At 38.2% G+C, this 144,179-nt stretch overlaps 3 protein-coding genes and 2 pseudogenes across 5 annotated transcripts; 1 reads left to right on the forward strand and 4 right to left on the reverse strand.

Moving 5' to 3' along the window:
* Positions 1-6,409: 6,409 nt before the first annotated feature.
* LOC105712589 (cyclin-Y-like protein 1B) lies at positions 6,410-7,740 on the reverse strand. The gene is made up of 2 exons (XM_021675760.2): positions 7,623-7,740; positions 6,410-7,518 (listed from the first exon to the last, which is right to left on the reverse strand). The coding sequence occupies exons 1-2, from the start codon at positions 7,738-7,740 to the stop codon at positions 6,434-6,436; spliced, it is 1,203 nt and encodes a 400-aa protein (XP_021531435.2). The 3' UTR covers positions 6,410-6,433.
* A 6,259-nt stretch (positions 7,741-13,999) lies between these two features.
* IPMK (inositol polyphosphate multikinase) lies at positions 14,000-80,269 on the reverse strand. 3 transcript variants are annotated; one of them, XM_012445755.3, is made up of 6 exons: positions 80,225-80,269; positions 50,842-50,936; positions 47,451-47,547; positions 37,630-37,802; positions 17,370-17,451; positions 14,000-15,593 (listed from the first exon to the last, which is right to left on the reverse strand). In XM_012445755.3, the coding sequence occupies exons 1-6, from the start codon at positions 80,259-80,261 to the stop codon at positions 14,971-14,973; spliced, it is 1,107 nt and encodes a 368-aa protein (XP_012301178.1). In that variant the 5' UTR covers positions 80,262-80,269; the 3' UTR covers positions 14,000-14,970. The 3 variants fall into 3 exon arrangements, with proteins under 3 accessions (XP_012301178.1, XP_012301177.1, XP_012301176.1); XM_012445754.2 differs by lacking the exon at positions 80,225-80,269 and adding an exon at positions 79,468-79,700 and having other exon boundaries at positions 50,851-50,936; XM_012445753.3 differs by lacking the exon at positions 80,225-80,269 and adding an exon at positions 79,468-79,700.
* LOC105712611 (translationally-controlled tumor protein-like) lies at positions 33,319-36,128 on the reverse strand (annotated as a pseudogene).
* On the reverse strand, positions 55,033-55,144 carry LOC135274100 (small nucleolar RNA U13; annotated as a pseudogene).
* Positions 80,270-81,757: 1,488 nt separating the features above from the next.
* On the forward strand, positions 81,758-103,819 carry CISD1 (CDGSH iron sulfur domain 1). Its single transcript, XM_012445756.3, has 3 exons — positions 81,758-81,908; positions 89,530-89,735; positions 98,350-103,819. Exons 1-3 carry the CDS (start codon positions 81,878-81,880, stop codon positions 98,437-98,439), a joined length of 327 nt encoding a protein of 108 aa, XP_012301179.2. The 5' UTR covers positions 81,758-81,877; the 3' UTR covers positions 98,440-103,819.
* The last annotated feature ends 40,360 nt before the right edge of the window (positions 103,820-144,179 follow it).

The following is a 144,179-nucleotide window of genomic DNA, read 5'->3' on the forward strand; positions in this document are numbered from 1 at the left end:
ACCAAGTAAATCAATCAATAAAAAGTATAGAAATAAGAAAAATTCAAATTATTGTATGTACTTGAAAGCAAATCAGTATTTGCCTGGGATCGGAGAGAGGACGGAGGGATGATGAGAAAGGGCTACCAGTAGGATTACAAACGGGTATAAGGAAATTTTTAGAGTTGATCGATATGTTCACTTTCCTGATGGTTTCAAGGGTATATGCATATACAAAAATTATCAGATTACACATTCTATATATGTGCAGTTTATTGTATATTGTACAATAAAGCTGTTAAACGGATTGATCATATTTGTTGGTGTCTACTTCCGAACTTTCTTTTATGTTCCATCTGTCTATGTATCTATCTGTCAATATCACAGTGTCTTTGTTTTTTGTAGCTTTAGAGTGAATCTTGGAATTTGGCAGTGTGAATTCTATAACTTCATTTTTTTCTCTTTGAGACGGAGTCTCCCTCTGTCACACAAGCTGCAGTGCAGTGGCGCGATCTCAGCTCAATGCAACGTCTGCCTCCTGGGTTCAAGTGATTTTCCTGCTTCAGCCTCATGAGTAGCTGAGGCCACAGATGTGCATCACGCCAAGCTAATTCTTGCATTTTTAGTAAAGACAGGGTTTCACCATGTTGGCCAGGGTGGTCTCAAACTCCTGACCTTGTTATCTGCCTGCCTCAACCTCCCAAAGTGCTGGGATTACAGGTGTGAGCCACCACACCCGGCCATACAACTTCATTCTATTTCAAAATAGTTTTGGCTGTTTTATTCCCTTTGCCTTTCCATACATATTTTAGAGTATAGATTTATTCTAAGGGGAAAATCATTCTGCTAGGATTCAAATTAGGATTGTTGCAAATCTACAGATCATTTTGGTAATAATTGACAACTTAAAAACTGAGTCTTTCAATACGTAACTATGCCATATCTTCAATTTATTTAGGTCTTCTTTGACTTTTCCTCAGTGTTTTATGTATTGATTTTTGAAAATCGTATGTGTGAATAGATTATATTACCCATAAGTTTCAGTTCAGGGTAGCAAATATGGTTTTGCAAAGTAGTCATTATTCAAACTTATCAAGTATAATAGATTTGAGAACCTGACCTAAAGAATTATCACATTAAAGAGAAGACTGACCTTCAGAATACACCAAGACTCAAGAGTTGGTGAAAAGAGAATGATTCAATGAAAGGTGCTGAGAAGATAAGAGGTTGGAGAAAAATATGGAGAATGAAATGTCAATAAGGCCAAATGAAGAAAGAGAACATTTATGAAGGAGAATACATTCAACTGTCTTGAATGCTATTACATCATGTAAATGAGGAGAATTGAACTTTAGATTTAATAATATAGAAGTTGTTCTTGCCAAGAATTGTTTTGATTTATGGGAGCGTCAGGCCTGGGGTGGTGAGAAAGCCGATTGTTGTGAGTGAACAGAAAAAAAGAGGAGAATTGGAAATAAGTTGAGGCATTTTGCTGAAAAGGGAGCAAAGAAATAGAGTGGTAGGTGTAGGAGCAAAGGAAAAGTCAATAATAGCTGCTTAAGGGGGGAATATCATAGGTATGGAAAATCTTACATGTATACTAATGGGAATGCCACAGTAGAGAGAAACATTCCAGTTGCAGGACAAAGGAGGGAGAATGGCAGTAGTAATGTTTTGCGGTTGTTTTTGAGACAGGGTCTCACTCAGTTGCCCAGGCTGAAGTGCAGTAGTACCATTGCAACTTACTGCATCCTCCACCTCCTGGGCTCAAGATCCTCCCACCTCAACCTTCTGAGTAGCTGAGACTACAAGCATGTACCATCACAAATGGCTTTTGTTTGTTTGTTGCTGTTTTAGAGGCAGGATCCCAGTATGTTACCCAGGCTGGTCTCAAACTCCTGGGCTCAAGAGATCCTCCCTCCTTGACCTCCCAAAGTGCTAGGATTACAGGCATGAGCCAACACACCTGGCCCAGTGATGTTTTTTAATATGTGCGAGAGTATTGGATCTAAGAGTATTGGAGAACTGACTTCACATAGAAATTGCAGTGTTCATCCATTAAATAGCAGAGAAGAAAAAAATATGTGGCTCTAGAAGGAGGTGGATGTGTAGATTTGAAGGTAAGGTAATGTGCTAACATTTTGATTACTACCATTTTCTTAGTGAAAAATAAAAGCATGGACTAAGGGAATCTGAGGGAGGAGGCATGGTGGCACAGCTCTCTGGAAGAATGGTGGCATAATTGACTTTGAAGGTGTATTAAGATTGCCTTGAAGGCAATCGTTAAACCACTTGGAGTTTGAAATAATAAATTTCGAGAGACACCAGGAAGATGGCTGTGTTTTTCTCCAACCATTTTCATCTAGCTATTTTTATTAAAATAATTTCAACTTTTATTTTAGATTCAGCCTGTACTTTTGCAGGTTTATTACCCGGATATATCATATCGTGTGATGCTGAGGTTTAGGATATGATTGATCCCATCACTCAGGTATTAAGCATAGTACTCAATAGTTTTTCATCCCTTGACCCAACCCACTCCCAGTAGTTCCCGGTGTCTTGTTGCCATCTTTATGTCCATCCGTGTCTGTCGTTTAGCTCCCTCTTTTAAGTGAGAACATGCCAACTCTTTTCATCTCTAAGGTACAGGTACTGAGTTGGTAGAAAATAAAGAAAACCAGAGTTTGAGTTTCCCAGGGGAATACAATGAAAGGCATAGGGCTAGAAAGTCTGTGGCTGCATGTATGGCAGTGACTATAATGAAGAACTTTTGAATCCAAGTTGTATAAGGCTTAAAGTAAGAACATGAAGATGATGGACAATGCAAAGGTTAGGATCAACGCACTGGATCACTGTGGTTTTGTGAAAATAGTAGAGAGAGAAAGTCGAAAGTACAGAAAGAGATAGAGTGGGATGTTAATCAGTAATGTCTAGGGTTCCCATGAGAATGAGTGGCTGAAGTCGGGGTAGAAAATAAAATCACTGGCAGTGAGGAGGGCAGGGGCTGAGAAGTCAAGGTGTCAGAAAATTCACGAATGTGTACAAAAAATCATTAATAATAACTTTAGAACTGGAGTGTGTAGAGTATGAATGTGACCCAGGTACTGTGTTTGACATAATTGGAGGGGCTATGAATAGATGACTGAAATAAGGAGGGAGAGCAGGTACTTCAGAGGAATGTGCCTTGTTTTGTTAAATGAAGGAGAAGGAATAATGATGATTCTGAAAGTGTCTACAGAACATCTACCACCTCCTGGCCTGATCTTATTTAAGTATGAGGGGAAAACAGCCACTGTTTACCTTCAATATTTCCTTCTGAAAATATGAGGAATTGTGCAATATCTTTTGGAAGGATAATTATAAAGTTTGAGAACACTGAAATACCTGAAGAAATGCACTTCAGTTATTTGCATATTTGTTATGTGGAAGCTTCTGTTATCTGCTGGTTATGGCTTCATCTCAAATGGATAATATATTTCTAAAAGTCAGATCCTTGAGCCCTTTTGAGAAAGCAAGGTCTCTACAAAAGCTGTACGGAACAAGGAAAAATTAGCCTGGAAAAGCTACAAAGCACATATTTATGTGTAACTGAGCATAGGTCTGATTAATTCTCCTACTTTTTTTTTTTTTTTTTTTTTTTTCCAGGCAGGGAGAAAGTAGGTGGAGGAGAACAGAACAGTAACGACTGTGTCTCCGCCAGCACTTCCAACGCCTCCAGAAACGGAGGACTTTGTTTTTGAGTAAGAGCAAGAAGTGTCCTGCTCAGGCCACCCTGAACCCACCCCCAGCTCAGGGAAGGCCACTGGTCATCAAAGCTTTGTCTTTTTTTAATTTTTATTTTTTTGAAACAGAGTCTCACTCTGTCACCCAGGCTAGAGTGCAGTGGCATGATCTCGGCTCACTGCAACCTCCGCCTCCCGGGTTCAAGCTATCCTCCTACCTCAGCCTCCTGAGTAGCTGGGTTTACAGGCGCCTGCCACCACACCCAGTTAATTTTTGTAGTTTTTAGTAGAGACAGTGTTTCACCATCTTGGCCAGACTGGTCTTGAACTCCTGACCTCGTGATCCACCCGCCTTGGCCTTCCGAAGTGCTGGGATTATAGGCATGAGCCACCGCGCCCGGCCAGCCTTGTCCTTTAGGGGAGTGCCTTCCCTGGGCAGAGACGGGGCCTGGGGCCCTTCCCTGGCCCTGGGGCTCCATGGCAGGGCCCAGAAGGAGAGGGAGAGCCCTAGAGAGGGAAGGGGGATCTTGGAGCCAGGTTGCTGAGAATAAATCAGTGCCTCTTCCTGGGTGAGGAAGAGCTGCTTTCCTGATGGCTGGTGACCCGGCGTTTGGGGGATTTCTCTGGGGTAGCCATTGACATCATTTCCTTAGCAGCAGGACAGCGGGTGGGAATTCCCAGGAGACCTCAGCCTGGGTGGGCGCTTGGTGGGGAGTGGGCTCAGTGGAGGTCTTCACACAGCAGCAGGAGGCTCCGGGACCCCATCTTGGGGTCCACCGGGAGCAGGGTGAGGCTGGGCCAGGCCTCCTGGATCCTGCTGAGAAGCAGGTAGGGGAGGTGACCTACAGCTCTGTCTCCCTTGGGGACCTCAGTTCCTGTTGAGACCCAGAGCCTGAAGACCTCTATCCTCAGGGTCCCTCTGCCACCAGCCCCTCATCACACAAGATGGGGAGACTGAGACCCAGGGGTGGGAAGGGCCATCCAAGTCTCACAGGGACTAGGAGGTTGTCAAACCCTGGGCCTCAGCTCTGCCCACCCTAACCGGCTCCCCGCTGCCTCCTGCCAGCCGGTTTCTGGCTGAGCACTGTGTCTGAGCATTTCCACGCTGCTGCTCCCAAGGCAGGTGGGCTGTGACATGGCCTCTCCCCATCCCACCAACACGCCTGTCTGGGCTGAGCATCCCAAAGGCCCTGCCGCCCCCGACAGTCTCCCGTTTAGAGGCAACCTGTCCATCTGCAGGGAGCTCAGCACCTCATGTCTCAGCCTGGGCAGATGCTTGGCACTTGAAACTGGGAGTGTGTGTGTGAGAGAGGAAGGGAGGAGTCGGGGAGAGAGGGAAAAGAGGCAGAGAGAGAGGCCCAAGTTCAGGGTGGAGGCGTGGAATCTTTGGTCTGCAATCGCTGGGGTGGGGGTGCCTTGCTGTGGGGCCCCGAGCCTCACTGAGGTCCCCCTTCCTTGAGCAAGTGAGAAGGCTGAGGCCCAGGGATGGGGTGACCCATGGAGACCCCTCGGGTTGGTCAAGTTGCTGGGGCTGAGACAGAAGAGTCAGGAGCAACCATCCATGCCTGGCCCCCTGTATAGTCACCTGGTCCTTCCAGCCCCAGATCCCAGCTGTGCCTCCCCCCGGGACATGTTTGTGTTCAATGAGCCTTATCCCTGCCTCAAGCCCAGGGGCCCCTCAAGCCTGGGCCTCCCCTGAGGACAGGGATTTGAGGAGGGCTCAGCCAAGCCCCACTGGGGCCTGGGGCCAGGTGGGTGTGCCATGGGAACCCTGCCATGGTCTCAGGACCCTTCAGGCCAGGGACTCGGGGACAGGCCCAGGTTACACGTCAGTGCTGACGCTGTGGCTGCGGGCGAAGGCCTCCCACATGGCGGAGAGGCAGTTGGAGTTGAGCACCTGCAGCCCCTAAGAATATATAAATTAGCTGGGTTGGTAGTTCATGCCTGTAGTCCCAGCTACTTGGGAGGCTGAGGCAGGAGAGTCACTTGAACCCGGGAGGCAGAGGTTGCTGAGAGCCAAGATCCTACCACTGCGCTCCAGCCTGGCAACACAGCAAGACTCTGTGTTTTGGCATGACCATTATGGGCCTGGGGGAAGATGAGCTGATTTCATCTCTCCGTTTATAACCATGCTGTGGGAGCCTCATTTCACATGCACAGATTCCCTCCAAAGACTAGATGAACAGGCCCAAGCCCCCATGGTACTTGAAGTAATGACAGCCTTGTCCCCATGCCATTCTCTCGTCCCACACTTGTTTTGGGCCATCGTGCATTCAGTGCCTCAGTGGATGAAGATCCAAACCCAGGTACTCTCACAAATCTGGAGCCAATTCTAAAGTTTTTTGAATTTCAGCTCAGCTCAGACTGTCACCTGCTTGGGACTGTGGGTGACTGTGGACTCTGAACTGGGATGTGCTGTGTCCATGTGACAGTCTTCCTCCCCAAGAGTTGTTCAAGAAGGTGGTGCCCTAGGAATGCCATCTGGACTCAGTGGAACAAGAAGGGCAGGTAGCACCTGGCACCCACTGTTCATGCCACCATCACCCGGCTTCACAGTGTGGTTATTTGAAGAAGTCTCTGCTCTATGAAAATCGTAATCAACAACAACAACAATAACAATTTAAAAACATAAAGAAAATCCTAATTTTGCTGGTCTTTTTCAGCAGGAGAAGTGATATTTTGTAGTCTTTATAGTTGACAAGTCCAGGATCTTATAATGCTAATTTCTCTCTTTAAGATAAGATGGCATTAGTATGCCGAATACCGATGAAATCCATGCTGATGGCCCTTCTCATAGCGGCGACATCTTGATGCAAGTCTTTGTATTCACACAGCTGTGACATAGCCTTCAATTTCTGTGCTTTATCTTTGTGAAGAAAATGAAATATAAAATACAGGTCATGGTCGTATGCCAAGGCACGCAGGTCAAAGTAATATTTCGCATAAACACTGGTAGACACATGAATATTAAACTCAAGTAGCTCCAAAAAACACTTCTCCATCTTACTCATTGTCTCAACAGCAACATCCTTGGGATTCTGGCTGTCATCCACGCTCCAGTGGCGACAATTTCTCCAAACCTTGGAGGCCAGAAGCATGGCTCCAAGGAAAATTTGTTTCCAATTAGTAGGACAAAGATCAATGTTAGCATTAGTTAAAAGGCGTTCAATGTGCACCAATGCTACGATTGCACGTGGAGCTGTTAGTTTTGTGACTTTAAAAAGATTACAGAAATATTCGAAAATGCAGTTGCGTGTGGGATCATCCCCAAAGGATTTCCCTAGAATCTTTTCTTGTGAAAATGGATGTATCGGCTCATCAAAAATAGCCAGAGATCTATTTGCATATCTGTGGTTTATGTTGTAATATATTGCCAAAATCACACTTTCTAATATGTGGCTGAGATCAGGCTTGCTGACTGTGCTGTTATCTAGCAATATGGTGGAACACGAGCTGTATTTTCTATCAAGATGCCACGGAGGTATAGAATACAGGCGAATGCTTCTCCTCTTTCCTTGCACACTCATTTGATACTTTCTCAGGAAGAGTGTGCTTGCCCTTGGATGGTCAGAAGCAATATCTTTGGGCATCTCCTGGTCGCTGATGTGTTGCAGGTCAGGGCCATCGCCGGCTCCCAAATCCCACAGGGCAGGCTCCACAGCAGTAGGGTCTGGCACTTCCACCACCTCCCCCTTGATTGGTTCTGCCGGTGCACCCTGCACTGGCTCTGCTTGGGTCTGGTATTGGGGAGCACCATGATCCCTCTGCCCGGCCTCTGCTCCTCTCTGCCTTGGTCTGCACTTATGCTTGACACTGCCTCATAGATGTCACAGCTGCCAGATACCTGCCCACACAATCACCTAGGGCCCCAAATGGGTCTGGAACTGGTGTTGGACATGTTCCTTCTGTCTTGGCCTGCACCTTTGCTTGCCACCACCTCATTGATGTTAGAGCCGAAGGACAGATCCTCAGACCACCTAAGCAGACCTCGCCTGCGGCTGACTTTGGGGCGCAAACAACAGCTCAGCGTGTTCCCCATGTGGCACCTTGGCTCCTCTCCAGCAACTTGGACCTTCCTTTGCCTCCCAGTCTGTAGAGTTCAGCACTTCACCTCTTTCAAACACAGGCACGCTGGCAGGGCCAGCCCCTGGCTATGGGGCTGCACCCCACTAAGAGTTCATTCCCCACCTCAGCTGCCTACCTTGAGATGACTGTTCTGAAGGGAACCTGCTTGATTTAAAATGGGTCTAGATATAACAAGCCTGAGAGCTGAGATTTCGGAGAAGACAGCACAGAGGGAGCTCCTCCTTCCACTGCTTTCTACCAACTGAAGAAGGTTGCCCTACCAACCACCAGAGTTCCATCCTGGTGCCCAGGAACCAATCAGGCACAGTCTCCTCCATGAGGCACCCCCACCCCCATTGTGATGTGGGTTGTAACACAATTTTTATACTCCTCTTTCCTCACCAAGCCTGTCTAATTCCAGGAAGAAGTGTTTCTCCTTCTTCCTTCTAATGCAACATCATTTTGTCCTTTGCATGTTTCATTGGTTTGGTTCCTTTTATTAATTATGTGTGTAAAGGTTAGCTCCTCACTGATCGCTAGACAATAAGCTCCAGGAGGAAAAGGATTTCTTTCCGTTTTGGTTGCTATTTTATGCCAGGAACCTAGAGCAGTGTCTGGAACTTAGTAGGTGTTCAATAAACATTTACTTAATGAGATAACAAGAAAAAAAAAAAAGATTAGGCAAGTTTACCTACATCTAGAAACTAGAAATTAGGGATAAACACACTGACATCTTTGGATAAGGCCGGAGTGCTAGATGTTGCCATTTTTCAAAGAAGATTTACTATTTTTATTACCCCCAAGAAATATATCCAAAACCAATTATTACATATATAAATGTACATATTATTACCAATAATAATAAGGTAAAAACTTAATAGTATCTCCTCTGGGAAAAAATGAATGGGAAATGCATGGGAAAGGGAAATTATAAAGTAATTATTCATACAGAATAAAAGGACACTGACACAAATAATAGAAAATAACAAGTCTATCATTACAGGATTCCCAAAACTTGTTGTAGGAGGCAGTTTGATGTTTCTGACATTAAATTTCCAATGAACTTTTCTTCCAATTAAGAGTGGCCAGTGTTATCTTAAGCCATTTCCAACTGTATTCTCTTCACATTCTAAGCCCCTTTCTTTCTCTGTTGCCAGCACTCTCTCTTGGCTTTCAAACAGCTCTGCTTGGGCCTCTGCTCAAGTGGTAGTGTATACCCTACCTCCAATAACTCTTTGCAAATTTTGTTAGTCAAAAGTGTGGTCCATGGACCAACATCACAGAGCCCAGTCCAGTCTACTTAATCAGAATCTGCATTTGAACAAAATCCCCAAGTGATTATTTTTACTTTATTATTTTATAATTTTCAATTTTTATTCTTTCCCTTTAGCTCTTATTTAGTCCTCACACTTAGCTATAACTTGGGGACTGTAGCAGTGGGGATCCAAGTTTTTTTTAGCAGTTAGCCCTATCTTAAGCAGGAGGGAAAAAAACTACTACATCACATAGTATTGGTCCTCCCCATAGCATTCACAAAAAGCAGGCATTAAGGCGGAATGCAATACAATCTTCTTCAGCACTAAGATGTTATAAATCAAACTCTCTTCTTCTGCTTGCAAATTATTAGAATGACTTCTATATATTCACAAACCTGCTGAATATTGAGAAGTGTCAATCATAATTCCACTATTTTATCCCACATCGACATGTTTTTTTCTCTCTTCCAGCCAGTATATATCTTCATAATAGGTACTGAATCCTTTATAGCTTTTTTAAATCTCCAAAGCAAAATATAGTGCCTGGAAAAAGAGGTGTTCAGAAGTACCCTCTTTTTAACTAATAATGAAAAGAGTAACTTGGTCACTAATTTCTGAAATTTCAAATACATGCCAAAAAAAAAAAAAAAAAAAAAAAACCTTATCTACTTTATTGTATTTTCACAACCACATCAATTTGTTTCTATAGTCCACTCCTTCTAGGTTGATTCCAAAGATTTTAGTTTATGTGATAGAAAAAATAAATATCCATGCAAAATGGTTTATATACTTATCATTTCCAATGTGTACACTTAAAAAAATCCCTTCCCCAATTTGTCTGAAAGTATGCTTCTTTCTACTGATGCACTTTCTTAGACAACTTTGATTCCCCAGTGATTCCTATAGTTTGATACATAACATGCACTTAAATATTTGCTGAATGAATGAGTTATTTTTAAACCACCATGTTTGTTAGCATGTTACAATTAATGAAAAAAGTTCCAATGCAAAACATTTTAATAGGTTGTCAAATATACAGGTATTAGAATTATGTAAATATCACTTATAAAAATTGGTATATCACATTAGATGATTCTATAAAATAAAAACACAAATCACACATTGACAATAACCCCTGCAGTCCAAGCATATCCCCGCAATAGTACAAATTACAAACACATTTTAAAAAAAAATCCTAAAGACATTTATACATTTAAACCAAGGTAACTGTGACTAAATACATTCATTCATCAAGTACAATAAGTTTAGCATTGCTGCTTATAGTCACTAATAACACAATTTTAGGTGCAATTTCACATGCTTTCATAAATCTTCCAGTACAGTTCCCATAAAGTGTCTTTGTGCACACCATTTTCATTTATATGCAGGTACGTCAAAACTATTTCACTTCACAAACTGTTAATATATATCTTAAGTGGACAGCAGGTAAAAAATTTAAACCTCAATGATGACAAAATTTAAAATTAAAGTCTTGAAAGCCTATAGTAATTTGTTTACTTGCATAAATACTATTTTCACTTAGTACAGGCTATTAAAATAAGTAATGAGAATTTAAATATTAACTCAAAAAAAAAAAAAGATAGAGGCTCCAAACCTTTCTAAGAAATTAATGCATTTTCAAAGTAATAATATAATGTCTGTAAATCAAAAGTAATTTCATATTCATTGCCAAATTTAAAATACCAGTGATATGAAGAGAAGATTGAGGCCTAAAATTGTTGTACTAAATCATAAAATACAATAAAGAAGATGCAGCTCATTTGCTTGGGAATATATAATGGAATGTTTTTCACAGTAATGTTATGTTAAACACTACTTTACATGGACAGTCTAAATAAATGTACCTTTGCCAGCAAGGAAACTGAAAAATTAAGGCTTTCTTATGCCATCTGTAACTACTACCCAAACTTAAGTTAAATAGAGGTTACAATACTGCAAAATATTACTTCTAACTTCTTTAATATTGCTAGTTGCTTCATTTCAACCCCATACATATTATCTTATTTAGGTGCATATTTTTCTATATCTGTATTTTAATTAAGTCCCCAATCCCAGCCCATCTAAACAGAACACTGAAAATGGTTAGGGCCTTACCTGTTTGGTTCATAGTTGTAATACTGGGGGCTAAAAATGCTTAACACATGGTATAAATCCAAGAACTATTTTTGAATAACCTAAGAAGTCTGGCCTCCAAAAGCAACCCTATTTGTTTTTCCAAAGCATTAACAGATAATTGTTACCTCTTTAGATAACCTGACTGACACTTATCAAAAAGGAATAGATGTTTCCTAGACTATGAAAACATCAAAAATATGTAATAGAAAGGATAACTGAGGGTACAAGCATATCAAATCAAGACTAAAGGCACTGGAGAAACAAGGTAAGCATTGTAAACAATTTTTAAAGCAAATCAAGTTTTAAAGCATAAAATGCCAAACTACTAAGAGAAAATGTACTAAAATGATGATAATGCTTTACCATAGTGGACACAATTCCCGTAATTTAACAAACAGAATTGTTTCATTGTTCTATTGTTTTCTTTCATCCTACATCTTCTATAATATTCCAAACCCTAGAAACAAATGTATTTCCAGTTGCGTGAAACAAAAAATTGCAACTGAAATATCTATGGAAATTCCTTTTTCTTAAATGATGCTATAAATTTGATACATAGACTTGGTAGACACAGAACATCATCTTGGAAATCATAAAATACTAAATTATGCTCAATTGAAATACAGACAAAAGTTCTTATTTAGTTGAACACAGTTTAGAGCCCCATAAGAGCAAATTGTAGTGTAAAGAGGAAAAGTAAGTACAATCTTTCCAGACACACACAAAGAATAATGAATACTGAGTTGAAGTATCACAAGCTCCACATTAGAGCCATTTAATATACATATTTTCATAATTGTTTCTTGAAAAACTATTTAGATAAAATATTTAGCATTTATCATTGATTTTAATTTACTTGAATCAACGCAATGTCCATCCATATTAAAATATCAATTAATGTAAATACTTTATTATAAAACTATTATACAATTTAAATTTTTATTAGAGAAAGGTATTATTCACATCCACAATTTCTTAAAGTCCTTTCTAAATGAGTGTATTCCATAAGAAATACACTGAAATCATTACTTATGTTTCATAGGGGAAAAAAAACTATGAGAATCCTATTAACCCAAACTATATCGGTATTATACTTATTTCTTAAACATTTACATGTTCAAATACGCTTGGTGAATAGTGATCATCCATCCCCACAGTGGTAAATTTCAGCATAATATTAAGTGACTGAGATCGACTAAAATAGTCACATGTGGGCTAGATAAACAGATACTTATTCTGTTATACCTAAGCTTACTTATAAAGCAACATAAAATGAGCACTGGATAACAATGATAATAAATGTAAACCAACACAATTAAATGTTAATCCTTTCCCTGAAAAACAACAGATAAAAGGACTTCTTGCTTTATTAAAAACAAAATATGATCTATTGTATCAAAAAGGCAAGACACTGATTTTACAAAATTATATTTCCAAATACAGATAAAAAAAATCTTGAACAGTTAATTCAGATTTTATTGAGCTAAAATGTGCAAAAAATCTGATAATACTTAAGTTTAATAAATTCATTATACATAAGCTGATATCATCCCATACAAAAAAAGCCTCAGTATCTTAAGATTCAAAATAGTGTTTAATTATCTGAGCTTAAAATTTATTGAACCACTATCCAAATAACAACAAAAGTCCGTACTGTAAGAGAAAAAAGTAAAACTAAAAATTTTCTGATTATTAATTATGACTTGAAATTCATTCCCATTAAAGCATAAAACTATAGCCAATATCCATTTGAAAAGTAAAGAAAAATTGGAAGTCCTTATGGAAAATACACCAATTCTAAATAAAAAATCAAAATCAAATTTTGCTTTTACAAAACGCACATTATCTTTTAAGTTATACAGGTTTAGTAGATTTACTAAGCATAGAGTTCATTGAGCATTTATTTGGTACTTCTGTTTGGACTCAGGTATTTGCAAAGTACCCCCAGAGAGGGCTGGGAAGGTAAGATAAACATAAAATTGTGATACTTTTCTCCACACCACAACAAAGGTGCTTGGATTTAAAAATTCAATTTGTAATTCTAGAAGAAAAAGAGGAGAAACAATTTACAACTCCAAAATATTTTGCAGAAATATGACAAAACTGCTAACTATTTAGAAATGTTATTAGTGAATCAAAGTGCAAGTAATGACAGCATTAACATCAAATGTATTTGAAGACTCAAAGTTTTAAATGTTTTCAATGACAAATAATTAGTTGCTTTTTTTAAGGTGGTGGGTATGAAATACAAATCTAATTTTTCCAGGAATTGTAGCACTGCCCCTGCCCCCATGAAATTAAATTATAATTTCACTATTGAACATGATATATAACTGTTTTGAAAAAGAGTGAAATAGAAGCCTGAATTTAGATATGCACCAAACCCTATATGACAGACTAATTTACACATAGTATTTTTCATAACAACCTAATTAGATATTGTTTTTCATGGCTTACTATAATTCTGAGAAACTACTTTTTTTTTTTTTTTACTGCTTCATTGTCTTAAAAACCAAACCAAAACAGCAAGTGGGAGAGAAACTACTTTTAACAACATACATTTACACTACCACTTAACTAAATGGGGATATATAAATACATAAATTTTTAAAGAAAAAACTTCAAGTTATTTAGAGGAGAAATAAAACTTCAATTATTTACTTTTTTGAAGCTGCATTTATATAAAAAGATATATGTTTTATGATACTTTTCACAATGTAATAAATTTATATTCCAATTTTCTCATAAATGAAAAATAATAAAAATATTTTGTTGGCTGGGCATAGTGGCTCACGCCTGTAATCCCTGTACTTTGGAAGGACAAGGCGGGTGGATCACAAAGTTAGGAGATCAAGACCAGCCTGGCCAATATGGTGAAACCTTGTCTCTACTAAAAATACCAAAACATTAGCTAGGCATGGTGGCAGGCACCTATAATCCCAGCTACTCAGGAGGTTGAGGCAGAGAATTGCTTGAACCCAGGAGGCAGAGGTTGCAGTGAGCCGAGATCATACCACTGCACTCCAGCCTGGGCGACAGAGCTAGACTTCATCTCAAAAAAAAAAAAAGTTTTTGTTCCTTGAAAATAACATCTCTCTTCTCCTAACCCCAGAAGAACAATTAGTGTGTCCTTAATTTCAAGACTTTTGTTGTTGTTGTCATCCACATCAATTGTCTTTTTCATGAAGTATAATATTTTGGGAGAGAGAGAGATATGCAAAAAATCAAAGAGAAAACCTGCTTTTGGAATGCAACAATTCTAAATCATTTCACTAAGAAGCACCCTTTGATATGCTGGTCTGAACTTTTAATATAAAACCTAAACAGTACTTATTTCTGAGTAGAATTTTCTCCAGTTTTAGTAACTTCATACATAGCAATACTAAGGACATCAACCTGTGCTTTTGAGATTTTGGTAGGTGTTCTAATATTGTAATAGTTTAGATATGGCTCGTTGTCAATGTTGGGTGGACAGAGATTTCATGAATTGGCTACAGAAAGCTAACTAAACTCTTAATGACTGAATAATGGTTTGCATTTTACTTGAGCCAAAAAGATGTTTAAGCCATGTACCACCACATTCCCTGCTTAACATTCCTAAGTTTCTTTATTCTTCATAGTTTTCTAATAAACAAATAATTAGTTTTCCTGAGTAAGATTATAAAAAAGTTAACCTTTCTTCCAAAAGTAGAAAGACAAATAAAATGTCAACTCACAATACAAATTTTTACATAGCATTACAGGTGCAGAGATATTGACTGCTGCTCTTCATTATGATTGGCCCACCCCTTAAAAAAACTGCAACAAAGGATTCAATTGTCTAAAATACTTTGAAGTACAGAAATTAAATGCTTTAGCCCATAAACATATCCCTCATCTATTGTGTTGCTAGGGAACACATGAGCAAAATCTATCATTCGCACTTCTACTTCAGCAATCTCTTGACAACCAGTGGGAAGATGGTAGAAAACTTTTTCCAGTTGGGAAAGTACATTTCCATTTAAATGTTCCTGTGACATGCTTTTCCATCCATTGTCTTGGTCCAGATTTTCAACTTTCAATGAAGTCTGACTGTGATGCTTTTTTATATACATTTTCCTGTGACGAGCATACATCTTGGACAAGCTTTTGCCTACTGAAGACTCTATTTTTCCATTCACTGTGGAACTTAACACATGAAAGTTATTATTGTACTCTAGTACTTCTGTGTCTGACAGTGGTCCTTTGGACAAAAACTTTTCTGCCAAAGTTCTGTCATTCAGTTTTGTAGTGGTTGGCTGAGATGAACCTTCATAAACGAACAGTAATGAACTTGCATAAAAGTTAAGCTGTTTCTGGTTTTCAAACCACTGCAGAATTTTCTCAATCTTCTGAATACTGGCAGCAACAGCATCTTTTCTTAAGCAGTATCCATTATGAAAAAATCTAGAGACTCCTATAAAAAGAAAAATATAAGCATTATAATCAAATTATGAAATAACTATTATTTGGGAAGTAGACTCATCACAGATGGAATTCTCCAATATTTTCCCCATCATCCCTTATAATTAAGTGAACAGTTAATCTTAGAATTCTAAGAATTCTAGTCAGATATAGAAATATGACCTCAGCTTAATTTCTGTTGAAGATGCTCTTATTACAAAACATTTAAATGACACTAATGTCATATGAAGTATCCTATTTAGACAAAAAGAAATTTATTACAGGTAGACTGGTAGTTTACTTCTTTCACTATATTCTTTTAAGAAATAGGATTCCAAGACTTGCTCTATTTGCTATTGTGAGAAATTTTACAGTAAAATTACTTGTTCAGGCTGGGCGCAGTGGCTCACTCCTGTAATCCCAGCACTTTTGGAGGCCGAGGCAGGTGGATCACTTGAGGTTAGGCATTCAAGACCAGCCTGGCCAACATGGTAAAACCTTGTCTCTACTAAAATAGAAAAATTATGCATGGTGGCACATGCCTGTATTCCCAGCTACTTGGGAGCCTGAGGCACAAGGATCACCTGAACCTGGGAGGTGGAGGTTGCAGGGAGCAAAGATCATGCTACTGCACTCCAGCCTGGCTGAAAGAGTGAGACTGTCTTTTAAAACAAATACTTGTTAGAATCTCATTTAGCGCTAACTAAAACCTAGAGTCAAATTTAGTTATTTTTTAATAGTACCATTACCAAATACAAAACCATGACTCTACTAATTTTCATTTGCTCTCAATAATATTGATTAAGTCCATTTTTCAAAAAAATTAAGCTCACTTTTGGGAACAGCACTTTCCCAGGTTAGGGATGCTATTGAAAATTGAGACCTTTATATGTTTTAAACTGTCAGATTATTAGGCCATTTTTAAAACTATGCCTATTTTATCATACTTGAGAATTTGCTTTCTGCTTTTAAATAACATGTTCCCCCAATTTGGGACAGAAATTACTAAAAGATATATTCAGTTATGACTAAATTATTAGCCTGGGAAAATATTTTTTAAATAGCCCATCTGAAAGTTATTTTGCTGTTGATTAAGTACTCCAAGACAAATACTAATTGTTAAGCTCATGTTATGGATGTTTGCTTTCTATACATAAATAAGAATTATTCTATAAATTTTTTACACGATGCCTAAGTTCTTCTTCTATCTTAGTGGAGCTAAGAATAAACTTGTAATATAATGTTATTTCTAGGAATCTAGGATATTGTTGCTTTTATAATATCTTGGTTATAAATATTTTAGAAGCATATATGTATGTTAACAGACTTATCAATTTAATGCCACTTAGCTAATCATTATGTAGCTCTAGAAACTTATAACTCAACTACACATGGGAAAATTCAATAAAAATAACAGTACATGCTACAACACATATTTCAAAGTCTCTTATGTAACAAACAGTTTTAATATACTATGATCTAGAACCTTTACTTACAAAATAATTTTAACAACAACCTCTAGTTCCAGTATTGAGCTAGACATTTGGTTCACAGCTGTTATTTTTTTCAGTATATTAATAAGAAAGAAATGAAAATGTAACAGAGGGTCATTCACGGGCTATCGTCTTGATGTATTATGAACCAGGGTTTAAGATTAATCCAATTCTATTTTTTAAAAAGTGTATTATGAATCAAATCACTTCTCCAAATGAGAACTAAAGCTGAAATAACTTTAGAATTATTTTGTTAACTGTTCAATCATAAAAGCATTAGTTTTTTAAATCCTTACCATCCTTTATAGTTTCTTTTGTTAAGCTTCTTCCATAATGCTGGTTTTGTGTCTCATAGCTATCGGAATGAATATGATACACCTGTCAAAAAAAAGCAGTGAATATTACAAAGCTAATACTCCTTGACCATGTGAGATTTAACCCAGCAACACAGGGTGGCTAAAGATGAAATCTACTTAGGTAATTCATTCTAATAGAGATGAGAAGAAACAAAATCCCAGTCATATCAATGGATGCTGAAAAGGCACTTTACAAATTCAACATCCACTGCTGATGAAAACTCTTTGTAATATAAGGATAGACTAATATTTCCAATATGATAAAACTATCTACCTCAACCTACCAGGAGTTAGTTTCAAGTTTAAAGAAGAGAACTGAAAAAGCACTTCTTTTAAAATACAAGAAGTTTTCACAAAAATATTTTATCACGATGTCTTCTATATTATTATCATCTAATATTCTGGAGTTCCTAGCAAATGTAATTAGAAAGAAATTAGAAGTATAATAATTTGAAAAGATGGAGATAACATTAATACTCTGAAGATAATAGTTGTACACTGGAAAACAAAATTAAAAATAAATATGAATAATAAAATAGATGACACGGCATTTGAATACAAATTAGTAAACAGAAAATAAGCTTTCTAAACACAAAAAACTGGTTAGAAAACGTAATGAAAGGAAAGACCCCTATTTTTAAAATGTAACCCCTGAAAACACAAAAATAAGCTAAATATGTAAAAGATATATAAAAAGATATCTTTAAGACATTGCTAAGACACACCTATGTTCTCAAAGAAGATTCAACATAATATATCAATTTTACTTAAATTAATCTACAACTAAAGTGAGATTATAATAAAAACGCCAACTTTTTTTTGTTGATGATGTCTCACTCTGTTGCCCAGGCTGGAATGAAGTGGCAACCCCTGCCTCCAGGGTTTAAGTGATTGTCGTGCCTCAGCCTCTTGAGTAGCTGGGATTACAGGCTCATGACACCACATCTGGCTAATTTTTGTATTTCTAGTAGAGGTAGGGTTTTACCATGTTGGCCAGGCTGGTCTCAAACTCCTGACCTCCTCAAGTGAACCACCCGCCTCAGCTTCCCGAAGTGTGGAGATTACGGGTGTAAGTCACCATGCCCGGCCCTAACAATTTTTTTTTAACCAAAAGCCAACTCTGAAGTTCACATATATATATATATAAAGAGCCAAGAAAAATTAAAATAAGATTAATAAGGTAGAACTAACCTTCCCATCCTACCAGATATTAAAACGTATTTTGGAATCAAACATGTGAGAATTTAATATGTGATAATGGGATTTTAATCAACAGGAAGGGATTATTTATTAAATGGTGTTAGTCTGATTTAACAGTGATCAGGAAAAACTAAGTTGTATTCATACCTGGTATCTTATGTCAGGATAAATTTCAAACGTATCAAAGAATGAAACAATAAAAGGGTTCCTGAAAACATGTAGGAATCCTTGAGTAACTGGTAATTACTAGGGACAGCATTTCCAACTAAAACTCAGAAATGTCACAATCGGATTTTTTTGGTAGATATTATTTGTACATATTTATGGGGTACACGTGACATTTTCTTACAGGCATAGAATGTGTAATGATCAAGTCAGGCTACTTAGGGTACTCACCACTACATATATTTATCATTTCTATGTGTACATAGTGTTTTTGCCACGCAGAAATCAAAAGAAAAATAGGGAAAAAAATCATTTGAAATTTATTTGATGAACAAAGGGCATGTTTACACTTATGGGGGAAAAAACAAGAAACCAAAAGTGTTTAAGGTAGGTTTTGTAATAAACATATATACAGTATTTGCATGTTTAAAATGTCTCTGGAAGGATATATAGAGAAAAAATAACTACCATATCTTGTATGGAGGCAGACTATTCAGCTGTACAGGTATACCTCATTTTATTGTTTCACTTCATTGTGCTTTACAAATACTGCATTATTTACAAATTGAAGGTCTGTGGCAACCCTGCTTGAGCAAATCTATTGGTGCCACTTTTCCAACAGCACATGGTCACTTCATGTCTTTGTATTACAATTTGGTCATTTTTGAAATATTTCAAACTTATTATATCTGTGTGGTGATCTGTCATTAGTGATCCTTGATGTTACTCCTGTAATTATTTTGGGATGTCACAAAGCACGCCCACATAAGATGGCAAATTTAATTGATAAATATGTATGTTCTGACTGCTCCACCAACCAGCTGTCCCCCCATCTCTCTTCCTCTCCTCAGGCCTCCCTATTCCCTGAGACATAACAATATTGAAATTAGGCCAATTAATAACCCTCCAATGGCCTCTAAGTGTTTAACCCTCTCTCACTTTAAATCAAAAGCTAAAAAAAAGTGGGCTGGGCACGGTGGCTCATGCCTGTAATCCAGAGCTTTGGGAGGCCGAGGTGGGCAGATCATGAGGTCAAGAGATTGAGACCACCCTGGCCAGCATGGCAAAACCCCCTCTCCACTAAAAAAATACAAAAATTAGCCAGGTGCAGTGGCACGCGCCTGTAGTCCCAGCTACTCGGGAAGCTGAGGCAGGAGAATCACTAGAACCCGAGAGGCAGAGGTTGCAGTGAGCAGAGATCCCACCACTGCACTCCACTCTGGTGACACAGTGAGACTCTATCTCAAAAAAAAAAAGGTGATTAACTTAGTGAGGAAAGCATGTCGAAAGCAAACACCAGCTTAAAGCTAGACCTCTTGTGACAAACAGTCAAGCTATGAATGCAAAGAAAAAGCTCTTGAAGGAAATTCAGAGTGCTACTATATTAAACACATGAATCATAAGAAAGTGAAACAGCCTTATTGCTAATGTGAAGAAAGTTTTAGTGGTTTGGATAGAAGACCAAACCAGCTACAACATTACCTCAAGCCAAAGCCTGATCCAGGGTAAGACCTTAACTCTTTTCAACTCCATTAAGGCTGAGAGTCACTATGAGGAAGCTGCAGAACAAGTGCGAAGCTAGCAGAGGCTGTTTCACAGAACCTAGCAGAAGTTTATGGGAAGATGTTTTTATAAAATGCAAGGTGAAGCAGAAAGTGCTGGTATAGAAGCTACAGCAACCTATCCAGAAGATAACTGATGAGGGTTTCTACCCTAAACCACAGGTTATCAATGTAGATGAAATGGCCTTCTTTTGGGAAAAAAAAAATATGCCACCTACGGTTTTCATAGCTAGAGATAACAGGTCAATACCTGGCTTCAAAGCTTCAAAGGACAGGCTATCTCTCGTGTTAGGGGCAAATGCAACTGGTGACTTTAAGTTGAATCCTATACTCACTCATTTGTCCTAGAGCCCATAAGAATTATGCTGACTCTCCCAGCCCTTTAGGAAGCTGAGGCAGAAGGCTAGCTTGAGGCTAGAGGACAACTTGAGGCAAGGAGCTCAAGAAGAGCCTGAGCACCATAGTGAGACTCCACCTCCACAAAAAAATGTAAAAATGAATTGGGTGTGGTGGCACACGCCTGTAGTCCCAGCTACTCCAGAGGCTGAGGTGGAAGGATTGCTTGAGTCCAGAAGTTGGAGGCTGCAGTGAGCTATGATCATGCCACTGCACTCCAGCCTAGGTGATAGAGCAAGACCCTGTCTCAAAAAACAAAATTTTTTTTTGCTGAATCTACTCTGTCTGCCTGTGCTCAAAGCCTTGACAGTATATCTGCTTATTGATGGAACAACAAAGCCTGGATGACAACACATCTGTTTATAGCATGGTTTACTGAATATTTTCAGCCTACATTGAGAACTACTGTTCAGAAAAAAAGATTCCTTCCAAAATATTACTGCTCATTGACAGTGCACCTCGTCACCTAAGAGCACTGATGATGTACAAGGAGATTAATGTTGTCTTCATGCCTACTAATAACATTCCTTTTGCAGTTCTATGGATCAAGGAGTAATTTCAACTATTAAGTCTTACTATTTAAGCAATATATTTTGTAAGGCTATAGCTGCCATTGATAGGAATTCCTTTGATGGATTGGGGCAAAGTAAATTGAAAACCTTTTGGAAAGAATTCACCATTCTAGATGCCATAAAGAACTAACAGGAGTTTGGAAGAAGTTCATTCCAACCCTCATGGGTGACTTTGAGAAGTTCAGTTCAAGACTTCAGTGGAAAGAGCAAGAGAACTATAACTAAAAGTGAGGCCTGAAGATGTGACTGAATTGCTGCAATCTCATGATAAACCTTGAATGGATGAAGAGTGGCTTGCTTCCTTGCTTGTTTTATTGATTGACTGAGACAGGGTCTTGCTGTCACCAGGCTGGAGTGCAGTGGCATGATCATGGCTCACTGCAGTCTCAACTTCTTGTGCTCAAGCATTCCTCCCTCTTCAGCCTCTTGAGTAGCTGGCACTAAAGGCGTATGCCACCACGTATTTTTTTTTGTAGACGGGGTTTTGTCATGTTGCCCAGGCTGGTCTCAGACTCCTGAGCTCAAGTGATCCACTTGCCTTGATCTCCCAAAGTGTTGGGATTACTGGCATAAGCCACTGTACCTGGCCTCAGACTGGCTTCTTACGGATGAACAAAGAAAGTGGTTTCTTGAGATGGAATCTACTCCTAGTAAAGATCCTGTAAACACTGCCGAAATGACAATGAATGATTTAGAATGTTACACAAACTTACTTGATAAAGCAGTGGCAGGATCTGAGAGGACTGACTCTAGTTTTGAAAGTTCTACTGTGGGTACAATTCTATCAAAGAGCAACACATGCTCCAGAGAAAGCTTTCAGTAAAGGAAGAGTAAATTTATGTGGCAAACTTCACTGCTGCCTTATTTTAAGAAATTGCTGCAGGCACTCCAACCTTCAGTAACCACCTCGCTGATCAATCAGGCACCATAGGCAAGAGCCTCTACCAACAAAAGAAAACAATTCACTGAACGCTCAGATGATCATTAGTATTCTTTAGCAATACGTATTTTTAAATTAAAGTATATACGTTGTTTTTTAAAAAACATAATGCAGCCAGGCATAGTGTCTCATGCCTTTAAAAACAGTGCTTTGGGAGGCTGAGGCAGGAGGATCGCTTGAGCCTAGAAGTTTAAGAGCAGCCTGGGCAACATGGCAAGGCTCCATCTCTATAAACATTAAACCGGTGTGGTAGCAAAGATATTTCTAAATCAAAAGTTAACATTCCCATCCTAAAAACATGTAAATATGTAGCAAAAAGGTATCCATTTTTTTTAATGGAAAGAAGGCTGAAGAACAAGTGTAGGAGGTGAGAATGATAAGCAAAAGCAAGCTCCAGCTTTTCCTGGATTGTACGTCACCATATGAGTTGCTCATTTTGTGACTTCTTTGCAGAAACCGACAAACTGATCCTAAAATTTATGTGGAAATTAAAGGAACATAGAATAGCCAAAACAAATTTGAAAAAGAACAAAGTTGAGGCCAGGTGGCTCACACCTGCAATCTTAGCACTTTGGAGGCCAGAGCAGGAGGACCACTTGAGTCCAGGATTTTAACACCAGCCTGGGCAACAAAGTGAGACACAGTCTCCACAAAATAATTTAAAAATTAGTTGGGTGTGATGGTGTACACTTGTAGTCTCAATTATTTGGGAGGCTTAAGTGGGAGGATTGCTTGAGGCCAGTAGTTCAAGGCTACAGTAAGACACGATCATGCTACTGCACTCTAGCCTGGGTGACAGAGCAAAGACACAGTTCCAAAATAAAAACTAAAAAAAAAAAAAGAACAAAATTGGAGGACTCATAATTCAAACTTACTCCAAAGCAACATTAATCAAGACAAGACAGTGTAGTATTGGACATAAGGACAGACAATATGAAACAATGGAAAACATTTATGGTCAATTTATTTTCAACAAGGGTATCACAATTATTCATTGGGGGAATAACAGTCTTATCAACAAATGGTGTTAGGACAACTGGATATCCATATGTAAAAGAATGAAGTTTGACCCCTTCCTTAAAGCACACAAAAAATTAACTTAAAATGTATTAGAAATCTCAAAACAAGAGATAAAACTATAACATTCTTACAAGAAAAATAGGAGAAAATCTTGACAAGTTTGGGTTAGGCAATGGTTTCTTAGATTTTACACCAAAAGCATAAGTAACAACAGAAATAAGTAACTTGGACTTCAAAACTAAAAGTTTGGGGGCTTCAACAAATACTATCAAGTAAAGGCAATTACATTAGAAAAAATACTTGCAAATCAAAAGTTTGATAGATTTATATACAATCCAATAATTAAAAACAAAATGTCTCAATAGACATATTTCTGAAGAAGACATATGTACAGTCAATAATATTGCACCTGAAAAGATACTCAACATCATTAATCATTAGAGGAAGGAAAATCAAAACCACAAGGAGATACTACTCGACACTCACTAGGATGGCTTATAGTGGAAAAACCAAAAGGAACAAAGGTTTCATGAATGTAGAGAAAGTGGAACCATCATGAACTGCTGGTGGGAATGTAAAATGAATGGTGAAGTCAGCATATGTTCTCACTTACAAGTGGGAGCTAAGCTATGAGTAAACAAAGGCATACAGAGTAATATAATGGACTTTAGACACTCAGAAGGAGAAGGGTGGAAGGGGTGGCTAGGGATTAAAAAAAAACTACATATTAGGTACAAGGTATGCTACTTAGGTGATGAGTACACTAAAATCTCAGAATTTACCACTATATAATTCATCCACATAACAAAAAACAATGGTACTCCAAAAGCTACTTAAATAATTTTTTAAAAAAATAACTCAATAAAATGGTGAAGTCACTCTGGAAAAACACTTTGGCAGTTTTGCAAAAAGTTAAACAAAAACTTAACCCTAGGACTTACAAATTTCATACTTAGGAATCTACCTGAGAGAAATAAAAACATACCTAAACAGAAACTTGTATACAAATATTCATAACAGTTATTAATAGCCAAAAAGTAGAAACAACCCAAAGTCCATCAATGAATGAATGAACAAAATGTGGTATATTCATATAATGGAATATTATTTGGCAACAAAAAACAATGTACTGACTTATACTACAACATGGATCAACTTTCGAAACACTAAGCTAAATGGAAGAAGCCAGTCACAAAATACCACACATTGTACTGTATGATTCAATTTATATGAATTGTCCAGAAGAGGCAAATCTATAGAGATAGAAAATGGATTAGTGGTTCCCTAGAGACAGGGAGTTTGGAAGGAAATTGGTAGGGACTGCTAATGTGTATGAATTTTTTTGGTGGAAGTGATAAAATTGTTCTAAATTGAATGTGGTGATAATTGCCCAAGTCTGAATTGACTAAAACCAGTGAATTGTATACTTAAAATAATAAACAGAATGGTATCTAAATGAAATCTCATTAAAGCTATTTGGGGAAAAAAAAAAAAAACCTCTTTAAAAAATAAACAAATCTCCATGTCTAGGGAAACAATATATCCCAGCAGGGTGAAATCATACAATACCTTATTTACTTATTCTGTCTATGTACCCTAAAGGTAATAGAAATCCAAAGAAGAGTTCACTATTATTATTATTCTATTTCAACAGCTTTTGGGGAAGAGGTGGGTTTTTGTTACATGGGTAAGTTAAGATTAGTGGTGATTTCTGAGATCTTGACGCACCTGTCACCCAAGCAGTGTACACTGTACCAAATGTGTAGTTTTTTATCTCTCACCTGCGTCCCAGCCTTCCTCAAGTCTCCAAAGTCCATTATCTCATTCTTATGCTTTTGCATCTTCAACACTTAGCTCCCACTTGTGAGAGCATATGGTATTTGGTTTTCCATTCTTGAGTTCACTTAGAATAATGGTCTCCAAGTCATTATTTCATTCCTTTTTATGGCTGAGTAATATTCCATGGTGTGTGTGTGTGTGTGTGTATACCACATTTTCTTTATCCACTCATTGGTTGACGGGTATTTAGACTGGTTCTGTATTTTTGCAATTGCCAATTGTACTGCTATAAACATGTGTATGCAAGTGTCTTTTTTATTTAACAACTTCTTTTCCTTTGGGTAGATACCCAGTAGTGAGATTGCTAGATAAAATGATAGTTCTACTTTTAGTTCTTTAAGTGATCTCCATAATGTTTTCCATAGTGGTTGTGCTAGTTTACATTCCCACCAGCAGTGTAAAAGTGGTCCCTTTCCAACACATCCTTGCCAACATCTGTTATTTTTTGATTTTTTAAATTATGGCGATTCCTGCAGGAGTAAGGTAGTATTTCCTTGTGATTTTAATTTGCATTTCTCTATTAGTGATATTGAGCATTTGTTTATATGTTTGTTGGCCATTTGTATATCTTCTTTTGACAATTGTCTATTCATGCCCTTTGCTCACTTTCTGAAAGGACTGGTTTTCCTTTGCAAATTTGTTTGAATTCCTTGCAGATTCCAGATAGTAGTCCTTTGTCAGAGGCATAGCTTGCAAACATTTTCTCCTACTCTGTGGGTTGACTGTTTATTCTGCTGATTATTTATTTTGCTGTGCAGAAGCTTTTAAGTTTAATTAGGTCCCATTTATTTATTTTTGTTTTGTGGCATTTGCTTTTAGGTTCTTGGTCATAAATTCTTTGCCTAAGCCAATTGCAGAAGAGTTTTTCCAATGTTATCATCTAGAATTTTTATGGTTTCAGGTATTAGATTCAAGTCTTTGATCCATCTTGAGTAGAGTTTTGTATAAAGTGAAAGATGAGGATTCAGTTTCACTCTTCTACATGTGGCTTGCCAATTATGCCAGCACCACTTGTTGGATAGGGCGTCCTTTACCAATTTATGTTTTTGCATGCTTTGTTGAAGATCAGTTGGCTTTAAGTATTTGGCTTTATTTCTGCGTTCTCAACTCTGTTCCACTGGTCTATGTGCCTATTTTTATACAAGTACCATGCTGCTTTGGTACAAGTACCATGCTGCTTTGGTAATTACAAACTATAGTTATATAGTTTGTAATATAGTTTGTAGTCAGGTAATGTGAAGCCTACAGATTTGTTCTTTTTGCTTAGTATTTCTTTGGCTATACAGACTCTTTTTTGGTTCCACAGGATTTTAAGTTTTTTTTTTTTTTTGGTAGTTCTGAGAAGAATGATAATGGTATTTTGATGGGCATTGCATTGAATCTGTAGCTTGCTTTTGGCAGTATGGTCATTTTCACAATATTGACTCTACACATTCATGAGCATGGGATGTGTTTCCATTTGTCTGTGTCAGCCATGATTTCTTTCAGCAGTGTGTTACAGTTTTCCTTGTAGAAATCTTTCACCTCCTTGGTTAAGTATATACCTAAGTACTTTTATTTTTTATTTTGTAGCTGTTATAAAAGAGATTTAAATTCTTGATTTGATCCTCGGCTTGGTAGTTGTTGGTGTATATAGCAGTGCTATTGATTTATGTACACTGAATTTGTATCCTGAAACTTTATTGAATTCATTTATTAGCTCTAAGAACTTTTTGGATAAGTCTCCAGGATTTCCTAGGTATACAGTCATGTCACTGGCAAACAGTCACCGTTTGATTTCCTCTTTTCTGATCTGGATGCCCTTTATTTCTTTCTCTTGTCAGATTGCTCTGGCTAGGAACTCCAGTACTATGTTGAATAGAAGTGGTGAAGTGGGCATCCTTGTCTTGTTCCAGTACTCAGGGTAAATGCTTTCAACTTTTCCTTATTCAGTATGATGACGGCTATGGGTATGACATAGACAGCTTTTATTATTTTGAAGTATGCCCCTCTGACGTCAATTTTGCTCAGGGTTTTTATCATAAAGGTATGCAGGATTTTGTGAAATGCTTTTCTGCATCTATTGAAATGATCATATGATTTTTATTTTTAATTCTGTTTATTTGACATATCACATTTATGGACTGGTATATGTTAAATCATCCCTACATCCCTAGTATGAAACCCACTTGATCATGGTGTATTGTTTTCACTATGCTGTTGAATTTGGTTAGCTAGTATTTTGTTGAGGATTTTTGCATCTATGTTCATCAAGGATACTGGTCTGTAGTTTTCTTTTTTTGTTATGTCCTTTCCTGGTTTTGGTATTAGGGTAATATTGGCTTCACAGAATGATTTAGGGAGGATTCCCTCTTTCTTTATCTTTTGGAATTTCCCTAAGATTGGTAACAATTCTTCTTTGAACATCTGACAGAACTCAGCTGTGAATTCATCAGGTCCTGGACTTTTTTTATGGGCAATTCCTTTATTACTGTTCCAATCTCACTGTTTGTTATTGGTCTGTTTAGAGTTTCTGTTTTTTCCTGATTTAATGTAGGAGGGTTGTATATTTCCAGGAATTTATTCATTTCCTCTTGATGTTCTAGTTTGTGCACATAAAGGTGTTCATAGTAGCCCTGAATGATCTTTTGTATTTCTGTGGTATCAGTTGTAACATCACCAGTTTTGTTTCTAATTAAGCTTATTTGGACCTTCTCTCTTCTTGGTTAATCTAGCTAATGGTCTATCAATTTTGTTTATCTTTTCAAAGAACCAGCATTTTGTTTCACTTCTATTTTGCATTATTTTTTGTTTCAATTTTATTTCGTTCTGCCCTGATCTTTGTTATTTCTTTAATTCTGCTGGGTTTGGGTTTGGTTTGTTCTTGTTTCTCTAGTTCCTTGACATGTGACATTAAATTGTCTACCTATGCTCTTTCAGACTTTTTGATGTAGGTATTTAATGCTATGAACTTTACTCTTGGCACCACTTTTGCTGCATTCCACAGGTTTTGGTAAGTTGTGTCACTAATATTGTTCAGTTTAAAGAATTTTTACATTTCCATCTTGTTCATGCAAAAATCATTCAAGAGCAGATTATTTAATTTCCATGTATTTGTATGGTTTTGAGGGATCCTTTTGGAGTTAATTTCTAGTTTTATTCTGCTGTGGCCTCAGAAGATACTTGTTATGATTTTGATTTTCTTGAATGTATTGAGACTTGTTTTGTGGCCTATCATATGGCCTATCTTGGAGAACATTCCATGTGCTGATGAACAAAATGTTGTTTTTGCAGTTGTTGGGTAAAATGTTCCATAAATATCTGTTAAAGTCCATTTGTTCTAGGGCATAGTTTAAGTTCATTGTTTCTTTGTTGACTTTCTGTCTTGATAACCTGTCGAGTGCTATCAGTGGAGTACTGAAGTGCCCCAATATTATTGTGTATTGTTATCTCATAGGTCTAGTAATAATTATTTTATGAATTTAGGAGCTCCAGTGTTAGGTGCATATATATTTAGGATTGTGATGAACTTTTTGCAATGAATTTCCCAGTTCTTTGAGCTTCTTGTATTTGGATGTCTAGATCTCTAATACAGCCAGAGAAGTTTTCCTCAATTATTCCCTCAGATAAGTTTTCCAAACTTTTAGATTTGTCTTCTTCAATAAGACCAATTATTCTTAGGTTTGGTCATTTAACATAATCCCAAATTTCTTTTTTTTTTGAGACGGAGTTTCGCTCTCGTTACCCAGGCTGGATGCAATGGCGCGATCTTGGCTTACCGCAACCTCCACCTCCTGGGTTCAGGCAATTCTCCTGCCTCAGCCTCCTGAGTAGCTGGGATTACAGGCACACGCCACCATGCCCAGCTAATTTTTTTGTATTAGTAGAGACGGGGGTTTCACAATGTTGACCAGGATGGTCTCGATCTCTCGACCTCGTGATCCACCCGCCTCGGCCTCCCAAAGTGCTGGGATTACAGGCTTGAGCCACCGCGCCCGGCCCCCAAATTTCTTGAAGGCTCTGTTCCATTAAAAAAATTTTTTTTCTTTGCCTTTGTCTGATTGGGTTAATTCCAAACCCTTGTCTTTGAGCTCTGAAATTCCTTCTTCTACTTGTTCTAGTCTGTCACTGAAATTTTCCACTGCATTTTGTATTTCCCTAAGAGTGTCTTTCATTTCCAGAAGTTGTGATTGCTTTTTCTTTATGATATCTATTTCTCTGGAAAATTTCTCAGCCATATCCTGTATTGTTCTTTTTTTGAGACGGAGTCTCACTCTATTGCCCAGGCTGAAGTGCAGTGGCACAATCTTAGCTCACTGTAACCTCCACTTTCCAGGTTCAGGTGATTCTCGTGCCTCAGCTTCCTGAGTAGCTGGAACCATAGGCATGTGCCACCATGCCTGGCTAATTTTTCATAGAACGGGGCTTCACCATATTGGCCAGGCCAGTCTTGAACTCCTGATTTCAAGTGATCTCCCCGCCTTGGCCTCCCAAAGTGCTGGGGTTACAGGCATGAGCCACTATGCCTGGCCTATTTTGTTTTGTTTTTGAGATGGAGTACTGCTCTGTTGCCCAGGCTGGAGTGCAGTGGTGCAATCTCGGCTCACTGAAACCTCTGCCTCCCGGGTTTGAGTGATTCTCCTGCCTCAGCCTCCTGAATAGCTGGGATTACAGACATGCATCACCAAGCCCAGCTAATTTTTGTATTTTTAGTAGAGATGGGGCTTCACCATGTTGGTCAGGCTGGTCTTGAACTCCCAATCTCAAGTGATCAACCCACCTTGGCCTTCCAAAGTGCTGGGATTATAGGCATGAGCCACGTGCCCAGCCCTGTTTTTTAAATTTAAGTTGCAGTAATCAGCCTTCTGAATTCTTTATACAGCAACTGATTTCTTCTCGGTTTGGATCCACTGCTAGGGAGCTACTGTGATCTTTTGGGGGTGTTATCAAACCTTGTTTTTGTCATATTACCAGAATTACTTTTCTAATTCCTTCTCATATGGGTAGACTGTTTCTTGAAATTGTTCTTGAATATATTTTTGATTGGACTGTTTTTTTTTTTTTTTAAGTTTACATTTTTTTCTCTCTCCCTCTTAAGGATCAGACTTTAATGTTTATTTTAGCCTAAACTGATTCTTGGTACTTGTAGGGGTAAAGACTCGACTCTGTATGAATCCTTAAAGAGAGTCTTTTGTTTGCTGGCTTTCCCCAGTGCTGGCTGTAGTAGTTATAATCTTGGTGTGTGGGTGAGTTCACTGTCTCCTATAGAGTTGGAATGGCAGGGATCTCTTGAAGTTTATCTCACTCTCTTGTGGTGTACATTTTATTTATTTAATTTTTTCCTGGCATTTTATTTCCTAAGTTGATGATTCCGGCTTCAGAGAAGGTATCTCTGGGAAGGCTCAAGTTGTGGCTAAGGCAGGTGAGTAGATGTAATACCCAATGGTAGGCCAAGGTCCCAGCCTTCATGAGGGTAACTGTGTGTGTATCTATGTGGGGACCTCTCAATTAGATGTGTTGAGGATTTATCATAGTGAAGACTGGAAGCTACCTCAGCTCCAGTGACAAGTTAGCAGGAAAGCTATTTACCTCACAGTCTCACTCCTGTCCTAGTGTTTCAGCTATTCAAATTAGACAGGCACTTCTTTTCATCTATAGAAATATTGGTATTCCAAATAGGGAGTGATTGTGACTCTGCCTCTTGTGCAGGCCTGAGGGGTGCTCCTCCTGTCCTCACCCTGGATTATTCCAGAAGGGCTGTCTATAGGTGCATCCATGGCACATTCCTGTGGGGGAAGACCCAGCTACGTCTGCAGTGGAGTGCTGCGGGGAACAAGGACCTCTTCTCCAAGTTCCTTCATGATCACAGTGGCTGCCTACCTGTTGTGGTATATGTGCAGACTTTCCTGGCTGCACCCAGCACTGCAATTGTGTCTCCACTGTGAGAAACTACCCACCAGTGGAAAGTTCTGGAACTCAAGGCCTGCTATGTAGATTATTTTGTCCCACAAAGTGATACTTTGATGTGGTTCTCTCCCCATTCTCCTAGCAATGGGGCTTCCTGAGAGCCAGACTGCAGTGATTGTTACTGTTCTGGGTCTAGCCACTCAGCAGGGCTACCAGGCTCCGGGTTTGTGCTGGGGAATGTCTGCAAAGAGTCCTGTGATGCGATCAGTCTTCAGGTATCCCAGTCATGGATAACAGCATCTGCTCTGGTAGATGTAGCAGGGGAGTGATGTAGACTCTGTGAGAATCCTTCGTTGTAGGTAGGTTTAGTGTGCTGGCTTTCTCAAATTCTGGTTATGCTAGCAGTGAAGTTGTCACATGGACAGACTGAGGACCACTGGTTGCCAGGGTGTTCCAGGTAGTAGTTTTAGCTGTTTTCTCCTTCCTGGGAGCAGTTATTCTATCATAAGTTGCCGTAATGGCCTGAGTTGGTTGGCCTCCAGCCAGGAGGGCATGCTTTCAAGAGAGCACCACTTTCAATATTAGCAGTAGGATCTGAGCTTGCCCTAAGTTGGCAAGGGGGAACTATTATGGTTTCTCACATAATGGGCATTGCCATAAAGATCCCAAGAGTTTATGTCTTACCAGGGCAGGTAGGAAAAACCATCAGATGGTTTTTCCTACCCTGCAGGGGTAGGCAGGTCTGAGCTCAGCCTCTCCTTGGGTGGGGCATGCTGCAGCCACTGTGGCGGATGGGGAGTGGTTCTCAGGCCAATGGGGTTATATTCCAGCGGGATGTATTTCTGCCTTTGCTGTGCTGTATAGTTTGCCAGAGAAGTGGGGAATAGCCAGTAGTGAAAGGCCTCACCCAGCTCCCACGCAGTTGGTGAGGCCAGTGGTGCTCCTGCAGTGCACGCTAACAGCACCAAGTTTAGATGCAGGCAGCCTACATGTGGAACTCAGACCTGCCCAGGGCCATAAGCTTCCCCACTGAGAAAGCAAGCACAGCTTTCAGGCCACACCCCTCCTTGTCTACCAACAATGGTGGTCGCTCCTGTGCTCCTATCTGTAGCAGTTCCCATTTGCCCCTGGATTCTGCTCAAGGAAGTTCGTGCCCACTTGAAATTATCACAAAATTCAGTTGCAAGCTTCTTTCACCCTGTCTCCTCCCTAATCTGCTGGCTGCCTTCCCCAAGAGCTCATGTGAGATATATTCAGGGATGACTTCCCTGGGCTTGTGCTGGAGACTGGGAGTATCTACAAGGCTGTTCCTGCTGTTGCTTCTACTTTTACATTTCACGTGGCTCCCTAAATCCATTCCACCTCTAGGTAAGGTTAAATCCTTCTACTGTGATCTGGATTCTCAGATTCACCCAGGAGGTATGTGTTCAGAGGCAGGTTTTCCCCCTCTCACACTTTGGGAACTCAGTTTTTCACCTGACTCACAGAGTTTGCAGTGATCCTTTCAAAAGATCTGTGAATTTGTTTGGTTTTCCTGGTACTTTCCTGTGGTGGTTTTTGGAACAGTTCACAGTGTGAATCTCCACACACTGTTCTGTCTGTCCAAGTGGGAGATGCACATTAGCTCTGCCTCCCATCTACCATCTTCCTCCCATCCAACAGAAGAGTTTTTAGATAGGGAATGTCATGATTAGATATATATTCTACAATGTTTAGAGAAAGGATTGTAAAATACCAAAATTGAACTTGAGAGACTAGAGTCTGGAGAGGGATGATAGTGATAATGGGACTCAAGAAGTTTAGGAATCAAGATCAATAGGATTGATGGATGGCTGACAGGTGACAGTGATTACCCGGTTTTTTTTGTTTTGTTTTTTGAGACAGCGTCTTGCTTTTTCACCCAGGCTGGAGTACAGAGGCATAATCTCAGCTCACTGCAACCTCTACCTCCTGGGTTCAAGTGATTCTCCTGCCACAGCCTCTCGAGTAGCTGGGACTACAGGCATGTGCAACCACGTCCATGAGCCACCATGTCTCACTGACCACCTGGTTTCTACTGTGCAAAACTGGATATATGGTGATGCCATTTACTGGACAGGGAATAATAGGATTTGTTTTTAGGCTGGGCATGGTGGCTCACACCTGCAGTCCCAGCACTCCTTGGGATTGCCACAGGTCACTTGAGCCCAGGAATTTGAGACCAGCCTGGGGAACACAGTGAGACTTCATCTGTACTAAAAATTAAAAAAAAAAAAAAAAATCAACCAAGTTTAGTGGCACATGCCTGTAGTCCCAGCTACTCGGGAGGCTGAGGCAGAAAGATCCCTTGAGCCCAGGGGTCGAGGCTGCAAAGAGCCTGATCTCACCACTGCACTCCAGCCTAGGTCTCAAAAAAAAAAAATTGTTTTCATTGTTATGGTTGTTAGTTTACAAAAGGGATGACGAGTGTGTCAGTTTTGTGGGGTTTTTTCCCCAACTGAACTAGTCTCTTTTAATTCTCTTAGTAATCTCTTCCAGAGTCAACTACTTCCACTGTAGGTGACAAAAGGTATAAGGCTCCACTTCAGATGTTGGCACTGCCAAGAGCGTGGTCTTTCCCCTTTACTGCAACTCAGAATTAAAACTTTTGCTTCTTATTTTTTATATTCCAGTTCCAGCAGTAGTTTTCACTGTAGATGTTATCTAATGACAGTCTTACTCTTTCTGGTAGTGGCTTACTACCAGGCTCTAACTTCTCCAGGAACATTACAGGATGAATTTAGTTTAAATATGGATTAAAATAAAAGGTATTCTCTCAAATGAGTTTAAATGCATTTTATTTTTAGAAAACCTACGTGACACACTTTTCTTAAAAACAATGCATCCACTCCATGCATCCATAGTCAAAATAAATGAAGAGCTCAAGATGACATCAGTCCTATTTGTCTTAAGCCCTGGTGTTGTGTGGATGACAAGCAGCAGCTAGTTATGAAGACAGGTGATAGATTCAAAGTAACTGCCAAATTTGTTAACATTTTTTCCATTTCTGAACCATCTTTAAAGAAAGTCATTTATGGGGTCACACTATCCTCGTGATAGTCCAATAGAGCAATCATGCCATCTGGATTCAAGTTTTCACCAATAAAGAACTAGTAGTTTTTGCAATTAGCAAGGATGTGCTGGATTTGTTCTATAGCCTCTGTCACAAAAGGTTTTATTCTTTCTGGTCTCTGTTCTTCAAGTTTGCCTTTGACTGTTTTCAGGTAATCTTTGATATAGTTCTTGTAGGCATTTTTAGTGAAGCTGGTTTCTTGCAAGTCATGGTTCATGACAGTACCAACAACAGTGATTACTGTGCTTTTGGTAGCTTTGCCCTCAGGACCTTCAGCGGAGGCATTTCCACCAATGAGCAAGTCATCAATGTCACCCTCTGTCCTACTGACCATCTTCCCCTTCACCACCAGGCACAGGCCATCTGCAATCTCCCAAATCTTGTAAATGTGGAATAACATCTATCTCATCACAGCTGATGAGACGCTTGTAAACAATCAAGATGGCAGCTGAAGGGAGACAGAGGACAGCAGTGCTACCTTAGCAAGAACTGGGAGCTCTGGGAAAGGGTGGTGGAGCCAGAGCGCTCCAGAAAAGGCAAGCCATGGAAAAAACCATCAGTTTTTTATGTATTGAGTTCAAGATGTCTTTAAGCACTTAAAATATTTAGGTACAGTGTCCAGTAAATTGTTAGATGTGCATATCAGGAGATCAAAGAAAAAGCAGAGCCTGCTGATAAACATTCATGAGTTATGAGTGTAACTAATACTGAACTAATGAGAACAGGGAGCTCTGCTTAGGAAGAAATAGAAAAGAAAGGTAGACATTAAAACGGAACCAAGAGGAATACCGCCACATTTAAAGAATAAATAAAAATGGGCTGGCAAAGATTGCAAAACGGCCTTAGGCAGAAACCAGGAGACAGGTAGGTGTCATAGATTCAAAGAAGAATGTTTCAAGGAGGACTTGGTCAGCACTGAAAGCTACTTTTTAAAGTAAGATAAGGAAAAATGCCATTTGGAATTAGTGGCATGGTGGTGCTTAGTGAAGAGCTAATCCATTAGCATGATGGGGCAGAAGCCAGATTAGAATGAGCTGAATACTGAATGGGAGGTAAGGAAATAGAAATAAGGAGTTTGATTGTAAAGGAGAGACAAGTTAAATCTGCAGCTGGAAAGCAAAGCAGGTTAGAGGTGGGGTTTTCATGTTTTGTTTTTTAAAAAACTTGACAGTGATTTGAAGGTATTTAAAGCAAAAAGATAAAAGCCAGTAAAGAGAGACAGAAGTTGAAGATATAAGAAAGATAAGAGAAAATCAGTAGTATAAGGTTCTTGAAGAGTTAAGAAGGAATGTGATTCAGAGGGAGTACAGAGCAGCTGTCCTTAGGAGGACAGAAAATTCTTCAATGTGACAGGAAAGAATGAGAAAATAAAAGCAATTGCAGGTAAGGTATGTGCATCTGTTAGCAGGAAATTAAGGGAAATCTTGTCTGATGGTTTTAATTTGTTCTAAAGCAAAAAGCAGTCAACTGCTAAAAGTCAGAAAGAAAGTGGGAGGGTGAGAGATCTGAGAACAGTAGAGGTTTAAATCGTTGCCCAGTCAGATTCCTGTGGGATGTTTATTTCTTATTTGTTTTAGCTTTATTCCATTACCGTTTTTTCTTTTTCTATACACTCACATTTAATTATAGTTTTCCAAAATGAAATAACTGCTTGAACAATTTCGCTGGTTTTATATAAAACCCAAATATCGAATTCAATTTTGCTATTACTATCACATTGACAATTTATCTATAATGCTTCCTATTAGCTCTTCTGTTTAAAACTCAAAAAGAAAGATCCATATATCATTTTACAGGAATTTCAGAACTACCAATTATGCTTACATATAGGTAAACAAGTATTTGGTATATCCACAAATTTTACCTTCATGCATTTAGAAGACACAGCATTTGTTTAGAGGACTTTACACCACATTACTTCTTTTTTTTTTTTTTTGAGACAGAGTCTCACTCTTGTCACCCAGGCTGGAGTGCAATGGCACGATCTTGACTCACTGCAACCTCTGCCTCCCAGGCTCAAGCTATTCTCCTGCCTCAGCCTCCCAAGTAGCTGGGATTGCAGGCATGTACCACTATGCCTGGCTAATTTTTGTATTTTTAATAGAGACAAGGTTTCACCATGTTGGCCAGGCTGGTCTCAAACTCCTGACCTCAGGTGATCCGCCTGCCTCAGCCTCCCAAAGTGCTGAGATTACAGCTGTGAGCCACCGCACCCGGCTACCACATTACTTTTTGACTTGTATTTTCAAAATGGCCTCAATAATTCTCCTCACCCTGTGCACACTGCTATTCATGCTGTGACTTTGCTTTTCCTACCATCGGGAATGGAGTCTGTTTTCTCACCCTATAAATCTGGGCTAGCCCTGTGCTAGATTTTGCCCTACAGAATTCCATAGAAGTGACAGCAAATAACTTCCTAACCTAGAATTTAAGAACCCTTATAGTTCCTACTCTCACCTTCTTGGAATGTGGTACTTCAAAATAAAAAAGCCCAAGCTAGCCTTCTGACAGATAAGGCCACAAAGAAAAAGCCCCAGCCAACAGTACCAACTTCCTGACAAGAACAATTTTTCTGGTTTTATATACAACCCAAATAAATGAGGGTGAGTCATTTTAGACCATCGATACCAAGCTGAACCATCAGATGATTGCAGAAGGAACCCTAGGTGAGATTAGCAAAAGAACTGCACACTTCAGCCTAGCTCAAATTGCAAATTCACAGAATTGTAAGAAAATAAAACAACTGTTTTAACCCAAAAAGTCTGAAACAATTACCTATTTTTTGGGGAGGCGTGGGGCAGTTTGTTTTTCTGAGACAGGGTCTCACTCTGTCACCCAGGCTGGAGTGCAGTGGCATGATCACAGCTTACTTCAGTCTTAACCTCCTGGGCTCAAGTGATCCTCCAACCTCAGCCTCCCGAGTAGCTCAGACTACAGGCACATGCTAGCATACCCAGCTAGTTTTGTATTTTTGTAGAGATGGAGTTTTGCCATGTTGCCCAGCTGGTCTCAAACTCCTGGGCTCAAGCAATGCACCCATCTTGGCCTCCCAAAGTGCTGGGATTATAGGCTTGAGCCACTGTGCCCAGCCACACAATTACATAATTTCAAATTTCTTTTCTATTTTGAAAATGTAGAAAAATTACTGAATACATAAACTAAGCACTTTTCTCATGGGAAAATCATAAACAATATCACATTTACTTTTAATATTTGCTTTGCACCTAAACTTAAGCCTTCTTTAAAACAAAATTATCAGAATTATAGTCTTAAGATTCAGCCATCCATCCATTTATTTATTAATCACCCTACTATGTTCCAGAACCAGAGAAACTGACCATATATCAGTGAACAAATAAATATTTTAAAAATCCTTGCCCTCTCAGAGTGTACACATTGGGGAGTTACAGACAACTCAATTCTAAAATACATTATTTTCTGATATGTTAGTACTATAATGACATCCATAATTTTAAAGGGAAGAACATGTATAGAAAAATGTGCATATTATACTAATAAGCACTCTTACCCTCATGCCAAGCACCAAGAACCCAATCTCTTCCATTAATGGGTACTTGCTGACCTGTTGCTGAATCTTCTCAGATGAGGCAAAAGGATCGTAGCTTTTTTGCCCTATCTTTACATCCATTATACAGGGCTTATTAAATTTATGGGTCACATCTTCCAGTTTTAGGTATAAATCTGTTATTAAAGAAAAATACTAATTAGTAATGGGCAAACATATTACTACTCAAGTACTTGTCAGGGAAAAACAAAATAAGAAAATCCTAAAACAGAGAAAAAAGTTAAAATAAATCTAGAGTCAATAATTATTCTTACTCTACCTAAAAAAAAAAAACAAAACAAAAAAAACTAAACCAACAAATTTATAACAAGTATTAAACACCACAGAGAAATTCTTGCAGGAGGTGAATTACATAAATTCAACTATAAGCAAAAGATGGCAGATATAAGGTTTCCAACAATATAAAAAAGGCAATGGGATCATTTCAAAGCTTTTCCAGAATGCATTCCCCTTGTAAATACAATTTATGCCATATGTCTCAGCAGATCTCTTAGTATTTTAATAATTTCAAAACATCTATTCATTTAAACTTAGTAACAGGAATAAATCCTTCCCACAGAGTAATACAACAGAAGTAGAGATTAAGAAAGGGCAAAGTAATCCAAATGATAATCATTGTCAAACATACATTCCAGTCTTACTAATTTCAAAGGAAAAACAAAAAAAATAAGTATCTTGCCTTTTTATTTTTTTGTGACAGGGTCTTGCTGTGTTGCCTGGACTAGAGTGCAGTGGCCAATCTTGGCTCACTGCAACCTCCTCCTCCCAGGATCAAGCAATTCTTTTGCCTCAGGCTCCTGAGTAACTGGGATCACAGGCCACAGCCTGGCTGATTTTTATATTTTTAGTAGAGATGGTATTTTACCATGTTGGCCAGCCTGATCTCAAACTCCTGGATCTGCCCACCTTAGCTTCCCAAAGTGCTGAGATTGGAGGTGTGAGTGACCATGCCCAGCCCATCTTGCTTCTTTTTAGAACACAGGCATTCCCCAAAAGTTGGTCTGTAAATCATGTTGACATCCTGCATACATCTTTCCACAAAAAAATTAAATAGAGATTCAAATATGGTATTATAAAAGCCCCAGTTATCATACACAGCTGACCTGCTTATAGTTTCAGCTTGAAAGCAAGCATCCAGGTCCCCTGAGGGAAGCAGTAAGGAAAGAAATTCTTCCTCCTTTCCTAGGTTAAAGAATTGTCTTAAAGTTCTGAATGAGATCATGAATCATTTTTTACTTAGGAATGTAATAAGAAGTATTTATCCTCAAAGACAGAAAAGATTACTATCAACCAACATAACAAATAAGGTTAGAGAAGGTGTGTATTTTCTCTGAATTAAATAAATGGGTAGCAGGGGTAAGAGAAGCCTTACTCTCTGATGTCCTTTCATTACTCCTGTCCCACCAAGACTAGCATAGTTGTTAAATTACAATAAAGAAATCTGTGCTCAAACAAAAGTGAGAACCCAGTTAGGGTCTGAAAAAGTTTTAAGCGCCTCAGATTTAAAAGGTATAAATCTTCTCCTTCAAAGGATAAGAGATACTTTTTATCCCTTAGTCAAAGATGATGAGAGCAAGGTTATAACTCTGTAGAACTAGGTGAAGTTAAGCCCAAACACGACAAAAAAGTTACTGCAGTCCAAGGGAGCAGCACTGACACACCCCAGGAGCCCTCCACACCTGAAAGAAAGGTTCTCCCAGACAGACACCTTCAGGATAAGAGAAAACAAAAGATCTTGACACAGACATGAAACTGTTGTCTGTGAAAGCTAATGAGACAAGTGGAAAAATATCTTGATGAAGGAGCTGGAACACACCCAAGCTTCTGTGTCTAAAAGATAACCACGAATGGTATGAAAGAAGAAAGCAGCACAGGATAGTTACCTTCAGATTTTCTCCTCCCATCTCCAACCATCTAAAGCAAAAAAGAAGAAAACAGATCCAGCCCTGCTCTAGGGCTACATAATAATTTCAGTAAAAAGACTTAAATTTCAAATATCAGAAAAAAACGAATTAGATTGTAATATATAGTACAGTAGATCCTTGGCATTCATAAATTTATTATCATTAATTTAGACTCAAGAGACTCCACAAATCTTACTGAAGTAAAGTTGTATATGGGAGTATAAAGACAGTGAGAGAACCTAGCTAACGTTATAGCATTTATATCTCAGTGTAGGGTTAGTATCTTCTACCTGTCAATTTGGTACTGATTAAAAACAAACAACAAACTGTTTCTTTATGATAAGATAAAGATGACAGAAGCTAGGGTAGAGACTTTGCAAATCTGAAATAAAATCACCTATCTCTGCCTTTTTCTCTTTGAAAGGAGGAAAATACAAATGCAAACTCTATATATAGTGGAAATACAATACGTCTTTGCTGAATAAATGAGTGTTTGCCCTTCCCATTCCTACAGTACAATGGAACTTCACACTTGGCCTTTCCTCACGCTATAATAAATTGAGGCATCCCTTCTGTAAATAGGGACAAGTATAATGTATTTTATTTGATTAGCCAAATGTGTTTTTCTTTACTTTACTTTCAGGTTCTTGTTATGTTTCATATGTTTAGAATTACCAAATAACTGCTAAATTATTTCTTATTAGTCTTCAGAAATAAAACCATAAGTTAAGCCTACTGAAGACTGGTTTGGTGTTTTCTTTCCATTCTCTAATCTCAAATTTTTTTAAAGTGAAAATAAGAATTTGAGATTCTCATTTCTATCTTTCCCTCTGAGTTAAGAACTCAGAACTCTTAAGAAAGAATGTGATACCATGTATCTCACAACTTAACTGCAAGTGCTTTTGAAAAAGGTAAATAGAGAAATAGGGCACGAAAGTCTTACTTTAAAAGTCTTACTTTACTTACTTATTTAAAGTCTTACTTTACTAAGCATTGTTGTCTGGGTTGGTCTCCGTCTTATAAACATTGAGTTGCAATATAATGTATTTATTATGTATCATAGACAAAGAAGTTTATTCCCCTCATGACCTAAAGACCCAGGGTTTTCTTGTTTTTTTTTTTCCTTTTAGACAAAGGAGTTTTAAAAACACTTGACTAGAATAGACGGGATGTCACTGTGTCATTAGGGTATCTGCCCAGCTCAAGAACTATCCTCAGACCTACAGAAGTCGTCCCTTAGCCAGCACCATCATACTTTGGGAATCCAGCCCATAGGCCACAGTCACTAGGGCAGGAGCAAATATCTGATACAAGCTTGGCCAGTCTTGCCAATTTGGAACTGGAACGCAGAGAAAACCTGTTGCTGACCTCTGTGGGTGACTGGTACTATATAACATGCAAGTCTCTTGGTAGGGAAGAGAGAGACGTGGATAGCAAGGAAGGCAAAGGAGAGAAGAGGAAGAGTTAAGAAAATACGCAGAGAGAGATCTCCCTGGGCTAGGGTTCAGATTCTGGTTCCAGTCCCATCTTAGACTCAAATGCATGACCCTTGGTTTTCATAAGATACCCTCATATCCTTATAAGAACTTATCCTTTTTGTTTAATCAAGTTCAAGTTTATTTCTGTAACTTGTGCCCAAAGAATCTTAACTGAGATGATAAAGTTTAAAGCAACTGCTTTGGAAGAAGGAAAGGTACACTCAAATCTCAACTCTATCATTTGCTAGTCTGTGACCTCAGGAGAACTTTTCAAAACCTCAATTGTATGTAAAATGGAGATAATTATAGACTCTACCGGCAGGGATATTAAGAAGACTAAATGACATGATGCACAGTAAAACACTCAGCATAATGTCAGTCCTGTCCTATAAATGAAGGTTACATATTCCCACATCCTCTCCAAAATAAAATTTCATAAATTCCATATGTAATTACTGTCAAGGCACATAAGTGAAGAAAACAGATAAAAATTCTGCCTTCATAGAGGTGCTTTTGAAGAGCTGAAATAGTATTACATTTAGCATAATGGTTGCTACATATTTGGTACTCACTGAATATTTATTAATTTTATCTGTAAGTGTATATAAATATTAAACAAGCAAGTCACTGATAAATATTAAAACCTGCTAACTATGTTAGGTCACCAATGAGTCCAGGTCTAACTTCAATATTCAGTATAAATAAAAATATAAGATGATTCCCTGGAGTCTGTTCTTTCTCTTCCAGATGAGACAGGCATAATAAACACAAAATAAAAAGATGTAGTCATAATCCAATTATGCACTTGATAATGGATATTCTCCAACTCTCAGGCTAGTATCAAGCCTTAGTCTTTAGTTCAATATTAAAAAGAATACCTATATATAATAAACCTACTTATTACATATTGATTTCATCTCAAGTTAAAGTAACTCTCTTTTGCATGTGTCATGACTGCAAAACACACTCAAAACTGACCACTAACCTCCAAGTAGGCCCTTAAAGTTGCTCAACTATCTTACTCTATTTCCCAAATCTCCTCACTTTTCCATCCTCTGAGACTACTATTTCATCATTCCTTCCCCCCCATCCATAAGCTCAGCTTCCCTATTTTTTTTTTAATTCTCAAGAAAACGTTACAGATTAGTCAAGGTTATAGATGGTAAAGTTTACTGCAGTAAATATGAGAGCTGGGTTTTCTCTGATGCAATATTAACATTAAAAAGATGATGGCAAATAGGAAATTTGTTCTAAGACTCATCCAAAATAATCTAATCTAATCTAATGAACTAAAAATAAGATAGATTTTTGTTGTTGTTATTGTTGTTTTTGTTTGAGACAGGTCTCAATCTGTCACCCAGGCTGGAGGATAGTGGTACAATCATAGCTCACTGCAGCCTCAAACTCCTGGGCTAAAGTGATCCTCCCACTGCAGCTTCCTGAGTAGCTGGTACTACAGGTGCATGCCACCACACCCAGCTAATTTTTCTTTTCTTTTTTCTTTTCTTTTGTTTTTTTTTTGAGAGAGGGTCTCACTCTGTCACCCAGGCTGGAGTACAGTGGCGCGATCTCAGCTCACTGCAACCATCACATCCTGGGTTCAAGCGATTCTCCTGCCTCAGCCTCCTGAGTAACTGGAACTACAGACGCCTGCCAACATGACTGGCTAATTTTTGTATTTTAGTAGAGACAGGGTTTTTACCATGTTGGCCAGTCTGGTCTCAAACTCCTGACCTCAGGTGATCCACCTTCCTCAGCCTCCCAAAGTGTTGGGATTACAGGCATTAGTCACCGCGCCTGGCTTAATTTTTAAAATTTGTTGTAGATATAGAGTCTTGTTATGTTGCCTAGGCTGACCTTAAACTCCTCCTTAAAGCAATCCTCCTACCTTGGCCTCCCAAAGTGCTGGGATTACAGGTGAGAGCCACTGCACCTGGCAAGACAGATATATTCTATCTGGAATAGTTTAAGTTCACTCTGTTCAAGGTCAAGAATATAGACTATATTAATATGATGTTTGGAAAATACCTTGTAAAATAATTATGAGTATTTCATATGATGTAGTTTATAGGTAAAGGCAGAATATTAGAATAGAGCTTATTTTTGCATATATATACATAGAGGTGTGTATCATAAAGATGGATAGCATAATTAACTAGATTTACTTTTATAATTCTGGAAACTCTATTTAGGACTCTTATGAAGCCAGTCCTGCAGAAGTCTAAGGACTGGCACTTGTAAACCTGGGTGTGGTGATGTGTGCCTGTAATCCCAGCTACTCGGTAAGCTGTGGCAGAAGAATCCCTTGAACCCAGGAGGCAGAGGTTGGAGTGAGCCAAGACTGTACCACTGAACTCCAGCCTGGGTGACAGAGTGAGATTCTGTCTCTAAAAAAATAATAAAATAAAATAAAAAATAAAGATTACATAAGGTGACTATGAATGAAGAAAACTTTTCTATTTTGTTAAATATATATAATTAAATATAATTATCTTAAACATAAGTTAAATATACATATTGTTTTATAATACATTAGGTATAAAAAAAATTCCTTTAGCTAATTTTCTATAGCTAGTCTTGATGCCCTAAGAAAAAGAGGTAAAAAGTGCCCGACAGAAAAGTCTCGAAAAGTCTACAGATAACTAAATAGTAAAGATGAAATAACTAGTTCCTTTAAAGGCAAGGCAACAGGGAGGGCATTTAGGGAATTGAAGGAGTACTTATTGATATCCCCTTAATCGATATTGTTGATTTCATAAATTATGAAAATATGGGTTTCAAGTTTCATTAAGTTTTTCCTTACCCTATCTGGAAAATCTACCAGGTATTAGCTACCATCTTGATTTCTAAACCTCACAAAAAAGGAGGAAAGACCAGATGAAGAAACACTGCTCAATTATGAAGCCAACTGGAAAAACAGATGATATGATTTGGCTCTGTGCTTCCACCCAAATCTCAGCTCCAATTGCAGTTCCCACGTGCTGAGGGAGGAACCTGGTTGCCGGGTGATTGGATTATATGGGTGTTTCCCCCCACATTGTTCTCATGATAGTGAGAGAGTTCTCATGAGATATGATGGTTTTAAAAGTGGCAGTTTCCCCTGCACTTTCTCTCTCCTGCCACCATGTAAGATGTGCCCTGCTTCCCCTTTACCTTCCGCCATGATTATAGGTTTCCTGAGGCTTCCTCTGCCATGCAGAACTGTGAGTCGACTAAACTTCTTTTCTTTATAAATTATCCAGTCTCAGGAAATATCTTTAAAGCAGTATGAAAAATGGACTAATAGAAGACACAAGAACTTTCTTTTCTGTATCAATCTTCAGCTATTTCTAAGAACAACACAAGTTGAAAGCAGAAAGAATAATAAGTAGAGACCTGGGGCCCCAGATTTGGGGTAAAGGAAGAGGGATGTAACAGACATATATGTCAGTTTGTTTCAGTTCACGCTTCCTGCAACATGACTAGTAGCTAGATCCAGAAAACTGCCAATCAATCAGGCTAGAGATTACATTTTGAAAACTCTCAATTTTTTCAAACCTACTTGATGTTATACTTTTCTGTCCCTCCAAATAATTATACTCAAAGGTTTTGGATGCTACATGTATAGCCTTTTATGTGTTTATACACAGGTACAAATGATATTTATTATATATAACCAGCCTGAAATGTTCAAAGCTAATTGCCAACAAATGTTATAATTTTCAAATTCCACTGTTCATGTTCTAAAATTAGATAATCATGGTGATCGTACAATTCTGTGAATATACTAGAAACCACTGAGTTGTACGCTTTAAATGGGTGAGTTTTATGGTATGTAAATTATACCTCAATAAAACTGCCATAACAAAATTAAAAGAAAAAAACCTCATTGGTCAGAACATTCTTATTCTTCAAATTATTATTATGTAATAATTTGTTGAACAAGTTGGCTTTCAGCATTTTACTACTTCAGATTATTAAAAACAATATCAGCTTTATAAAACTCCACTCTGAACACATAAGAAAAGACACCCAAACAACAACAAAACCAACAGGAAATAATATCATTAGTTTAAGAGCACATAAAACACAGTAATGCAAACCGTAGTATTCTACTAAAATTTAAGAAAATATGTTTTCATGATCCTGTGAGCTAAACATGTACATAAGTTTGCCTCTTATATTTCTTTCATTTACAATCAAAAGGATAAAAACAGAAAGATGATTATATGAAACTGCTAGTAAAATCAAATAAAACAATCTACGTGGTCCAACAGTTTTGTCCAACTTCTTCCAAAACTAACAAAGTAGGAAATAAGTAGAAAATCCCTTGAGGCAATTGTTGGTACTACTGGACCACTCTGTTATAATATATAACTTTATTCCTTGTCCTTTTTAAACCTTCAGTTTATATTTTCTCCTCTCTTTACTCAGCTTCCTTACTTCATCCTCTCATCTTAGTAGCACCACTATCTCCATTTATTTTCAAATGAGAGAATTAGAGTTTATACAATATTTTCACATAAGATAAGATGTATCTTCACAACTCTGTGGTATTACTTTCTATTTGTAGAAAAGGTGGAGCTCAAAAAGGTTACTGAGTTAGCCAGGTTCACAAAACTTGTAAATAACCAAGATAGAGGCCAAATATTTTAACTTCAAAGCTACTGCTCCTTCTATATTAGCACAGCTGAACTTCAAGATTATATAGTATTGATGGCCAAAAAGATTGATTACTGCAATCCTTTGATTATTTAAATCATATGCTAGTAGTCCTAAACTAAAAATGTTATCTTTAATTAAAATATTTCTTCTCTTATCCAAATTCTTTCTGTATACTCTATTCATAGTAATTATGCTGTGTTTGCTAGTTATGCTACTCTTTCCAAACAATCTTTTAAACTAAGCATTTAATTATCTAGATTTTTAATCAAACACCATCCTCAGCAACTTTTGTTAATTTTTCAGCATCACTTTACGGAAGAATAATGATTTACTCTAAATTAAACAGCAATCAGAAGCAATGTTCATTGGAATCTAGATAGTGTAACTTCTCCTTTCCTTTATCTCATTTCTAGCATTCCTGGAAACTTCCACTTACCGCAAAGGGGGAAAGAAAAGGAAGACATTAAATGGAAAAGTCTACAAAGCAAAGAAGTTTCTACAGACGTGTGCGAGAGATTATACAGAGAATGATGACCAAATTTGTGGCAATCATAATGACTTGTGAAGTAATTTAAGCAAAATGTTTATCTGAATCATAGACAAATATGTATCTCTGTGTGTGTGTGTATGAATATATATATATATATATATATATATATATATATGAATAAAAAGACCTGTAAGCCCACAAAAAGAAGGAAGGAATTAAGGGAGGGAGGAAGGAAAAAAGACAGCTGATGGAGCTTCAGCTCACTTTCTTTTTTTCCATACAATTAAAGTACAGGGGAATCCTAAATAAAAGGGAGCCATCGATTTACGATTAGCTAGCTGAGGAGACTCACAGAGAGATACCAGGGTTCCCTATTAGTGAAACCTGGCACATGAAGTCAGTAAGTCACAGGAAGACAAGAACTGACAAAAGGAATAGGCAGGGACAGACTGGAATCCCCTTCTCTTTCTGTCCTCAAAGTGTGCTTCAAGAACTATCCACATCAGAAACAGCCATGGCTTTTATTTAACAAGCATATCACTACACTCCAACATACACCTGTATTAAAAAAAAATGTCTGGGAGTTGGGCTTATACATTTGCATTTTAACAAGACCACAGGTTATTTTTAAATCCATTGAAGTTTGAAGCTCTTTCCCCTCAATTTACCTTTGTCAATGGTTAGTCAGTCAAGCTGCTTGTTTAATTAAATTGTGTATGCTCTGGTAAAGGCCTTCTGAGGGCAAATACTGCTTCAGGTATTAGTTAATCTTAAAAAAGAGAAATTCTGGACCCTTGTTTAGGTCACTTTATTCTCTATGAAACTTACCAGTGTTTTTCAAAGGACTGTCATTTAAAGCCTAGAGGTGAGGGATGAAGGAATAGGTTAAGAGACAGGGAGGAAGTCATGCAGAGACAGTATTTTTCTTAATTTTTAAAACATTACTCAAAATGGGAAAAGAAACTGCACAATAAATTAGGACAGAACATCTGCAAATTAAGATAGCATTAAGTATATATGCTTCCATTCAACTATAAGAGATTGACCATTTACTTGTATATGCCATTTTAAAAATGGTTATGAAAACAAAAGTATTAATAAGTTTTATTTAGTTAAAGAAAGATTAGAAAGCAAAACATACATATTTTGTGTTTTTGTAATACATACTAGGTCGAATTTTAATTTTACATAAGGCCTTTAAAGAAGCTACGCTCATGAATTAAAAGATCATTTTTATGAAAAGATTACCATTTGGTGCAGTGGGAGGTGACCAGATGCCATAATATTTTGGTAAATATTTTCGTAGCTCTAGAAGAACGCCATCAGTACAGTCAGCAGCATAAACCTGAAACAGAGAAATATAACATTGCTAGGTTCCTATAATGCTTTGTAACTGCCCTGCACATTTCTCAGATAAAATATATTATGTTGAATCATAATTCATCTGCTTTGGCTTCAATTGCAAGTAAATTTGAAACAAGCAAAAAAATATTACTGTGGGTCTCCAATGAGTAACTATGTATTATTTAGAGTACTCTCTTCTTGGTTATCTAATTCTAGCCTTTTACGGTCCTTGGACTATTTTACAACTTTGTAAGTTACAGATATTGATAGCAAATGCAAAATGACTCTTGTCCATAGACATGTAAATAAATTCTGGTCAGAGGACGTTCTTCTGACTTTCCTCCATGCATTCTGAGAGGAAGAAATGTAGTGTCCATGTGAGAATTCATTGCAAACTTCCATTATTCCACATAGATGTGTGTTTCCTTGACTTCTCTTTTGAATCAGTTTTAAAATCTACCTGGTTCCCTCATTAAACAATAAGTTAAAGCAAATCTTTAACACATATTTATTTTATATCTGTAAGTGGATTTTTGCTTTTATCTCACCGAAGTTTACCGGTGTAAAACGCTTATGAAAACTTGTTTTAGAATCTAATTATATATGCCAAACCATATTAACGTCAAGTAGCTGTATGCAACATAATTCTTCAGAATAAACTCAAGTTTAGTAGACTCTTGGCAGACCAAATATCCATGTGGTACACTGTATTTCCCAGACTCCCCTGTTGAAATGTTTGCAGAAGTGATATTAGTCACTTCCAGGCCAGGGTAATTTAGAGCAAGTAGACCTGAATGTCCCCCATTTCTAACACAATGACCATGGGTGCAGAGTTGAGGATGAGCTAATTACAAGACGGAGGAATAAAATAAATCTCTGTGTACTGATCTAAAGAACTCCATGATGTATTTATAAATGAACAAGATAAAAGGCATATTACATACAAATATATATAGCAGGTTCATGAAATTAAGTAAGATACACATGTGTGTATCATCGCTGTAAAGGCACAGGAAAAATTACAAATATGCATTTAAAACTACTCATAGTTTAATTCTGAAATGGAAATGAAAGAGATAAATTTTTTCTTCTGATTTTTAATATTTTTTAAAAGCAGTGGGACTGGTGTTTACTGTAATATGCCGGATGAGATAACCTAAAAATCCTTCTATCTAGAAATGTAGAATAAAATACAACAAATATTTTCTTAAATGTATAGCTGAGCTGTCAAGGAAAAAAAGAGAATTCTTCTTAGTTTTGCATGCTTAGTGCAATTCTTCTCAGTTTTCACATGAAACAAAAGTGTTAACCTGAGCAGAGATGTTTGGGCTTCACAGAGGTTCACTCAAGACTTAAACCAAGGATCTCAGAACTCGGGGACAAGGCAGAGCTGAGGACAGTTACTATATTAAAACATAGAGAATAAATAAAATTCTAAATCCTGAACTTGGCTTCCTTTTCCCTCCCCCAATCACTAAACTCCAAGAACGCTGGCAGCCAAGCTGATAGAGAAAAACAGAGAAGCAGCAAATAAACAATATTAGGAATGAAAAGGGAATCTCAACTGACAGAGCAGAAATTGTTTTAAAATACTAGGAAAAGCTTTGTCAAGTGGGCAATTTTGTATTAAAAAGGTAATCTAGGCCAGGTGTGGTGACTAACACCTGTAATCCCAGCACTTTGGGGGGCTGAGGTAGGTGGATTACCTGAGGTCAGGAGTTCCAGTCTAACATGGCGAAACCCCATCTCTACCAAAAACACAAAAATTAGCTGGCATGGTGATATGAGCCTGTAATCCCAGCTACTCAAGAGGCTGAGGGAGGAGAATCACTTGAACCTGGGAAGCCAAGGTTGTAGTGAGTACAGAGATAGCGCCACTGCACTCCAGCCTGGGAAACAGAGCAAGATCGTATCTCAAAAAAAAAAAGTATTGTACTATCACACTAACAAATAAAAAATCTGAAAGGCTGGAGTGTAGTGGCCCAATCTCGACTCACTGCAACCTCTGCCTCCTGGGTTCAAGTGATTTTCCTGCCTCAGTCTCCCAAGTAGCTGGGATTACAGACATGATAATGTAGAAATCTATTTTTGTATTATACCACATTAACAGATTAAAGAAGGAAACTCACATGATCATTTCAATAGATATCAAAAAGGTAGCGGGAAAATATTCAATATTCATTCATGCTTTAAATTGTTTCCTAAAACTAGAAGGGTCAGGCATCGTGGCTCATGTCTGTAATCACAGAAGTTTGGGAGGCAGAGGCAAGAGGATTGCTTGAGCCTAGGAGTTCAAGACTGGCCTGGACAACACAGTGAAACCTCATCTCTACAAAAAAACTTTTTAAAAATTAGCCAGGCATGCTGGCCTGTGCCTGCAGTTCCAGCTACTGTGGGGAGGTTGGGGTAGGGGTGGGGAGATACTGAAGTGAGAGGGTCGCTTGAGCTTAGGTGTTCAAGACTAGCCTAGGCAACAGAGTGAGATCCCATCTCTACAAAAAATACAAAAATTAGTTGGGCTTGGTGACACAGGCCTGTAGTTCCAGTACTTAGGAGGAAGAGGCTAAGGTGGAAGGATAACTTGAGCCTGGGAGGCAGAGGTTGCAATGAACTGAGATCGTGCCACTGTATTCGAGCCTGGGCAACAGAGCCAGACCTATCTCAAAAAAAGAAAAAATCAAAACAGAAAAGATGCTATGTATCATCCCTTTCCCACTCCACCCTTCTCCACCCAAGAGGCTGACTTAAATCAACTGCATCAGTGAGGTCCTTTGCCTTCTTGCCCTTAGAAGACAAAAATAAGAAACTAGAGGGTATGAGAAGAGTTGATGTCAGTTATTTACTTCTCTAGCTTCCTCCTTAACAGGTCATATCTTCTCATAAAGTTACCTTCCCTGGGTTCCAGGAACCATTCTCTCCACATCAGGCCCAGGGATGGTATAACATTATAACATCTCTTGCATGTCGCCATAAGCTCTGACCCTACCTTTATAAATAGTTCCTTTATGAAACCAACTGAGCATACCATTCATTTCTTGACAAAATGTTGCCTCACACAGAGGGTAATTTCAATTTCCTTAACCTGAGAAAAAGTATCTACCACAAACAGAATAAGAATCTAAGAATTGAAATAGAAAATACTAGACTGAATCAAATAAAGATAAGCATTGTTTTCCATGAAGCTTTTGTTTCTATTACATACACACAGTGACCATGCTGTCAAGTATGTGTCTTACTGTGAGTCACCACCAGACAACTCTGAAAAACACTTTGAATACAACGAAACAAATCTTACCTCACTTACCATATTATAGAATTCCAGCTCTCTTGGGCCCCTTGGAGGTGGTTGTAACTGTTTCAAAACTGTGCCATCTGGATGTTGCAGTATACCTATGGAACAAAAATCAGAAATTTTTTAATGCTTTAATAATAGTAAAGTGTGCTTCATAAAATAGATTTGTTCCTGAAGTGACAGGTAAACTACTTCCTTTAAACTTAAGGGTTTACTTTTACTTATTTCAGAAATTCTAACATTCAACCAACAGGTTTCAGTACTTGTTATATGCAAAGCACCAGAACACAAATTCCAAATATCTTAGTTTTATTGTCTCCAACCACTACCTCTTTTGACACCCCCAGGCTTTATAATATGTAGAACATATGTGTAACATTGTATAGAAATTCCTTTATAGGCTTTCTATAAGATGCTAATTTATAGTTAAAAGAAGCAAGTTAAAAGCAATAGCACAAATTGACCCCACTTTTAAAACCAGAAAAGAAGATATATGTTAACAGTGGCCATATATGAATTTCCTAGTTGGTAATTTTTTATAAATCTCTCATCTCTTATAAGAAAGCAACTAAAGTATTTCCTGATTCAAATGCACTGTATACAATTGTATAGATAGTACAAGGGCAGGTTTGTTTTAAAATGCTAAACCGGGAGAGAGATCCAAGATGGCTGACCACTAGCAGCTCGGGATTGTAGCTCCCAGTGAAAGTGCAGAGAACGAGAGGATGCCACACTTTCAGACGAATTTTTGTTGCTCACGGACCAGGAGATTCCCAGCGGAGGAGCCCCACGGGTCGCCAGCATGACTCTTGTGGCCGGCGTGGCGGTTTTGCCGGCGCCTCAGCACGGCAGTTCTTGGTGCAGAGTGAGTGGGACTGGGTCCCCTTTTGGCCGATTCCCGGGCAGAAAAGCACCATCAATCTTAAGCACCAAGCACCACTGTTTTGGCCAGCGCAGTGGATTGCTCAGATTTCAGCGCTGGGAATCAACAAGTTGGACGTCCACTCAGAAACCTAATTTCAAAGTCGGAAATCACAAAGACGACAGGTGGATAAATTTACAATGATGGGAAGAAACCAGCGTAAAAAGGCTGAGAATACCCAAAATCAGAATGCCTCTCCCTCTACAGGGGATCACAGTTCCTCATCAGCAAGGGAACAAGCCCTGATGGAGAACGAATGTGTTCCATTAATAGAAGTAGGCTTCAGAAGGTGGATGATAAGAAACTTCTGTGAATTAAAAGAACTTGTTCCAACCCAATGCAAAGAAACTAAGAACTCTGAAAAAAGGTTTGACGAAATGCTAACAAGAATAGACAATTTGGAGAGGAATATAGGTGAATTAATAGAGCTGAAAAACACAACACAAGAACTTCACGAAGTATGCACAAGTTTTAACAGTCGAATTGATCAAACAGAAGAAAGGATATCAGAATTCGAAGACCAACTTAACAAAATAAAACAACTAGTCAAGATTAGAGAAAAAAGGATAAAAAGAATGAGCAAAGTCTCCAAGAAATATGGGACTATGTGAAAAGACCTAATCTGCGTTTGATAGGTGTACCTGAATGTGACGAAGAGAATGAATCCAAGTTGGAAAATACTCTTCAGGAAATTATTCAGGAAAACTTTCCCAACCTAGTGAGACAGGACAAAATTCAACTCCAGGTAATACAGAGAGCACCACAAAGATATTCCTCAAGAAGACCAACCCCAAGGCACATAATCGTCAGATTCATTAGGGTTGAAATGAAGGAGAAAATACTAAGAGCAGCCAGAGAGAAAGGTCAGGTTACCCACAAAGGGAAGCCTATCAGACTTAGAGCAGATCTCTCAGCAGAAACCCTACAAGCTAGAAAAGAGTGGGGGCCAATATTAAACATCCTTAAAGAAAAGAACTTTCAACCCAGAATTTCACATCCAGCCAAACTGAGCTTCAAAAGCGAAGGAAAAATAAAATCTTTTGCAAACAAGCACGTACTTAGAGATTTCACCATCACCAGGCCTGCTTTGCAGAAGCTTCTGAAAGAAGCACTATACATATAAAGGAACAACCAGTATCAGCCTTTCCAAAAATATATCCAGCTAGCATCAAATGGCAGTATTAAACTCATATATATTATTAACTGGATAAAAAGCCAAAACCCATCGGCATGCTGTATCCAGACCCATCTCACATGCAACGATACACGAAGACTCAAAACAAAGGGACAGAGGAAGATTTACCAACCAAATGGAGAGCAAGCATAAATAAACAAATAAAAAGCAGGAGTTGCAATTCTCACCTCTGATAAAATAGACTTTAAAGCAACAAAGATCAAAAGAGGCAAAGAAGGACATTACATAATGGTAAAAGGATCAATGCAACAAGAAGAGCTAACGATCCTATATATACACATACCCAATACAGGAGCACCCAGATACATAAGACAAGTTCTTAATGACTTATAAAGAGACTTAGCCTCCCACACAATAATAGTGGGAGACTATAACATCACATTGTCAATATTAGACTGATCAACGAGATAGAAAATTAACAAGGATATCCAGGACTTGAACTCAGACCCGGAACAAGTAAACTTAATAAACATTTATAGAACTCTCCACTTCAAATACACAAAACATACATTCTTATCAGTACCATATCACACCTATTGCAAAAGTGACTATATAATTGGAAGTAAATCACTCCTCAATAATTGCATAGCATTTCATAGGTTTAAATGAAATATTGGTTGGCTGCTTGTTTGTTATTTTCTTCCCTTATTCCTTCCTGTCTCCATTGTTAAGCACAATTATTGGCATAAAAGAGGTTTTCAATTCCCATTTTTAGACTGCATTCTAGCTTGGGCAATAAAGCAATACTCCCGTTCTCTCTCCCTCTTTCTCTTCCTTTTTCTTCCTCTTCTTCATTCTTTTTTTTTCTTTCTTTCTTCCTTTTTTTTCTTCAAAAAAAAAAATGCTAAACCAAACCTTGTCATAGAAATCAGAAAAATATCCAAAGATGTATGGAATAATCAAAATTTTTAATAAATTATAATTTATTTTCTGCTAGAAATTTAAGTCAAGAGGGATCCTATTTTTACAAAAATGTCATAAAATACAAGAAAAAACATTTTAAGAAACTTAAGAACACTGCTAATGATAAAGAAATTCAATTGGTAAAAAATTCTAAAGAACCAATTTTTCATACATCAGTACCCCGGTGAATTGTAAATGTCACTCAGACACCACAAGGTTACATTCTTAGATCAATTCCTGCATTAACACTTGTTGTATAACCTGCCAACCTTCAAGTACTATATACTCTAGTCACCCTGGAATGTTGTATTATAATGACTTAAAAATTAAATATCAGGATAGTCTATTCTTTTCTCAAAACTTCAAAGTGAGGAGCCCGAAATGGGAAGACTGATTTCTTTAGAGAAATTCCTCCAAAGATAAGAAGCTTTGCCTGAGTCAAATAGGAAATCACTTGGTCAAACCCATTCATTATTGCAATCTAATTATGTTTTACAACTGCCCATAAGATGTCTAGGAAATAACATTTGCAATTTTAGTCAAAGGACCAATATTAATGCTTACTTAATAATCAGTTCTTTGGGTATCTTTATTATTGAGATAAATATGATTGAAACATGATAGGAATTGGTCATTTCTTTCATAAACTTATTCTGACCTTCAACGTTGGTGTATAATTCCACATTTATAACAATGTATGTCATTTATAATTGCACATACGTAAGTAGAGCAGTGAACTTTGGCTTATGAGAAAATTCAGAGTGAAGATTTTCTTGGTTTCATGAGTTAAAAAAAAAAAAAAAAAAGATAGTACAAGGGCATCTAGCCAATAGGTAAAGTGACAGCTGAAATCAGGCAACAAGCCTAGAGCAGGAAGGGGTACCATTTTATAATCTGCCCACTCAAAGGAAGAGACTTTATAAAGTTACCATATGTATACCAACACTGGTCCCACCCCTATCCCATGAAGATTCATTCCAAATTTATATGTTAAAATCTTAAATTTTGATGTATTGGAATTTTATAAAATCATGCTAGTTAGAATATGACTCAAATAAACATACTTAGAATTCTGATAAAATATGCCACTTGAGTTTCCTTTTCTTATTGGCAAGTGTTAGGAATTTTTTTCTTCCTATTAGATAGGTAGGAAGAAACACTGTAGGTTTCTTCCTATCAGATAGGTAGGAAGAAACCATCCTAACACTGTAACAAGATTGGAGTGAGCCACATCTAACACATGAGCATGAAAACTCAATCATCGTGCTTATGAACTACAGAACAATCTAGAATTTTTGATAATGGCAAAAATGCAGAATTCAGCCAACAGAAGCAGACAGAAAGTCTCAAGAGATACAGAAGTCAAGTTGTTGTTGTTTTTAATCTTAAGACTTAGACATAGGCCAGGCATACTGGCTCAAACCTGTAATTCCAGCACTTTGGTAGGCTGTGGCTGGAAGATCACTTGAGGCTCAGAGTTTGAGATGAATCTGGGCAACATAGTAGAGCCTGTTTCTACAAAAAAATTAAAAAAGAAAATTAGCTGGGCATGGTGGCATGTGTCTATAGTCCCAGCTACTCAGGAGAACGAGGTAGGAAGATGGCTTGAACTCAGGAGTTTGAGGCTGCAATTAGCTATGATCACACCACTGCACTTCAACCTGGGTGACAGAGCAAGAGACCCTCTCTAAAAAAAACCCTATTTTTAATTTTAAAAAGACCTAGATATAGAATAGAAGGAAGGTAAATATTAATCTGTCTGTATAAGACTGGATGGTAAACAATCAAAAGACTTCAAAGAGTAGTACAACATAACTAAAAGTTACTGAAGAAGTCCAATATAACTTCTGTTCCTGAAGGTTGGGATGAAGTACAAGCAAGGCCTTTACTCTCATGGTTATGACATTTTCTGTGGGGCTAAAATGAGTAAAGAAGCTTTGACGAATAGAATTACAGAGGAAAATAAAACTTGAACTTTCATGAATAAGCAGAGAACCATGACAGCTTCCCTGCCTTGGGCAAACACCTTGGCCTAAATACAGGGGATCTTCCATTAGACAAATATATCTTGTTAGGCAAGCAGAAATCAGCCAAGCTGTAGACAACAGTGTGGGATAGCAGGATGGATTAGAGACTGTAATAATACCAACACAAAAAGAGATTGCTTGGCCCAATAAGTCTCCCATATTACTCACTCTGCAACATAACCCCTCAAGTTTGAGAAGACAGAAGATGGTAATCTCTGGCATTCTCTAGGCAAATAAATTCCAGAATCCAAATAAACCAACAGTAAATCAAGAGTATCTAAACCTGCAATCAAATCCTCACCGCCAGCTCAAAAACTGTTAAGGTAAAAAAAGGAGGCCCCTTGGAAGGCTGAGCCAATAACAGATACACTGAATCTGAGACTGCAGCCTAGCACTAGCTCAGCTAAACTCAGTCCATTACCCTAAACACAGAAAAGGGCATGTACTCCATGGAGGAATCAAAACAAAGCAAAAAAATAGTACATATCACTTCCCACTGTTCTTTAAATAAAATGCCCTAAATTTAGGAAAAAATTATGATACATACTCAAAATATCAGGAAAACATGAAGTACAATCAAGAGAAAACATAATAAATAGGAGATGACACATAGATGACCAAGTCATTCTAATTAGCAAGCATGTTAAAACAAAAATTATAAATATGCTAAAGATATTTATAAAATATTTTATGAAAGATATTTATAGAGCATTAAAAACCTGTCAGGTAATACCAAGAGCTTTTAACAAACACATAGTTGGGGTACCATAAGAAGAAAAGAGTATGGGCCAGATTAAAAAAATTCTGGGCTTTCAAGTTTCCACCTAGGATATAGAAAGCTGGAAGAAGCATTGCTCCCACTTAAAAGCAAGAAAAGGCGAGATAATCTACAAAATCATAACTTTTCATGAAACCATCAAAGAGCTGAGATAATAACCAACAAACATAAAATCTGAAGAAGACATACCACACACACACACACACACACACACACACACACGACAAATGAGAGCACTGGCTCACCCATGGAGAGGAATGGGTTACCTTACAAGGGGGTTAGAATAATACAGCTAAAATTCTTAACAAATAGCTAATGACAAAGTATAGATTCAAGTGAGGGTATAGAACTCTCAGAAATTGCAAACACTTGCAACATTTTCTCCAGGAACCTCTCTTCCAAGCTGTCAAGAAAAAGACTGGAGAGAGGCATAAAGTCAGAAAAAGTGACCATCAGAGGTACAGGCATTGAGGAAGTGAAGCACCACTACTAAAAGAAAGAAGACCCTTTTCCCCTTTGGATCAAAAGTCTTAAGTTGTTCAGGTAAGAACAATAAATCATGTCGTCCCCAAGAAACAGGTGGCAAGCCATTGTGGATGGGAGAAAATAAAGGAAAATATTCTCCAACCCTGGGCGGATAAAGGAAGACAGGAAATCATACGCAGTCTTAATTTTATAAGTCTCCTACTGCTGAGGGTGGAAAGAAAACTCATGCAAAGGACCTGCTGAAGACACAAAGCAGTTTGACTTCTATAGGAAAGAGGGGCAGGATCCCTGAACAAGTCCCATTCCCCAAAGCTTAGATCACAGAACCTACCTAACGTTGAAGCTGGGCCAAGACAACAGAGGATACCTCTGCAGCCTTGCACCAGGGTAGCTATAACCAAGTAAAAAATAATAGTAATCTACATTTGTGGGAGGGTGATGAACATAGAGAAAACCACCTCTGAAGCCTACGTGCACAAAAAAGACCTAAAGTAGAGAGTTAAACAGAATACTGAGAAAAATCCTCTGGCAAATCAGACCCATCCTAAACAAAAGATGACACTAGCAGAATTTCAAATCTATGGTGCACTGACAGTATTTTAGTCAGCCAGGGTTTGCATAACAAAATGCAATAGACTGAGCAACTTAAATCACAGAAATTTATTTTTCCATATTTCTGAAGGCTAGATGTCCCAGACCAAGGTGCTGGGAGATTTGGTTCCTAGTATGGACTCCCTTAGCTTGTAGGGTCACCTTCTTACTGTGTTCTCACATGGCAGACAAAAAGAGAGCTAACTCTCTAGTGCCTTTTCTTATAATTATACATTCTATTGCATCAAGACTTCACCCTTATGACCTCATTTAACCTTAATTACCTCCATACAGGTGCTATCTCCAAATATGGTTACATTTGTGGGGAAGAGGGGGCTTCAACATATGAATTTTGAAGGACACAAACAGTCTATAACAGAAAGCAACTATTAACAACAATACTTAAATTTGTCTTAATTCTTCATTAGATTGGCTCAAATCATCAACAGTACCAGTCAAGCAGAAGAGGTATATTCATTTCAGTAATAAACACTGTTGACTTTAGTTGCTATAGTCCTATACATGATACCCACTAGAATTTAATAAAAATTACAACACATGAAAAAGCAAGAAAAGGCCAGGCACAGTGGCTCACGCCTGTAATCCCAGCACTTTGGGAGGCTCAGGCGGGCGGATCACAAGGTCAAGAAACCATCCTGGCCAACAAGGTGAAACATAGTTTCTACTAAAAATACAAAAATTAGCTGGGCGTAGTGGCATGAGCCTGTAGTCCTAGCTACTCAGGAGGCTGAGGCAGGAGAATCACTTGAACCAGGGAGGCAGATGGCAGTGAGCCAAGATTGCACCATTGCACTCCAGCCTAGGTGACAGAGTAACACTCTCTCTCACACCAAAAAAAAAAAAAGCAAGAAAAATAATACTGTCAAGAGATACAGCAAAATACAGACTGATATCAGAAATGACAGTATGTTAAAATTATCAGACAAGGGAACTTAACCATAATTTATAGAAAAAGCACACAACATGCATGAAAAGACAAGTGCTTTCATCAGAGAGAAACTTTAAAAGTTTAATGGAAGTAGTAGAAATGAAATACATAGTTAACAGAGATGAAGAAAGCTTTCTATAGGCTCATCACTAGAATCAAAACAACCAAGGAGAGAATCAATAAGTTTGATGTCAGGTCAATAGAAATTATACAAATTGAAACACAATGGGAGGAAAAAGAAAAAGAAAAGAGAAACCAGAAGAGAGCATCCAAGATCTACAGAATAATATCAAATAGTCTATGGTAACTATCTGATATGGTTTGGTTCTGTGTGCCCACCCAAATCTCACATTGAATTGTAATTCCCTGTTTTGGGGGACAGACTTGGTGGGAGGTGACTGGATCATGGTGGCAGATTTCCCCCTTGCTGTTCTCATGATGATGAGTTCTCAGAAGATCTGGTTGAAAGTGTGTAGCACTTCCCCCTTCTCTCTCTCTCTCTCCTACTCTGCCATGTAAAGAAGGTGCTTGCTTCCCCTTTGCCTTCCACCATAATTGGAAGTTTCCTGAGGCCTCCCCAGCCATGCCTCCTGTAAAGTCTGTGGGACTGAGTCAATTAAACCTCTTTTCTTCATAAATTACCCAGTCTCAGGTAATTCTTTATAGCAGTGTGAAAATGAACTAATATACTATCATTAGAATCCCAGGAAAAAAATCAGAGAAAGGCACACTCATGTTGATTAGAGCATTATTCACAATAGCTGAGATGTGGAAGCAACTTCCATGTCCATCAACAGATAGATGGGTAAAAAAAAAATGTGGTAAAGGCACACAAGGCATATAATAGAATGCCATTCGTTATTCTGTATTTTACATGTATGCATATGCATTGTATATGCATACAATAGAATGTCATTGCCTTAAAAAATATAGAAAACTTCTGTTTTATTCTACAGCATGGATGAAACTTAAAAGACATTATGCTAAGTGAAATAAGCCAGTAACAAAAAGATAAATACTGCTTGAGTACACTTACATGAGATATTTAAAGCAGTTAAATTCTTAGAAAACAGAAATAGAATGGTAATTGTGAGGGGCCAGGAGGAGGGAGAAAAGAGTTGTTGTTCAGTGGACAAGAGTTTTAAAAGATGAAAAAGTGAGCCAGGCTATGGTGGCTCATACCTATAATCCCAGCACTTTGAGACCAGCCTGGCCATTCTGGTGAAATCCTGTCTCCACTAAAAACACAAAAATTAGCCAGGCATGGTGGCGCATGCCTGTAATCCCAACTACTCAGAAGGCTGAGCCAGGAGAATCACTTGAACCCAGGAGGCAGAGATTACAGTGAGCCAAGATAGTGCCACTGCACTCCAGGCTGGGTGACAGAGCAAGACTCTGACTCAAAAAAAAAAAAAAGATGATGATGAAAAAGTTCCAGAGATCTGTTGGACATCAATGTGCATGCAATTGAGAATACTGTACATTTAAAAATGGCTTAGATGGCAAACTGCATGTCTGCATGTGTTTTTTTACCACAATAAAAAATGTTGTATATTCAGCAGGATTACAAATATTCAAAATAAATGGACATTAAAATCTCTATCTGTGGAAAGTGCTTTCTAGATACTTTTTTTTTTATCATAACTACATATTTATATGTGTGCACATATATGTATTTTGGTATATGCTTACAATGTGTAATGATCAAATCAGGGCAATTAGCATATCTGTCACCTCAAACGCCTAATTTATTTGTGTTGGGAATATTTCAAATATTTCTCTTCTAGCTATTTTGAAATATACAATACATTTTTGTGAACTACAGTCACCCTACTGTGCTATTTAAACACTAGAACTTATTCCTTCTAAGTGTATTTTTGTACCTGTTAAACAACTTCTCTTCATTCCCCCCAACAACCTGTCTCAGCTTCTGGCAACCATCATTCTACTCTCTACCACCATGAGATCAATGTTTATAGCTCCCACATCTGAGTGAGATCATGTGTTATTTGTCTTTCCATGCCTGGCTTATTTCTCTTCATATAATGAGCTCCAATTCCATCCACATTGCTGCAGATGACAGGATTTCATTCTTTTTTATGGCTGAATAATATTCCATTGTGGACCATATTTTCTTTATCTAGTCATCTGTTGTGGACACTTAGGTTGATTCTGTATCTTGGCTACTGTAAATAGAGCTACAATAAACATGAGAGTACAGATACCTCTTCAACATACTGCTTTCTTTTTTTTTTTTTGAGACAGAGTTTCACTCTTGTTACCCAGGCTGGAGTGCAATGGCGCGATCTCGGCTCACTGCAACCTCCGCCTCCTGGGTTCAGGCAATTCTCCTGCCTCAGCCTCCTAAGTAGCTGGGATTACAGGCACGTGCCACCACGCCCAGCTAATTTTTTGTATCTTTAGTAGAGATGGGGTTTCACGATGTTGACAAGGATGGTCTCGATCTCTTGACCTCGTGATCCACCCGCCTCGATACTATTGTAATCCCAAAGTGCTGGGATTACAGGCGTGAGCCACTGCGCCTGGCCCCAACATACTGCTTTCTTTTGGGTATATATTCACAACTAGGATTGCTGGATCATGGCAGATTTATTTTTAGTTTTTTGAGGTACTTCCATACTATTTCAATGTGGTGGCAGTTCAGTCAGGTGGTGGCAAAAATATTAAGGGAAAAATATTAGAGAGAGTTATAGGAAACAGTCACAAAATCCCCTTGGAAGGTCAGGTGGTTAACATAGCTTCAAATGAAAGGATGGGCCAAAGGTGGTGTGTTCTTACCCTAGGGCATTAGAACATAGACTAAATATATAATTGTAAAGAGGCTTCCCCAGATAAGTCTGTTTACCCCCACCTCCATTAGCAAACCTTTGATCATCCACATGTGCATAACTGCCTTCTACTGGGGGGCAGGGGGCGTCAGCAGAAGTTTATTACCCACAAATGGTGTTTGCTTTAGGCCTCATAACCTGGCCTTTAATCTTTACCCTCTAGTGGTGTTGACTCAAAGCCTTTGTTATGTAATGTGTGCTGAATAAAGGCCAGGAAGGCTAACTGGTCAGGGCATGGCTGCTACCTGTCCTAGGAGTGTCTGTGAGTGGCCATAGACACACCTAACCCACTCTTTCACTGGAAATTTTTGTTTGAGTGAATTTGTTCATCCATCACTGGGGCAGCATCTGCAGGTCAGACCCCGACATTTCCCAAAGTAGCTATACTAATTTATATATCTAGCAACTGTTACTGTTCCCTTTCTCCACATCCTTGGTAGCATCTGCTACTTTTTGACTTTTCTTTAAAAATTGGTTTTTTGTTTGTTTGTTTTTGAGATAGGGTCTCACTTTGTAACACAGGCTGGAGTGCAATGGCACAATCATAGTTCACTGCAGCCTCCAACCCTGGGGCTCAAGCAATCCTCCCACCCCAGCCTCCCAGGGCTGGGATTAAAGGTATAAGCCACCACATTCAGCTTGACTTTTTAATAATAGCCATTTTAACTAGCATGAGATAATATCTCACTGTATTTTAGATTTAAATTTCTCTTATGATTAGTGATGTTGAGCAGTTTTTCATACCCCAATTGGTCATTTATATGTCTACTTTTGAGAGATGTCTGTTAGAATCTTTCCTTAGTTTTAATTGGATTATTATTTTTGCTGTTAGGTTGCTTGAGTTCTTTATATATTCTGCTTATCAATCTGTTCTCACATGGATAGTTTGCAAATATTTTCTCCCATTTTGTAGGCTGTCACTCTGTTGATTGTTTCCTTTGTAGTTCATACGCTTTTTGGCTGATGTAACCCCATTTGTCTATGTTTGCTTTTGTTGCATGTACCTTCGAGGTCTTACCCAAAAAATCTTTGCCCAGACCATTGTCCTAAAGTATTTCTCCAATATTTTCTTCTAGTAGTTTTGTGTTTTACGTCCAATTCAATCAAATATACATTGGCTTTTTTTTAATATATGGTAAGAGATAGAGGTCTAGTTTCATTTTTCTGCTTATGAATATCCAGTTTTCTCACCCCACTTGTTGAAGACACCATCCCTTCCCCAGTTTATGTGCTTGACACCTTTGTCAAAAATCAGTTGGTTGGAAATGTGTGAATTTATTTCCAAGTTCTCTATTATGTTCCATTAGACTACGTGTCTGTTTCTGTGTTAGTACCATACTGTTTTGGATATTATAACTATGTAGTCAATTTTGAAGCCAGATAGTATAATGTTTCCAGCTTTATTCTTTTTGCTCAGGATTTCTTTGGGTATTTGAGGTTTTTTGTGGTTCCACAGAAATTTAGGACTTTTTTCTATTTCTCTGAAGAGTGTCTTTGGTGATTGGATAGAGATTACATTGACTCTGTAGGCTGCTTTGGTAGTATGGACATTTTAATGACATTATTCTTCCAATCCATGAACATATCTTTTCATATTGTGTGTCTTCTTCAATTCTTAGTTTTCATTGTAAAGATATTTCACTTTTCTGGCTAAATTTTTTCCTAGAGTTTGTTGTTGTTAACTACTGTAAATGAGATTGCTTTTTAAATTTTTCAGATTATTCACTGCTGTTCTATAGAAATGCGGATTTTTGTATGTTGACTTGTACCCTGCAGCTTTGTTGAATTCTTTCATCAGCTCTAACAGTATTTTGATGGAGTCTTTAGATTTTTCTAAATATAAGATCATGTTGTCTACAAACAAGGATAATTTGACTTCTTTCTGTCTTATTTCCTTCTCTTGACAAATCGCTCTGACTAGGACTTCCACTCATATGTTGAATAGAGTGGCGAAAATGGGCATCCTTGTCTTGTTCTAAGAGCTCAGAGGAAGGGATTCAGTTTTTTCCCAATTCAGTATTATATTAGCTATGAATTTTCACAAATGGCCTTTATTGTTCTTAAGTGTGTTCTTTCTATACACAGTTTGGTGAGAGTTTTTATCAGGAAGAAATGTTGAATTTTATCAAATCTTTTTAGCATCTATTGAAATAATTATACAGTTTCTGTCCTTTATTCTGTGAATGTGATGTACCATGTTTAATTTGCCATGGTATGTCAAACCATCCTTAGAGACTTTCAGCCTATTTCACTTCTACTAATTTTGGTTTTGGTTTGTTCTTGCTCTTCTAGCTCCTCAAGGTGCATCATTAGTTTATTTGAAGTCTTCCTACATTTTGATATAGGTGTTTATTACTATAAACTTCCCTCAAAAAACTGCTTTTCTTGCCTCCCATGTGTTGGTATGCTGTGTTTCCATTTTTATTTGTCCAAAGGAATTTTATAATTTATTTTAACTTCTTAATTGACTCCATTCATTGTTCAGGAGCATGCTGTTTAGCTTCCATAAATTTGTACTATTTCCAGCATTCCTTCTATTATTGGTTTCTAGGTTTATTCTGTGTGGTCAGAAAAGATACTTGCTATAATTTTTTTTTAAATTTTTTTCAGTCCCTAGAATTTTTATTAAAATATTACTAATCTGAGAAATACAAAGCTGGGAACCATGGGAACAGGAGATAACAAGAATTTCAATTATTTTAATGCCAGTATGCACAATATAAACCAGATGTCGTCAAATCTTACAGCTTTCTGGGACCAATCTTTAATATGCAAATGCAGTAGTAGGAAATTACTCTGTCCTTCCCACCAGCCAGTATTTCTGTTTTCTCCAAAGAAGACATTCTCTCTCCCTTCCCACCAGCCAGTATCTCTGTTTTCTCCAAAGAAGACATTCTCTTTTTTTTTTAATTGCATTTTAGGTTTTGGGATACATGTGAAGAACATGCAAGATTGTTGCATAGGTACACACATATTATTTTTATTGTTAAAAATGTGTTAAGACTTGCTTTGTGACTTAACATATGATTTATCCTGGAGAATGCTCCATGTGCTGTTCATAATGTGTATTCTGTAACTGTTTACTTCAATATTCTATAAATGTCTGTTAGGTCCATTTAGCTTACAGTCCAGTTTAACTCTGAAGATTGTTGATTTTTCTATCTGGATCATGTGTCCATTGCTGCAAGTGAGGTGTTGAAGTCCCCTACTGTTACTGTATTACAGTCAATTTTTCCCTTTAGGTCCATTAGTATGTTTAATATATTTGGGTGCTCCAGTGTTGACTACCTACACATTTACATATCCTCTTGCTCTACTACTGAATCCATCATTATGTAACAGATGGCCTCCTTTGTTCTCTGTAGCATTGTTGACTTAAAGTTTTTTGATCTGATACGACCTCCAGCTCCTTTTCAATTTGCATTTGTATGGAATATATTTACATCCTTTACTTTCAGTCTGTGCATGTCTTTAAAGGTAAAGTGAGTTTCCTGCACACAGCATATAGTTGGGTCTAGTTTTACTATCCATTCAGCAACTCTATGTCTTTTTATTGGAGAATTTAATATATTTACACTCAAAGTGTGATAGGTAAGGGTTTACTACTGCCATTTTGCTAGTTGTTTTGTGGTTGTTTTGCAGATCTTTTCTTTCTTTATTCCTCTTACTTTATTCCTCTTTCTTTGTAGTTAAGGATTTTTTCTAGTAGTATGTTATGATTCTGTGCCATTTATTTTTAGTGTCTCTCTTACAGGTTTTTTGGTTTGTGGTTACCACAAGGCTTATAAAAAACATCTTGTAGTTATAACGGGTTATTTTAAACTGATAACAACTCAATGTGGATTGCCAGGTATCAAAAACAAACTCTATACTTTAACACCATATCACCCCCTGTACTTTGACTTTCAACATTTCAATTTATACCTTTTCATATTGCCTCTTAACCAATTGTTGCAGTTATCATTTTTAAGAGTTTTGTTTTTTAGTCTTCATATTTAAGATATGTGGTTTTATTTACCACAATTATAGTATTATTCTGAATTTGACTGTTTTACTTTTTTTTTAAGTTTTATTTTTAGGCTCATGGGTCCATGTACATGTTTGATTTGTTTCCCTAAAGGGAAAATTGTGTGTCATGAAAGTTTGGTGTACAGACTATTTCATCACACAGATAATAAGCATAATACCAAATAGATAGTTGTTTTACTTTTATCCATGATTTTTTTTTTTTGAGACGGAATCTCCTGTTGTCGCCCAGGCTGGAGAGCAATGGTACAATCTAGGCTTGTTGCAACCTCCCCCTTCTGGGTTCAAGAAATTCTCCTGCCTCGGCCTCCTGAGTACCTGGGATTACAGGTGCCCACCACCACACCTGGCTAATTTTTGTATTTCTAGTAGAGACAGGGTTTCACCATGTCAGCCAGGCTGGTCTTGAACTCTTGACCTCAGATGATCTGCCCGCCTCAGCCTACCAAAGTGCTAGAATTACAGGCATGAGCCACTGCACCCAGCCTTATCCATGTGTTTTTTAACTTTAGATGTTTTCTTGTTACATCTTAGCATCCATTTCCTTCAGATTGAAGAACTCCTTCTAGCAGTCTGATACGGTTTGGCTGTATCCCCATCCAAATCTCACCATTAATTGTAATAATCCTTATTATTACAAGGGCAATACCAGGTGGAGATAACTGAATCATGAAGGTGGTTTCCCCCATACCATTCTTGTGGTAGTGAATAAGTCTCATGAGATTTGATAGTTTTATAAATGGAAGTTTTCCTGCACAAGCTGACTTGCCTGCTGCTATGTAAGATATGACTTTGCTCCTCATTCACCTTCTGCCATGATTGTGAGGCCTCCCCAGATATGTGGAACTGTGAATCAATTAAATCTCCTTCCTTTATAAATTACCCAGTCTCAGATATGTCTTTATTAGCAGTGTGAGAACAGACTAATACACAGTTCCTATAAAACAGGTCTGGTATTGATGAATTCCTTCAACTTTTATTTGTCTGGAAAAATCTTTATCTTCCCTTCGTGTTTGAAAAATGGTTTTACTGGGCCAGGCGCGGTGGTTCATGCCTATAATTCTAGTACTTTGGGAGGCTGAAGCGGGTGGATTGCCTGAGCTCAGGAGTTTGAGAGCAGCCTGGGCAACACAGTGAAACCCTGTCTCTACTAAAACACAAAAAATTAGCCAGGTATAGCAGCACGTGCCTGTAGTCCCAGCTACTCAGGAGTCTGAGGTAGGAGAATTGCTTGAACCAAAAGGTGGAGGCTGCCGTAAGCCAAGATATTCCAGCCTGGGCGACAGAGCAAGACTCCATCTCCAAAGAAAAAAAAAAGGAAGAAGGAAAAAGAAAAATAGCTTTACTGGGTACAATATTCTTGGTTGACAATTTCCCTCCCTCCCTCCCTTCCTTCCTTCCTTCAAATATAGCATTCCAGTCTCTCCTGACCTGTAGGGTTTCTACTGAGGAATCCAATGAAAGCCATATTGGGGCTCCATTGACTAAGACATGTTTCTTTTCTCTTGATGTTTTGAGTATTTTTTCTTTGTCTTTGATTTTTACTAATTTGATTATAATGTACCTTGGAGAATTCCCTCTCTAGGTTAAATTTGATTGGGTAACCTCTGAGCTTTCTTTACCTGGATGTTGTCACCTTTCTTCAAATTTTGGAAATTTTCAGCCATCATTTCCTTAAATTTGCCTTCTAGGACTTTTTCACTCTCATCTCCTTTAAAAATTCCAATTACCAGAGGTTGCTTCCCTTATTGGTGTCTCATAATTCTTGTAGGCCCTCTTCATTCTTTATTCTTTTCTTTTTGCTCCTCTGTTTAGGTAACTTCATAGATTCTACCCTCAAACTCAATAATTCTTTCCTCTGTTTGATCAAGTTTGCCGTTGAAACTTTCTAATGAGTTTTTCCATTCAGTTATGGTACTCTTCATTTATAGGGTCTGTCTTTCTTAAAACACAATTTCTATTTTTTGTCAAACTTCTCATTTTGTTCCTGGACTGTTTTCCAAATTTCATTTAGATTTCTATCCATATTTTCTTGTGATTCCCTAAACTTCTTCAAAAAAATTATTCTAAATTCTCTTTCAAACATCTTGTAGATCTTCTGTTCTTCTGGTTCATTATTGGAGTTCAGTTGGTTTCTTTTAGTATTATCATATTTTGTTGGATTTTCACAATCCTTGTATCTTTATGTTGATGCCTGCACATTTGAAGAGACAGTTATCTCTTGTAGTTTTTGCAGATGTTCTTTATTGGTATTAGACCTTTACTTTTTAGTATCAGAACTTAAACATGGGCTGTTGTTTCCTCCTGTTCAGTGGATGACTTACAGTAGGTACTGGAACTAAAACACTACACTAGAACTAATTCATTGCACTGTCATTGTTTTCTGGTCTGAGGAAGACTTATAGTGAACATTGTAGCATAAATGTGGTTATAGGATGAAAGTGCTGTCCTGCCATTGTTTCACACTCTAGGAAAGACTTACAGTGAGCACCAAAGCTTAAACACTGCCCCAGAAATACATTGCTGCCCTACCACTGTTTCTCAAACCTGGGAAAACTTAGGTGGGCACCGTAACTTAATCCTGGCTGTTAATTGTTTCCATCCAGGGAAGGTTCCACGCAAGCACCTGGCCTTTGTGGAAAACCTGGGATTCAGGCTTTCTCATAGACTATGCCTCTGCAGCTCTATGGCATCAGCCAGTCTCTTCAGCATGGTTTCTCAGTTGATTGGAACACTAAGCAGCCACAAAGAAACACACACCTGTCACTGCAATCACTGACTCACTTTTGCTCCAATCCACTCCAGTTGGTTCAGCCCTCCTGGCATTTCCAGTGGTTCCTGTCAGATGGAACTGGAGTGGGCTTTCCATAAAGATTCCCAGACCAGTGAAAAGATCGAACATCCACCTCCAGTTCTCTCCTCTCACCTCAGAAACCATGGATCTAGGGAGATTTTCTGTGAGTGGTGTTATGCCAGCTTGGGGGAGGGGATGGCACAGTCTGAAATTATGATTTCTCTCATCAGTCAAATTTCCTCTCAGGTCTGTGGACACAGGAGATTTCTCTGATTGTCCCTCAAGTTCTGGTGTATTCAGACTGGTGCTCTTGTCTTTGAATGGTTTCTAATTGTATTTTTACAAAAGCAGTGATGCTAGGGAATCTTCTATTCTGCCACCTTGATGATATCACCATCTAGGTGATTTATATTTCCTTTATATATATATATATATATATATATATAAATTTCTCCTGGAAATTTCTATAATAAACACATATTAGCTAGGTGTGGTAGCTCACACCTATAATCCTAACACTTTGGAAGGCTGAGACAGGAGGAAAACTGGAACCCAGGAGTTCAAGACCAGCCTGGGCAAAATAGTGAGATCCCATCTCTACAAAAAATAAAAAAAAATTAGCCAGGCAAGTTGGCACATGCCTGTGGTCTCAGCTACTTGAGAGGCTGACATGGGAGGATCACTTGAGCCCAGGAGGTTGAGGCAGCAATGAGCTGCGATCACATCACTGCACTCCAGTCTGAGTGTAAGAGACCCTGCCTCTAAAAACAAACAGAACAAAACAAATGAAAACATATATTGCTTTTATTATTAGACCAGAAAACCTGTGATAAAAGAAAGTATATATATACTAAGAGAAACATAGATTCCGTTTAACCTCAATTATGTAAAGAGGGTATTTAAAAAGATAAAGAACAGCCAGGCCCAGCGGCTGTAATCCCAGCACTTCCAGAGGCCAAGGTGGATTGATTGCCTGAGGTCAGAAGTTCAAAACCAGCCTGGCCAACATGGTGAAACCCTATCTCTACTAAAAATACAACAATTAGCCAGGTCTGGTGGCAAACACCTGTAGTCCCAGCAACTCAGGAGGCTGAGGCAGAAGAATCACTTGAACTTGGGAGGCGGAGGTTGCAGTGAGCCAAGATCACACCACTGTACTCCAGCCTGGGCAACAGAGCAAGACTCCATCTCAATAAATAAATAAATAAGTAAATATGATAAAAAACATTTTTAAAATGTGAGAAAGGGACTGAGGAAATATTTGACAAGGCAATGGCTGATATGTTCTAAAAGTATTAAGAAACATAAAAACGTACAGCAAAGATGCTCAGAGAATCCCAGACAGAAAAAAAAATCAAACCCCTAGACACTTTTTAACAAATGAGTTAAAAGTGAAATGGACAAGATGTATCATGCAATTATTGCTCATAAGAACATTTGATATAGTATTATTATATGTCAGACTATATAGTATTAGAGACATCAGACTATAAGAAACAGACCATTATATATAAAGAGAGACATTTCATAACAATAAAAAGGTCAGTTCATTAAAATGATACGAAAACCTTAAATGTGTGTGTACCAAATTATTTGGTGCTTCAAAATACATGAAAGGACAAACCCATAATTACTCTCTCAATAATTGATAAAACAAATAAAATATTAGCAATGATACATAAAATTTGAACAGCAACAAACAAGTTGACCAAATTGACACCTGCAAAATGAATGCTATAGCCAACAGAATATATATTCTTTTAATATATAAAGGGAGCATTTACCAAGATTGACTATGTGCTAGACCATAAAACAAGTCTAAAATCTAACAAGGTTGGAATCATAGAGAATATTGATAAAGGGAGTATTTTCTAACCACAGTGGAAATAATAACATAGTTGGGAAAATACCAAATAGTTGGAAAGTAAACAATACCCTTCTAATTATCCATGGATCAAAATTCACAAGGGAAATTAGAAAGTATTTTCAATTAAATTGTAATAAAAACAACGTTATCAAAATTTGTGGAACACAGCTCAAGTATCACTTAGAACTTAAACGGAAATTGGCAGTTTTAAATGCTTGCATTAGAAGAAAAAGGTGGTGTCCAATTTAAGATGTCAGAAAAAGAACATATTAATTCCAAATAAATAGAAAGACAGGAATCAAAAATCAAAGAAATGAGAAATGGACAATGATGAAAAACCAATGAAATAAAAACGTGGTTCTTTTAGATCATTCCAGGAATATAAGTTGGTTTAAATATTTCAAAATGAATAAATATACTGATGTTTTGAGGAGACAGTTTTCACTGAGGAAAAAGGGAGATGTAAATACAGAATGGGGGAAGGCAAAAAAGAACCTTGTGGTGTTAAATTTAAATTATAGGTATGGGGATTAACTAGAATGTTTAAGAATATGAAATTATACATTTCTTAGTCCAGTCTGTGAAAGGACAAACAGCAATCACACCCAAGGAACCATGAACACACCTAGCGGCCAGACCATAGTTTCTAAATATCATTCATCCTGTTGTTAAAGGAACAAGGGTTTCTTGAAGAAAAATGGCTCATTTCAGGGCCAAGACGGGGAAAACACAAAAGAAATGTGGAACATCTTTTTATACCAGAAAGTTAAAAAATGCTTTAAAAGAAAAAAACAGGAAATATCAAAAAGACACAGGAGCCAGCTTGAAGTTCCCACTGCTCAAATCTGAGACAACCTTAACATCAAAAGAAGCAGCAATAATAATGAATAATATCTATCCATTAAAGCATGAAAAAAATCCACCTTAACAATGAATGAATGAATGAGGAGAGAAATCTATTCCTTAATGTAGAATGTCACCTAACAAACATAATAGGAATGAGGGCTGGCAGAATGGCTCATGCCTATAATGCCAGCACTTTGAGAGGCTGAGGAGGGTGGATCACATGAGCTCAGGAGTTCAAGACCAGCCTAATCAACATGGTAAAACCCTGCCTTTACAAAAAAAAAAAAAAAATTAGCCAGGCATGGTGGTGCACGCCTATAGTCCCAGCTACTCAGGAGGCTTAGGTGGGAGGATCACTTGAGCCTGGGAGGTGGAGGTTGCAGTGAGCCATGATAGCACCACTGCACTCCAGCCTGGGTAATAAAGCGAGACCCCTTCTCAAAATAAACAAAAACAAAAACAAATGTAACAGGAATGATAGTTAGATTACTATTCTGCAATTATCATAGTACTATATGAGTCTGTCACATATTATCAACCAAGGTTAAGTTTCATGAGGAACAGGATATATAACAGTCTCAAAATAGTCCTCTCAAATTACTTAACAGCAAAAATGATAATGTTCCTGTGGCAAAACCTGGCAGAAATCACTTAACCAGGTGATCAAAGTTACCTCACCAATAATGCACCTGACATCCTATGTCTTATGATATGAATGCTTTAAGGACATGACATAGTCATATAATAGTTTCACCAAAAATGCATAATCTGAATATAATCATGACAGAACAATCAGACAAACCTAATTTAAAGAACACTCTAAAATGTCATACACCTATACTCTTCAAAAATTTCATGGTTATGAAAGATACAGAAAGAAGTGCTCCCAATAACAAGAAACTAAAGAATCATGAAAATGAAAGGCAATGTGTGATCCTGGATGAGGGAAAGTGCTGTAAATGGTATTACTAGAATAATGACAAAAGAAAAATGTTAAATAGTCTGAATTTTGTAATTTTACTATGGTTAAGTAAGAAAATTGTCTTATTTTTAGGCAATATACACAATTGTTTAGAGGAAAGGGGTTTTGATGTCAAAAATTTAATCTGAAATGTTTCTGCACAATCATCATAAAGTAATAAAGCCTATGCGGCAAAATTAATATTAACAACTGATAAATCCAGATGAATGGCATACATTAGTTCACTGTACTATTCTGGCATCTTTTTAATACATTTAAAATTTTTTCAAAAAAACCCTTAAGGCAGTACAATTTATAGTAAAATCAAATACTTAAGGAAAAGCCTAGTAAACATTGTGTAAGATCTGTACACTAAAAACTGACTCACTGAGAGAAATTAAAGGACTAAATAGAGAGATACACCACGTTCAAGTATCAGAAGGCTCAATATTGTAAAGAAATCAATTCTCACCAAAGCAATCTACAGATTGAAGGCAATGCCAAATAAAATCTCATCAGGCTTCTGGGGGAAAGTAACAAGTTGATTTAAAATCTATATGTAAATGCAAGGGACCAGAAAAAGCCAAGACAATCTTGAAATAGTAAATGGGATACATCAAGACTTATTATAAAATAACTCGAATCAAGATTGTGAAGTAGGATAAACAAGCCAACAAAAATAAAAGGCCAAAAGCAAATCCAGGAAATTGATTGAATAAGCACAGCTGAGCTATTAAAAAAAAAAAAAAATGAGAAAGAACTCTATGAACTGATACATACGGATTTCTAGGATACAGTTTTAACTCTTACAAGCAATGTGCAAAATAGTATATACAGCATACTATCTTTTGTATCATAAAGAAAGGGAAATAAAACTTACATAGATCTATTTAATTCAGCAAAAAGAAACTCAAAAAGGATAAATCAGAAAACAATGAAATTGATTACCTACAAGAGATGCTGAGGAATGGATGGGTGAAGTGATAAGGGAGTGACACGTCTGATTATACTTTTCTGTAAAGTTTCGTTTTTTTGGAAGCATGTTAATGTTAAAAGCTTTCAAACATATAATTAAGTAAACAAAATTTGAGGAGTCAGAGATATGAATTTAAACAGAAACAAATGATCCCAACCATATTTCAAATGAATATGACTACTGCAAAAAAGGAGAAAAATAAATAACAACCAAAAAAATTTTAAAAAGTCTCATTCTGTAGCCCAGGCTGGAGTGCTGTGGCACAATCTCAGTTCACTGCAACCTCCACTCCCAGGTTCAAGTGATTCTCGTGCCTCAGCCTCCTGAGTAGCTAGGACTACAGGCGCCACCAACACATCCACCTAATTTTTGCATTTTTTGTAGAGACAGGGTTTCACCACATTGGCCAGGCTGGCCTCGATCTCCTGGCCTCAAATGATCCTCCTGACTTTACCTCCGAAAGTGCTGGGATTACAGGCATGATGAGCCACTGTCCCCAGCCCCAAGTAACTTTTGAACACAATTTTCAACAACATACCCTCAGTATAAGAAAATCTCATCCTAAATTCTTTATTCTAGGGTTGTTTCCTGAAGTAGTATGGGTACAGAAATTCTGAAAATTATAGGATTGAGCAAAAGAATAAACATACTAATATCACTGGGAGCCAGGATTCTCACTATAGAAAAAGGGAAATACAAATTTAGAATCAAGGAAAAGGAAGAACTCTGGGGTTTAAATGAAATTTGAAATATGAAATTATAATTTCTAAAATATTTACACATACTTTAAAAATCATGTTCATTGAAAAGGCCTGGAGCAAATGATACTCCCAACAGCTATGACAATACCTAGTAGCCCAGATCTTAGTTTCTAAACACCATTTTCCACTAAAAAGAAACCAGGGCTCCTTAGAGAAAAAATGGTTGATTCTAGGACTGGAGAAGGAAAGTTATGAGATAATTCTAAAAAAACCTGTTGTGACAGAAAGGAAGTGCTCTCAATGGTCAAATTTGGGACAATTTGAACAACAAAATAATTAAGTTCCTTTTTAAAAAATATTGAGATGTGATTAAAGCCCAGTAAATAAGTTCCACAATGGGTTATGATACATGTTATCAAATAGGAATCCATGATGCAAACTGATTATAAATAAGGACATAAACACTTAGGGGTAAAGGGAGAGCTATATCCTGGAATGCTAGCTGCTAAAGCAGAGGGAGTGAAAGCATTGGAAAAAAAAAAAAAATCACAATTTTGTAACTACCAGAATAAAGACAGCTTCAGGCGATAATCGACAGATGCCAAATCTAGGGATGAAGTTGAGAATTCAGATAGCTGCATGACTGCGAAGTGTCTCTTCAAATATAGCTTATTAATTGTAGAATATATGGATTATATGCCTGTAATCCCAGCACTTTGGGAGACTGAAGCAGAAGAATCACTTGAAGCCAGTAGTTGAAGACCAGCCTGGGCAACAAAGCCAGACCCCATCTCTACAAAAAATTTAAAAATTAGCCTGGCCCAGCGGTGGCTCAAGCCTGTAATCCCAGCACTTTGGGAGGCAGAGGCAGGTGGATCACCTGAGGCCAGGAGCTCAAGACCAGGCTGGCCAACATGGCAAAACCCCGTCGCTACTAAAAATACAAAAATTAGCCAGGAGTGGTGGCACACTCCTGTAATACCAGCTACTTAGGAGGCTGAAGCAGGAGAATCACTTAAACCCAGCAGATGAAAGTTGCAGTGAGCCAAGACTGTGCCACTGTACTCCAGCCTGGGCGACAGAGCAAGACTCCATTTCAAAAAAAAAAAAAAAAAAAATTAGCCTGGCCTAGTGGTGTGCACCTACACTCCTGGCAACTTGGGAGGCTAAGGCAGGAGGATTGCTTGAGCCCTGAATTTTGAGGCTGCAGTGAACTATATCATGCCACTGCACTCCAGCCTGGGTGACAGAGCAGGAGCCTGTCTCAACAAACAAACAAACAAACAAACAAAAAACTATATACTGAAAAAGCCGGACCACACTTGAATCAGACAACCAGAATCAATCAACTACTAAAGGGCAGATATTGTTGGTCTCCACTTATATGATGTTCCAGCTGGAAATGTGTCACCTGAATCCCATCATAAGGAACTATCAGAAACCCAAATTAAAGAACATTTCATAAAATAACTGGCCTGGACTCTTCAAAACGACAACGTCATAAAAGATAGGGAAAGGCTGAGGATATGATACAAATGAAAGGACAGTAAAAGACGTAACAACAAATTGCAATAAATGATTCTGGACTGGATCCTGTACTGAGAAAAACAAATGTGATAAAAGACATTACAGTACTGGAACAGTTGACAAAGTGAGAATCTAACTATAGATTAAAGTATTATATCCCCGTTAAATTTCCCATAGTTGATCAATGTGCTATGGCTACAGAAGAGAATAACTTTGTTCTTAAAGAAGACATACTATCCGGGCGCAGTGGCTCATGCTTGTAATCCCAGCACTCTGGGAGGCTGAGGCGGGCGGATCACGAGGTCAAGAGATCGAGAACATCCTAGCCAACATGGTGAAACCCCGTCTCTACTAAAAAAATACAAAAATTAGCTGAGTGTGGTGGCGTGCACCTTGTAGTCCCAGCTACTTGGGAGGCTGAGGCAGGAGAACTGCTTGAACCCGGGAGGCAGAGGATGCAGTGAGCCGAGATCGCACCACTGCACTCCAGCCTGGCGCCTGGTGAAAGAACAAGACTCTGTCTTAAAAAAAAAAAAAAAAAAGGAAGACACACTGAAGTATTAACATGTAAAGTGGCATGATGTATACAACCTACTTGCAAATAGTTAAGAAAAATTATTTGCATTGAGAGATAATAAAACAAATTTGGCAAAATGTTAATTTCTATTGTTCTTGCAACTTTTCTGTAGACTTGAAATTATTTTAGGTCAATTAGTTTCAGAGGATATCTAATAAAAATAGACTACTGGCCGGGTGCGGTGGCTCACATCTGTAACCCCAGCACTTTGGGAGGTGGAGGCGGGCAAATCACGAGGTCAGGAGTTTGAAACCAGCCTGGCTAACATGGTGAAACCCTGTCTCTACTAAAAATACAAAAAATAAGCTGGGTGTGGCAGGAGCCTGTAATCCCAGCTACTCGGGAGGCTGAGGCTGGAGAATCACTTGAACCCAGGAGGAGGAGGCTGCAGTGAGCCGAGACTGCGCCACTGCAATCCAGCCCAGGTGACAGTGTGAGACTCCATCACACACACACATACACACACACACACACACACACACACACACACACAGACTACTAAGTCAAGATAATTGTAGGCCTTTCTCCCCCACAACAATTATCAGTTTAAATCCTTATTTTCCCTATAGACTACCCCATATCTACATCCTACATAGGATCAAGAAATAAATATCAGATTTCCACCATTTGTTTAAAACTTTAAGGACTTTTAAAATAAATTAATAATACATATTAAAAGAATTTTATGCAGAAAAAAATTTTTATGCTAACTTTAGTGAGTTTTGGGAATTTAAATTGATAGTTTTTTTGTGTGAAAACTTCCTACAGAAATAGGTACAGAATGTGCAAGGTATGCTGTAATATACAAGAATATTTAATAAATACATTACTTATAACCACAAACAAATGGTGAAAGTCTAAAAATCTACCATTAGAGGAATAGTTAAATAAATTGTGATACATCCACATTGTAGAATACAATCTTTAGAAAGAAATAAAGTATATCATAAGTACAAAAATACAGGTATAAAACATGATATAATACAGAATGAGTGAGAAAAGTTGCTGATAAATTTATTTGTATAAAAAAACAGAATTGTGCTAATGTGTTTATGTATGTACCCAGAAACAAAGGCCTGAAAGGACAGACAGGAAGTAGTTACCAGTGATTGCCCCTGGGAGAATGCGTAGGGGGAAGGGCACTACTTAAACTGTTTGAATTTTTTTCCAAAAAGATCCGGGTACTATATAATTTTTACAATTTAAAAAACAAAATAGTTTGTATTCTTAGAACTAAAATTTAAATGTACTTTGATGAAATATGGTTTCAGTGAAGAACATAAAATATAACTGATATCTGAACTACCAATATATGCTTATTACCTAGCATATATAACTAGATTTCTTTTTCTGCTCAGGCACCTTTGTGCTCAGAAAGTTCCATGAGCTTAATTTTTAAACTAACAAAGCTAACAAGTACTTTTTGGAAACAGGTAGAATAATCTTAAATTGAACATTTCTGGTTACTTAATGATAGTAACACAAATTTAAAAACAAAACAAAACAAATACCAACATAATGTCCTTAACAAAGCTTATCCTGATAATTATTTCAATTGACAGACCAAAGCATGATCTAAATGATGTACTTTAAACTGTACATGACTTACGACAGTGGAGAAACATAATAAACTGTTGAACTTTGAATTAGTGACCATCTTGTTATCCATTTTACAAATATGGAAGATGATTATCATTCAGCTTTCCTTTTACTTAACAATACATGCAGGATTGTACAACTATCTGAGAATTAAATTCAACAAATATTTATTAGGTTGCTAGCATGGTATGTTCAAGCCATTGTACTACGGTGATACAAAGACAGTCCCTAGTCAAAAGAACCTTATGAAATTGAAAAAAAAAGTTTATCTTACATTGAATGCAATAATAAGAGTAAGGACTACTACCTCTAGAATCTAAACTATTCCTTTAATTAGGCAATTTGGGTGACAAATTAACTTTTCAGCCACGATTCACAATAACTCTCTGAATGGGATCACTGTTACATACTGCGATAAGCAGTGGTTACACTCTTAAGTGACAGTTATCATTTAGATTGTTTTTATGTTGGGATTTTAAAAATCTATTCTCCTTTGCATGTAAGTCAATCTCTAGGGACCTTTAGGGAAACATTTACTTTTTCAGGCATCTAGATTATTAGGAATATTACCATCACGATTTATTAATATAAATCAATGGGCATTCCTCTATTAACAGAAACCCCATGAGCACTCTAAAACTCTCATTACAAGACACTGACACACAGAGGAAATGTCTATGCTGAGCACATTGAGGATGTTGTTTCTTTACCTCGGTGTACTAAAAGAACTGTCAGTTTTCACTTTTCAAAATTTCCTGAGTGTTACCGAGTCCCAGTCCATGCACCAGGCTATGAGAATACAGATTCCCTCTCTAACCTCTAGGAATTCACAATTTAGTGGAGAGAAAGGCACACAATCTAGAAGACAGTATTGTCATTAACTCCTCACTTTCAACAAAGTAGGTAAAAATAAAAGTAGTGGGAAATGTCGCTTTGAGAAATAGCATATATTCAAACTAATATTTATCCATTTTCAAAAAGCCTTGAGTTGTTTCAGCAAACACAATATATGGTGAAAAAAACAGTACTCCAAGGAAGAACTCTTGGTTTCACAATTCTTAACACATTGTAACACGACTTTAGGCACGTCATTCTTAACCAGGGTTGGCCTTAGTCACCTAGTCTAAAAATGTCAGGATTAGCAGCCTAAACCCGAATCATTTTACCAGCATAAACTAAATTGTCTCTAGTGGCTCTTCCGGGTCAAAGATCCACAATATTCACACACTCATCCGTCAGACTACCCAAGTAATCATGGCCCACGGAACCACTACTAGTAAGACAGATAAATTACAGTTCCTAAACTGAGATAGGCTTTAAACTTGTGAACTCAGAAAATGTATTACAGTGGTCATGACATAGCCTTATAAAATTAATAAGAATAGCTGAACATTTTGCGCATTATTCTAGTACAATATCTGTATTTCCTACCAGGAATCCGAATTTCTGCACTACTGAAACCACGCCTCCCAGAGAAATCAAGGAGACAACCAGAAAAACCTCCTCAAGAGGCAGGGAGAAATCACGGATAAGTCACGACGGGCTTTCTCCCCTTCTCACCTCCCCGCAAAAAAGCCCAGTGTTTTTCTTCCCCTCTAGCTATGCAGCTGCACCCAGCAGAGAAGTACTAGATTAGCATCAACTGCATTTCATTCCTTTTCTTTTGCAATAGCTACTCGCCTATAATAAACAGACTTTGTGCTCAGGGGAGAATTTACTTCCCCGTCCAGTAAAAATGAAGTTCCTTATTTTCACTAACAACGCCGTCTCCAATCAACATCCAACCTCCCTGGGGGGTGGGTGAGACCAGGCACGCCTCTCCCTGCCACCCGTGCTGCAAGCCTGACGACCCACACCCTAGGAATTGTCCCACTTTCCAAGCCCCTTCTAGAAGCACGGGTGGCGAGGCTTTTGGGGACAGCGGAAGAGGCCGGGGATTTGGTGTGCATACTCGGGGGGCATCCAGGCCGGCCCGGGAGAGCCAGACTGCCTCGGCTGGCAGGGGGCTCGCGCAGGCGGAAGGGGAGCGGCGAGCCCCGTGCCACCCCCACTTACCCACTTTGTCCTTCCCGTACATGTGCCCGGCCACCTGATGCGAGAGGGGCACGCAGCCGTTAAGGAAGCGGAGTCTGCCGCCCGCCGGCTGCGGGACGCCCTCAGGGGTGGCCTCGATCGCCAGTGGGGACCGCATTTCTGGGGGACCCGGAGCCTCGAGCCGGATGGGGGATGGTGGCTCTGTTGCCATAACGGAGAGCCGAAGCGGTAGCGGCAGCGAGAGCAGGGGAAAAAAAAAAAAAATAGGGCGAGGGAGGGGGCGCCGGAGAACCCGGGGGTCGCTCAGGCTCGGGCGCGAGGAGGCCCGGGGGTTCCCGCGGCTGGTGCCCGCTGAGGCCCGGGGAGGGAGCCCATGATGCCGAGCGGGGCGCGGGCGCTCCTCTGCCCAACTCTCGGCGGAGCGCGGCTCCCGGCTCCTGCTCCTCCGCCGCCCAGCTGCCGGCCCGGCGCTGCCCAGCAGACAGAACCGAGCCGAGGAACAGCGGCAGCGGCAGCGGCGCCCCGCGCTCCCTGGGGCCCTGACGGCGACGGCGGCCCCACCTCCTGTGCCCCCGCCCCCTCCCGCCGTCCTCCAGTCCCCTCGGCTGCCGCGCGAACGTCAGCGCCGCCTGCACAGCCACCGCCGCCGCTACTGAGCATGCCCAGAGGCGGTCCGACGGGACCCCAGCAGCAGGGCGGGCGCGCTGAGCGTCAGGGAACTGATGACCGCGACACGGATGGGGCGAGCGCACTCCTGGTCCGTCTCACCCCTACCTACCGGCGTTTCGAAGCCACGTGTGCTGTTGTGGCTTCATTCATTCAACGCGCTTTTCACCGCGTCCCGGGGGGTCGACTCAGAGAAGCCAGGGACTTCCAAGTGTGCGGAGCAGTCCGGTATTAGAATTGGAAGGCTCTAGCATTGCCAAGGGTGGCTCTAAAGGCTACCCCTAACTGCAGTGACCTCCCTCCAGCTCCCACACCGCACAAAAACAACAGAAGTAAAAACCAGGCAGCTAATTAGAAGACGCGCCTTCAAAATACCCTTCTAGTTAATCTCAGCCTCCCTCCCCGGATTGCTGTCTCTAAACCGCTCTTACCAAAAAATAAAAATAAAATAAAAATGGACTGAGAAGGATTATGAGGAGGTTGGTGTGGATTTTGTTGAAGGAGAGGGTGAAGAAGAAGGCGAGGAATACTAATTATCCATTTCTTTTGGCCCTGCAGCATGTCATGCTCCCAGAATTTCAGCTTCAACTTAGCTGACAGGCATTAAAGCTTTCTGGTTAGATTGTTCTCACTCAGTTATCATGTCTTTTCCATGTGTACTTGTAATTTTTCCATCATGTCTCAAAGTAAAGTCATTAACATAAAAAAAATGGAACCGACAGTAAGGCCGTAGAAGATAGAGAAAAATCCTAATTTCTTTAAGTGAACACGTTTTTTAAAGAGAGGAGCAAGATTTTTTCTCTCCCACTCGACCTTTAAGATACGCAGTCCTGAGTAGATGACTGACTAGATCAAAAATATAAGAAAGGGATGGACACCGGTAGCTACGCGAGATTCTGGAATGGGACTCAGTCATTGATTCCTGTACGTCCGCCACTGGCATATTATATAAAAGCTACACCTGGCCGGGCGCGGTGGCTCAAGCCTGTAATCCCAGCACTTTGGGAGGCCGAGGCGGGTGGATCACGAGGTCGAGAGATCGAGACCATCCTGGTCAACATTGTGAAACCCCGTCTCTATTAATACAAAAAAATTAGCTGGGCATGGTGGCGCGTGCCTGTAATCCCAGCTACTCAGGAGGCTGAGGCAGGAGAATTGCCTGAACCCAGGAGGCGGAGGTTGCGGTGAGCCGAGATCGCGCCATTGCACTCCAGCCTGGGTAACAAGAGCGAGACTCCGTCTCAAAAAAAAAAAAAAAAAAAAAAAAAAAAAGCTACACCTGGCCTTGAAGGTAAGTCTTCACAAGCCCTGAGCAAGAAAAACTGGGGTCAAATCTAGGTATCTGATTAAAGTTAAGCATCCTACTAATACTTGTCTCTGCCGGGAGAAGCCCACACACCTGAAAGAGACGTAAAATCTGGCCTGGATTCCCTATTCCCAGGACCCTGTCCCTCCGCTTCAGGGCCCCGCCCCTCGGCGTTGCGCAAACTCAGTTGCTACCTAAGTCTTTTCCTCCTCCCCGCTCCTGTGGCTGTCAAACTCCGTAGTCCAGACTTCCTTAAGGCCCAGGACATAGCTCCACGCATGCTCAGCACCTACCAGGGTCGAGCTCACACACACGTGCTTACGGCCTGTCGCGGCGCCTGCGCGGTAGTAGCGCGAAGTCGGTGCCCTTAGTACGCCGCTGGCACCTTGACTCTCGCCGGTTGCGGGAACCCATTTGTGCTCGGTATCCTAGTGCGCACGCCTTGCAAGCGACGGCGCGATGAGTCTGACTTCCAGTTCCAGCGTACGAGGTGAAGTGGGGCCTGGGAGCGGGTGAGGCTGGTGAGGCGCAGCGGTTGCGGCTGGTGAGGCGCAGCGGTTGCGGCGCCCGCACCTCGGCTGGGTTGTTTTACCCCTGCTCTGCGCGCCCGCCGGTCCTATAACCTTGAGATGCAGAAGGGCAAGCGCTTGGCCCGGCTGCGGGTTCCGGGCCAGACAGCCAAAGGGGGCGAGGTCAGGGATGGATTGATGGTTTGAGACCACGCCGGCGTCTCATCTCTGGTCCACGTTTCCCCTAACTAACTAAAACCTAACAACTAATGACCGCGCTGCTAGCTTTTCTTGTTCTCCCCTAAGACGCTTTCATACATATCCTTAAGTCACAGAGCCTGAAAAAGAAGGAAAGGTAAGAGAAAACAACAACAGCAAACCCGTTTGCCCTTCTCATGTTTCAGTCAGCGTCGGGTCACAACGTCGATTTCCCGCGATCCTGAAGCAGTGCATGACTAATCACATCTTAGTTTTGCAGATTTTTTTTTTTTAAAGGATGAAACCCAATCCGAGGTCTTCAGTTTTCCCGGTTTTGTATCATGCCCCTGGCATCTGGCCCTCAGTGGGAGTAGTCCAGGAGAGGATTGAAAATCGCGTTCGTTGAACCTTCAGCTTTCTGAGTCTTCTTTCCCGTGTGCTAGTAGTACCTAGTGTTTGGAAACAGTATTTCGCAGAAAGTCCTGTTTTAATAAAATTAAGAGACTTTATAGCAGTCATTTAGTGTGGATTTTCACTTTTCTTGGTGATGTTATAATTGTTAATATAATACTGTGTACCAGACACACGATATGTGTGATCTTTGCCCCTATATGAAACGCCACTTCGCAAGGTTTTGGGTAGAGATTGTCCCAGAGGTTAATTAAAAATACGTTCAGAAAATATTGAGCATCTGTAGTGTCAGGTAATATAAAGTTCCTACTAACTTGAGTCAATTTTTTCATAAAGAGGTAGTTTCCAAAAATTGGAGAGTTCCACTTCTGCTGTCAAAATTTACCTGGCAGAGTAAGGGTGACATGACATTTCGAAGTTACTAATGATATAGAAATTATTATTTGCAAAAATTGTTTTAAAAGATACTTGAGACTTTTTTAATAGAGGCAGCTTGGTGCATTTAAAATAGGTTGTGATTTTTGTTTTTGTTTTTTAAAAAACCATATTCTCTTAGGATTAAGACTTGTGAAATGAGATGTTCATGTGACTTGTGCTGCTATTTTTAATTTTACAGGAAGACTGAACATGATTGAGGTGGACCAAAAGATTCCACAATGTGTGTTTAAAATGTGGGATCATTTTGTGTACATGAACACTAAACTCTGTTTAGGTAGCATATTATTGAAATGTGAAACAGGTGAACCCCCTAGGACTTACCACTCTTTGCAGGCTAGTCTGCAAGATTTGTTTTTAAACAAGACAATTTGTTGTTTTGTTTTGTTTTGTTTTTTAATTCTAACCATAGGGGAATTCAAAGGCAACGTTCCCAATCATTTTCCATTGTCTAAAGAATAGGAAATCACTGAAGCAGGTTATTGGCTTCAACTGGAGGTATTCAATATTGTTATGAGGCTCCTTGGTCCCCTGGCTTCCCAAAGTGCTGGGATTACATACAGGAGACACTACACCCTGCCATTACTACTTTTTTATTTCATCAAAAAGCATTAAAGTTTTTATGTATACTGTAGGGAGAGGCCCAAAGCCTTTGTAAATCTCTTCCACCAACACTTTCTTCCTCATAATATAGTAGTAGGTAGGCAAGGTAGGAACAGAGAATGTCTAGGGAATTTAACTTTTAGTGTTTAGATCACACAGAAGTTTGGTTCTTCTCTCAATCTTTAAACCAAATTTATTCCTACAGATTGAAAATTAATTTAGATCTTTTAATTTGGGAGAAGATATCATGTCTCTTCTCAAATGAATTCATAATTGTAAAGGGCTTAGAATGATATGTGACAATGGTAAGCACTGTATAAATGTGTTAAATATAAAGTGTGTATATGTATGTATGCATAACTCTTGTTCATTTTCAGAAGAAAAATAAAAGGTAGTTTATAAATAAAACTTAACGGGGACCAGGCCAGAACTGAAATCAGGCAGAGGCAATGAGAATGAATGATTGGAACTGAAATAGTCTTAAGATCCTGGTCATTGAGATAGCTCTTGATACCAGTATGGTCGATAAGACCATTAGTTTATTACATTTTCTAGTACTGAGTAGGCCCTCACTGCCTACTTGTCCAGTCTCTTATGATTCCTTCTTGTATCCAAATAGATAACTTTTCTGAACATCATCCTGCTCCTTTATAACTCCAGCATTCATTGATAGCTCTCACCCGTAATGCTTTCCCTTTTATTTGCAAGGAAGGTGTTAACTCTTAGGCCGTTCTCTCTCCCTGTCCTCCAGATGTTGTTTTCTTTTGCTTAAATCCTTGCCTCAGTGATACCTGTTGTTTGTAAATCTTTAGCACCTCCTAAAGATTTTCTTCTCTTCAGCCTGAAGTCACTCATAATTCACCCTCATCTTTAAAAAAAGAAAGCCAGCCAAATCAAATAAATTTAAAAGGCCTTCTTTAACCTGCCTTCCCCTGAAATCACTTTATTTTACTTTACCCTCAACTTGCAAAATAGGGATTTGTCTATTCACTTTGTACTTTGTTATCTATCCCAAACCCTGATCATTACAGTGCATGTAACCAAAGTTACATTTCATAAATTCTTATTCTCTTTCATATTCTTGTGTATTTTATTGAAACTAATTTTCTAATTCATTTAACCTCAACATAGGAAAATACAGTTTTGGTTCACTAAATTCACCAAGTCATTTAAAGTAACGATTTAACGGTTTTTGTCTGAAAAGGAATGTATGGATCATAGGATCATCCTGAAAATAAAGGGGATAGCTCCTATAAGTTATAAACAATAAATGAAACAAGACTGGCCAAATTGATGGTTGTTAGAGCTAGTTGAGGTAAATGGGAGTTCATTATAGTATTCCGTGTGTGTGTCTGAAATGGTCCATAATAAAGTTTTTTTAAACATAGCTGCTTATATATGCCTGAAGTTGTTTTGTTTTGTTTTTTTTACATCAGGGAGTAAATTCCACGTCCTGATACAACAGATTAAGAAGAGGGTAAAGATAAGTCATTTAGTATAAGAGCAGTCCAATGTTAAGATAGAAAAATTACACATAAGAATTACAAATTTAAATTAGTCATCCATTATTTCTGGGGTTTTTTTCCCCCAAGACGGAGCCTTGCTCTGTCACCCAGGCTAGAGTGCAATGGCATAATCTCAGCTCACTGTAACCTCCACCTCCTGGGTTCAAGCAATTCTCCTGCCTCAGCCTCCCAAAGTGCTGGAATTATAGGCGTGAGCTACCGCACCCGGCCCATTATTTGTTTTGACTCAACCAACATTATTGAATACCACCTATATGCCAGGCCTTAAGAAAAAAAATATTACCAAGCACAGCCTGCCAGTCTATGAGAGATCTAAGGGAGGGAAGGGGTTGAACACAGCTCCCCTCCCCCACTCCTGATAGAAGAGGAGAAACGTTATGATTCTGTGGCAGTTGATGGTGGGCTGAAGAGGGCAGTTTAGAGCAGAAAACAGGCTAAGGTAAAAGAAGCCGAGAGAGATTTCTAAGTTACAGCAAAATAATCCTCACGGTAAAAAAACAAAAAGCCAGACTGGGTTACAAACAAGGCTTTGGAGTTTGGGAACAAGTTCATGTTTTCTCTCACTCTCTGAATAACTTTAAGAGAGAAAGCCAAAGATTATATTATAGTATGCCAATGGAAGAATAAGCAAAGGGGAGGATTATTTAGAAATGTTACCTTTCTCTGCATTTTTGGTCTTTTATGGTGTTTGTGTAGATATAAAACATGATTATACAAGGTCTGGTAGGGTGAGGTTTGACCTAACTACAGAAATTAACTTGAGAAATGTCTATAGAAAAGAAAATTGTGGGCCAGGTGTGGTGGCTCATGTCTGTAATCCCAGAACTTTGGGAGGCCGAGGTGGGTGGATCACCTGAGGTCAGGAGTTCCAGACCAGCCTGGCCAACATGGTGAAACCCGTCTCTACTACAAATACAAAAATTAGCCAGGTGTAGTGGCATGGCAGGCCCCTGTAATCCCAGCTACTCAGGAGGCTGAGGCAGGAGAATTGCTTGAACCCGGGAGGGAGAGGTTGCAGTGAGCCGAGATTGTATCGTTACACTCCAGACTGGGCAACAGAGTGAGACTCTTGTCTCAAAAAAAAAGAAAAGAAAAGCAAGAATGAACCAGAAGAAGCAAAAATAATGCTCAGGGGCCGGGTGCAGTGGTTCATGCCTGTAATCCTGGCACTTTGGGAGGCGGAGGTGGGTGGATCACTTGAGGCCAGGAGTTCCAAGACCAGCCTGGTCAACATGGTGAAACCCTGTCTCTACTAAAAAAAAAATAAAAATAAAAAAAATTAGACAGGCGTGGTGGTGCACACCTATTATCCCAGCTACTCAGGAGGCTGAGGCAGGAGAATCACTTGACCTGGGGAGGTGGAGGTTGCAATGGAGCTGGGATCGCACCACTGCACCCTACCTTGGGCAATAGAAACTCTGTCTCAAAAAAAAAAAAAAAGAATTATCAGGATTTTTCTAGATTCCAAGTCTGAACCAGTATCTGAAAGGTGCCAATGGAAATATCTTTAAGAATTGGGTCTCAGATTATTGCTTGTTGCTTCTGAGATTGTGACAATTCTTGATAGGCATATACCCGATTATAAAGGATTATTTGGATTTTGCTATTTTTATTTGTTTAATTTTTCAGGTCTTCAGTTCTTTCTTTGTCCTAATTTTTGACTTGTAGACCTGTTGTCATTTTTGTCTATTCCTTTTCCTTTAGAGTTGCCAGTGGCATCCACAGCTTTTTGCCAGAAAAGACTGATTCTGGCTACAGTCATGAAATGATAAAATAGCAACATTTTTTTTACTTCTGGGAACTCTTGCATTTGTCTCTAATGAGATTAGAGAATTAGAATTTGGGAAGGGAAGAAAAAAAAAATGGAAATTGTTTTCTCAAGACCTTGGAGCAAATACAAAGGTATTTTCCTTGAACACATGGTACTGTGACATTTGTATCAGGTCATAAGTTGCCCTTGCTAGTGGTAGGAACACAAAGTGTGTGTTTTGAATCCCCATGGAACAGCCAGACTTGGATATCTGGAGTCAGTTTCCATTTCTTTCATGATGCCTTTGATGTTACCTCTTTTCCATGTCAGTTGTTCTGTCATCTCTCCCACCATCACAAAGTCCAAGGGAGGTAAAGCTTTAAAAGTCACCTATGGGTGCAGTTGGTAAATTATATGAGAAAAAAGAAGGGAAGAAGAATGTTTTAATGACTAGGAGAGATTGTTTTTACCTATCATGATGAAGTTTCATGTAGAAATTCCTATAGTATTCTCTTTTTAGATCGTGAAACAAATTATTACTAGCCAATTGTAGTTGTTCTTTAGATCTCAGCACTTTTTGCAATTTGCAGGCGCCATCCAAACAAATACGTTTTTAAGTACTTTATAATTCACCTAAAAGTAAGGTGTAATTAAACTTGACAGCACTTAGGGAATTGTGTTATTTTAGTCTTTTGGGATGTTGCCCCCCTTTAAGTTTGTACTAAAGACAAAGTTCAGCAAATGTTATGGTGCATACACTATGCAAGGCAGTGTCTTAGCCCATCTTGTGATAGGTACATTAGCTATTCAAAGTGGCTTTCCATTAGCTAAGAAGTGGATTGCTGCAGCTCCTGGCATAGGGAATATTTTCTCAAGAAAGTTCCATGGTAAATAACATTGGAAAAGAAGATCATGAATCTAGCTAGAAGTCACAGCAGAGTCGCAGCACTGCTTGGAGTCACCTCAGGGTAATACCATGAAACAGCACTAAAATTGTAGATAAATCTACATATAATGTGTACCTACTTAAAAAACATCCTCTGATGAGGCCAAAGGTTTGAAGCTGTCAGATGACATATTAACTTGTCTTCTCAGTCATGCAGACCTGGGAAAGATAAAATGTTATTGTTTATTAGGGAATTATAGAAAGGAATAAAGGAAATGTTATGGGGAGGAAAGCAGTATAAATTAATTTGTTAAGAAAAATACTACCGTGGTTGAAAACAGAATCCAAGGAATATATTAATTAGAAAGTGAGAATAAACCAGAAGAGGCAGAAATAATGCTCTCTTAAGAGATGAGCAAAATGCAGGAATAATTTAGATAAAGTCTAAATTATTGAATAAACTAGAAAAGAAGACCAGGAAAGAAGAAACTGAGAATGATCCTTTCTATTCCGTTTTAGAGGATTGAGCTCCAATTTTATGTAAGATACTGTTAGGTATGGTAAAATAAAAAAATTGACTCAATAATGCAAGTAAATTATAAAGCTAATTAGTCATGTGTTTTTATTTGGCCTTGGAATGTGTGTGTGTGTGTGTGGTTTTTTTTTTTTTTTTTTGTACTTATCTCTCTAGGGCTTTATTTGATAGTCTGGGAACTTATTTCAAACACTGAAGATTTGACTCAGGAAGTGCTGGGAAGGAGTCCAGTGTGTTTATCCTGACCCGTTCAACTTCTTCCTGCAGCCCAGTCCATGCTGGGAATAGACAACTCTCCTCCGAGGCTGAGGCTAACCAGATTATGCAGAACTTTCTTCTCTCCATCATTGCCTGGAGCTGGGGTAGTTGTTAAGCCTTTGGGTTTCTAAAGACTTGAAAAGCTGCTTGAAAAGAATAACTAGATGGCTTGTTAGTCCAACAGTTTTATTATTATTATAATAAAGTAGAATAATGCCATTAAATTTAAAATGAATTTTTAGGAAAGTAAAATAAATTTAGAATTTATTAAATAAAAATATAACTATAATTATATTAATCATATTTCCTACAAAATATGAAATTAGTACATTCTGATTTTTATTTTAATGAGAAAACATTTTGAATTTTAAAAAAAGGACTTTTGAATGAAAAAGGACTTTGAAACCTGGAATCCTGCTACATACATTCCTTTGAATGTTTTTAACATTAGGGTGGTTTGGTTTTGTTTGTCTGTTTCTTTGAGTATCATTTCTTTTACAGCTTTCTGTAATAGTTGCAAGTGAGTTTTGGTAAATTAAATCATTTAAAAATCACTAAGGGATCTTGCTATTTAAATAAACTATAATGAGTCATTTTGTTAGCATAGCATGTTATTTGTGATCTGAATTTTTATGTTTTCGGGCTTTTTTTTAAGTAATAGATACCTGCAAGTTCACATATTATTTAAAATCTACTTATAAACACTTTTTAAATGATTATTGAGCTTTAGGGTTTTTTACTCCAGCTCTAAAATAATATTTTAAGTTTCCTCTTCTTAATGTAGCTGTCATCACTCAGTAGAAAATACACAATTTCTCTAGTAATGGCCAGGGAAAGTCATAATAACAAAGGACCATTATTGCAGTGTGTTCTGGTCATTTTGTTAACATTGAAAACTTAGGATGCTTAATACTCAAAAACTAGATTTTGGAACATTCATGTGATATTATTGGCTTGTATTTTGGTTTTGATAATTTTTTGTTTTCCTTCCCTTCTCTAGTTGAATGGATCGCAGCAGTTACCATTGCTGCTGGGACAGCTGCAATTGGTTATCTAGCTTACAAAAGATTTTATGTTAAAGATCATCGAAATAAAGCTATGATAAACCTTCACATCCAGAAAGACAACCCCAAGATAGTACATGCTTTTGACATGGAGGATTTGGGAGATAAAGCTGTGTACTGCCGTTGTTGGAGGTCCAAAAAGGTGAGGAAAGCAATTCCTTCATATGGTACCATTTTTAGTATTATATTTCTAAATTATTCTGTCAGACTTGTATCACCAGATATTGTTATGATATCCCTTTTTCGTTATTGTTGAGACAGAGTTTTGCTCTGTCATCCAGGCTGTTTCTGTTAATGGCATAACCCTCTTCTAATCTTACATGCTTAGATCCTTCAGTGAGCTTTAGTTTTTCTCCCCAGTCTTTTACACAGAAGTCAGTGCATTTGGCTGACTCTTTCCCCAAAATGTTTCATGTCTCTGCTCTTTTATCTCCATTTCCACAGCTAGCACCCTTATATAAGTATCATAACTCTATGTTTGAAACCCCTGTCAAGGAGCTCCCCATGTCTGGAGCCACAGACTCCTCACACTGGTCCTCAAGACTCTCCTCAATTTTGATTTATTCCTTGGGGGAGGGCTGTAGAATAACCAGACTATCTTCTTTATCCATTTCACCTTTGTTCACGCGTCCTTTCTTGCAGATTCATTTGGAATTTGGAATTGTTGATAAAGACTAGTGGGGTTACTAGAAAATAATAAAGTAATACATCTAGAAATTGTGGAATTTCTAAGTTGGAGTTTTGATAGTTCTTTAGTAAGTGATCTTAGATAGTTCATTTAATATCTACTCTATGTGCATGCATGAGAAGCATTGAACAGTAAAACAGATGTCACAGGTGTGTATGGTACATGTAGTATAAGTGATCTAAATAAGTGGAAGCTAAAAGGAAGAAATTACACCATGAGGCTGGGTGCAGTGTGGCTCATGTCTGTAATCCTAACACTTTGAGAGGCCAAGGCAGGAGGATCACTTCAGGCCAGGAGTTCAGGACCACCCTGAGCAACATGGTGAGACCCAATCTCTCTCTTTTTTTTTTTTTTTTAATTAAAAAAAAAATTACACCACATCTTCTGCAAAAGCATAGTCATATACTTAGGAGTTAAATTGATGTGAGAAAAATTGGTAGCATTTGAATAAACTGCAATATTGGAGACTCAAAATCTGTTATGCCATTAACAGAAATAAAAGCTTCAAGGTGAAAGGCTAATTTTCCAGGATGGCAATAAGGAGTTCTGTTTCAGAGAGTGAATTTGAGTTGACAGTTGAATGGAAATGCACAGCAGACAATGTGAAATGTGAGACATCAGGGTTGGAGATAGAGATCAGCAAAACTGATGAGTCAAGTGTAGGAATGCAACTGATCTTTGATATAGATAAAAATCAAAGGCTAAATATGAAATCTTGGGGAATTTTCTGCGTTTTGGAAAGGGGACAAAAGCCATTTAAGGAGATGGAATGGGTCAGAGAGGTTAGAATAAAACTAAAAATATCATAGCTTCAAAGTGGAAGAGGGAACAGTTTCAAAGATTTTGAACTGAACATTGGCCTGTGCAAAGACAACTACGTGAATGAATAGACTAAACTGTTAGATTAAGCAATTTCCCTTTTGGTGTCATTTCAATGGAGTAATTAGAATAGAAGCTATGTCCAAGTGTGTTAAAGTGTGAATTAAATAATAAAGAATTGCCAGAAGTCTGTGTCAGATTTTCAGTAGATGAAACAGTGAATGGAAAGAAAAATAAGATAATTGCTTGAATGAACACTACGGCTTGGCTTTGAGATCAAGTAAAGGGAGTTTGCTTTGATTGGGTTTTCTCAGAGGGCAAAGAATCCAATAAAATAAATATGGGCTTTCATGAACTAAAATCTCAAATATTTCAGGAAGAATCACCAATGGACACAAACTAGTGGTATAAATGTTTATTAGAGTTTGTAATTCAAAACATTCCAGGATTATTCTTTCATTTTACAATTTAGAGTTTCCAGATGGTTCAGCCAGGGACTGCCATTTCCTGTAGGTGGACTTCAAGAGAGGAAATGAGACCAGTCATTTTATTTCTAGTTTTCTCATCCCTTTTTTCCTCTGGCTTATCTTTTTTTTTTTTTTTTGAGACAGTCTTGCTCTGTCGCCCAGACTGGAGTGCAGTGGCACGATCTCAGCTCACGGCAACCTCTGCCTCCTGGGTTCAAGCGATTCTCCTGCTTAAGCCTCCTGAGTAGCTGGGATTACAGGTGTGCACCTCTATGCCCAGCTAATTTTTGTATTTTTAGTAGAGACTGAGTTGTACCATGTTGGTCAGGCTGGTTTCGAACTCCTGACCTTGTGATCCACCTGCCTTAGACTCCCAAAGTGCTGGGATTGCAGGCATGAGCCATCACACCTGGCTTCTCTGGCTTATCTTTTATGACATTTAGTGATCCTCTTTGTGTCTGGGATTTGTCAGTTCTGAATCTTCACTGCATCTTGGGCACTTATTCCTACATGAATCAATTAACAGTTTGCTTTGAATATTATCCAAGTTAACAAATGTTGTTACTCTTCAAACACTTTTGGAAACACCCCACATTCCTGTTCTAAGGTTATCACACAGGTGCCAAGTCACACACTTAAATGCCAGTTCACAGAAGACTTGTAATTAATACCTTTGATTAAGTGGCTACAGTTAGGTTATAGTCAGTAGTTTTTCCCTCATACAAACCAGTTGTATTTATAACAAAATTTAAACATATTTTTATCAATGGAAAAAAATGTTTTATGCAATATAAACTTCAATTCTAATTCATTCTTAAGGTGCAGTCTCTAGTAACCTGTTGTGTGTCTAACATTTTTTTTTTGAGACAGTTTCTCACTCTGTTGCCCAGGCTGGACTACAGTGGCATGATCTTGGCTCACTGCAACCTCTGCCTTCCAGATTTAAGCGATTCTCATGCTTCAACCTCCTGAGTAGCTGGAATTACAGGCATGCACCACCATGCCTGGCTGATTTTTGTATTTTTAGTAGAGATGGAGTTTTACCATGTTGGCCAGGCTAGTCTTGAACTCCTAACCTCAGGTGATGCACCTGCCTTGGCCTCCCAGAGTGCTGGAATTACAGGTGTAAGCCACTGTGCCTGGCCCAGAAATTGGCTTATTTTATAGTTCAGTCTTCCCTCGGTGTCCGTGGATTGGTTCCAGGACCTCCCATGGATACCAAAATCTGAGAATGCTCAAGCCCCTGATTTAAAATGACAGTGTTTGCCTAGAAGCTATGCACATAATCCTGTATACTTTAAATTATTACATCATCTCTCTGTTACATATAATACCTAATAGAGTGTGAATGCTATGTAAACAGTTGTTATAATGTATTGTTTAGATAATAATGACAAGGAAAAAACTATACTATACATGCTCAGTACCCATACAATTGTTTTAGTGAGTATTTTCATCAGCAATTGGTTGAATCCATGGATGTGGAACCCACAGGTACAGATGGGGCCAAATTGTATTTCACAATAGGGCTATCCATATTTGAAGTGAGAATGAAAGGAGCCAGTATAGAGGAAATGATTAAAGTGACTACAGGGAAAAATACTATTTGAGACAGTGGTATCTTGACAAAGGGCGGAAGGAAATGAGAGTAAGAGCACAGATGTGAAACTCAGCTCTAAAAAGGAAGAGATAGTCTTGCTTTCGAAACAAGAAGATGAAAGAACTCTGATGTAAGAGGGCATGGTATGGGATGTAGTATTGCTAGATTCCTATGCCTGCAACTTCAGGTAGGTTTACATCATTCGCTGAGTTGTATGATGGCCACATAGGAGACAGTTCAAACAAGGACAGCATAAGAATACAGAGTAAGAAGGAGAAGAAAGTCTTACCAGTTAACATCAGGCGCTCAACTGAAATTGAAATGAAATGCAACTGGACATACTTAGACTCACTGTCTTTCATTTACAGTGTTAGATTTGAGTTGTGATATTTTTGTTTTGTTGTTGATAGTGGGCTTGATCCTGGGATTTTTTTGGCTCAGTGGGGAAGGGCTGGGAGAGAAAGAGAAAGCCTCCATCCTATTAATGGCTTAGAAGTGGGTTTTACTGAGTCTATTTCTTCATAAAAACAATATTCTGTATGTTGGTGACATTCTTTGGCCAATCCACATAAAGATAGTCTTGTAAAAATATTAATTTCTCTTTGTACCTTTTCATATTATAGCTACTGTGTTAGGTTTATTTAAGTAGGTACATAAGAATGGTATAAAATGTCATAATCTCTAGGGTAGTCTCAAAAATCTTATTACTTCAGTTTTCTTTCTCAACCAAAAAGGTATATTTTTCTGGGCAGTTTATGATGATGAGCCAAAATGGTGCCAGGCAACTTCCTTTGGATACAAAATCAAATCTCTAATGCAAAGTATGAAGTTCAGAGAAGGAAGATTGTCTTTAAAAGAAAATTGTTTCAGGTGGAAGAGATAAGTCAAAAAGGAGCATTTATTTCTATCTTGAATTACCCTCAAAACAGACATAACTTGAGATGTGGGGTCATTAAAAAGAAATCTTATCTTTTTATGAAGATCCATATAGCATTGCTAGCTTTCCTGGTGGAGAGCAAGGATCTCCAGTGTTTTTTCTACTAGACTTTTATTCCAACTTCTTCTAACCCTTTCTTCCCCACTTTTAAAGATACTTGGGATTTGTAGTGTTCATATTGGGTTAACAAACATAAAAGGATGTTTTCTGGACATAAAGGAAATCCAGCCAATTTGATTTACAGACTTTTTCCAGGATTTGTTAGTAAACAAACACTGACATCTTAGAACAAAGTAAGTATCAATACTACACGAACTGAATTTAATATTCTTTGTGGGGTTTTTTTGTAATTTTACTTTTTGCTTAACAATTTAACATTTCAAAATTTTTAATGAAAGAGGGTTAATAAAATTATTATTGTACAGTATTTGATATAAAATGTTCTGAACTTCCTACCTTCTATTTGAAAATATATAATGCCGGGCACAGTGGCTTAGGCTCATAATTCCAACACTTTGAGAATGTGATGAGCAATGTAATGAGACCTTGTCTCCACAAAAAATTTAGAAATTATTTGAGTGTGGTGGCATGCACTTATAGTCCTAGCTACTCAGGAGGCTGAGATGGAAGGATCACTTGAGCCTGGGAGATTGAGGCTTCAGTGAGCTCCAGTTATGCCACTGTGCTCCAGCTTGGGCAACAGAGGGAGACCCTGTCTCTTAAAAAAAAAAAGTTTATATCCACCACACATTATATTTCTCCTGCATAGGTCAGAAATAAAGCAAGATACAGAATACAGTAATTCCTGGGGCTAAGTGATACAAAAAGTGCCATTAAAAAATATGTCTCTGAACAAAATTATTTTTAACACCTAGTTTACATTTTAAAGGCATAAAAGCTTTATATACTTTAATCCCATGAAAATTTATTAACAGATAACCAGAATCAACTACTCATTGCTTTTTAAAGAAATATTTTTTTTATTTGTTTGCTTGTAATAATATGAAGAAACAGGCTGATTTCAGTTTTTAGGCAGACTTGGGTTATTAGAAAAAATGTATTCTCATTTTAGATACATAACAAATATTTTGTAAGATTTTCTTTGTATATTTTTCTGTAGATTTCTCTCCTATTGATTCTGTATATGGAGGAAAATAATTTGAGAAAATGTTAGTGTCTAGTATTTTTAACATAAGATTAAAAATAAATAAATAAATAAAAGTTGTTTTGTAGTTTTTTTGTTTTTGAGATGGAGTTTTGCTCTGTGACCCGGGCTGGAGTGCAGTGGCACTATCTCAGCTCACTGCAACCTCTGCCTCCCGGGTTCAAGTGATTCTCCTGCCTTAACCTCCCGAGTAGCTGGGATTACAGGCGCCCACTGCCGCGCCTAGCTAATTTTTTGTCGAGACAGGGTTTCACCATCTTGGCCAGACTGGTCTCAAACTCCTGACCTCATGATCCACCTGCCTTGGCCTCCCAAAGTGCTGGGATTACAGGCATGAGCCACCGCGCCCGGCCAAAAAATAAAAGTTAAACATGCCATTTCAGTAAGTTATTTGTAGCTTCTTATTTAGAAATATTTTATTTTTCAGAAATACAGCCTGTGTGAACTTAACTGTACAGTGAAGTATTTTGTGTGTGCTATTTATAAAAATAGAGTCTTTACAATGCAAACTTTTATACTCACTAAAATCATCTGTGTTTGTTTATTAAACATATGTCACTTTGAAATGCTGTACTTGCTGTGGGATAATTTAGTTTCATTTTTATAGCCTTTTTCCTCATCCACGCCAAGAAAAAACTGAAAGCTTGACTTTATGTTTTTGTATCAAGGACTTGTTTTTAATATGAATATACTGTTTACCACATCTTATTGACCTCGAAACAAGAAATAATGTAAACTTTACATATACTGCATTTACACTGCCCACTATGACAGGATAGAATTTATATCTGGAAATATAAGTTGTGCAGATACCTTAAGGTTTTCTGTAATTTTTAGCTAATTTAGTGCTTCTTTCAATTATTTACAGATAGATTAAATTTTGATTACTTTAACATCAAGTAGACTTTTGGATATCAAAGTTTAAGATTAAATACCATTATTGTCGCATTTCACTTATCTGCTATATTCCCTTCACTGAACATAATGAGGTACTTGTTTCTGGTAAAGCTAAGACTCCTCTTACTTTACTCTTCTAAATAGGTTTCTTCAAAGCAACAGTATACCTTAGACTAAACAGAGAAACTCTAGATTCTAGAGTGTAGATACATTCAATGCATCAAGATTAATGCAAAGATGCTAGCTCTCATCATTTGACATGAAATAGAAATAAAAGATATAAATATAGAAGAAACAAAATTACTGATAATTACACCTTCTAAGTGTAAAACATTTAATTACCTGAAGAGTTACTGAAATACTATTAAATTCTTATTTTTTCATTTTACAATAGAGAGGGATATACTTATTAAAAAAATGATTTTATGGCAGGGCACAGTGGCTCACACCTGTAATCCCAGCACTTTGGGAGGCCGAGACGGGCAGATCACAAGATCAGGAATTCGAGAGCAGCGTGACCAACATGGTGAAACTCCATCTCTACTAAAAATACAAAAATTAGCTGGATGTGGTAGCGCACGCTTGTAATCCCAGCTACTCAGGAGGCTGAGGCAGGAGAATCGCTAGAAACCCAGAGGTAGAGGTTACAGTGAGCTGAAATCGTGCCACTGCACTCCAGCCTGGAGACGCCATCTCAAAAAAAAAATTTACATAGCAGGAGTGTTCAGATATGAAAATAACTAAGTGTGATAATGATTAAAACATGACAGCAATAATCTTAACCAGAATATACATGAGATCTGAGGATGAAAAACTGCAAAAGAAATTAAGACTTGGCAAAAAACATTCTCAAGCTTATCTGGAGGAATAAAGTAATAAAGTTTCATAAAGTTAACAAGAATAATGAAGGAAAACTAGCCCCACAAAACGCTGAAATGTTTAAAATACAAATATTCCAGTGTAGTAGGCTGATCAACATAACATAGAACTATAAATAGGTGCTTTTATATGTAGAATTTATTTCGATCAAATTATGAATAAAGGTATAACAATGTGGGAAGCAACAGCATCTCAGCATTTGCAAAGTGTGCTCAACAGAAAACTCTAATAGAAATCAAAATTTAAGTGTCCATAGTCCAGTCACCTTAAAAAACTCTGGCATAAAATTGTGGTTTTTATAGCAAAATTAAAATAATAATGTGTGCTGTGACTCAAATGGGCTATATGATATGTTTTTTAAACACAGAATGAAACCAAATCAGAGTGTCTTGCAGGATTCAGCTTCTTTGGAGCATACTCTGAGAAACACTGTTAGTGTTTTTCCCTCCCACTGGACACCAAAACATCAGTTATATCTAAAATGTGAAATCATGAAAAGGAATGGAAATTTATATTTGTCACATCTCTAGAAGAAAGATGTCTCCGTGAATGATGTTGAAAAGGGAAATATTGGCATATTTGTATGAAAGTGGAGAAATTGAGACTATGAGAAAATGAGCAAAATGAAAATATTTTGGAAAGATTGCTGCAAAAATCAACAAAGGGATAATATGCAAATTGATTTTTTTTGAGATAGAGTCTTGCCATCTCCCAGGTTGGAGTGCAGTGGCGCAATCTCAGCTCACTACAACTTCCACCTCCCAGGTTGAAGCCTCAGCCTCCCAAGTAGCTGGGATTACAGGCACTCGCCATCATGCCTAGCTAATTTTTGTATTTTTAGTAGAGATGGGGTTTTACCATGTTGGCCAGGCTGGTCTTAAACTCCTGACCTTAAATGATCCACTCATCTCAGCCTCCCAAAGTGCTGGGATTGTAGGCATGAGCTACCGTACCCAGCCACAAATTGATTTTAAATAAATGAATTTAAACTCTTAGAATTGAATAGACAATAGACATAGTTCACTGGAAAGGAATGTAACTAGTATATAAACATAAAATAGGTCTTCAATACTCATCAGATACCACAATGAAATTCAATAAGTGATGTGTGCATTACGCACAAGTCGATTTCTTCCTCCTACTAAGTAGTGTATGTACTTTACATAGGCTCTTAAAGAAAGCCTATATAAGATAACCAAGAAAATCTTTTTGTTATGTTATATGAATTAAGCATCACCATCCACTCTGCCAAGCATAATACTGATTTTGGGATTAGATGTTTCATTCATTCTTTCTCTTCCTAGTTCCCATTCTGTGATGGATCTCACACAAAACACAACGAAGAGACTGGAGACAACGTGGGACCTCTGATCATCAAGAAAAAAGAAACTTAAATGGACACTTTTGATGCTGCAAGTCAACTTGTCGTGAAGTTACCTGATTGTTTAATTAGAATGACTACCACCTCTGCCTAATTGACCTTCCCTGGGTTCTAAATGTGGTATATTGCAAACTGCAGCTTTCACATTCATGGCATTTGTCTTACTTGTTGAAACATCGTGGTGCACATTTGTTTAAACAAAAAAAAAAAAAAAAAAAAAAGGAAAAACCACCCTCATGGCCTGTGGGTTATTTTGGTCTTGTAGGGATCCATTTCTTTAAAATATTGACATATAGAGTTGTATCTTACATAGAATATAGTTGTATCTTGAAGGCAACATATTAAATTATTCTCAAAATTATGTATTTGCAGATTCTACTTGTAAGTTTCAAAGAAAAATTATCGTCTTTTCATATTGACCTGGAAAGTATATAGGATGTGATTCAGCTACATTAATTTCTTAATACAATCTAGGAAGGACCTGTTTTGACCTTGATTTTCTTGACATTGGTAATGACACTGAGAAAATGTGGCTTCCGTGTCTTCACAGTTTTCAGTCAAAATGATTGATGAATGTTATTCTGCTTAATTTTATAAGTCAGCCAGGTCAATAATAAAGGGGTGATAACTTCTTCGTATTCATCTTCATAGATATTTAATGAAGATAGAGCCATTAAAGGAGCCAATAGTGAGAATTTAGTTAAAACTGATACTAGATTTAAATTAGTCATGTTTTAAAATCTAATGTTCCAGAATTCTGGCCCAAGGAATGGTAAGCACTTGAACTGAGGACATAGAAGGAACTGGAGCACATAATGTCAAGTCTTTTGATCACTACACCACATATCCTGACAGAAATAGTAGTCACAAGATTAGATCAAAGGCGTGGGAAGGTTTTTTTTTTCCCCACTCCAGCTAATCAAGCACATGGATTTTAAATTGTATGATCTTTTTCTTAAAAGTAAAAATTTGAGGACAAATGTTTATGTAATACTCTTCAAAGACTCAGAGCAGAAACATTGCATTCATTGTTGATTCAGAAAAAACAAAACATGAAAGCTGAATAATTAGCAATAAAAGAATTAAGACAAATAGTTCATAAATATTTTTAAAGATATTAGATTTTGAATTTCATAGGTTAGAAGGAAAATCATGGCAAAATATATAGAAAATGTGGGCAATATAATTTGAAACTGATGAAACGTAAACATTTTCATTATTTATTTTAGTATACATGAATTCTCAGTAGTAGTCAATCACAAGTTTCTGTTTGCTAAAATCCGTATACCTTGACAGGGATCAAGCCTGACAGCAACATTCCTACATAATACGTAATCCTGGCTATTTTTACATATATAGTTTTGTGTATTACTGTAGATAAAAGTTGGTAACAAAATTGTACACTGGTTTTAAGAAGCCCATGTGACTAACTTGGACATGTCTTTAAGTTACATATTCATCACAAAATCTGAAAACCTGGCCAGGCGTGGTGGCTCACACCCGTAATCTCAGCACTTTGGGAGGCCAAGGTGGGTGGATCATGAGGTCAGGAGTTCGAGTGCAGCCTGGCCAATATGGTGAAACCCTGTCGCTACTAAAAAATACAAAATTAGCTGGGTGTGGTGGCCACATGACTGTAATCCCTAACACTCGGAAGGCTGAACTAGGAGAATCACGGGAACCCAGGAGGTGGAGGTTGCAGTGAGCCAAGATCATGCCTGAGCAGCAAGAGCGGAACTTCGTCTCAGAAACAACAGTAAAAACCCCAAAATCTAAAACCCTACAAACTGATTCTATTAGATTCTTTGGGCAATTGTTCCCAGATTCTAGGCCAAGACTATATTTTCAGCTCTTCTCAAAGGAAATTTTTTTCTTTGCCCACCTCCTTTTTAAAATAAGTATGCATGTCAGCAAAGCAGAGCAATAATGCTTTTAAAGATGAATTGTTTTAAAGAAAAATAAATCCATCAACTCACAATATTTCTGATAAAGGGACATCCTTCTAACTTGACAGACTATTCTTTATCTTGAATTTGAAATTATATTGTTAGTCATGCATTTTTGTGATGTCAGGGGGAACCTGATACCAGTTTTCAAAACTATAGGATTATATGAGTGTGTGTATATGGCAAAAATATAAATGACCACCTTACTGTGAAACATAGATCTTGAACATTTTGAAAGACCAATTAGGTAAATGTATTTTCAAGGTGGTGGTAAAATTTTTACATGCTTTTGAACTAGCATTCATTTATGATTAAAACCTTTTCATGTTATTTAACCTAAAAACCAACGTTGAGTGTGGTTAGGTTAAGGTGAGATTTTTTTACACAAAAATCATTGTGTGTAGTTACTGTTCTAGCTAAGCACCTTAATGCTTCTAAGTGCTTTTCATTTCATCGCGGCAAAGCAAGTGGGGCTTACATCTGTTTTTCTGTATGTCATTTATGTTCTAGTTATTTCTGAAAAGTTTGTGCTAGGTTGAGAAGTTTCTAATGTGAATAATCTTATTTTTTAGAGTGATGTTCATCTGTTCATGCAACAGACATTTATTAGGCTCCTGTAGACCATGTAATTGAGCCTGAGAAACTTTTGGAGAATTAGAAGCTCCCACTATTTATGGCTAATTATAGGTTATATAATTATGGTAATTTATGATGTATGTCCTTGACCAAACAGCTACAACCATGTATACTGAGTATTTCTACTACAAGTAGGTGAGATTATTTGATTTTACATTAGTTAGGGAGGTTTTTGATTTGGTTTTGCTTTAAGATAAGCATTGACTTTGGCTCCTGATTAGCAACAGACAGTATTTTGTGCATGGGTATCTGTGAGGGTGTGTAATACTAGTTGTTAGAAGCTATGCTTTGTCTCCTTGATTATAATAGTAGCTGACCTCAGGCAAAGCCACTCACCTTTCAGCCTTTTAAACTGTGAGGTGAATGGACTAAATGGCATTTTAGGCAGTTGTTCCCAGATTCTAGGCCAAGACTAAATTTTCAGCTCTCCTCAAAGGAAAAATATAAATAATGCTAATAGAAAGCTATCAGCTCAAATTTAATTTTTTATTATGATTATTTCAGCTATTATGGTATTGAAGTATCTTTTATGAAATGTTGATGGTAGTATCTTTACTTGGCAAAATAATAAGGTGGCAGCCCAATGTTGGTCTCTACTTTTTTTTTTTCACTGCTCCAATGCAATCTAAAAGTCTGGGAACTACTAAGCCGACATCATACCTAAAGTTCTGAGACTTATTAAGGTATTAAAGTAACAGTTTTATTTTGAGATTTAGTTTGTGTTATGTGAAATTTTTCATTAGCACAATGTGTTGAGACCTCATGGAAAGGTACCATTAAAAAAAAAAAAAAAGTTTTTACTTCCATTCAGTTTACCATCCTGGATCCAAACTAAGGGTAAAGCCAATGCATCCTGATGTGTTCCCAACCCATAACTTTAAATGATTAAATTAATCCACAACAGGGAGATTGATTGTTAACTGAGCATCTGCCTTTCTTGAGAAAAGTCAGTGGTTTTTATGGACTTAAATGAAGAAGTTTCCATAAATAAAGGCATTACATGTGTTAACTGAAATTGCCAGGAATCGTCCTAAAGGGGAAAAGGTGTCTAATCAGTAAATCAGTGAAGAAATATAAGATTATAAGTTAGAAGTGTTGCTATGGTATTAGCCCTTATGTCCCTAAACAACAAAAAAGACAATTCAACTTCAAGCATGGAATAGAAAAATGCTGAGCTTAGAATGTTGTCGTCTAGATAGTGTGTAAACTGGATGTTCTCTTTAATACCTGTATCTCTGTGGATAGTGTATTTCTTTCTAGTTTTTCCAGCCTATTCCTTATAGACAACCAGAAGTCAATTCATGTCAATGTTTTATTTAATTGTGAGATTGTTTTCATTTGTAAATATGCAGTGATTCCCAGCTTTTTCATTTAAAATAATTGTGAACATTGCCCACCTGCCTGCATGCTCATAACTGAGATATAAATAATTTTTCTGTTGATGATACTGCCTGCCAACAATTTCATAAGCAGTGGTTAATCTAACTCATTATACAAGATAGACATGAGATACAGATAAGAGAGATTGTCTTTTATTGCTTTATCATCAGTTAAACTTAGCAAAGTCTGTTAAATTTATTTCAGAGTCTTCCAACTGTGAAGGTGGAATTCCACTTATGTTATCCATATCTGCACAGTAATCTTTTTTTGAGCCTAAACTTTCTTAACAGTTTCCTTCTCCTTATTCTAGACAATCATGCTATGCATCTTCCTTGACTACCAGTACTTTAAACTTTGAAAATGTCTCAGTCTTCATCTTTCCAATGCAGTCTACCCTGTAGCCTTCACATGATCCTTCTATATCTCTTCACTTTCATATCCCTCCCAGCAAAGAACATTATGATTATGACTTAGAGTAACCTCACCCCTTTCTCTTTTAAAACTGTTTCTCTTAGAATCCACAGGGAATCTGCATTGAGCAGAGAAGCTAATATGATTGGCTTTTCGTTGCTAGTTACGACTTTCAGCCTGACCCTGGATGCCACCTAGTGTTGAGTCTCTGATAGTGAAAATATTAAACCATAAATTACATGTCATAATTTAACAATGCCATCTAGTAGGTGCATTTGGTGTATGTCCCTGATCTTGCAGTACCTTTGTACTCCAAAAAGTTTGGTCACTTAGAGCAGTTTACATTTCTGTGGCTTTCAGCATCTGGAGTTTGGAAAATAATTATAATGTTCAAGCATTCACCTTTTTTAATCCCTGAGAAAGAAAATAGTTTTTAAAAGTTTGATTATTACAGTAGTCTCTGTACCCAGAACAGTTACAAGTACATAGCAGATGCTCAATAAATACTTGTTTTAATAAATAGATTTGAATGCAAGATTTTTCAAGGATACAAAGGTAACTGCCAAAAAGTCAATATTTTGTCTTGTTCTGCCCTCAAACCTGATTACCTTTTTTTTTTAATATTTGTATTCTAAATTTTTGAACATGCATGTTAGGAAAAGGTACTGAATAGTTACCTTACTCTGACAAGATTGGCTATAAAGTAGTCTACCTAATCAGCACTTCTGTGGCTAAACTTGTGGTATAAAAACCAACCAACTGACAAAACTATCCAAGTCAGCTTTTTTTAAACCAGTGTGCACATGATGTATCATAACTGGGGAGAAGTATGGTACTTGGTTATTTCAAATCTATGGACAGTGCTCTGGAAGAAAGCTGCTGTGAAAAAGACTGAAGTGTCTGGTGTTTGTCAGCCTGGAAGTCCTAGTGATTGCCCGTGGGGCAATGTGGGGGCAACAATCATGGAATTCTAAGTCAGACTTAAATTCAGATCCCAGTAAAGCAGATTATGGTCCCTAATGTGGGTGGGCCTCATTCAATCCTTTAAAGACCTCAATAATGCAAAAATGCTGTTCCTTCTCCTGGAAGAGAAAATTCTTCCTGCCTGACTGCTTTGAACTGAAATATGGACTCTTCCTGGATCTCAAGCCTGCCTACTTTCAGGCTAAAACTATACCATCTGCTCTCCTGTGTCTCTAGCTTGCTGACTCACCCTGCAGATCTTGTCACCCTCTGTAATCATGTGAACCAATTCCTAATAATATTTCTCTCTCCATCCTATTTATTTCTTTTAACATGTAAAAGGGAGATTCAAGCATTAGAGATTATGAATTGAAATATCATGCTATCTCACAGATAATATAGACTAGCTTAGCCTCTTTATTCTAAAATCATGTCACTTGCTAAAAGTAGTACAATGATTCATAGTTGTTTCCTACATAATTTTAATATGGAGAAATGATTGAACATTGGCAAATCTGTTAACATCCTAAAACAATTTTGGAAAAATGAAAATTTTTAGAATTTTAATGCATAAGAGAAAAAAAGGGCCATTTTATCATAATTTCTACAAATAATTATCATTGGCCTAAAGAAAGAAACTGAATCAAAATTAATATAGACAAAAAGTTTATTTGGGCCATATTTGAGGACTGCAACCCAGGAGACACAGATTCAAGTTGCCCTGAATATATGCCCCTATTAGCAGCAGTTACAAGTGGGTTTTTAAAGGAAAAAAAGTGTGTGTGTGGGGGGGGGGGTGGGGAGTTCTTACACTGGTTCATTGATTCATTAACATAAGCTATTGATTGGCTATACACTGTTGTTCCTATCACAAATTCCAGTAAGGTGAAGGTAACAGGTGAGAGTTACATTGTGCAACTTGTAATAACATTTCAGGTAGTTTATTAGCTAGTGTGGAAATTACAGGAAAGGAAAAACAAAATGCCCTTAAACAATTGCCCCCAGGCAAGAACGGGTTAGTGTATTAGACCGTTTTCATATTGCTGTAAAGAACTGCCAGAGACTGGGTAACGTATAAAGGAAAGAGGCTTAATTGACTCACAGTTCAGCACAGCTGGCAAGGCCTCAGGAAACTTAAACTCATGGCAGAAGGTGAAGGGGAAGCAAGAGACCCTCATCACAAGGCAGCCGGAAGGAGAAGTGCCAAGCGAAGGGGGAAGAGCCCCTTATAAAACCTTATAAAATCAGTTCTCGTGAGAACTCACTCAGTATCATGACAACAGCATGTGGAAACAATCCCCATGATTCAGTTACCTCCACATGGTCCCTCCTTTGACTTACGGGGATTATGCGGTTTATAATTCAGAATGAGATTCAGGTGGGGACACAAAGCCTAACCCTATCAGTGGGTAAGGGTGTGATTGAAATCTCTTATTCCTGCCTCACCTGATCAGTTCTGCATACTTCACATAGCTCAGACAGCTCTGAGCTACTTTCTTTCACATTATTGAGCACCTACTGTTTGCTAGACTGTAAGCAACAAGACAGAAACAATTTCTGCCCTTATGGAGTTCTTCAGTACACATACACACACCCTTCTTAGTAGGAGGAAAAGTTAGAGACAAATTAAAAGGCCATTATTAATTAATATAATTAGAGCTACTAGGTGGGAGAGTGAAGTACAAAAACTATATGAGTACAAGGGGCATAAATCTAGAACCACCCAGGTCAGGGTAATAAGAACTAAAGAATCAGTTATGTTTTTGAAGGGAAATAGAGGCAGCAAGTTTGAAGGCTGGGAGACCAGTTCAGAGCAATACACCTTGCCCTCTCCACCAAGATGGATGTAATTGGTTCCACCACTTGTGTCTGCAGTGTGCCTTCCTGTAGAATAATACCATTAATGGTATTTTTTCCCCTGACTTTTAATATGCAAGGTAAAGTCTAGTTAACACTCCTGACTCATCAGGTTAAAGCAGAACAATGTCAGGATTAAACAGTAGAAGAGGCTGGCTCACATTGCCTTGGCCAAAACTTAAAAGGTCTTGTATTAAAATGTAAACCAAAAATAAAGCTGTAAGCCTCCCAGCCAACTAAATGGACCCTCCTCTCAGCCAAAGTGATGCCAATCAAACATGAAAAACTAAATCAGGTAAGTCATGTTGGGAAGTGGGAGCTCAGATATGCCTCATTATACCCTCTCCCTTTTGAGGTTTAGATACAACAAACCAGCATTAACATTAAAATAGATATCTTAAGATTGACAGACTCTGTAGCAACAAGACATGAAATTCCAGCCGGGTACAGTGGCTCATGACTGTAATCCCAACACTTTAGGAGACCGAAGTAGGTGAATCATTTGAAATCAGGAGTTCAAGACCAGCCTGGCCAACCTGGTGAAACCCTGTCTCTACTAAAAATACAAAAATTAGCTGGGCATGATGGTGTGCACCCATAGTCCCAGCTACTTGGGAGGCTGAGACAGGAGCCGAGGAGGCAGAGGTTGCAGTGAGCCGAGATCGTGCCACTGCACTCCAGCCTGGGCAAAAGAGCAAGACTCCATCTCAAAAAAAAAAGATATGAAATTCCAGCCTGACTCTAGTATAGCGTTACATGACAAATAACAGACCCTGAAGTAAATGAAAGTATTTAGTCCCAAAATGTATTTCTTTGACATATTTTGAAATGGCCCTGCAAAGCTGCCTCTTCTGGGGGAAATTTACATTCCATAGAGAATCCCCTTCCCTTTCCAGATATTTTTCTGATCCTGAGGAGATTAGCTGAGAGTCTCTAACACCTTCTAAATGTCTGAATAGGAAATATTTGCCATCTATGACCTCTAAAGGCAACCACCTATGAGGCTTTATCTACATAATAACCTTGGTCTCCACAACTGCTTATCTTAACCTAGACACTCTGTTCTGTTTATTCAAAGCTTGTAAATAAACAATAACTTAGATCTTTCAACAAATTGCCAATCAGTACAAACCACAGTGCTTATATGGAAAAAAATTGCCAATCGGAAATTTTTGAATCCACCTATGACCTGGAAGCCCCCTGCTTTGAATTGTCCTGATGTTCTGAACGGGACCGATGTATACTTCCCACATATTGATTTGATGTCTTACATCCCCCTAAAGCATATAAAACCAAACTGTAACCCAACTACCTTGGACACATGTTCTCAGGACCTCCTGAGGCTATATCATGGGTCACAATCCTTAAACGTGGCAAAATAAATCTCTAAATTGATTGAGACCTGTCTTAGATACTATTTGGTTTACACAACCATGATCACTTCACCAGAGAGGCTAAAATGTTAAATCAATGGTGGTTATGTGCTCTCATTGCCTAATAAAGAAATACTTGACCTGGATACAAGTGTTTCATGATCTCAGTACAAATAGTGATGTTTTAAATTAAGCTATACTTAAAATTTTTTTACTGACTTTATTTTAAAAAAATTTTTTTTACTAAATTTTACTAAATTAAATTAAGCGCTACTTAAAATATTTTTGTACTAAAAATACAAAAAATTAGCCAGATGTGGCAACAGGCACCTGTAATCCCAGCTATTTGTGAGGCTGAGGCAGGAGAATCACTTGAACCCAGGAAGCGGAGGTTGCAGTGAGCCTAGATGATGCCACTGCACTCCAGCCTGGGCAACAGAGCAAGACTCCATCTCAAAAAAAATTAAAAATATAAATAAATTAAGCTATACCACCACATGATTTTTGAAGAAGAAGGCTAAGTGGGTGTTTATATCAAAGCCATTCTCAGTATTCCCTGCTCATTACTGAGCACATTGAGGGAATCCTTAACAAAGAGCTAAGGACTTTAGGTCAGGTTATTTAGCCTCTCTGAGCACGTATAAAACATGGATAAGAAAACTATCTCACAGAGCTGTCACGAAGGTGAAATGCACAGGAAGCACTTTGCACTGTGCACAACACCTGGTAAGTGTTCTCCGTTATTAATTACTGTCCATTTTGGCTCAGCTGTTGAACAGCATGTCAGAAGGAGTATGAATCATTACTACTGCATAGTCATGGGTGTTTCCACTCAAAGAGCCATTTTCTTTATTAGAAACTATAGCTTAGTGGTAACTGTAGTCAAGCAATAACAGTTGGCTTGGGGACTAAGGTTACTTTGTTTGTTATATCCTTTGTTTGATTAATACTGTCGGAAGACGGAGAAGAAGAAACTGGAGAAGGACAGAAGCAATAAACACACCACACAAAGGTGAGGAGACTGGAAATCTGAACTGAGAGAAGTAGTTCAAACATTCCTACTTTTTCTAGTTTCTCTTTTGTCCTTTAGCCTCCTCTATTAATATCTGCTCCATAGGAGGAAAGCCTAGTAAGAAATCCGAGTTTTAGGGACCTCCATGCACTTGTTACCACCACCACCTGGGGGAGGCCTGACAGCACCTTTCTATGACAAGGTAATACAGGTGGGAGTGAGTCAAAGTCTTCTTTTTGTAGAAGTTTCTCATTAACACTTCATCAAGATTAGAAAAACGAAAAACAGTGGTACTGTTGATGAATGCAAGTGTGCCACCTCATTTCAAAGAAGCAAGTTGATTTCAACCAGCTAAGTTTTTATTGGTGTGCTAAGAAAGGGAAAAATGTAGACCCTAAGGGAAGAATCAAAAACCAGACAGTAAGCTGATCAAAGCAAGGGGATCTTAGACTGTTCTTTTATCAGTAGGAGAGAAAAATGCACACTGGCAGAGCAAGAGCTCTAAAAAACTCCACGTGTAATGTCAAATAAAATTTATAATGTCACATTGCCTTCAAATACATCTTAAACTATAGAAAATGTTTGATATACTTCCTTAAACTATAGGAAATGTTTGATATACATTTTTCTACCCTTACTCTTCTAATTTTATGGAGTTTTTTTCCTGCTGGGTAAGGATTCCATATGTTCATAATTCCTCACTCAAATGAAAGAGTCAACTTTCTACATAGATATCTCTCTATGTGTATTTATATATTTGTAGTAAGTATTTATGATGTCTTACAAATACCAACCGCAAGCTAAAAAGTCACTTTACAGATACAAATCAAAGTGTAAAGTATGCAATTGGAAAAGAAGTAAACATGCCTTTAGGGATTGTTTGTTTATTTGAGACCGAGTCTCTCTGGAGTACAGTGGTGCAGTTTTGGCTCACTGCAACCTCTGTCTCCTGGGTTCAAGTGATTCTTGTGCCTCAGCCTCCTGAGTAGCTGGGATTACAGGCATGCAATACCATGCCTGACTAATTTTTGTATTTTTAGTAGAGACAGGGTTTCACCATGTTGGCCAGGCTGGTCTCAAACTCCTGACCTCAAGTGATCTGCCCACCTCAGCCTTCCAAAGTGCTGGGATTACAGGCATGAGCCACCACACTCAGCCTGATTATAATTTATATTCAAAGATATCGCATAAGCAGAAAGCCCAGAGAGGTCCAGAAAAGAGGCAGGAGCTCTTTGGGTTTTAATAGTTGGAAACCACTGCATGGAAAAAGTCCAGCATGAACTGGACTTTTTAATATATCTTTTTAATTAAAATATTTTAATACTATCTGTATAATAGTATACACAAGGAAGAGTACTGTTAAGGAACACCTGTCATAGCTGTCTGTTTAATGGCACTAACACAAATAAACAAATAGGCTCACCCTCAATGTTTGAACACAGCCCAAAGCAATAGAAGCAGAGCTCAGTGTGACATGGAATTCCATGACAACCTTCCTCCTGAACAAATGCCATTAAATTTTCATCCCCACTTAATCACTTGCAACATCAGTTTAAACTAGATTTTGTAAGAATCTGCCTACTAATGAATACCATTATTTTTGCGTAGGATTTTATAGAGTTTACAAAATGTTTCTCATATATTATCTCAGTTGATCTTCACAGCAAATCTGTGAGGTTGGTAGGGTTTCTTCGTCCTCATTTTATAGATGGCCTGAAAAGTTAGGTGCCTTGCAAAGGTCATGCCATTAACAAGGAAGATATAGAATGTTGATGTGAGGTCCTATATGTTTTCTGCAGCAACGGATCACCTCTTGTGTTATGCCCAAATGTAAATTTAACTCATTTTAATTCATTTTTTCTCTTCTGTCACTTCCTCTATCTCCATGCTTCTTTTTTGAAGATCTTCCCTTAATTTTTTTTTCCCTGAAGCTTACAAATTTCTCCCACTTGTTTATCTCTTTATTATTCATGTATCTTTGATCCCTCAGGCTACACATCTTTTGCAAGGATATGGGTAATGTCTACTTCCTTTGATTATTTTGTCCTCCTCCTCTTTGTTCTATTCTGACTCTAGAGACAACAGGCTATTTGGCATAGATTTTATGTGTGAATTAGTCCCTTTCCCTCTTATCTGAGGCATTTAAGCATCAGTTGACCCAAACTGACATGCTCTCTGGACTTCCATTCATTACACAGACTTCAGCTTCCACAATATCTAAAACAGGCTCTAACTGGATATCAGATTTCAGAGTGTTTGTTTTGGGACTTACTTGTCACAGTGTCACCAAATCTTGATATTCTCAAGTCCACATATAAAAAATCTGCCCTGGATTATAATATTATGCTGCTTTATCACACTATGTCTTCCACCTAATCATATGATCTCCAACAATTTCATTCCTGAATAATAATGTACATAGACAAATCTTTAGCTTGCTGCTTAATGCTGTGTCCTTTCAAAACTGTTCCTCAGATCTTACTCCTTCAGATGTTTCTTCACACATAAACCATAAGCTTTACATCACACTTCATCACAGTCTGTCTAAAACTAGGCAAAATGGGATTTCACATCAAAGTTTCACCTACATAATCCCTGAGGACCAGCTGACTTGGAAACTAATCCTAGCAACAGATAATCTTTGTAGAGATTTCTGATGAAGTGTTTTTTTTTTCCTAAGACATTGCTGGCAGTCCTTTTTAATTCCAGTGACCTTAGAGGAGTAAGCAGATGTCCCAACCCTATCAGAAGTTCCTTTTGCCTTTTCCCCTACTCAAGGTACGGCAGAATTTCTCTCCCTGCTTTTTTTTCTGTTCCATCCTTTATACATTAAAAAAAAAGATACTACAACATTTCTTTTGCTTCTTTTTCTACTACCTTTCTCCTCTTTGTTTGAGGTGACTATTATCAGACAAAGCTGGTTGCAGATCTTGGCTCTACCCCATTTTATCAACTGTGTGACCCTCAGCAAATGAACCTCTGAACCCCAGACTCTGTGTGTGTAATATGAAAGGTGAAAGCTACTTCAAAGGGCTGTTGTCAGTGAAAAGGCAGATAATATACCTAAAGCACGTAGCACAACGTCTGGTACATAACAAGCGCTAAGAAGCCATGTTATTATTTATTATTAATATTATTGCTCTTCTCAATTTCAGTTCTTCCCAGTGCTTACTTCCCAGTTACTTCATGGCACAATCTTTTTACTCTCCATCAATTATTTTTCAAGGACTCTATCTATTGTCTCTCAAAGTGGACTACAATCTAACCTTCTACCAAAGCAGCAATCAATATTCAGGATGCCAATAATACTGATTAAATATTCACTGTAATGTCTAGTCCCATATTAGACATGATGACCTCAGAGACGTAAACTGAGCTCAGAGAGAGGGGCTATTAAACCGCTGGAAACCCAAGTTTCGATTCTGGGACAATCCACAACTAAGATCCAAAGTGGGATACGTTTGCATTTGTCTTCCCACTGTCTTTCGATTACTCTATTTAATTTTTAAAAATCTGAAAATCTACCACATTCTTGAATAATGTCTGTGTTAACTAATGGATTAAATCTGAATTCCTCACTGGATATTCAAGGTCCTTTATAATATAACCCTAACTTAACTTTCTTATTATTAAATACTCCCTAATACCTGCCTTACATTCATCCCTTGTCATTATTCAGTATTCTGCAGTATTTGCCTTCACAGTTTGGCCTCTGTATCCTTGCTTATGCTATTCCATTTGCATATGTCTTCTCTCACTCTTTTTTTATGTGAAATATTACTTATTCTTAACATCCATTTCAAATTACCTCTCCTCTGATGTCAGTGACAATCTTACTCCTTTCGCATTTCCCAAATGCTCATATGCAGGTATTTATTCATTCAGGGAACAAGTACAAAGTATCATTCTGATGCTTTGGATACAAAGATGAATTTTTTAAAATTTAAAACAAATCCAGTCTAGCAGGAAAACTAATAATAATACCTCTAAAACAAAATAACTGGTGTTAAAATAAAAATATATGCAAAGTACAGTGGTTCAATCTATTCAAATTCTGTTCTTGGGGCTATGGGGTGGTTAGACTGACTGTCTTTCCAGAGAAAGTGGCATTTGAACTGGTACATGAAGAATAGAGAAAAAGAGGAAGTTAAGAGGGGTTTGGGGGGTTGCAGGTGGGGGGCAGGAAGCCACTGGGGAAAAAGAGGCACTAGGTTGCATAGTATGCTAGTGTAGATCAAGATTATTCAGCAAAGTTCTTCAAGACCAAGCCTGACTACCTACAGAAATCAGCTATTCCAATCTCATTTAGATCCCTCACCAAGCTGTTCTTTTTTCTTGAAATACTTTCCCTCATCTTCTTTCCTTCATTCCTTTCTTTCTTTTTTCCTTCTTTTCTTCCTTTTTTTCTTCCTTCCTTCCTTTTTTCCTTTCTTCCTTCCTTCCTTTCTTTTTCCTTTCTTCCTTCCTTTATTTTTTCCTTCCTTCCTTCCCTCCTTCCTTCCTTCTTTCCTTTCTTGTTTTTTTTTAAAGACAGAGTCTTCCTCTGTCACTCAGGCTGGAGTGGTGTGATCTTGAGCTCACTGCAGCCCTAACCTCCTGGGTTCAAGCAATTCTCCCACCTCAGCCTCCTGAGGAACTGGGACTACAGGCAGGCGCCACCACACCCAGCTAATTTTTCTTTTTTTCTTTCTTTCTGTAGGGACAAAGTTTCACTGTGTTGCCCACACTGGTCTTTTTTTTTCCTTTTTCTGGGTAAATTGGCATATCGCTCCTTCTGGAGAGCCATTCCTACTCCTTCAGTCAAGATTAGGTGCCCCTTCCTTATGGCCCTCAGAACTCTGCATAGTTTTTGTCAATAGTTTTACAGTTACTATAAACCTTTTGACTTAAGCTATAAAGTGTTATGTATTTCCCTGCTGTCTAACATATGCTGAATGAATGAACGGGCACCTGTTATGTGCCAGAAATTCTGGTAGGCCCTAGGAGGGAAAGTGCAGTTCTTGTCCTTGAGGAGTCTGCAGCTCAAGTGTGTCATAAGGGTTGTATCAGTGGCTGAGGATGAAGGGAGAAAAGAGAAAGAGGCATTAAGTTGTGGGAGCCATTGGCCGAGACTGGAGAGAGAGACAAGGAGAAGGATTCCCTTTGTGTGTCCCCCAGCCCCTACCAACATAAAGACCGAAAGCTGTTGGACTCATGCCCGAAAGAATCGTAGACAAGTTGTATTTGTCCCCTTAATCTAACGTTTAAAAATCAGAAGATTTTATCCAAAAGATGGATTCCAGCTTCTTTTGAATAATCTGGCAACATGGGACTGTAGTCTCAGAATGGAAAAACAGCTACCTTTTAAAGATACAGTATTAACTCTCACATTTACCAGTTTTTATTTTGAATAAACCTATTTCAGTTAAGAAATGAGTTACTTTAAAGAAAAATAAAGACAAATAATTAGACAGTCAGTCCTTGCATATGGCCTAAAAAGTGAAGGGGCTTGGAAGTGATGGTTCAAGGCCATAGCGAGCAACACATGGGCCTCCAGTTTGTCTACCACTGCCCACCCTGTCCCATTCCCAGCTTCCAACAATTTTAGTCAAAATGTAAACATACTTTGGAGATATCTGTAAAATCTTTGTAGATTGCTTCCTTTATAAAATGCCATCTTTGTAATTATTTTCCAGAATTTAGTCTCATCAGATGTTTGTATTGCAACCTCTATTCTATTATTTGTATTTTCTTAGAATATCTTTGTTCATTCTTTTATTTTTAAGTTTTCTGAAAGTAATTTTAATTTAGTGCTCTCTCTGTGTATACACAATGTAAATGTTCTTTGCTTTATAATTCAAGCAGACTATGTTATAATAGACAGGTTTATCATATTTACATTTATGGATATAACAGATGAGTGTTAGTTCTATCATTTTTTGATGACTTCTTATTATTAGCTTTTTGAAATTTTTAGCTTATTTTTAATGATATTTCACTATATGTTCTATGCTTGTTTTGTGTTGTTACATTTTTTCTGACAATTGGAAAAGTTTGTGTGTTTGTTTTATTTTTATTGTGAAATATACATACTTTTCTATTTTTTGTTTGTTTCTTTGTTTGTTTTTAGACAGAGTCTCTGGCAGCCAGGCTGAAGTGCAGTTGGGTGATCTCGACTCACTGTAACCTCTGCCTCCTGGGTTCAAGTGATTCTCCTGCCTCAGCTTCTTGAGTAGCTGGGATTACAAGCACCATCACCACACCCAGCTAATATTTGTATTTTTAGTACAGATGGAGTTTCACCATGTTGGCCAGGCTGGTTTCAAACTCCTGACCTCAGGTGATCCGCCTGTGCTCAGCCTCCAAAAGTGCTGGGATTATAGGCATGAGCCACTGTGCCCGGCCCTATTTGTTTAGATAGTATTTAGTTACTACCTATTAAGAAATTATGGCATAGCATATTTACACTTCCTTCTCCCTGTCTTCCATCTCTGCCACCATTCTAAATGGATAGCTGAGGGAAGCAAGTTCCAGGAAATGGGAATGACAAGTGTAAAGGCATCCTGCAATAAATTATGCTTAGTTTGTTGATATATTCGCTTAAGAAATAACTAAAAGGCCCATGGGTCTGGAGCTGCATGAAGACGGAGTGGGAGGGAATGAGGTCCAAGAGGTCATTAGAGCTGTGTTAGCCAAGGTGTGGGTACTTGGCGTTTACTCTGACCTGGGCTTCTGTGTGGAAACTAAATAGTGAAAAAATACCAAGCACAGAAGCAAGGAAATCATTTGGGAGGACATTGCAATCATCCAGAGAACAGAAATGATGGTGGCTTTGGCTAGGTTGGAGTGCTAGAAAGTTAGCCAGATTCAGGATATATTTTGAAGGTAGAATGGGCCAGATTTGCTGATGGATTAAATGTAGTATGTGAGAAAAAGGATTACTGCAAGGCTTTTGACCCGAGCATTTACTGGGATGTTCTCCAGATTGCTGTAGAAGGATAACAAAACCTATTATTAAACCTCAAATTAGCAAGCCAGATAGTTAAACTTATATTTAAACTACAATAATAATTGGAATGATGAGATAAATGGGGCATAATTTTTTTCAATCTGTGAAAAAGAATAAAAACTTAGAAAGGACCTTAATTCAAATGAGAATTCAATATGAAAGTAGCATTTCAAATCATCATAAAAAGGATAAGTAATCCAAAGTATTGTGCTGAAACAACTAGATAGCCAGCTGGGGGAAAAACAATGTTGGATACTTACCACTACCTGATAATATCTTACAACAAAATAAATTTCAGATTCATGTCCCTCCCCAAAAATGTGAAGACAAAGAGAGACTATAAAGCTCTAGAAGAAAAGATAGGACAATATTCTTTAATTCTTGAGATAGTAAAGACTTTTATAACAAAAAATGCAGAAGCATAACATTTGACTTCATTTAAAAAAAAACAAAAAACTTCTGCATGACAAACACCTAAGAAATAAAGTCAAAAGATGAGTAAGAAATTGGGAGGAGAAGAGGGTTGTATTTGCAAGTATTACACACATATATAATGTTACCTTTCAATTTTTCTGTATCAATAAAAACTTTTTTTAAAAATCTCAGATATAAATATGAAGAAGGAAAATAAATCCTATGGAGAGTCAGGAACTGAGCATTAACTTTGAAAATGGTGGAAGAAGGGTGGCACTGAAAACAGCAGGATAGCTTAAACATCTGACTAAGGAGGTATAGACACCTCTTACCAAATCCCCTGTCATACTCACCTGAGCTAGTGGATGTCCCTCTGCACATTTTCTGAAAGATGATTTGAAGTTTACCCTGGGGAGAAGTTGCCATGGAGGGACACTGGACTCCAGCACTGTAGATACAGTGAAAGGCTGAATTAAAAACCGAAGGGCGAAGTTAAAATCTGTCTATTAAATGGTGAGCCTTAAAACCCGTTTACTGATTGCTTGCTTATAACTCCCACTGTAAGCCTGACAGAGTAGCCAAGAGAAAATATTAACATTTGTAACACAAATAAATAACCCTAAAGTAATTCCCATCATCACTCCTAAATGGGAACCAATAGACAATGGTTGCCAGACCTGTGAGGTAAACCTTTAATGTGAAAAACTGAAGCAAAAATCAAACAAACAAAAAACAATGGTGAAAATAATTTTAAAGTTAATAGATGCATTATAAACTCCAAGACAAGTAAATGCGATATAAGACAATAAAAAGTTGTGTGTGGCTCTGCTGTGAATACTATTTATCTGATTCTAATAATTAAACTATTAAATTTGATTTTCCTCAAACTAGATAACTAAGAGAGGACAGCTGTTTTCTCTTTAGAACCTTGTAGTATGGGCCGGGTGCAGTGGCTCAAGCCTGTAATCCCAGCACTTTGGGAGGCCAAAGCGGGTGGATCATGAGGTCAAGAGATCGAGACCATCCTGGTCAACATGGTGAAATCCCGTCTCTACTAAAAATACAAAAAATTAGCTGGGCATGGTGGCGCGTGCCTGTAGTCCCAGCTACTCAGGAGGCTGAGGCAGGAGAATTGCCTAAACCCAGGAGGCGGAGGTTGTGATGAACCCAGATCGCGCCATTGCACTCCAGCCTGGGTAACAAGAGTGAAACTCCGTCTCAAAAAAAAAAAAAAAAAAAGCAAACAAGAAAGAAAAAAACATACAGCAAAAATAATAATAATAATAATACTGACATTTACATAGGGAGAGGTTTCTTAAACAAGAAACAAAAATCTCAAACTCTGAAGAAAAAGACCTAATTATATAGATCACAGAGATAATCGATTACATAGATATTTAAAACTTCTGCTTAACAAAGTACAATTAATCTAGTAGCTGGAATGTATAAAGAATTTCTACAAATTCATAAAGAAAGAAAAGGTGTTAAGAATGGCAAAAGATAAGAAAAGGCGATTGATTCACAGACAAGGACCCCCAAACCCAAATGATCAATAATCAGGTAGAAGGTGCTCAACCTCTTGAGTAATCAGGAGAACGTAGTATTAAAAATAAACAAGAAAATACTGATATACTTTGGATATGCATTCCCTTGAAATCTCACGTTGAATTATTATCCTCAATGTTGGAGGTGGGACGTGGTGGGAGATGCCTGGATCATGGGAGTTGTCTCTCATGGTTTAGTGCTGTCCTCACAATAGTAAGTGAGTTGTCATGTCATATTGTTGTTTAAAAGTGTGGCACTTTCCCCTCTCTCTCTTGCTCTCGCTGTGTCATGTGAGACGTCTGCTCCCTCTTTGCTTTCACCGTGATTGTAAGTTTCCCAAAGCTGCCCCAGAAGCAGATGCCAGCACTAAGCTTCCTGTACAGACTGTAGAACTATGAGCCAATTAAACCTCTTCCTCATAAATTACCCAGTCTCAGGCGTTTCTTTACAGCAGTGCAAGAACAACCTAACACGAATACCATTTGACATACAACTGATTATCAAAAAATTCTGATAATACTAAATGTTAGGAGAGAGTGAGGGAGTGTAGCTGGCACAACGAGTCTGGAGAACCATTTGGCCATGTTGAGTGAAACTGAAAATGCAAGTGCTCTATGATCCAGCAACTTCACATCTAGAATTTAACTTAGAAAAACTTTCTCAATTGTAAGATCCAAAAAGCAAAAGCCGTCAGAGATACATTATCAGTAAAAATAAAAACTGAAACAATCTAAGTGTCCATTGAGATGAACTAATGACAAACTGTCATATATTCTTATATAATATACAGTAATTAAAATTACTTAATAAGTTCTATGGAGGTCATTATGCTAAGTGAAATAAGTCAGGCACATAAAGACAAACATTGCATGTTTTCACTTATTTGTGGGATCTAAAAATCACAACAATTGAATGTGGAGATAAAGAGTAGAAGGATGGTACCAAAGGCTGGGAAGGGTAGTGGAGGGGAAGGGGAATAGGGATGGTTAATGAGTACAAAAAATATAGTGAGAAACAATGAATAAGATCTGGTATTTGACAGTACAACCAGGTGACTGTAGCCAATAATAATTTAAATGTACATATAAAAATAACTAAATAATATATTAGATTGTTTGTAACACAAAGGATAAATGCTTGAGGGGATGGGTACTCCATTTTACATGATATGATTATTACACATTGCATGCCTGTATCAAAAAAATCTCATATACTCCATAAATATATACAGCTACTATGTACCCACAGAAATTAAAATTAAAAATCAAGCGATAAAAATAAAAATTAAAAAATTAAAATTACTAAAGAAGTTCTATATGCATAAAAATGAATAAAACTAAAAGACATTTTTGTTGAGCAATGAAAGGAGATTGTAGTTTGATAAAATGTGATACCATTAATGTACTATTTTAAGACACAAAGCAATATTATATATAGCTAATAATATGTAGTTATATGTTTGTGAATGTGTAATAAAGTTATAATAACATACACAGGAAGGATCACACAAACTACCTCTTGAGAAAGAAGTAGGAGATGAAATGTCTTTACTTTTATCTGTAACATTAAATACTTTAAATATATACATTAATTAAATCTAGGTTGTCAGCATGAGAGTAGATATTTGACACAATTTTGGCATTTTCCAAATGCTTAAAATATATCCCAATTTAAAAAGAGAAAGAGAAGCAGACAAACTTAATCTAGTACCAAAGACTTAGTCATCACTGAGAAGGAATGATTTTAACTAACACATAATATTTCTACTCATATTCTTCATTGAGCCAAGTCTCCACCCTCACATGGGCTCATGCCCAAAGTTTTCTGGGAAGGACGGGAAGCTAAGAGAGGGAGAAGGAGGGAAATGCTATAAATATAAATTGCAAGTATGCTATTCTTAAAATTCTAGAAGGCATAGTAGTGCAAGGTATAGTGGAGCAAATTTTTTTCTTGCACTTCCTTTTTGATTCCTGATACACAGTAAGGCTGTGAAAACACAGAAGAGCAGTACAATTCAAGGCCAAGGAGGAGACAAGCATCCTTTCAGTATACTGGAGCTATGCTGGCAGGAGGCTAATTTCAACAGTGTGAAAGTTAGCTTTCTTTTAGGTACTCTGCTGGAAGTTAACACTAGCTGGCATTGCTGTTGAGAACCATTAGCCACTGAGCCTGAGGCTGCTCTATTGAGAGCACATTTTTTGTAGCCATTATATTGCACGTGAAGTTCAAAGACATTAAATAACTTGCCCAAGTTCACATCACTGTTAAGTAGAGGGGTCAGGATTCAAACCTAAGTCCCTCTGACTCTAAAAATCCAAGCTCTTAGGCCAGGTGTAGTGGCTCACACCTGTAATCTCAGCACTTTGGGAGGATGAGGCAAGAGGATCACTTGAGGTCAAGAGTTTGAGACCAGCCTAGCCAACATGGTGAAAACCTGTCTCTATTAAAAATACAAAAATTAGCCAGGCATGGTGACGGGCACCTGTAATCCCAGCTACTTGGGAGGATGAGGCGGGAGAATTGCTTCAACCTGGGAGGCAGAAGTTGCAGTGAGCCAAGATAGTACCATTGCACTCCAGCCTGAGTGACAGAGTGGAAGCTCTGTCTCAAAATAAATGAATAAACAAATAAAGAAATAAAATAAAAGCTGAAGATACTTCAAACAAATGAAGATAAAGAGAGAAAAAAAGGTATCAGAAGAGAAAAGATAGATGGGAAGTATATTAGTTACTTATTACTGCAAAATAGTAGTATCAAAAATTTGGCGGCTTAAAATAACACATTTATTAGCTCATAATTTTTTTCTTTTTTTAGAATTGGGGGCACGTGTGCAAGTTTGTTGCATGGCAATATGGTGTGATGCTGAGGTTTGGGGTACAAATGAACCCATCACCCAGGTACTGAGCAAACTATCCAGTAGTTTTTCAACACTTTCCCACTTCCCTGCCTCCTGCCTCTAGTAGTTCCCAGTGTCTATTGTTGCTGTCTTTATGGTATTCATACCATTCATGTGTACCCAATGTTTAGCTCCCACTTTAAGTGAGAACATGCAGTATTTGGTTTTCTATTCCTGCATTAATGGTCTTCAGCTGTATCCATGTTGCTGAAAAGGTCATTATTTTATTCTTTTCTTTTACAGATGTGTAGTATTCCATGGTGTGTATACTCCACATTTTCCTTATCCAATCCACCGTTGATAGGCACCTGAGTTGATTCCATGTTTTTGCTGTTGTATGACAGCAAATGTTTGATTTCTGTAGGTCAGGAATCCAGGCATGGCTTAGTGTCAGGGTCTCACAAGGCTGAAATCAAGCTGTTGGTCAGGTTGGTTTGATTGGGAAACAATCTGTTCCAAACTCAGATGGTTAGTAGCAGAAGTCAGTTTCTCATGGCCTATTGAACTGAGAGCCTCCTTTTCTTGCTCTCAGTGGAGGCTGTCTTCACTTCCTCCTTGGTCGTTGGCCAAAGGTAACCCTCAGTTCCTTGCCACAGGGGCCTCCTCAACATGACCCTTTGCTTCATCAATGCCAGCAAGATGACCATTGTGTGGGGCTGGTGGTTGAGGGGGTGGGGTGAGAAGTGGGGATGGTTAATGCGTATAAAAAAAATAAAAAGAATGAATAAGACCCAGTAATCAATAGCTCAACAGGGTGACTATACTCAGTAATAATTTAATGGTACATTTAAAAATAACTAAAAGAGTATATTTAGATTGCTTGTAATACAAAGGATAAATGGTTGAGCAAATAGATACCCAATTTTCCATGATGTGATGATTACTCATTGCATGCCTATACCAAAATATCTCATATACCTTATAAATATATACACCTACTATATATCCATGAAAACTTTTTCTAAAAGATGGACATTATACCTTAGTAATGTAATTGCAGAACTGAAATGGTATATGCTGTTACCTTTGTAGTGTTCTGTTGGTTAGAAACAAGTCACAGATCCCATCCACAATAAAAGGGAAGGGATTACACAAGGGCATGATACCAGAAGACGGGATCTTCAAGGGCCATCTTAAAGTCTATGGACAACAGGGAGCAGAGAATGTTAGGCCTCCAGACTCTAGTTTGCTTCTCTGTAAGCCTAAAAGAAATCCCCAAAACCAACAGCTCCTCAAATTTTGTTCCCATGTTGTCACCCGCCAAATGCATAATCATCCTTCAGAATGCAGATCAACTATTCATTTAACCATGAAATTGTTATTTTTAAATTTTGTTTCCTATCTACACATTCCATTACTCCCTCCTCTGTTATACCATGGTGTTCTGTTCAAACTTCTAATAGAGATAGCACTTAACACTTGGTATTATTGTTATCTGGTTATGTGCTTCTTTCAGCTTTTGAGGGCATGGCCTGTCTTATTTATTGAAATATTCATAGAATGTAGACAAATGCCTGACATGTATTATGGATTGTTCAGAGGTGTTTACTGATAAACTGCTATATTAAATATCTCAAGATAAGGGATAATAAGTTCCAGAAAAATAAAATAGATAGTAAGTACCATAAGCAATCAGAGGAGTGAGAAATGATGTTGATTTCATATGACTCCAGAGCTGGCAATTGGACTGATAGGTAAATGTTACAAGGAAAGCAAGTTTAGGCTCACTCTAAAAAGGAGTGTGAATAATCAAACACTGCAAGAGCTGATGTGTTTCCCCAAACTCACTAGAGTTTCTTATCATTACAGGCCAGGGGTCTGGGATTCGTGTATTTTTTAAAGTATGGGACCAAGGACCCCTAATATCTTTTCCTAACTTCTAACCTATGATTTTATGAAGTTACTGAGTGATTGATTCCATTTGGCATCTCATCTGTATTTTATTCTTGAGTTTGATATTTAAGAGGAATTCTTCTTGGAGGACATGATGAAGAAATTTGAAATAGATTGAGCTCAGAGCTTTTTTCAACAAACCAAACCTTAGGCTGCATTCAGGAGATGTATTTACTCTACATCATACATCCTGTCTGCTGGGATGAAGAAGAGGTACAGGAATAAGAATTCTGGTTCACACTATGTGCTTAGGTTTACACTAACCATTTGGTGCCGAGAAGGAAGAAGCAAGGAAGAGAAAGGCAAGACACCAAATGTTTTGGCCTGTACCACATAGGAGAAGGCCAAAAAGAGAAAAACAGTCTTTCCAGTGGAAAGAAAATGGAGATAATTTAATTCTAGGCAGTAAGAACCCATTAAATGTCTTTCGGTGGAAAAAGCCTGAGAGATAATGACAGTAAAGACAGCAATGAGCCTTTTTCAACCAACTGTACCCGCTTCTTTTCTTGTATCACCTCTCTAAGTTATCTCCCTATGAGCTTTTCTCTCTGCCTACCAAGAAATCCAAACCCCTCTTCCTCTCTGTTTCCCCTCCAAAGCTGTTTTCCTTTTCTTGATCCTCAGCCACCCAAACTTTTTTTTGGCCGATCACCTAAATTGTGTTCATTTTCTCAGGGTATTTATTCCAAGTTTGATCTCTGTTGCTGGAGTCTCAAGACTGGGACAGCCAAGACACCACTGACTTCATCTGTCCTGAGTGTCTCAAGGTTTTGAGAGCAGCCCAGGGAAGAACAGAAAATATGTCTTCTTTCAAGATTTCTCTGCACTCTGTTCATGGTCCTTTCCACCCATGTGAAAGTGGATGTTTGATGGAATTGGTAGTTTTGTTTTCTGTAGTATTTGTAGTGTATCTCTACCATGTCACCTCCCACAGTCTATGTTATTGCTCACTGTTTTAAAATATGCTTTGCACATAGCACAGACTCCAGCAGCATGGGATGAAATGAATTGAATGTGCTTTCGTTGCAGGCTGCTTCGGTAAACCCAGCAGACACTACAAAGCGTTAATGAATGAATCCTTTGTTTCCACCAGAAAATAGTTAGGTTCCAGGTAAGTTAAAATCAGTGCCAATGTCTACGAAAGGGATATTGGCACTATCTTTAAAAATTAAAAAGTCACTTAACATTTGACCCAAAATGTTATTTCTAGGAATTTGTCCTATAGATTTATTCACACATGAGTAAATGATAGAGGTTTAAGATTATTATACGGCATGCTGTTTGTAATAGCAAACCAAAAGAAACAAACTGAGGCTTAAAGAATAGGGTTCAGATTAACTATATCACAGCACATGGTCACAATGAACTAAAAGGCAGCCCTTAAGAGAAATGAGGCAGATACTTCCATACTGATATGAAACTCTATACAATATATATTAAGAAAAGTATGGTGCAGGAGAGTATGTATATGCTCTATTCATAGCTACCATTTCACACCATTTGTGTGAAAATATATATTCATGTGTACATTTGTGTATATATACATATATAAGTAATTTAAATATCATAAAGTTTCAAGGAAAATCAATGCAAAGCTTTATCCATAGCTACCACTATCTAAATATTTGTTACACTGAGTGCAGTGGCATTAGCTTCTGAAATCCAAGCCTAAACTTGAAAATGGCTGGAAATGATCCAGTCTCTGTTAGCTAAGCATATAAGGAAATAGCTAGCCTGCACCTGTGGGAACAAAAACAGTAGGGTTTTGCCTCACTTACATCAATAGACCAAGAGGACATTAACTTTCTTCTCTAAGCAGGTCTCTCTAAATCAATTAAATTCAATACTTAGAGTCCTGAGAGGCCAGGAGCAGGCCTTCAGACTTCCTCATATTGATTCTTCTTTCTTTTAAAGTTCTAAATCAAACTACTTTTTTTCAGGCCCTGCTCAAGCTTTCCCCCACAAAACATCTCAACTGTGAGAGCCCCCAGTAATGGCACTCTTTCCTTGCCCTGAAGAGGTTTTGGTCCAGGTCTTTACTGGGTACTTGACATATTAGTTATATTATCTTCATGTATGTATTCTGAATTCCCAATTAGACCATGAACACCTGCAGAGCAATATTACTCACTGGAGATAGATGTGGATTCAAATCCAGTAGCTGGAAACCACATGTTGCTATGTAAGCTTGCACTAAAGCTCTCTAAGCCTCATCTATAAAATAAAAATGATAAAACCTACTTTAGGGGTTTGATATGATGATTGAATCAAGCAACACATGAGAAACTGCCTGTCCCAGCATCTGATACATGTGACTATTAGATATGAGTCATGTTGCCCCTCCTTCAGGCTCTAACAAAGTAATTTTCAGAAAAAAGTCATTGGTGCATATTTATTTATTATAACACGGGTTTTTTTTTTTTAAAGAAAAGAAACCAAACATAAACATAATTTTCAAATATAAACAATGCAGTAGTCAAATATCACGCAGGGCAGAATTTTATATTAACATCCCCTCCATCCATTCTATATGACAAAATTATTTTCAGTAATGATGTAAAAAGAAATAATTAATAATGACCAGGAAAGAAATGCAGATGGAGAAATTTTATTTTATCTAACTTCATATATATAATCATTTTGGTAAAAATAATTTAAAAAATTAAACGTTCTAGTAAAATAAAGGAAAATAAAACATTGATGCTTTTTAATCATGTTAATTTTTTTATACAAAGGAAAATACCTATATATTGGTCTATGGCAGTAATGAATAACATTAAATTTTCTCTTTTTAAGTGTTAACAGAAAAATTTATCAATGACTTCATCTAATTTGACCTTTGCATCTTCACGTTCAGTGAGTAGTCTAGCAGAATTTACCTACCAATCCATCTTGAGAGCAAACAGTATGTCATAATAATTTTGATTTGGAACTTTCTTTCACATAAAGCAACAGACATAGATTTAAACATAAGGATAATTTTGGCAGAGTCAAAAGCATTGAACTTAGCAAGAAATTTTGGAAATTGTAATATCCTTATATCTTTGTCTTTAGGATTAATCTAAGGGCTTTCAAAGGTCTCCCAAAAAAATTCTATCAAAATGCTATCTTCACCAGAAAAATTTGTCAGAAATTTCTTTTCTGTAATTTAGTAAACACTTCCTGGATTTCGTCTTATACAGGAATCTGAGAAAAATGACTAAATAATAGTAAATGTTGGCTTTTTTTTTTTCCATTGCTTTAAAATCGCTATCCAGGGTTTGGTATTCAAACACTGACTTTTGATTTCTTCCAGCAATAAATATCAACTCTTTTGTTGTTTCTCTTGGCATTTGAACTTTTATCCTTTTTTAAATGCAAATATCCAAGTTTCTTACATTTTGTTGTTGTACAGCCTTCTCTACAATATCTATGCACAGATACTCAAGGAATAATTTTAAAGCTTTGTGTTTCACTGTGTATTTTTCAAGTCTGACTGTGGCTATTTGCAAACATTTTTATATCTGATCAACCTCCTCTAAAAATGTCATGCCATAAAAAAAAAATTCAAAAAACATTGCTTACATCTATCATTGTTTGTTTTGAACCCACTGTTTAAATGCAGGAATATGTAAGTGATGGAGTTGGTTGCCCAGAGACCTCAAACAATTATCATCTGTTATGAGCTTACTTTCAAAACAAATGCATATTGTTTAATTCCATGGGCCAGAGACCAACAGTACAACTGGAAATTCTCCACATTAACTTCCATGTAGTAGTATGCAAAGCTATTAAAGGATTAGTAATGAAAATGTACTAATTAGAAGCTTATGTAAGTGTTACTAAAACTCAACAGGTGATGAAAATATTCTAAATTTAGATTATGGCGATGGCTACACAACTCTGTGAATACACTAAAAATCATTGAATTGTATACTTTATATAGGTCAATTTTATGGTATGTGAATTGAGGTAAAAAACCTTAAGAGGAATTGCAGTGATTATTTAGAAGCTAAATCAGTAATATATTTGGGGTGATAGGAGTATCTCATCACTGGCATTCTGTGTAATTACTGATTTATATTGTTTTTAAATTCTCTACAATAAGCCCTCTATGGTCTGCACCCAGGGTGAACAGCACTTGTATCCTTACAACCTTGGCACACCACTGGATTGATTAGTGTATTCATAATTCTATGTAACATAATCATTATTAAATTCTACTCCATTAGGCTTGAAATTCAGGGCAAGGATCCAAATATATGCCGTGTCTATTGTGACTGCTCAAGTGCTAAACCACAGTGATTCAGGGGATTGTGGAATCCAGTACTAAATGACGTATTCAGGAATGACCTTGCAGTATCCCTGCTTCTGATCCTGAATTTTCTGTCTTTCAGTTTCTTATCTGTTTCTGTCTCTCTCCCCCTCACTCTTTCTCTTCTTCTTCCTTTCCTCTCTCCAGCATTCTGTGTTAGAAATCTCTGAAAATTATTCTGAGAGGCTTAATGTTCTTAAACATGCTGGTTGCCTGAGACTTTTTAACACCAGCTGAATAAGGTGATCTTTCTTTGCTAAGGTGTGAAGGCTACAGCAGCTGTGTAGCTAAAACACCTACATTTATACTAATTCAACCTCCTTTTCCTGCAAAGGCAGGAGAAATTTTAATCCAGATACCAAAAGTTTGCTTTGTTTTGAGGTGGGTGGGATGTTAACGTTAAGACGTGACTCAGTTGTTTCTCATTCCCTGCCAGGGTGGTGGGCTGGGGAGAGTTCAGAAATTAACAACAGAGCAATCACTTATGTAAGCATACCCTTTATGGGATGTTTCTGGCAAAACCCAGAAACTATGGCTCTCCTTTCCATTTCGGGTCAATTGCCCTCTCTTCACTCCCTATTCAAAACAGCACAATTATCCTGGAGCAAGCAAAAGTGAAGGACCTCGCCCAAAGTCAAGCCTTTTCACATTGACAGAAAGTCAAATGTGCTTTCTGTCCTCTGTTTTCCAGAAAGCTGTATTCTTTTTGCTTCCAAGTTTCGCAAAGTGTGTTGACCTTCTCATTTCCTTTGTTTTTTAAATTTAATTTAAAGTTCTGACATACATGTGCAAGACGTGCAGGTTTGTTACATAGGTAAACGTGTGCCATGGTGGTTTGCTGCACCTACTGACCCTCTCATTTTCAATCTCTTCTCACGTTTTCAATTTCCTGATCTCCTGATAGAGTATGTCCCTTTACCCTAAGACACCAATGGATGGAGCCCTCGGACAAATAAAAGCCCAAGAGACAGACACACTACGTGGACAGGCTCCCCGAGGTGAGGGTCTCTCATCTGTTCTCCCTAAAATAAAGGAATAAGCAATGTTACTCAGCCTGACTATCCAGGGCTTACCAGGGTAGACAACGTATGCCAAATCCCACCTTCTGAGAGATCAACTATTCTCAAAATAGGATTTGGGTGTGTGTGGGTATGGTTGTGTGTGTGTATATATATGTGGAGGGAGCATATCTATTTTGAAAAAGCATATAATAGTGCAGTGGAAGGCAGTACAGTGCCCTGGCTAATAGACTGGCCATTAGTGTGGTCACTGACAGGCTATGGAGTTTCACAACATTATTTTTTCTCTTTAAACCTCAGTTTCTATATATGTAAAATGAGGCTAAGAAAGTATCTGCTTCATTGAAAAGCAGATTTTTTTTTTTTTTTTTTTTTGGTTTTTCAATGTTTATGAATGTCTCACTTCATTTTCTGTTGCTTTTAACAGAAAACCTCAAACGGAGTAATTTATAAAGACAAGGAATTTATTACTTCCAATTATGGAGCCTGGGAAGTCCCAGGTTGAGAGTGAAAGCCTTCTTGCTGGTGGGGACTCTCTAAAAACTCCCAAGACAGTGTAATATATCACATGATGAGAAGCCTGAGACTGCTAAGATGCTCAGGCCCTCTTCTTATAAAGCCACCAGTCTCACTCCTATGATAACTCATTAATCCATTAATGAATTAACCCATTCATGAATTAACCCATTCATGAAGGAAAAGCCCTCATGATCCAATCATCTCTTAAAGCCCCATTTCTCAATAATGCCTCACTGGGGATTAAATTTCAACATGAGTTTTGGAGGGGACAAATATTCAAACCATAGCAATGAAATTGGGATTACCTTACAATCTGAGCTGTTTTATATTATTTGTATACTAGTATGACGGTTAATATTAAGTGTCAACTTGATAGGATTGAAGGAAGCAAAGTATTGTTTCTGAGTGTGTCTGTGAGGGTGTGGTCAGAGGAGATTAACATTTGAGTCAATGGACTGGGAGATCCACCCTCACTGTGGGTAGGGACGTCCAATCTGCTGCCAGTGTGACTAGAAAAAGCAAGTAGAAGAAGGTGGAATAAGCTGTCTTCCTGAGTCTTCCGGCTTTCATCTTTCTCCCGTACTGGATGCTTCCTGCCTTTGAACGTCAGACTCCAGGTTCTTCGGCTTTTAGACTCTTGGACTTACACCACTGCTTTGCCAGGGGCTCTCTGGTCTTCAACCCCAGACTGAAGCCTGCACTGTTGGTTTCCCTACTTTTGAGGCTTTGGAACTCAAACTGAGCCACTTCTGGCTTCCTTGCTCCTTAGCTTGCAGATGGCTTATCGTGGGACTTCACCTTGTGATTGTGTGAATCAATTCTGCTTAATTAACTCCCTTTTATAAATACATATATCTTATTAGTTCTGTCCTTCTAGAGAACTCTAATACTACTAGTAACTACCTGCTAGGGTTTTTGTGAGGCTAAAGGTGATAGTGCCTGTAAAATGCACTTCACTGTTAGGGATTCTCCAGTGACAGATGTTTTCTCTTCAAGAAAGTAGGGGAGACATGTTAGAATCTGTGGGAACATGAAATTTTATTTCTATTAGTAGGCCATGGATTTGTGCATATGTGTATATTTCTTTTGCCCACAAATCTTCAACTTGGGCAGAGTTCAGCTGAGATAGCTCACCTCTGCTCCAAGAGACAACAGCCTGGGCAGCCTGAATAGGAAGGAGGATCTCCTTCCAAGAAGGCTCACCCATGTGTTGGGTGTGGTGTTTTCTACATGTTTAAATTTTAATATTTATTTTATTGAGGTATAGTTTATATACCATAAGTCCACCAACTTAAAATGTGCATTTCAATGATTTTTTAGTAAATTTATCCAGTACAGCCATTACCGCCATCCAGTTTTGAAACATCCATATCACCCCAAAAAGTTCTTTTGTGCTTTTTTCTAGTGAATCCCCACTTTTATTCCCAAGCCTAGGCAAACGCTGATCTGCTTTATTTATTTATAAATTTGCCTTTGTTGAACATTTCATATAAATGAAATCATACAATATGTAGGTCTTTTGCATCTGGCTTTTTTTTTCACTTGGTGTAATGTTTTTGATGTTCATCCATGTTTTAGCATGTGTCAATAATTTGTTCTTTTTTATTGCTTAATAATATCCCATTGTGTGTATATACCACATTCGGTTTATCTATTCACCAGTTGATTGACATTTGGGTTACGTTCAATTTTTATCTATTTGTAAAAGCTGCTATGAATATTCATGTACATAGTATTTGTGCAGAAATATGTTTTATTTCTCATTGACAGATTCCTAAGTGTGAAATTGCTGAGTCATAAGGTTACATTTTGGATTAACGTTTGTATATGTGTGCTTTATTCGTCTTTGAGACAAGGTCTTGCTACGCTGCTCAGGTTGGTCTCAAACTCTTGGCCTCCAGTGATCCTCTGCCTCAGCCTCTCAAATAGCTGGGATTATAGGAGCACAACACCACACCCAGGTTATGTTTAGCTTTTAAATAAGCTGCCAAAGTGTTTTTCCAAAGTTGTACTTACACTTTGTATCCCCACCAGTAGGATAAGGGTTCCAGTTTTTCCATATCCTCTCCAACATTTGTTTGGTTTTTTAATATGACATTTAAAAAAAAACTGTGATTAAAAAAAGCACATAACAAAATGTACCACTTTAACCCACCCTTCCTTTTTTCCTTCCTTCCTTCCTTCCTTCCCTTCCTTCCCTCTCTCCCTCCCTTCCTCCCTCTCTCTCTCTCTCTCTCTCCCTCTCTCTATCTTTCTTTCTTTTTTCCTTTCCTTCTTCTCAGTTGTGGAGTACAGTGGCATGATTTGGGCTCACTGCAACCTCTGCCTCCTGGGTTCAAGCAATTCTCGTGGCTCAGCCTCCTGAGTAGCTGGGATTACAGGCATGAGCCACCACACCTGGCTAATTTATATTTATATATATTTTAGTAGAGACAGGGTTTCACCATGTTGTCTAGGCTGGTCTTGATCTCCTGGCCTCAAAAGAGCTGCCCACCTTGGCCTCCCAAAGTGCTGGGATTGCAGGCCAGAATTTCCATATAATTTATCAAAACATTTTTTTTCTTTGTTTTAACAAAGACCATGGGTGAAATCAGTGATTTCCAAACTCTTTTTTTCAAGTATTGGAAGTCATTTTTTAAATAAACTGTAATGTGAAATCCAAGAACACTAATAGCTACCATTTTTCTGAACAAGCTCCATGTTCCCCATACTGTGCTAGGTGCATTACACATTACCTTCATTTTTCATTGATCATACAAGGTAGGTGCTATTCAACTAATTTTTACATGAGGAAGCTTACCCAAGTCCACTCAGATAGTTTAGAAAAACAGACACATACTAAACTTCTCCAATTGCAGCTGGGGATGAGAAGGAATGGGCTACATCCACTTTTCTGCCCTCGCCACCACCTTGACCCAGCTCCCACAGCTCGGTCCCAACTTCCGGAGTCTTTGTTGAAATCCCCCTCCTCCTCAGAGCAGCCCATCAACAGCCTGTCCATTGGGCACTGTGCTCAAGAATGGGGGATGCGACTTCCCTGTTTAAGAAGGGATCTAGCTTCCTAGGGCCCCTCAGAACTTTATGAAAATAAATTATGACTAACTAGAACCATAGAAGAATTTTTCTTCTCATACCTCATCAATCAGAAACAAACAAACACAAAAAATATTTAAACCTCTTTTGCTTGCTATTTGGTGTTCAAAACTGGGTTTTATTGTCAGTGAAGAAATATGGGCTACAAGATGGACAGGACCAGTCTTGAAAAATGCAGGCCTTAGAAGGATACACATAACAGAAATAGCCTTGAAGGAAACACAGGTCACTCCTGAGAAGTTTATGATTAGCGCCACCACTGTTGAGACTATCTGCTCTTTGCCCTTCCCAAATGGTGGTTCCGACCTAGTTTCAAATGGAGACTCATTCAACACTGGGTTCAAACCCTACAGAGATTTGTGGGGGACAAGGAAGTTCATATATCAACCACAGGTTGATACATCCTGTGAATGGTCCCCCTGAAATCTTTTGGCCTGTAGCAGGACAGAATTGGGGATTCTGGGGACAGATAAAGCCAAAATCTGTGAGCCGACAATCCAGACAGCTGTTCAGAAAATAAGCACAATAAAAATGCTTGTCCTACATGTGTGCCAAACACTGGTCCAAGCCATCCATTCCCAGCTTTCCTGGTTGAGAACCTGATGCTTTTGGCTTTACAGGTGGTGGGACTACCCAATCACAAAAGAAAAAGGCCCTGTTGTATATGAAGACCTCAGTGGCCTGTAAGATCAGAACTGCCCCCAGGACAAATGAGTGCTCTCGCCAGCCCCAAAGAAAGCACCCATGGGTCAAAAAAGATGGGGACATTGGATGGGGTGGCTCTCCCCAGAAGACCACTCCTGGACAGCACAGCCTCAAAGGCACAAGGAGAAAACAAAAAAGAGCGATTCCTGTGTTGGCAAAGACAAACACTTCTTCACAGAGTGGAGGGGAGGTAAAATTGGCAATTGGCTGGCAGTCCCTAGCAGTACCTGAGAAATGAGGTCACTTTTTTCAGAGAGGGCAGACTGGTCATGGTATCCCCTGCAGAGGAGCCAGGCTACACTGGCCTCACTCGATCAGGGCCAAGCTCATGGACTACAGCCCCGAGACTCTTGGTAGATGTCCTGCTCCACCATGTCACCTCCACCAGGAATGCCTGAATCTTTTCACCAAACCCTTCTTTTCACTCTACTTTCTTTGAAATTTCTGATTGAATCCGTGTGTCAACTCCTTCCTTCAACGTCTTCATAAATTGCCCGATTGCCGACTGTTGCTTTGACTCTTCCTCCAGATGGGCCATGGTCAGCAGCACACCCAGGGAGCTCTTCATCCGCCTCTTCCACTTGGCCGGCGATCCTTTCCAACGACTTCTCCAAATCTGCCCATCTCCTTAATTCACTCTCTTTCTCTGGACCATCCCTCCCGCCCCCAGCCCCCCAACATGACCCAGGAACCACTCTGTATTCATGCGCTGACAGTGGCTGCTCCTCATCCTGCAGAGACTTAAATCTCAGCTTCTGAAGGCTGCGGGATCCCTGTGGCCTCTTCCACAAGCTGGGCCGGTGTGGGAGAATGGGGTAGCCGCAGCCATGCTGCGGGATGCCAGGAAAGCTAGGCTTCACATTTTGTGGGTGATGGTCACATGGAGCACCTTCCTAGCCTCAGTCAGCCCCGGAGAACTGAGGCTGGGAGGGGTCGAGCAGGTCTGGGCGGGGGCGCCCAGACGCGGTCCTAGCCTGGCAGTTGGATGAGCTGCCTGGGCCGGTGCTCCCTGTGCCTCCAGCCAATCGGGGTTTCTAAAAAGTAACTCACAGCCAGGGCGGAGAAATTCTACTTTACAGATGCTGGGGCTGGGGAATTTTGAGATTTTGTTTCCTTTCTTATTTGGTGAGATGGAAAGACAGAAGCAGCATCCTTGAGATGGAAGCTACATACAGAGAGGGCTGTCCTCATAAAGAATCCCCAAGAAAGAGAGTGACGGTGATGAGACCTGAGAGTTCAAACCCCAATGAGGACAGAACTGACTTTAAAAAAAAGTTTTATTGAGATATAGTTGCATACCTTAAAGCTTAATAAGTGTACAGTTCAATGGTTTTAAGTGTGTTTAAGGAATTTTGCACTCTTCATCATACTCTAATTTTTGAACACTTATATCATTCCCCAAAGAAACCTCATACCCATGAGCATTCATTCATTCTCCCCAAAACCTCCCTGCCCCCAGCCCTTAGCAAGTACAAATTTACTTTTCAACTCTATAGGTTTGCCTGCTCTGGACGTTTTATATAAATGAGGTCACACAATGTGTAATCTTTTGTGACTGGCTACTTTCACTTACTATAATGGTTTGGGTTTTGTTTGCTTTTGTTTTTGGAGTTAGGGTGGCTATGTTGCCCAGCAATCCTCCCGCCTGAGCCTCTGGAGTAACTGGGACTATGGGCATGCGCCACTCCTGCCAGCAGCACTGTGGTTTTCAGTTTCATCCATGTTGCTGCACAGTAGACTCCAACCCTTTCCACACTAGGGACCAGTTTCGTCGAAGACAATTTTTCCACCAATGATGGGGTGGTGGTTTCGGGATGATTCAAGTGCATTATATTTCTTGTGCACTTTATTTCTATTATTATTACATTGTGATATATAATGAAATAACTATACAACTCACCACAATGTAGAATCAGTGGGAGGCTTGAGCTTGTTTTCCTGCAACTGGATGGTCCCACTGAGGGTGATGGGAGACAGTGACAGATCATCAGGCATTAGATTCTCATAAAGAGCATGAAACCAAGATCCCTCAGATGTGCAGTTCACAACAGGGTTCCTGCTCCTATGAGAATCTAATGCCGGGCTGATCTGACAGGAGGAGGAACTCAGGTGGTAATTTGAGCCATCGTGAGTGGCTGTAAACACAGATGAACATTCACTCACTTGCCCACCACTCACCTCCTGCTGTGTGACCCAGTTCTGAATAGGCTGCAGACTAGCTGGGAATCCCTGTTGTAGCGTATTTCAGTACTTTATTTCTTTTTATTGCTGAATAATAGTCAACAGCTTAAATATACCATTGTTTCATTTTCCATTCACCATTTCACCAGCAACCCAAAGGACATTTGAGTTGTTTCCACTTTTTGGTTATTATGAATAATGTTGCTGGGAACATTCATCTACAAGTTTTTGCATGGATATATATTCTCATTTCTCTTGGATGGATACCTAGAAGCAGAATTGCTGGGTCATTGGAAACTTTATTTTTAACATTTTGAGGAACTGCCAAACTCTTTTCCAAAGTTACTACACCATTTTTCATTCTCACCAACAATGTATGAGAGATCCAGTGCCTCCACATCCTTTCCAACACTTGTTATTGTCTATCTTTTTAAGTATAGCCATCCAATGAGTATGAAGTTTTATCTCATTGATTTCTATTTCTTTAATGACTAATGAAGAGCATGTTTTCATGTGCTTATCATCCATCTGTATATCTTCTCTGAAGAAATATCTATTTGAATATATTGCCTGTTTTTAAATTGGGTTATTTATCTTTATTTTACTGAGTTACAAGAATTCTTTACATATTCTGGACACAAGTCCCTTATCAAATGTGTGATTTGTAAATATTTTCTACAAGTTTGTGGGTTGTCTCTTTCCTTTCTTCCTTCCTTCCTTGCTTTCTCTCCTTTTCTTTCTCTCTCTCTTACTTCCTTTTCCTTCCTTCCTTCCTTCCTTTCTTTCCTTCTCTCTCTCTCTCTCTCTCTCTCTCTCTCTCTCTCTCTGTGACCCAGGCTAGAGCACCGTGGCACAGTCATAGCTCACTGCATCCTTGCTCTCCCAAGCTCAAGCAATCCTCCACCTCAGCCTCCCGATTAGCTAGCTGAGACTACAGGCACAAACTGCCATGCCTGGCTAATTTTTAATTTTTTTATTTTTAGTAGAGACAAGGTCTTGCTATGTTGCCCAGGCTGGTCTTGAACTCCTGAGCTCAAGAAACCCTCCTGCCTAGGCCTCCCAAAGTGCTGGGATTACAGGCATAAGCCACCACACTTGGCCCTTTTCACTTTCTTGATGGGAACAAATCTTTAATAGTTTTGTGGTATGTTTGTTCTAAATAATTCTGATAAATCTGTCATGCCACTGTAGTTCATTATGTATGCTAATGTTATCAGTTTCCTTGTTGTTACTTATATTAAAATGCCTTCTAAAGAGTCTCAAAGTAAAGGTGTCTGAATTTAGAGACGGAATGTGAGAAGAAGAAATAGGAAACCTGCTATAGGTTTCCAAGGGTGTCCAGGAGAAACATTCGGGAGCCTGGAGTCTTGGTGGTGGGGGAGAAGTAGACGATGGAGATGAAGAGCCAATACTAGGCATAAGGGTGGAGAAAGGGATATTCACAACCTTAGGTAGGTCAACACTAGCCACAATTTCCTCCTATCTTGTGCAATTGGCCTGTATTTTCGGCCAGTACTACATGCTCAATATAACACCTTTTATTCTAGCAACTCTGATGAAATGAGAGAAGATTTAGGCATTTTCTAAATATCTACGATTTCTCAGATATGTACTTGCAAATGTAATTTGTTCTCTCTAATAAAATCTGAAGACTGAGACGGAAAATTTAGAAAATTCAACAGAAATATTCCTACAGGTGGCAACTATGATTAAAAGACTAAAAGATAGGACCTAAATGGAGAGCTTAAAGCACTGGAAGAAAAGGAGCAAAGGAATGAAAATAACATTATTGAATACTTACTCTGAACTCAATGCTTTATATAGTTTGCTTATTTCATCTTCTAATCCACTTTATAGAATTAGTATTATTGCCATCATATTATTTTTTAAAAAATTAAGAACTGGAGAAGTTAAGACACTTGCCCAAAGACATGCAGCTAATTAGCAGTAAAATCAGGATACAGATCCATGTTTTTATTTCAAGGTTATACTCTTTCTGCTGCATTAAATTACCTATCAAAAAACAGGATTATTTTCATTAGGTTGTCTAATTTTGTTGTATGCTGCCTTACTGCTGACTCTATGTGGCATGCAGTCAATTTGTAGGCACTCTAATTTACTCTCCTTCACCTCTGTCACAAGACTCACTTCTACTCTTCCTTCCTTCTGTGTAGGCTACAATTTCCTACTCTAAAGAGAATCCTTTCTGTACCCTGGATCAATGATTCTCAAAGTGTAATATGCATTTAAGTCACCTGGGGATCTTTCACAAATGCAAATTCTGATTTGGTAGTTCTGAGGGAAAGCCTGACATACTATAATTCTGACCGTTTCACAAATTATGGCACTCTGTGCAGCATACTTTGAGTATCAAGGGCTTAGACCTTTCCCTTAAGACTTGTATTAACTTTTCCTTTCCCTCTGTAGTGGCCAGCCTCCAAGGTGGCCCCACAGTGATTCCCACATCCTGGTGCCCACATCTTTGTGCAGTTTCCTTCCACATTGGGTAAAGTTGACAGTGTGTGACTTCTAAGACACTGTGATTTTCAACATGCTCTTTCCTTGGAAGAAGGAATAAGGGGGAAGCCAACTGTCACGTTGTGAGGACATACAAACAGCCCTACGTAAAAGTCCAGATGACCAGAAACAAAGGCCATCCTGCTGCCCATGTAAGCAAAGTGTCTTAGAAGTGGATCCTCCATCTCTAGTCAAACCTTCAGATGACAGCAACCCTGGCCAACATTTTGACTACAACTTCATGAAAGACCTCAAGCCAGAACCACCTAAGATGCTCCCAAATTCCTGACCCACAGAAACTCTGTGAGTTGATAAATGTTGACTGCTGATTTAAGCTTCTATGAGTTGGGGTAATTTGCTTTGAAGCAATAAATAACAGACCCACTAACTCTTTCACATGTACTTCTAAGCGTACAGAGATCATATTTGGAAAAATCACAGGGCCTCTTTTAGTTCCTATCTCATGCCCCTTCCTCACTGGCAGACTTTTCCAAAGTGTGATAAGCACTGGTTGACTCCATTCAATTTACCTGTTTATCCTTCACAATGTCTTCTTTACCCACCATTCTTCTGAAACACTATCCTTGAAGGTAGTACCTCACTAATTCTGATATCCTTTTCCTTTTCCTTATTCCCTTAGATCCTTGTTGCAAAATACATCTTTTTGAAGCTATTTTCCTACCTAAAGCTTTCACTTTTCTTGGCTTCCACTACACAAAACGCTCTTGATATTCCACCTACTTTCCCACCAATGACCCATCTGTTTCCTCTTAGGTCTTCACTGTAGCTACTCTCCAAAGCCCATTTTCTAGTGTCTTCTCTTTATTCTGTCTTCCCCTTACCTCTCCGGGAAGCAATTTGTATCTTATAGTTTCAAAATCATTCTCTCACTTGATTGCTCTCAAATCCGTATTCTCAGCCCCATATCTCTACCTACCATTAGGGAAGTTCCACTTGAATACCACATACATTTCATATATGTGTATGTCTTAAACTCAGTTTACCTTTCTCCCCTTCAAAAGCTTATCAATGTTAACACCTTTATCCCAGTCAACCACTCATAAACTTAGAGTTCAAATTTACTCTTCTATATTTCTGTTTCTGTATCTAATTACAACCAAATTCCATGGCTTTTTTGTTTCCAAAAGGTTCTTCTTGGGGTTTCTAGTGCCGTCGACCTTGTACAGGTCCTTATTATCTTGGTCCTAAATACTGCAACAGCAATTGAACTTGTTTCCCTTTCTCCATTCTCTCCTCATTCTATGTCCCTCCATTAGACTATTGAATGCATCACTGTCACAATAATACTCTCCTGATACACAACCTCTTGTTGCATTTAAGCCCAATTTCATGTTTCTAAGATTAGCAGTCAATGTCCTTCACTATCTGATCTCAATCATTAGACTTAGTTGTATTTCCTTGCTAGTCTCCAACAGGAACCTTGGTCTCCATGTGGAGCATTTCATACTTATGTCCATTCCACGTGCGTTTCCTCATGAAAGGAAATTCTTCACCTATTCTTTTGCTTACCCAAATGTGTCTTGCATTCAATTTCTGTTGTCCCTACAAAGGTTTCCCTTACTCGCTGTTCATGGCAATGCCTTTTTGAACACTTTTAGCCCTTATCCTCTGCACTATTTGTTTTGCTTTAAAGAAATTTTCCTGAAATTTGTTGTTGCTGAATGAATGAATGAATAATATCTTGTATTGCTACTTATTTGTTTTATGTTTTTCGTCTTCTTACCATGAAGATTTTAAGTTTATGGAAGATAGGAGAAAGTATAATCTTTCTTTTGCATATCTTCTACCACCTAGTACACTGTAATATTCCAAAGAGAGATAATTCAGGGGATAAGGATTATTTATTGACAGTGTGGCCTGATGCCTAGACATGTGCATTTTTAACAAGTCTTGTACCCTTCTCCCCATCCCACAGGATTTTGATGTACTGCTTGTGAGTAGGAATCTTGTCTATTTTCTTTATCAAGTGTCTTCAGTGCCTGGCATATAGTAAGCATTAAGTAATATTTTTGAATTAGTTATGCAATTGACCACAAACTATGTTCTGAAACTACGCCCTTGGAGAAAGGGTAGGAGAGTAAAGAACACATTGAACTACTACATGTTGCACATGTATTTGCATGTTGCAAAAATGTGCATGAAATGTTTTGAAAAGTTTAAAACAAACTTTTTTTTTTTGAGATGGTGTCTCACTCTGTCACCCAGGCTGGAGTGCAATGGCTCTATCTTGGCTCACTGCAACCTCTGCCTCCCAGGTTCTAGCAATTCTCCTGCCTCAGCCTCCCAAATAGCTGGGATTACAGGCATATGCCAACACGCCTGGCTAATTTTTGAATTTCTAGTAGAAAAGGGGTTTTACCATGTTGACCAGGCTGGTCTCGAACTCCTGACCTCAGGTGATCTACCTGCCTTGGCCTCCAAAAGTGCTGGAATTGCAGGTATGAGCCACCATACCCAGCCCATCTAAAGCAATCTTAAAGCGTAAACTATTATTGCAAGATGCCAAAGTAGATTTTTTAATTTCTCTTTTGTTGGGAGGTAAACTGCCCTAGGAAAGACAAAAATTATCTTGTAAGCTTACTTTGTAGGTTTCTATCTATAAAGATGAGAAAAATCCCCCTTTTCTTTGTGCAAATCATCGACCTTTGAGTTGAAAGGGCACCAAAAGATTCAGCTCTATTCACTTTAAACAAATACAATATTTATTGCATTAGTTATGGGTGAGGAAATTGATGTTTAGAAGGATTTAAAGATTTGCCCAAGATGGAGATTCTCAAAAGTGTCCTCAGACACCTTCATCATAATTACCCGGGAAACTTCTTCTAAAGTTTAGACTCCAGAGCTTCACCAAAAACTTACTGCTAAATTAAATGCTTTAAAGGAAATCTGCATTTTTAGGAGCTGCTCTTATGACTTCCAGTATAGTGCTTCTCAAACTCTAATGTTTATCTGAATCACCTAGGAATCTTATTAAACTGCAAAGTCTGATGTAGCATGGCTGGAGTGGGGCCCAATATTCTTTGTTGTTGTTTTTTTTTCTTTGTTGTTTCTTTATTTTATTTTATTTTATTTTGGTTTTCAACTTTTATTTTAGATTTAGAGGATACATGTGCAAGTTTGTTACCTGAGTATGCTGTGTGATGCTGAGATTTCTGGTATGAATGATTTTATCACCCAGGTACTGACAATAGTACCCAACAGTTTTTCAACCCTTGCCCTCCTCTTTAGTAGTGCACAGTGTCTATTGTTGTCATCTTTATGTCCATGAGTGATATGGCTTGGCTGTGCTCCCACCCAAATCTCATCTTGAATTATATCTACCATAATTCCCATTGTAGGAGGGACCTGGTGGGAGATAACTGAATCATGGCAGTGGTTTTTCCCATTCTGTTCTTGTGATAGTGAATAAGTCTCATGAGATCTGATTTTTTTTTTTTTTTTTCTGTAGATGGAGTCTCACTCTGTTGCCCAGGCTGGAGTGCAGTGGCACTATCTCAGCTCACTGCAACCTCCGTCTCTGGGGTCCAAGCAATTCTCCTGTCTCAGCCTCCCAAGTAGCTGGAACTACAGGTGCATGCACCACCCTGCCCAGCTAATTTTTGTATTTTTAGTAGAGGCAGGATTTCACCATGTTGGCCCAGCTGGTGTCAAACTCCTGACCTCAGGTGATGCTCCCGCCTTGGCCTTCCAAAGTGCTGGGATTACAGGCATGAGCCACAGTGCCCAGCTGAGATCTGATGATTTTATAAGAAGAAACTCTTTTCCCTTGGTTCTCATTTCTCTCTTTGCCTGCCACCATCCATGTAAGATGTGACTTGCTCTTCTTTGTTTGCCTTCTGCCATGGTTGTGAGGCTTCCCCAGCCATGTGGAACTGTAAGTCCAATTAAACCCCTTTCTTTGTAAATTGTCCAGTCTTGTGTATGTCTTTATCAGCAGCATGAAAATGGATCAATACAATGAATATCTGATGTTTAGCTCCTGCTTATAAGTAAGAATATGTGGCATTTCATTTTCTGTTCCTGCATTAATTCTCCTAGGATAATGGCCTCCAGCTGCATCCAGGTTGCTGCAAAGGACAGTATTTTATTCTTTTTTATGGCTGCCTAGTATTCCATGGTGTATGCCCCATTTTCTTTATCCAGTACACCATTGATGAGCACCCAGGTTGATTTAAAACACCTTTCCCTGTTTTGTGTGACTCTGTTTACTCCAGACCCTTCCTTTTGCACAGGATCAAATCATTTCTCCACATAGGTCAACTCTTCAAAAAGAAAATGTGAGGGCTTCAATTAGTTTGAGTAAATCAATAGATTAGATAGCTTATATTCTATGGTTGTTGAATAGATTTAAAATCAAGTTATGACTTTTAGATGCTCTCTGATCTGTGAAGCAAAGGCTGGGCTGAGAATGGAAAGGTATTTCTGGGTAGATCAAAGATTAGAGGTCAAGTCAGGTCAGGCATGGTGGCTCACACCTATAATCCCAGCACTTTGGGAGCCCGAAGCTGGAGGATCACTTGAGCATAGGCGTTCTAGACCAGCCTGGGCAACACAGTGAGACCTCAACTCTATTTAAAATAAAATTAACCAGGCATGGCAGCATACATCTGTGGTTGCAGCTACTCAAGAGGCCGAGGCAGGAGGATACCTTGAGCCCAGGAGTTTGAGGTTGCAGTGAGCTATGACTGCACCACTACACTCCAGCCTGGGTGACAGAATGACTTTATCTCAAAAAAAAAAACAAACAAAAGAGAGAGGTATCAAGTCACAATTTTTTATCAAATTGTTTGCGAGAGTATAGTTTTTTTTTTTGTTTTTTTTTTTTGAGAAAGAGAGAGAGAGAATAGGAAGGAGAAAAAAGGAAGAGAAAGAGAGAGAGAGAGAATGGGGAGGAGGGAGAAGGAAAAGAAAGAGGGAGAGAGAATGGGAGTATTGCTTTCTTGCCCAGGCTAGAATGCAATTTAGTAATGGGTATTGAAAACCTCTTTTATACTGATAATTATACTTAATGATGTAGTCAGGAAGGAATAAGGGAAGAAGATAACAAACAAACAGCCAACCAATATTTAACTTAAACCTATGAAATGCTATGCGATTACTGAGGAGTGATTTACTTCCAATTATATAGTCACCTTTGGAATAGGTGTGAGGTGGTAATGTATGTTTTGTGTATTTGAAGTGGAGAGTACTATAAATATTTATTAAGTTTACTTGTTCCGGGTCTGAGTTCAAGTTCTGAATATCCTTGTTAATTTTCTATCTCGTTGATCTATAGAATCGTTAGCTCTTCTTGTTGCATTGATCCTTTTGCCATTATGTAATGTCATTCCTCGCCTCTTTTGATCTTTGTTGCTTTAAAGTCTACTTTATCAGAGGCGAGAATTGCATCTCCTGCTTTTTGTTTATTAGTTTATTTTTACTCTCTGTTCAATTGGTAAGTCTTCCTCCTTCTCTCTGAGTCTTTGTGTATTGTTTCATGTAAGATGGGCCCGGATGCAGCATACCGATGGGTTTTGGCTTTTTATCCAATTAAAATATATATAAGTTTAATACCAGCATTTGATGCTAGCTGGCTGTTTTGCCCATTAGTTGATGTGAATTTTTTATTGTGTTAAAGTTCTTTGCTTTTTGATATATTTTTGGAAAGGCTGATATTGGTTGTTCCTTTATATGTATAGTGCTTCTTTCAGAAGCTCTTGTAAAGCAGGCCTGGTGGTGGTGAACTCTCTAAGTACTTGTTTGTTCGCAAAAGATTTAATTTTTCCTTCGCACATAAAGCTTAATTTGGCTGGATAGGAAATTCTGGGTTGAAAGTTCTTTTCTTTAAGGATGTTAAATATTGGTCCCCACTCTTTTCTGGCTTGTAGGGTTTCTGCTGAGAGATCTGCTGTAAGTCTGATAGGTTTCCCTTTATGGGTAACCTGAACTTTCTCTCTAGCTGCCCTTAGTATTTTCTCCTTCATTTCAACCCTAATAAATCTGGCAATTATGTGCCTTGGGGTTGGTCTTCTTGAAGAATATCTTTGTGGTGTTCTCTGTATTACCTGGAGTTGAATATTACCCTGCCTTGCCAGGTTGGGAAAATTTTCCTGAATGATATCCTGAAGAGTATTTTCCAACTTGGATTCATTCTCTTCATCACATTCAGGTACACCTATCAAACGTAAATTAGGTCTTTTCACATAGTCCCATATTTCCTGGAGACTTTGCTCATTCCTTTTCATCCTTTTTTCTGCATTCTTGTCTTCTCATTTCATTTCACTGAGCTGGTCCTCGACTTCTGATATCCTTCCTTCTGCTTGATCAATTCGACTGTTTAAACTTGTGCATGCTTCGCGAAGTTCTCGTGTTGTGTTTTTCAGCTCCATCAATTCACTTATATTCTTCTCTAAATTGTCCATTCTCATTAACATTTCGTCAAACCTTTTTTCAAGGTTCTTAGTTTCTTTGCATTGGGTTAGAATAAGTTCTTTTAATTCACAGAAGTTTCTTATCACCCACGTTTGGAAACCTGCTTCTGTTATTGGAACACCCGTATAATCTATTAAGCCTTGTTCCGTTGCTGATGAGGAATTGCAATCCCCTGTAGAGGGAGAGGCATTCTGATTTTGAGTATTCTCTACCTTTTTACGCTGGTTTCTTCCCTTCATTATATATTTGTCCGTCTGTCGTCTTTATAATTACCGACTTTCTAACTGGGTCTCTGACGTCCAACTTGTTGATTCCCTGCGCCGAAATCTGAGCAATCCACTGAGCCGGCCAAAACAGCGGTGTTAAGATTGATGGTGCTTTTCTGCCCGGGAATATCCGGACTCTGCACCAAGAACTGGCGTGCTAAGGCACCAGCAAAACCGCCACGCCGGCCACAAGAGTCGCCCTGGCGACCCGTGGAACTCCTCCACTGGGAATCGCGTGGTCCGTGAGCAACTAATATTCGTCTGAAAGTGTGGCGTCCTCTCGTTCTTTGCGCTTTCACTGGGAGGTACGTGCCCGAGCTGCTAATCATCAGCCATCTTGGATCTCTCTCTTCGAGAGTATAGTTTTATCTAATCTTCCATTTTAGACAATGCCAAACTTTTATCAACCATCATGCTTCCCTCTGCACCAAAAAAAAAATTACCCTCTTTATCAGAGAAAGGATTTATAATGAATTCCTGTAATCCTATGCAGGTGGTTAATTAATGTTTCTTGGTTGAAATATTATAGTTTAATGGGATCAAAGCATCAAGCTTTGATAAAGTAAGTCCTTATAGTAGAATTCCATAAACTAACAAGAAATTGGGTGGGAGGTAGAAGCCAGGGTGAATTTGGGAATTAGTGTCTGTATTAATTTTCTATTACTATCCTGTTTAATATCTTCTACCTTGAGTGTTGGTGGGACCTATGAATGCAATGACATAGTCATTCTTTTGATTGTTATGTTATATGACTCTGTCTTAGACTGGAGAGAGATATTCTGATGCCGACCTTGAAGTCATAAACTGCCAAATTGCAAGAGGGTCATCAGGGGATCTTTAAAGGTGAGAGTAACATCCAGCTAACAACTAGCAAAAACATGGGGACCTCAGTCATAAAACTACAAGAAACTTAATTTTGTCTACAACCTAAACAAGCTTAGAAAAAGATCTCAAGGTGCAGATGAGAATAAAGTCCAGCTAACGAGTTGATTTCAGTTCTTCAAAATGAAGAAAAAAAAATGACACCAAGTGAAAATTCACATCTGCATGTAGAAGTAAAAAGTATCGAGATGGTAAATATGTCGGTAAATATAAAAGACTATATTTTTTCTGACCCTTTAATGTAAAATTATAATATGAAATTTATAATATATTTAAATATAAAATGTATTACAACAATAACACAGAAAACAGTTGGGCCATTGTAAGTTCTTACTTTTTTTAGAGACAGGGTCTCTTAGAACTTACCCTTGGGAGGAGAAAAAAAAAGAGAGAAAGAGAGAAAGAAAGAGAGAGAGAGAGACAGCTGGTCTCAAACTCTTGGGCTCAAGCCATCCTCCCGCCCCAGCCTTTCAATTAGCTGGGACTATAGGTGTGTGCCACGATGCCTAGCTAGTAAGTTCTTACATTGTA

The sequence above is a fragment of the Aotus nancymaae genome, unplaced genomic scaffold (assembly GCF_030222135.1).
Source record: "Aotus nancymaae isolate 86718 unplaced genomic scaffold, 86718_ANA_hifiasm-v0.15.2.pri h1tg000010l, whole genome shotgun sequence".
NCBI lineage: Eukaryota > Metazoa > Chordata > Mammalia > Primates > Aotidae > Aotus > Aotus nancymaae.

Excerpts from the sequence above, each read along its gene's own strand:
- LOC105712589 (XM_021675760.2), bottom strand. The coding sequence starts at position 7,740 with ATGGGGAACACGCTGAGCTGTTGTTTGCGCCCCAAAGTCAGCCGCAGG. Across the intron at positions 7,519-7,622 it reads TGAGGTGGTGGCAAGCAAAG|GCAGTGTCAAGCATAAGTGC; the intron begins GTGCAGGCCAAG and ends GACATCTATGAG.
- IPMK (XM_012445753.3), bottom strand. The coding sequence starts at position 79,657 with ATGGCAACAGAGCCACCATCCCCCATCCGGCTCGAGGCTCCGGGTCCC. Across the intron at positions 37,803-47,450 it reads ACCTCCCACTGCACCAAATG|ATTTATACCTAAAACTGGAA; the intron begins GTAATCTTTTCA and ends CTTTAATAACAG. Across the intron at positions 15,594-17,369 it reads AAAAGAAACTATAAAGGATG|GAGTCTCTAGATTTTTTCAT; the intron begins GTAAGGATTTAA and ends TTCTTTTTATAG.
- CISD1 (XM_012445756.3), top strand. The coding sequence starts at position 81,878 with ATGAGTCTGACTTCCAGTTCCAGCGTACGAG. Across the intron at positions 81,909-89,529 it reads TTCCAGTTCCAGCGTACGAG|TTGAATGGATCGCAGCAGTT; the intron begins GTGAAGTGGGGC and ends TCCCTTCTCTAG. Across the intron at positions 89,736-98,349 it reads GTTGTTGGAGGTCCAAAAAG|TTCCCATTCTGTGATGGATC; the intron begins GTGAGGAAAGCA and ends TTCTCTTCCTAG.